The sequence below is a fragment of the Brassica napus genome, chromosome C5, assembly GCF_020379485.1.
Source record: "Brassica napus cultivar Da-Ae chromosome C5, Da-Ae, whole genome shotgun sequence".
In the NCBI taxonomy this organism is placed as follows: Eukaryota; Viridiplantae; Streptophyta; class Magnoliopsida; order Brassicales; family Brassicaceae; genus Brassica; species Brassica napus.
The window spans coordinates 6,833,832-6,972,655 of NC_063448.1; the positions used below are offsets into that span (position 1 = coordinate 6,833,832).

At 35.9% G+C, this 138,824-nt stretch overlaps 20 protein-coding genes, 1 long non-coding RNA gene and 2 pseudogenes across 33 annotated transcripts; 12 read left to right on the plus strand and 11 right to left on the minus strand.

Annotated features, from left to right (window-relative positions):
- Positions 1-6,487: 6,487 nt before the first annotated feature.
- On the minus strand, positions 6,488-9,027 carry LOC106346492 (KH domain-containing protein HEN4-like). Its single transcript, XM_048758056.1, has 6 exons — positions 8,866-9,027; positions 7,917-8,526; positions 7,457-7,798; positions 7,132-7,386; positions 6,861-7,058; positions 6,488-6,778 (listed from the first exon to the last, which is right to left on the minus strand). The coding sequence occupies exons 2-6, from the start codon at positions 8,505-8,507 to the stop codon at positions 6,743-6,745; spliced, it is 1,422 nt and encodes a 473-aa protein (XP_048614013.1). The 5' UTR covers positions 8,508-8,526; positions 8,866-9,027; the 3' UTR covers positions 6,488-6,742.
- Positions 9,028-25,537: 16,510 nt separating this feature from the next.
- On the plus strand, positions 25,538-28,312 carry LOC106430965 (annotated as a pseudogene).
- A 40-nt stretch (positions 28,313-28,352) lies between these two features.
- LOC106397503 (E3 ubiquitin-protein ligase MPSR1-like) lies at positions 28,353-29,251 on the minus strand. Its single transcript, XM_013838092.3, has one exon. It carries the CDS (start codon positions 29,037-29,039, stop codon positions 28,545-28,547), a length of 495 nt encoding a protein of 164 aa, XP_013693546.2. The 5' UTR covers positions 29,040-29,251; the 3' UTR covers positions 28,353-28,544.
- Positions 29,252-34,434: 5,183 nt separating this feature from the next.
- On the plus strand, positions 34,435-37,354 carry LOC106430984 (probable apyrase 4). Its single transcript, XM_013871785.3, has 8 exons — positions 34,435-35,334; positions 35,631-35,743; positions 35,843-35,950; positions 36,161-36,203; positions 36,349-36,537; positions 36,620-36,717; positions 36,797-36,993; positions 37,073-37,354. The coding sequence occupies exons 1-8, from the start codon at positions 34,740-34,742 to the stop codon at positions 37,200-37,202; spliced, it is 1,473 nt and encodes a 490-aa protein (XP_013727239.2). The 5' UTR covers positions 34,435-34,739; the 3' UTR covers positions 37,203-37,354.
- A 447-nt stretch (positions 37,355-37,801) lies between these two features.
- LOC106430981 (probable apyrase 5) lies at positions 37,802-40,666 on the plus strand. Of its 2 annotated transcripts, none has more exons than XM_013871778.3 (9): positions 37,802-38,000; positions 38,152-38,759; positions 38,880-38,992; positions 39,079-39,186; positions 39,474-39,516; positions 39,636-39,770; positions 39,874-39,971; positions 40,067-40,263; positions 40,347-40,666. In XM_013871778.3, exons 2-9 carry the CDS (start codon positions 38,168-38,170, stop codon positions 40,471-40,473), a joined length of 1,413 nt encoding a protein of 470 aa, XP_013727232.2. In that variant the 5' UTR covers positions 37,802-38,000; positions 38,152-38,167; the 3' UTR covers positions 40,474-40,666. The 2 variants fall into 2 exon arrangements, with proteins under 2 accessions (XP_013727232.2, XP_048614014.1); XM_048758057.1 differs by having other exon boundaries at positions 39,648-39,770.
- Positions 40,667-44,529: 3,863 nt separating this feature from the next.
- On the plus strand, positions 44,530-48,474 carry LOC106430983. Its single transcript, XM_013871782.3, has 7 exons — positions 44,530-46,886; positions 46,982-47,053; positions 47,301-47,368; positions 47,442-47,592; positions 47,684-47,758; positions 47,844-47,933; positions 48,160-48,474. The coding sequence occupies exons 1-7, from the start codon at positions 46,674-46,676 to the stop codon at positions 48,247-48,249; spliced, it is 759 nt and encodes a 252-aa protein (XP_013727236.1). The 5' UTR covers positions 44,530-46,673; the 3' UTR covers positions 48,250-48,474.
- LOC106430982 (membrane-embedded CAAX protease MroQ) lies at positions 48,474-50,584 on the minus strand. Of its 2 annotated transcripts, none has more exons than XM_013871780.3 (10): positions 50,300-50,584; positions 50,114-50,211; positions 49,912-50,019; positions 49,733-49,815; positions 49,501-49,634; positions 49,371-49,420; positions 49,194-49,286; positions 49,009-49,100; positions 48,813-48,919; positions 48,474-48,725 (listed from the first exon to the last, which is right to left on the minus strand). In XM_013871780.3, exons 1-10 carry the CDS (start codon positions 50,513-50,515, stop codon positions 48,681-48,683), a joined length of 1,026 nt encoding a protein of 341 aa, XP_013727234.2. In that variant the 5' UTR covers positions 50,516-50,584; the 3' UTR covers positions 48,474-48,680. The 2 variants fall into 2 exon arrangements, with proteins under 2 accessions (XP_013727234.2, XP_013727235.1); XM_013871781.3 differs by having other exon boundaries at positions 49,912-50,023; positions 50,300-50,444.
- Positions 50,585-51,089: 505 nt separating this feature from the next.
- On the plus strand, positions 51,090-52,473 carry LOC106430977 (annotated as a pseudogene).
- A 1,031-nt stretch (positions 52,474-53,504) lies between these two features.
- LOC106430975 (sphinganine C4-monooxygenase 2) lies at positions 53,505-55,207 on the minus strand. The gene is made up of 2 exons (XM_013871772.3): positions 54,705-55,207; positions 53,505-54,283 (listed from the first exon to the last, which is right to left on the minus strand). The coding sequence occupies exons 1-2, from the start codon at positions 54,924-54,926 to the stop codon at positions 53,726-53,728; spliced, it is 780 nt and encodes a 259-aa protein (XP_013727226.1). The 5' UTR covers positions 54,927-55,207; the 3' UTR covers positions 53,505-53,725.
- Positions 55,208-55,444: 237 nt separating this feature from the next.
- LOC106430947 (protein HGH1 homolog) lies at positions 55,445-57,922 on the minus strand. Its single transcript, XM_013871746.3, has 9 exons — positions 57,721-57,922; positions 57,483-57,605; positions 57,194-57,391; positions 56,973-57,051; positions 56,528-56,673; positions 56,335-56,448; positions 56,113-56,244; positions 55,910-56,023; positions 55,445-55,804 (listed from the first exon to the last, which is right to left on the minus strand). The coding sequence occupies exons 1-9, from the start codon at positions 57,772-57,774 to the stop codon at positions 55,742-55,744; spliced, it is 1,023 nt and encodes a 340-aa protein (XP_013727200.1). The 5' UTR covers positions 57,775-57,922; the 3' UTR covers positions 55,445-55,741.
- An 89-nt stretch (positions 57,923-58,011) lies between these two features.
- LOC106399332 (haloacid dehalogenase-like hydrolase domain-containing protein 3) lies at positions 58,012-59,791 on the plus strand. Of its 4 annotated transcripts, none has more exons than XM_013839805.3 (8): positions 58,012-58,220; positions 58,376-58,489; positions 58,563-58,729; positions 58,821-58,896; positions 58,989-59,061; positions 59,148-59,221; positions 59,307-59,400; positions 59,484-59,791. In XM_013839805.3, exons 1-8 carry the CDS (start codon positions 58,103-58,105, stop codon positions 59,551-59,553), a joined length of 786 nt encoding a protein of 261 aa, XP_013695259.1. In that variant the 5' UTR covers positions 58,012-58,102; the 3' UTR covers positions 59,554-59,791. The 4 variants fall into 4 exon arrangements, with proteins under 4 accessions (XP_013695259.1, XP_013695261.1, XP_048614015.1 ...); XM_013839807.3 differs by having other exon boundaries at positions 59,487-59,791; XM_048758058.1 differs by having other exon boundaries at positions 58,049-58,220; positions 58,379-58,489.
- Positions 59,792-60,319: 528 nt separating this feature from the next.
- Positions 60,320-61,484, plus strand: LOC106397034 (60S ribosomal protein L10-1-like). The gene is made up of 4 exons (XM_013837571.3): positions 60,320-60,408; positions 60,495-60,996; positions 61,085-61,166; positions 61,262-61,484. The coding sequence occupies exons 1-4, from the start codon at positions 60,399-60,401 to the stop codon at positions 61,328-61,330; spliced, it is 663 nt and encodes a 220-aa protein (XP_013693025.1). The 5' UTR covers positions 60,320-60,398; the 3' UTR covers positions 61,331-61,484.
- Positions 61,316-64,511, minus strand: LOC125587480. Its single transcript, XR_007323768.1, has 2 exons — positions 63,547-64,511; positions 61,316-62,891 (listed from the first exon to the last, which is right to left on the minus strand). It is a non-coding gene; the product is annotated as an uncharacterized LOC125587480 (long non-coding RNA).
- Positions 64,512-69,128: 4,617 nt separating this feature from the next.
- On the minus strand, positions 69,129-71,155 carry LOC111206414 (cytochrome P450 76C4-like). Its single transcript, XM_022703157.2, has 2 exons — positions 70,670-71,155; positions 69,129-69,853 (listed from the first exon to the last, which is right to left on the minus strand). Exons 1-2 carry the CDS (start codon positions 71,059-71,061, stop codon positions 69,664-69,666), a joined length of 582 nt encoding a protein of 193 aa, XP_022558878.1. The 5' UTR covers positions 71,062-71,155; the 3' UTR covers positions 69,129-69,663.
- Positions 71,156-72,930: 1,775 nt separating this feature from the next.
- LOC106430951 lies at positions 72,931-75,063 on the plus strand. The gene is made up of 6 exons (XM_048757151.1): positions 72,931-73,081; positions 73,269-73,792; positions 73,937-74,459; positions 74,543-74,747; positions 74,827-74,987; positions 75,050-75,063. Exons 1-6 carry the CDS (start codon positions 72,931-72,933, stop codon positions 75,061-75,063), a joined length of 1,578 nt encoding a protein of 525 aa, XP_048613108.1.
- Positions 75,064-84,719: 9,656 nt separating this feature from the next.
- LOC106398419 (glutathione S-transferase T3-like) lies at positions 84,720-85,553 on the minus strand. The gene has a single exon (XM_048757152.1). It carries the CDS (start codon positions 85,551-85,553, stop codon positions 84,720-84,722), a length of 834 nt encoding a protein of 277 aa, XP_048613109.1.
- Positions 85,554-88,168: 2,615 nt separating this feature from the next.
- LOC106430938 (F-box/kelch-repeat protein SKIP11) lies at positions 88,169-90,306 on the minus strand. Of its 4 annotated transcripts, none has more exons than XM_013871735.3 (2): positions 90,068-90,306; positions 88,169-89,749 (listed from the first exon to the last, which is right to left on the minus strand). In XM_013871735.3, the coding sequence occupies exon 2, from the start codon at positions 89,738-89,740 to the stop codon at positions 88,493-88,495; it is 1,248 nt and encodes a 415-aa protein (XP_013727189.1). In that variant the 5' UTR covers positions 89,741-89,749; positions 90,068-90,306; the 3' UTR covers positions 88,169-88,492. The 4 variants fall into 4 exon arrangements, with proteins under 4 accessions (XP_013727189.1, XP_013727190.1, XP_022558873.1 ...); XM_013871736.3 differs by having other exon boundaries at positions 88,169-89,740; positions 90,068-90,276; XM_022703152.2 differs by having other exon boundaries at positions 89,963-90,276.
- A 9,067-nt stretch (positions 90,307-99,373) lies between these two features.
- On the plus strand, positions 99,374-101,711 carry LOC106400990 (binding partner of ACD11 1-like). 3 transcript variants are annotated; one of them, XM_022703243.2, is made up of 5 exons: positions 99,374-99,484; positions 99,706-99,840; positions 99,911-99,986; positions 100,054-100,158; positions 100,260-101,711. In XM_022703243.2, the coding sequence occupies exons 2-5, from the start codon at positions 99,722-99,724 to the stop codon at positions 100,662-100,664; spliced, it is 705 nt and encodes a 234-aa protein (XP_022558964.2). In that variant the 5' UTR covers positions 99,374-99,484; positions 99,706-99,721; the 3' UTR covers positions 100,665-101,711. The 3 variants fall into 3 exon arrangements, with proteins under 3 accessions (XP_022558964.2, XP_048614017.1, XP_048614018.1); XM_048758060.1 differs by having other exon boundaries at positions 99,422-99,484; positions 99,690-99,840; XM_048758061.1 differs by having other exon boundaries at positions 99,422-99,484; positions 99,698-99,840.
- On the plus strand, positions 100,934-101,711 carry BNAC05G49740D. The gene has a single exon (XM_013841408.3). The coding sequence runs from the start codon at positions 100,934-100,936 to the stop codon at positions 101,516-101,518; it is 585 nt and encodes a 194-aa protein (XP_013696862.1). The 3' UTR covers positions 101,519-101,711.
- A 3,272-nt stretch (positions 101,712-104,983) lies between these two features.
- LOC111206315 (B3 domain-containing protein REM7-like) lies at positions 104,984-112,771 on the minus strand. The gene is made up of 5 exons (XM_048757153.1): positions 112,653-112,771; positions 105,906-106,005; positions 105,492-105,854; positions 105,104-105,398; positions 104,984-105,012 (listed from the first exon to the last, which is right to left on the minus strand). The coding sequence occupies exons 1-5, from the start codon at positions 112,769-112,771 to the stop codon at positions 104,984-104,986; spliced, it is 906 nt and encodes a 301-aa protein (XP_048613110.1).
- A 15,707-nt stretch (positions 112,772-128,478) lies between these two features.
- On the plus strand, positions 128,479-131,482 carry LOC106398418 (transcription factor MYB124-like). 3 transcript variants are annotated; one of them, XM_048758063.1, is made up of 11 exons: positions 128,479-128,586; positions 128,664-128,860; positions 128,937-128,983; positions 129,159-129,215; positions 129,359-129,431; positions 129,537-129,592; positions 129,681-129,839; positions 129,920-130,214; positions 130,293-130,435; positions 130,516-130,801; positions 130,878-131,482. In XM_048758063.1, the coding sequence occupies exons 2-11, from the start codon at positions 128,774-128,776 to the stop codon at positions 130,986-130,988; spliced, it is 1,314 nt and encodes a 437-aa protein (XP_048614020.1). In that variant the 5' UTR covers positions 128,479-128,586; positions 128,664-128,773; the 3' UTR covers positions 130,989-131,482. The 3 variants fall into 3 exon arrangements, with proteins under 3 accessions (XP_048614020.1, XP_048614019.1, XP_048614021.1); XM_048758064.1 differs by having other exon boundaries at positions 128,493-128,586; positions 128,698-128,860; XM_048758062.1 differs by having other exon boundaries at positions 128,487-128,860.
- A 52-nt stretch (positions 131,483-131,534) lies between these two features.
- LOC106400779 (UDP-galactose/UDP-glucose transporter 3) lies at positions 131,535-133,301 on the minus strand. Its single transcript, XM_013841174.3, has 7 exons — positions 133,125-133,301; positions 132,912-133,009; positions 132,678-132,808; positions 132,570-132,600; positions 132,368-132,471; positions 132,169-132,290; positions 131,535-132,105 (listed from the first exon to the last, which is right to left on the minus strand). The coding sequence occupies exons 1-7, from the start codon at positions 133,226-133,228 to the stop codon at positions 131,700-131,702; spliced, it is 996 nt and encodes a 331-aa protein (XP_013696628.1). The 5' UTR covers positions 133,229-133,301; the 3' UTR covers positions 131,535-131,699.
- Positions 133,302-134,956: 1,655 nt separating this feature from the next.
- LOC106398417 (probable serine/threonine-protein kinase PBL2) lies at positions 134,957-138,316 on the plus strand. The gene is made up of 4 exons (XM_048758065.1): positions 134,957-135,976; positions 136,069-136,204; positions 136,293-136,429; positions 136,518-138,316. Exons 1-4 carry the CDS (start codon positions 135,563-135,565, stop codon positions 136,689-136,691), a joined length of 861 nt encoding a protein of 286 aa, XP_048614022.1. The 5' UTR covers positions 134,957-135,562; the 3' UTR covers positions 136,692-138,316.
- The last annotated feature ends 508 nt before the right edge of the window (positions 138,317-138,824 follow it).

The window sequence follows — 138,824 nt, forward strand, 5'->3', positions numbered from 1 at the left end:
GATCTAGCTTAATCACCCTTAATCTCCCTAACCCATGAATCCAAAGATGACTACTCACTACTCTCCATGATGAGCCCAAGAATCAAAGATGATTTGGTGCTAAACATGATAAGAGATCAAGAAAATCAAGCAATCACAAGAGAGAAATGATCAAGATATAATCTTTCACCTCAAAGTACTTTTGTGATTTGATAGAAAACAAGATAAGATCCTACAATTAGGTCTGAAGGACCTTTATAGTAGCTTAAAGTCGAACCTGGTTTAACCCAACAAACTTGGGTTAACCAAAACACAAATTGGTAATTATCTGGTCAAACCCGGAAAATGTTGACTTTCTTGACTCGCAGCGGCCACGTGAAACCGCTCCGCCTAGCCGCTGGGACACTCGCAGCGGCTTACTTGCTTCGTCATCACACCGCTGCGACAAGTACGAACGCGGCAGGGAACGAGGTATTTTCTCAGCGGTCTCGCAACACCGCTGCCTCAGGCCGCTCCCGCACTTGGTCTCCATTTCTTGAGTCTTCATCTCTCGAGCGTCTACAGCGGCTTCGGTACACCGCTGCGACAAGTACGAACGCGGCAGGGAAGGAGGTATTTTGCCAGCGGTCTCGTCACACCACTGCGTCAGGCCGCTCCCTTACTTGGTCTTCATTTCTTGAGTCTTCATCTCTCGAGCGTCTACAGCGGCTTCGGTACACCGCTGCGTAAGGCCGCTCCCATACTTCTCCGTTTCACAGCGCTGGCAGCGGCTTCTTGAGGGGCCAAAAGGCCGCTGGGACTTCCTTATGCCGCTGGGACACTTGATCAATGCGTCTCTTTCTCGAGAATCACCCCTTTTTTGCCTCCAAACCATCTCTAAATGCTCCAAAGTCACCAATTGAAATCTCCATCACCTGATAAGGACATATGTAATGCAATGCAATCCTAAACATATCTAAATGCTATCCTAAATGGTCAGCATATGCTAGAATGAATGGTTAAAACAATGCAAATTGAGAAGATATCATTGTACCACATTCGACCTGATTGTTTCGAACCATATAAGGCTTTATTCAGCTTAATACAATGCTGTTCTCGAGAACCTTTCTTATCTTTGAGCTCAATACCCTCTGGAACTCTCATATGAATTTCATTATCCAATGGGCCATACAGATACGCAGTTACTACATCCATTAGGCGCAGATCAAGTTTCTCTTTCACGGCCAGACTGATCAAATATCGTAATGTAGTTGCGTCCACCACAGGGGAGTAAGTCTCCTCATAATCTATTCCTGGTCTCTGTGGCCGTGCTTTGTATCTCACTACTTCTCCTTTCTCATTTCTCTTTCTCACAAAGACCCATTTGTATCCCACTGGTTTGACATCTCTAGGTGTCACGGTTATAGGGCCAAAAACGCCTCTTTTCTTTAATGATTCTAACTCCACGTTTATAGCTTCTTACCATTTGATCCAATCTGATCTTTCCATGCATTCATATATGGACGTGGGTTCTAGATCCTCATCTTTTTCCATGATCTCAAGGGCTACTTTATAAGCAAAAATATCATCGACGTCGATATCTTTTCTGTTCCATTTCGTTCCAGACATTATATAGTTTATAGAGATCTCTTGATTGTCCAGCCCTTGTGTCCCATGAAGTTCGGCGTCCCGAACCCCTTCATTTGGAATGGTCGGATCATTTGGTGTGGCCGGCTCACTTGGCTCGACCGTTCTGGTCGGCTCGGCCGGTCCATCAATGTTCTGGACGGTTTCCTTGATGCTCTCGGATCCAACACCTCTCTTGGACTTCCGAGGCTGTTTATCTTTGGAACCAATAGGTCTACTACGTTTGAGACGTTGTTTCGACTCTGTAGCCACTTGACCTTGTCCCTTCTGGACGTCTATTCTTATTGGTGCATTACAAGCCGGTATGTATGACTTTGTCACTCTATTTGGGTCAGCAAATGAATCTGGCAGTTGATTAGCTAGCTTTTGAAGATTTATAATATTTTGGACTTCCATATCACATTCTTTAGTCCGAGGATCTTGCCAAGATATTGATGGTCGAGACAATTCAATTTCATTGCTCAACCCGTCTGTTATCTCCCCCTAAGGTCGGATATGTGGACTCATCAAACTGTGAGTCTGCGTATCTGGCCTTAAACAAATCACTGGTTGTTGGCTCAAGATACTTTATAATGGTTGGGGAGTCATATCCAACATATATTCTCATCCTTCTCTGTGGTCCCATTTTCGTTCTCTGTGGTGGAGCAATTGGAACGTAGACGGCACATCCAAATGTTTTGATGTGGGACACGTCTGGCTCATGACCCGTGATTAACTGGGATGGTGAATATCTATGCTCACTAGATGGCCTGATGCGAATCAGTTCTGCTGCATTTAATACTGCATGTCCCCACGCTGATACCGGGAGTTGAGACTGCATTAGTAATGGTCGGGCTATCAGCTGGATACGTTTAATGAAGGATTCGGCCAAGCTGTTCTGTGTATGTACATGTGCCACGGAGTGTTCTACACTTACCCCATGGACATACAATACTCATTAAACGCCTGGGACGTAAACTCACCAGCATTGTCTAGATGTATAGTCTTTAGAGGGAAGTCTGGAAAGTGTGCCCTCAGTCTTATTATCTGAGCAAGCAGGCGTGCAAATGCCAGGTTTCGTGTGGATAGTAGACAAAACTGTGACCATCTGGTTGATGCATCAATCAGAACCATAAAGTATCTGAACGTCCCACTAGGTGGGTGTATTGGTCCACATATGTCTCCCTGAATCCTTTCCAGAAAGTTTATGATCTCTTTATTAACTTTGGCTGGTGATGGTCGAGTTATGAGTTTCCCTTGTGCACATGCTGCACATGTGAGATTGTTTGGGACAACTCCTTTGAACGTGTGCCCTTGTGAATTCATCATCAACTTTCGCATCATATTATTACCGGGATGGCCAAGCCGGTTATGCCATAGAGTGAAAATTTTGCAGGCATTAGCCTCGATCATACTGATCTTTGCATAGTATAGACCAGTAGACATTGCAGGTATGGTTTCTAGGATCTTTCTGTTGCCTTTGGTGATCAAAATTATATTAAGGAATTCTTCATTTCCTTCTCCCCATGTTTCAAGATGGAAACCATTTAACCTTATGTCTTTGAAACTCAATAAGCTTCTTTTAGAGCTTGGAGAATACAAGGCATTTTTGATCTCTAGATGAGTGCCCTTAGGCATCAGTACATATGCCTGGCCGTGACCTTCAATCAGGCCGGCTACACCTGCAATGGTGTGTACGTTTGCACTTTGCATTGTGAGATTTACGAAATATCTTTTGTCTCTAAGTATTGTGTGACTTGTGCCACTATCCACCACGAGTATGCTCATATCATCTTTCATTTCTATAAGTAATAAGATTTCTAATCTTAGAGATTTTATAAAACTTTAAAACTTTCATTTATTAAAGTTTCAGAACACCAACAATAAAATTAAAAACACCAAAACAATCATAAAGCAATCATAAAGCAATCATAAAGCAATAAAACAAGTCGTATCGAAAATTTTAGTCTTTGAGATAATCAGAAGTCTCAAAATCCATTTGGTCATCTTTAGCAGTGTCGGAATCATCATCAGCCTCATATCCGGAATCGTGAACCATGTGAGCCTCCGGGTTCTTGTTCTTAAGACTTTCTTGGTAAAGCTCACATAAGTGCTTAGGAGTTCTACAATTCTTGGCCCAATGGTTGCTCATCCCACATCTGTGACAAACTGATTTGGTCGAGTAAGACGGTTTGGATATACCGCCTCGTCCTCGGCCATAACTGCCTCAGCCACGGCCGGGATTGGAACCACGACCACGGTTATTGTGGTTTCCTTTCCGGCCGGCCAAGTATTTGTCTCGGTTGTTCGAGTAATTGTCAGGATCATGGTTCATGTATCCACCTCGGCCTTTGCCATGTGATCTCTTATCATTCTGGATGTAATTGCACTCGTTGGGATCTTTCTTTTCAACCTCATTGGCCTCTGGTAATGCTGCTGTTCCAACAGGTCTAGCTTCACTGTTCTTCATCAGGAGTTCATTGTTTGCCTCGGCCAGTAGCAGGCACGAGATCAGATCAGTGTATGTGGCGAAGCCTTTCATTCGGTACTGCTGCTGCAGTATTATGTTTGATGAATGAAATGTAGAGAATGTTTTCTCAAGTAACTCTTCTTCGGTTACAACTTCACCACAAAGTCTCAGCATCGAGACCGTCTTAAATAAGACTGAATTGTACTCATCCACTGACTTATAATCCATGAATCTTAGATTCTTCCAGTCATTTCTAGCTTTTGGGAGTAACACCGTTTTCTGGTGATCATATCTATGTTATAAAGCATCCCAAAGCTCTAGTGGATTTTCCATCGTAATGTACTGATCTCTTAGACCTTCAATGAGATGATGGCGTATAATACTTATAGCCCTGTACCGATTCTTATCGGTCTCATTGTTGCCCTTGATGATTGTATCACCAAGTCCCTTTGACCTTAAGCTGATCTTTGTATCTAGCGTCCAATGCAAGTAGTTATCTCCGGAGAGATTAAGAGCTGCATAGTCTCTATTTGAGATTTTCGACATCTGAATCACATCATCATTCGAATTTAGGTTTCACAATGTGATCATGTGGCCGCAAGGTATATTAACAAGCTCGGCCACAAACTTGTCTTACGCATTTATGAAAAACAATCAATCTAATCGACCATGGTGCGAACAATCAAGCCACACGGCCATGTAGTCAAACAATAGGATCGGATATGTAAATCTACTTGACCATGGTGCGAACAATCCTAATTTATGATTCTACATGTTACAGAGAGATTAAGGCCACACGGCCATATGAATTTATCAATGTAATCAGATTCGAATTCGTATGTTCTATATGCTGGTCGATTTTTAAACAATACGAATGCAATTCAATTCGGATTTAGATGTAATGCAAACAATCTTAGCAATTCGATTTCTATTGGATTCAATTTATAAATTTAGGGTTTCAATTTAAACAATACAAGCTGTCGGTTTAATCAATATGATTTCAAGGTTTCAAGGCCTTTAGGATTTAAATTCGATTTAGATTATTCAATCAATCTATCAATCCTAAAACTTCGGATCATTAAACACTCAATCAAGAACAATTAAAATCGGATTCAAACTTTTAGGTTTAGGGTTTCGATTCCAGAATTAGGGTTTCTTAAATTCAGATCAGGAACAATCAATAACATCAATCAATATGTTCTAAGGAATCTATTTCTATTACTAGTTATGAGATCGTCGATTTTAGGTTATAGATTTTGGGTTTTTATCTTTCTAGGTTCTCAGATCACGGTATACCTTTGTTTCGTAGAGGTTTAGAACCGGACCACCTTAGAGAGAAGAGAGAGAACGAACGGACGCTTGCAGGTTCCAATCGGGTCGCGGAACCGGGACGGACACGAGCTGTCGGCTTGTCTCGGGTGCGAGGTCTCTCGGACGCGGGTCGTGTCGGATGCGAGGCGTCTCGGGTGCGATCGCAAACTGGACGGGTTTCGTCTGAGCTGGGACGTGAGCTGAAGATGTCAAGGATTTGAGATGGATCGTCTGGGTTCAAGGATGAACGAAGAACGTCTTTAGGGTTTATGAGAGTCGCCGGTTTTAGGCTTTTAGGTTTCGATTTTGTCTCAGGGTTCTGGAGGCTATCGTGCTGATAACGTGTTGTAAAAGAATGGGGAAACTGTGTGTTTTATTTCTGAATAATAAGTTCCCTTTATATAGGGGATACAAAGAACAAATAAATGGAAAGAGTACAAAACCTAATCCAAAAGGAAATAGAAAACTAAAGATAACAAGAAAAGGAAAACGTCCTAATCCTAAGTCGGTCTAAACCGACTGACTCTCTCTCCTCTTGGTCGCGGCCGCTTCTGGGCCTGATCGTGGCTGTTGGACCTTCTCTTCTGGTATTGGTTAATAGCAATCCACTCCATGATTTATAACATATTTAAGTTTTTCAAATGTTTTTTGTTATGAGAAATTAAGGAGAGAGAAAACTAGAGCGTAAAATAATAAGAGGGAGAGTTAGAATCAGGATAAGAAGAGAGAGGGAGAAAGGTAGTATGCTGACAAACATACTGACGCAAATAGAAAGCTATCAGTAGGGTTAAAAACGGAACAAAAACATTTTTTTCATTTCATGGATACTTAGCTAATTAAGGATGCTTTTATAGGCATAGAAGGCATATAAGCTAATTTTCTCTTATATATAGGGCTTACTTGCTAAATAACCAAAAAAATGGAAAATTAGATTTTGGAAGAAAGAGTAGAAAAAAGATAAGAAGAGAAAGTACGAGAGAATGGAGAGTTTTAGTTAGTGTATTTATGTTTTTGTTGTTGTATATAGGGTGCAATTTCCCTTATATATATGCATGTTCGTAGCCCTTTAATATAAGGTATAGACTACGTTTAAGTGTTAAATGTTTGTTTGCAAACAAGAGAAATGAAAAACACTCAAATAGTATAACAAAGTAAACAATAAAAAGGAAACAAAAAGATGAAAAGACACCTTCGTGTTTACATTTTTTATTTTAATTCAATAGACAACCATTTTTAACGTTTTATTATTACAAGTAATAAAAAATTGCACCAACGTATAAGTTCCCTGAAACTGTGTAACACTCTCAGTCTTCTTTCGTCTTCTGAATAATCTCCAAACCCACAAAGCATTACCTTTCTAAGATGGGTTTTCTTGATTTAAGAAACATGGTTTCTTCTCTTGGAATTCAAATTCTGCAACAACAAATCATATACAATTTTAAGTAGAATATCTTGATATATGGATCAATGCATAACATTTGTTACCAATACATACCAGTCTACCGTAGTCTTGATCTTTGGAACCATCACGTTTTGCGTATTTGGGTTTGTTTGAACTTCCGGATACTTGAGAGATGTATGGAAAAGATGTGGGTAGCAAGACAAGTCCATGATTCATATCGAAAGCGTTAGCTCTTAACCGTAAGATTACTTGCGTAAGAGCTTTCATAGCTGCATCAGGATTTCCTGTAATCTGACCACCAACAAATGGACTATTAATGGCTTAGTTTACACTTAATATGAATTGTGTGTGTGTATTTAGTTACCTGAACCATCTCCTCATCTTCACGAGCAATATTTGGTACATTTTCCTTTTGAAGAATACGGATATTAGCTCGTGTCACACTCCTCATCTCGGATATAACAGCACCACCTTTCCCAATTAGGCATCCGATATTGGAACTCGACACAAGTAGACGAGTGGAGATTGTTGAATCATTTGTATCTTTACCAACTTTCTCACTGCATCGCTCTTGTAAACGTATGGCTGCATTCACCGTTGGTGATTGGTCTTCATAGAACTATACAACACACAATAAAGAGTCAGTAATGAGATATTTGTATGAAATATATGCATGAGATTTTGGTTACCTCTTTTGATGATATGAAAATGATGCTATCATCTTCTTCACTTTCTGAGGTAGTGACTCTAATGGTTGCACCAGTTTCTTGCCTGATCTGATTGATGAAACCACCTCCTTTTCCTATCACACCTCCGACGTTTTCAGCTGGACAGATGAAACAAACACAAAACTCCGTTGCATCTGCTAAATCTCTACGTGCAGCGTGATTTCTGCGAGAGATCGTTGATGGCTGATGCATTAATGTACTTTGAGAAGACAGAAGAGAGTGTTGAAATCGTGACGGATTATCATGAAGAAGTGAAGCAACTTGATAAAGAGCCTCTCTTACAATCAAAGGCTCTCCAATTATCTGGAAAAAAAACAAATACACACATTCACATGAACCAATATTGGAATTTTATTTCTTTTTTGTCAGCCAATATTAGAATTAAAATAAAATAAAAAAAATACTTGTGAGAGTGTATCACCTGAAGAAGCTCATCATGGCTCAAAGTCAAAGCACACGCAGGTAGATTATCTTTAATGACACGAATCTGAGCATTGGTCTCGTTACGCAGATTCTGAATCACTTGCCCTCCGTTCCCGATAACACAACCTATCTGGTCCGAAGGCACAAGCATCCTCACAGTAACCGTTTGTTTATCGCCAAGATCATCATCATCATCTTCATCAACCTCGGCTACAATCATGTCATGAACCTTGAAAAGAGCATCCAAAGCAGGACAAACGATCTCCCCATCGTCTCCAAAATGGTTCAACTCATCACTAGTGGAATATATGGTAACAACGCGCTCCTCGCAACCTGGCAAAGCCTCGTTGATCCTCATGTTTGACTTTGTCTCGGACCTTATCTGCTTCGCGATCTCACCGCCCTTGCCGATAATGCTCCCTGTTTTCTTAACAGGGCACAAGTAACGGTACACGGTGTCTTCAGAACCAATGACATTGCGATCTGTCTCATCGTGAAGGTTTCTTCTCTTGCTTGCTCCGTTTCCAGTAAACTCAGATTGGAAACTAGATCTCTTACCATGCACGTTCCTTACAGTACTACTAGCCATTTCAACAAGTGACAGGAAACTGAAAAAAAAATATGAGAATTGATGCTATCAATGTTCTTATGATAATACAAGAAGAGAGACGTATAATGATCAGATCTTAGCCGCACAAGTATATTACGAAAACAGCTTGACTTCTGGCGGTCAACTATGCAAGAACTCACCAAAACATAACATTTGATCATATCTATACCAAGAAACCTAGTTTTCTACGAGAATTGAGCTCACGAGAACCACTACGAACCCAACAGATGAAGATCCATGACACATCACCAGACCAAAACTAACCAGTTTACATGATAAATTCGATTCTACCGACATTCATCCGAATGAGAATAAACTTGAACATGCAGATAATTACCGGAGAAGAATTTGTCAATTATCGGCGATCTATCCGTCCAACTTGCCGGAGAATGTAGCCGCTTCTCTCTTCTGCTTCTGTGGTGGTTCTTGGGGTTTGAAAGCTGAGAGGTACAAGAACTGGGGCTAACGTTTATTATAAACATCTGGAAGATTAAGCGTGACAGGTTGTCTTTTTTTACTTTTAATCTCTTTTAACCCTTCTTCGGGACGTGACGGCGCGTATTTATTCATAGTCTAACCATATAAAACATATATAAAAGATACATGTTCCTGAAATTCTAAAAAGGAGTATATTACTGTTAACCGTACCAAGTACAATTACATTGCTTAATACTAAACCAGCTCATACTCATCTATATACATTAATATATTATTATATTACTGTTCGATGATTATTAGTATGAGTTTTATAAAACAATATGATATTTTTAATCGTTTTTTTTGTTTTTTTTTTGGCAGCTGGTTATATTAAAAACTAAATGCCCAATGGGATAAAGCGATTACAGCCGGAGGGAAACTCGACGGTAAACTGAAAAATAAGAAAAACTGACAAATGATAGATGTGTCTAAGGAGAGAAGAGACCCGTAAAAAAGCTTCACTTGTAGTCCTAAAACCTGAATTCGAAAGAACGCGATGAAGTCGAAATCGACGTTGAGTTTTAAGAACAGCTGAAACCTATCTCTGAAGATGTCTGGATCTCCCGACGTTGCAGTAAGGTGCGGAGTGGCTGCCGGAGTAGGACTACACACAGAGTCGTCGACGGTACAGCCTCTGAAAGATAGCAGTTGACAGAGTCGGGAGATGCTGAGCTTAAGTTGCGTTGCAGTGAGATGCGCGTGGGCTGTCGGAGTAGGACTACACACAGAGTCATCGACGGTACGGCCTTTGAGGTTAAATTGCTCGGTGAGCGGGATGGTGAGACGGTTGATACTATCTTCATATCCGGTTCCATAAATGTATATGAGACTTGATTGTGCAGTATGGATGAAGACCTCAGAGGGATTTGTCGTAGGGGGCCGTAATGATGAAATGTTAGAATTCGTGAGGCCCCAAAAAACTTGGCCATAGATGGAGGAGGCTTAAAGCCCAAATCATCAAGGGAGGCCCATACGATTGAGATTTTTTCCAGATGAAGTACGATGACCACTAAAACGGCCCGATGACGGAGACGGAGCCCCCACCAGTAACATGTTGTGCTCACCGGAGGCCTGAGGAGACTCGACGGAGCATGGCGGATGTGCAGTGCAGAGAGACCCACATATCTGTTGGGTCCAAGCTCGTGCTGAGCAGATCCGGATTTCACCCTCGAGCTAAGAGGTGTAGGAGCGACGATGAGGCGAGGAGCGACGGTGAGGCGAGGAGCGACGGCGACGGTGAGGCGAGGAGCAGCGACGGCGACGGTGAGGCGAGGAGCAGCAGCGACGGTGAGGCGAGGAGCAGCGGCAACGGGAGAGAGCCGAACAGGTCCTCCGAACTCGCACATGGACTGAGAAGATTCGGTGGTGACGGTGGGGCGAGGAGTGGCGTCGACGGTGACACGAAAAAGAGAAAGCAATGTCGTTTAAGAATTTGACTTTCAGCGTTCTCAATAAGAGGCTCTCTTTCCGGTTGCACGAGGTCTTCAAGGGGTCAGAGTAGCGGCTGTGGCGAGGGTAGATGAATCTTGAGCAGGTTGATTCATAGACACGACTCAACTCCATCGGAGAAGAGAGGAGAACCGGAGGTGACGAAATTTGAACTAAGAAAACTAAGAAAAGAACGACTGAGAAAGGAGCGTTGAAGAGGATGACGTGAGAGGAGGAACAGTGGCGACGCCGGCGAGCTAGGCCGTTGGCATCGGAAAACAGAGAAGGGAGTCGTGCCTCGAGCCATGTGTCAGAGAGTTTTTAAAACTAGGGCGAACTTCGTTTCATTTGTTCTTCAAAGGTTAGTGATGGTACTGCTGATTAGATTGGTACATAAGTGTATTTCATAACGAAATTATTATCATCACCAACTATATCGGACTTTAATGTCCAACTTGCATTATAGTTTGCTTTTGCATTGCTACCGACGACATTAACGTAGTAATTTTTTATTTTAGCTTTTCTGGCCTTTTTTTTGGCAAACTAGCTTTTCTGGTCATTGTCGATTTATATGAACACTTGTTTGATCAAGTACCACTAAATATTAATCAACCATTAAAATAACTAAATTATAATGACATAGTTTGCTTATTCCACTTGCCATAGGATTATTGTGTACTGTGTATTATATATTTCTCGAATTATAATGACCAGCTAGTTTGAATTAGTCTTTGTTGAGCATGTGCTAGATTGAATATTTTCATATCGAATTATAAAGAATAACAATATAACATTATCTGTTTATATACAAATAGAGACAAACTAGTGTATCTAAATTATTCTGTAATCCAGTTGATAGGCTGTATAAACTAGTGGGACCAAATATGCGTAGAAATTTGATAGTCAACATCACATAATGGAATCGACGTTCACTCAATACAGCAACAGGCAACAGGCAACAGGCAACAGGCAACAGGCAACAGGCAACATGCAACAGGCCCCATCATACTTTCCGAAGCAGCCTATGCATGTATCGAGACGGACTTTGAGAGAGTTAGACCACTTACAATGGGAGATTTATCTTAATGTCGATAAATATTATCAACTGTTGATAAGCTTACAATCGTTTATTGTAAAATTAAAAGATATAATGTGACAAAATCAATGTTAAAACTTATCAAAAACGAGTGTTTTAAAAAAAATGGATTCTTCTTGTACGACGTGGCGAATATTGATTAAACCAAAATATTAAATTTTTCTCTCAAAATTTAATTGCAAAGTAAATAGATAGATAAGTACAAGTATAAGAAATTGATTGGATGCTCATAGTTTGTTTTTTTCATCTCAATTATTTAACATCAATTATTACATATAATTATAATTATATATATATATAAGTTTTATATCAAAATTCATCATTTTTCATACTATACAAATAGAGACTTGTTTCATTTCATTTGGATACAGAAAAAAAAACTCATCTTTTTTACTATATTTTTGTTATTAGCTCCTACTAAAATTTTTTTTTATCATTAACCATCCTTAATTAGTGAAATAGATCTCAATAATAATCTTTGTAGCATCCAAAATTCTTCTAATTATCCTTTTAACTATCCAAATCCCAACATTTCTCAATTTCAAAATCAAACTTCCAACCAACCGCAACATGTACCAAACTATGGTTATCCACCAAATTTATTCATGTTGTCAGTTGTTCCAAACTATCCTCCCTATTATCAACCGAAATAATAATTTATATTAATAATATGTAATCACAAGAGAAAAAAAATAAAATAAAAATATAATAAATAAAATTGGTGGGGTAGGGTGTTGTAATTTTTATAAAACAAAACTATTATAGAAAATAAAAATTGAGTAAGTGTTGATAAGTGACGTGGAAGAAAGAGAAGACGATGTGTAAGAGAAAGAAAATGATGTGGAGTAAAAATAGGGTTGTAAACATACAACGTACATAGTCTTATGATATCTCATGATTTTAATAGTTTTTAACATATATTTATTATTCATATTAGTGTTTTGAGTTGCATTTAGGTGTCTACATTGCATATATTTGTCCATTTATGTGCATTAAAGTCTAAAGTGCACACTTGAGAAGTTTGGGGCGAATGCGTGAATAATCAAGACTCTGAGGACCTGTTTTGCAAATAAGCAAGAACTCACCATTGGAGCTCACGAGCTTTCTCCTCCAAGCCGATCCGGAGCTTGACGACACGGCGAGATTCGACCCGACGACGGCTAAGGCTGGGCTGACGATGACGTGTGGTTTCAGACCGTCACGGAGGAGAGCTCGACGAGGAAGACAGAGACGAGACTGAAGACTCATGCCAATGGAGGTTTCGGGGAAGAAGGCCATGATCGGATTGGAAGCTACGACGGCGAAGCTTGAGGCCACGGTGAAGATCGAGCACGGCGGAGGACCAGAACACGGACGGAGACTTGGAAGGTGGTTCATGGTGGCTTGGAGATTGATTGTGGTGGATTGCGACAAAGAGGAAGACCGCGGGTGGCTATAGCGGAGTAAGAGAGGCCGCGTTTTCACGGCAGAGACTCGGAAAATGAACAGAGAATACTGCGGGTTCACGACGCGGCTTGGACAAGGCCACGGAAACGAGGCAGGGAGCTTGGAGATTCGCCGCGGCCAGACGTCGTGGAAGTGAGAAGTCCGTGGTTCAGTCGAGCTGGAGGAGACAAGCCAAGATTTTTGATTTAATTCCGATTTAGTCCAGTTTAATCCTGGTTTGTGGGATTAAACCGGTTCGAGTTTTGCCTTCCTATAAATATATTTAGACCTAGAAACTTTATTTTTATCTCATTTTCTCTCAAGACTTTGTCTAAACTTGTAAAAGCTTGAATCTTTTGATAATCTAAAGAAGTACTTCATCTTATATTTGTGTTTCTCTTGCTCATTAACATGATTAGCCTTGATCCTTACATGAGTTTAAGGTTTCTCATGGAGATTAGTGAGTAGTGACCTTGTGATTCATGGGTTAGATAGATTAGGGTGATTAAGTGGATATTCAAGATGTTTATTGCTTGATTAACATTGTTCTATACTTGCTAAGTGTTCTTAATGCTAGATTAGACTTGATCACTCTCATCTAGACCTTAAGCTATTTTACGTCCGGAAGGTGTTTGTTAAAATGCTTGAATAAACTTAACATTGTCTTTTACATATTTGGCCAACGGCAGTTGATGTCCGAGATGTTTAAGTGGTTAGTAGACTTGTGATTTATGCATGCTTGAATGTGTTAGCCAACGGGAGTTGATGTTTGATGCATGACTAGCATAGGGATTATTATCACGGGAGTGGATTAATCTATTTTGAATGAGATCAAGACCTATAGGAACTTGTTGATTGAATGGCAACGCAACTTGTGTAAAGATAAAAGAGTTTTGATAGGCCTTGAGAAGCTAGAGTGTACTAAGAGGGTTGCTCATGCTATTTGCTATGTTTTCCTTGGGATGTTAAGTTGAAGGCTAAAAAGTGTCTCTTTTGGTTATAAGCACTCAATTTCAAACTTTTTCTACTTGATTGATTTTGAAAGTTTACTTGAGGACAAGTAAAGAGATAGTTTGGGAGAGTTGATGTCTCGCATTTTTACATCTTTTAAGCATTAATTTTCATCACATTCTAGCTCATTTAGATTTGATTTAGTATTATATAGTGCATTTGAATGTTCATTTGTATGTTTTCAGGTTTTGAAGTGGTTATAATGATTTCGGAGGAGATTAAGCCACAAAAGGTTGAAATATCAACATGGATGAAGGTCGTAAATATATTCTTTGAAGCTCATCTTTTGCAAGGACATAGGAAATTGAGTTAGCTTTCTAATGGAGGGAGTTTCAAGTAATTTGGAGCTGTATTGAAGAATTTTTAACCGATTTACTGGAGTCATATCAATCATACCGCAAAGCTAGGATGGACCGCGGGTGGAGGCCACGGATTGAAGCCGTCCGCAGATTTGGGCCAGTGAGGTCGAGTAAAGAAGGCATGGGCCGCGGGTGGAGGCCGCGGGATGAAGCCGTCCGCGGATTCAAGGCAGTGAGGTTGAGTTTAAGCAGAGATGGTCGCGGGTACGTGTCGCGGACGAGACCTGGCCGCGGAATTGGAGCATATCCGACCGTGGACTACGGCCGCGGACCGAGCCAGTCCGTGGTCAAGACCCAGAAATCACTTTACCCATTTTCTATCTTGGTTTGATCCGTTTTGTCCCGGATCGACCCGGTTCGATTCTATTGTCTATAAAAGGTATTTTAAGGGATTGAAAACCCTAGACTACCTAAGCTATAGTTTTGTAATTTCTCTTGTTTCTAAACTTGAATCTTGTGAATCTTGTTTGGTTTAAGTATTTATTTTGTTAACCTTTGTTTATCTATCTCTTAATCTCTTGTTTATCCAACAATCTATTATGGTTTTGTGTGGTTTCATGGAGATTAGTGAGTAGAACCTTTAGAGTTCTTGGGTTTAGTAGACTAGAATGATTAGTGCTTGATCTATGATGCTATGTGCTTAATCTAAATGATCTTTACTTGATTGGTGTGTTTAATGCTAGATATAGGTTGGAAAATCATATCTTGATCATAAGTTATTTCATGCCCGGAAGGAGATCGATGAAATGCTTGAAATATCAATCAAAGTGCTTTACTTGCTTAGCCAACGAGAATTGATGCTAAGGTTGTTTAGTGGCTATCAGGGCTTGTGATTCATGCATGATTTATGGTAATTAACCAATGGGAATTGATGTTAAAAGCTTGATTAGCATAGGAGTTATTGTCACAGGAGTGGATTAGCTCAAATTAGTGATCTTAGGCCTAAAGATTAGCAATTGTTGATTGTTTGAGCATCTTGAGATAGTATTTTATCACTCTAGTCAATAACTCGACCCAAGAGCTTGTCTTTATTTGCTTGTATTTTCTTTTAGGTGTCTTTCTATTTCACTAGTTTAGATCATAAACCTCTTTTTATTTTCTTAGATTAAGAAAGCTTGTGTATTCTTGGTGTTATAACTCTCTAGTTCTCTGTGGATTCGATCTTAAAATGCTACAATGACATACCATTCGATTGTGGTATTGTTGTCACATTAGGTTAATTGACTTGTGCTTAAACGCTTAATCAATTTGGCACCGTTGCCGGGGATCGAACCCGGGTCACCCGCGTGACAGGCATTGAGATAAGGATGCTCAGGTTAAATCTTATGTCACATCGGGCAACACTAGAAGGAAGAGAGCTCACCGGCATTGAGATAAGAATGGATCAAAAGCTGAAAGAGGTATTTTATTAGGATCCACCAACCCAGCTGGAAGGTATATGCAATTCGACTTTAGAACTTCATTTTGAGGATATTTGCTTGCCATGAGTTGAAGAGATTGCCTCTGATTTGAATTCTCATGTGCTCATCAATGAATGTTTTGATCTGATATGTGAAACTAGAAAACAAGATGACTTGAGAGTAGAAAAGCTTGTTAGAGATCATATTGAAGTTTGTTTTGACAAGAACTATCATTGTGCTTCAATTGATCTTGAATCTGAGTTTTTGATGCTTGATGAACCTAGACCTCTTCTTGAACTAGTTGATTTAGGGGATGAACTTGATGTTTATAAGCTCTTGCTTGAGATAGAAAACCCCCTTGCCAAAAACTTTCATGAGAATGAGAACATTGTGTTTTATTTGATTAATGGAGATAGAGTTGACTACTTTGTTAAAACTTCGTTTGAGCCTGTAGTTGACTTTGTGTCTCCACCAAATGCTTTTGATTCTTATGATCATCTGAACCTCAAGGAGCATTTCATAATTCATGTTACATCTTTAGTGAAGCTCTTTGAGAAAAAATCTGTCTATTTTCTATGGACAGTAGTGTGTTCCTTTGCATACTTGGTTCCTTGTTCTTGTAGGAGAAGGACCAAAGGTGCATTGCCTCAACCTTTTGATACTTATGATTAGCAAGCACACAAAGTCAAGCTAGAGACTTAAAACAAGCTCACTTTGGAGGAAATCTCATGTTATCCATTGTATATATTTCTTTATCTTTCCTTTTTAGGTTATTTAATAAGTACGGTTGAGGCTTTTCAGGTTGAATCTAGACACCTTCTTTCACTTCTCCGCTTCAGCCCATGTCTACAAGTGAAATAAATCTGAGGCCAAGGGTCATCTACCACCCAATTCAGCCAATAACTCCAAGTAAGTGTCACCCCAACCTTGTACATATTTAGTTTTCATGTTTATTTATTTCCCTTAGATCTCTTCTTTGAGCTTACTCTCACACAAGGGACTATGTGAAGTAAGTTTGGAGGAGAGTCTACTATCTCACATCATTTTCTGTTTTGTTTACTTGCCATGAGTCTCATGCATTGCATTGTGAATACTTATTTGCATAGAAAATCCATAAAATCTTGATTTTTTTTTTTAAATCTTCATGTAGTTTCACTTGATCCATTTGCATCTTTATGATTGAGTCTAGAAGCATTTAGATTTCATTCATGCATTGGGAGAAACCTTGTAAGAACACATGTCTAGAACTCAATTTGACATCCTAGCTAAACATATCAAATAGTTTAAGCATCTCTTGAAAAAAGCTTGTAAGCTTCGAGCCTTGAAAACTCTTCTTGAAACATGTTGTTTGCTTGATGATTGGCATTGTTCTTGAAACCAACTCCAAATGAACTAGGGCTTAATGAACTTAATCTCTCTTGCATATGGACATTTGCATACTTAATCATGGATATTATACACATTTGGGTTATCTTTCTCTTTTTGTATCAATCTTTGTTAACCCAAATGGCACTTCCATACCAATTAACCCTCACCATTCTTTGAAGCCAACATTAATTTGCTTGAGTGAGTATTGATAGCATGTCATGTGCAAAATCTTGAGAGTATTAGGAGCGACAATGAGTTGTTCTCATCTTTGGCTAGCATTAGGACCTCATTTGAGCTAGCCTTTAGGATGTTTATTGGGTTCATATGCTTGATTTTGATCTTGGGATTGGGATTTGAGTAAAAAAAAAAAAAGAGGGCTCTTGTGTTTATAAGTAGAATCCCCTTTAGAATAAAAGAAAATAAAACATGAAAAGAGTGGGGAAAAGAAAAATAAAAGAGCTGAGTGAATAAAAAAAATCCCTAGTTGGCTAAAATAAGAAATGTGAATGTGTTCATTGGGTGAGAAATGAAAGTGAGTGTATCTTTGGGTTTTGGGTTGATGAAAAGAATAAGGGTTGAGCTTGAAATCATTTAGGAAATGGGTAGAATGATGAGAACAAGTCATTGTATGCATAAATTGCTCATTTTCTTAGATAAATTTTGCATAATATTCTTGTTCCTATTCTTGAGTGTGAGTCACCATAAAATATGCATTTGAAAACCCTTGCTTCACATTAGACCATTTTGCTCACCAAGCCAAATGATTGAGATCATGTGCCCATTTGTGAGAATTCACCTTGTGTGTGTGTGTGTGAATCAATGTGAGAGTTGGTTGAAAGAACTTGTTGGTTGATGAGCATTACAACTTGTGAAGAGATAAAAGAGTCTTGATAGGCCTTGAGAAGCTAGAGTGTAATAAAAGTATTTGCTCATGCTATTTGCTATGTTTTTCTTTGGGATGTTAAGTTGAAGGCTAGAAAGTGTTCTTTTGGTTATAAGCTCCCAATTTTAAATATCTCCCTCTTGATTGTTTTTAAAGTTTACTTGTGGACAAGTAAAGGACTAGTGTGAGGGAGTTGATATCTCATGATTTTAATAGTTTTTAACATATATTTATTATTCATATTAGTGTTTTGAGTTGCATTTAGGTGTCTACGTTGCATATATTTGTCCATTTATGTGCATTAGGGTCTAAAGTGCACACTTGAGAAGTTTGGGGCGAATGCGTGAATAATCAAGACTCCGAGGACCTGTTTTGCAAATAAGCAAGAACTCACCATTGGAGCTCACGAGCTTTCTCCTCCAAGCCGATTCGGAGCTTGACGACACGGCGAGCTTCGACCCGACGACGGCTAAGGCTAGGCTGACGATGACGTGTGGTTTCAGACCGTCACGGAGGAGAGCTCGACGAGGAAGACAGAGACGAGACTGAAGACTCACGCCAATGGAGGTTTCGGGGAAGAAGGCCATGACCGGATTGGAAGCTACAACGGTGAAGCTTGAGGCCACGGTGAAGACCGAGCACGGCGGAGGACCAGAACACGGACGGAGACTTGGAAGGTGGTTCACGGTGGCTTGGAGATTGATTGTGGTGGATTGCGACGAAGAGGAAGACCGCGGGTGGCCATAGCGGAGTAAGAGAGGCCGCGCTTTCACGGCAGAGACTCGGAAAATGAACAGAGAATACTGCGGGTTCACAACGCGGCTTGGACAAGGCCACGGAAACGAGGCAGGGAGCTTGGAGATTCGTCGCGGCCAGACGTCACGGAGGTCAGCAGTCCGCGGTTCAGTCGAGCTGGAGGAGACAAGCCAAGATTTTTGATTTAATTCCGGTTTAGTCCGGTTTAATCCCGGTTTGTGGGATTAAACCGGTTCGAGTTTTGCCTTCCTATAAATATATTTAGACCTAGAAACTTTATTTTTATCTCATTTTCTCTCAAGACTTTGTCTAAACTTGTAAAAGCTTGAATCTTTTGATAATCTAAGGAAGTACTTCACCTTATATTTGTGTTTCTCTTGCTCATTAACATGATTAGCTTTGATCCTTACATGAGTTTAAGGTTTCTCATGGAGATTAGTGAGTAGTGACCTTGTGATTCATGGGTTAGATAGATTAAGGTGATTAAGTGGATATTTAGGATGTTTATTGCTTGATTAACATTGTTCTATGCTTGCTAAGTGTTCTTAATGCTAGATTAGACTTGATCACTCTCATCTAGACCTTAAGATATTTTACGCCCGGAAGGTGTTTGTTAAAATGCTTGAATGAACTTAGCATTGTCTTTTACATATTTGGCCAATGGCAGTTGATGTCCGAGATGTTTAAGTGGTTAGTAGACTTGTGATTTATGCATGCTTGAATGTGTTAGCCAACGGGAGTTGATGTTTGATGCATGACTAGCATAGGGATTATTATCACGGGAGTGGATTAATCTATTTTGAATGAGATCTAGACCTATAAACTTGTTGATTGTTTTGTTTGAACATCCTAGATTGAACCTTGATCACCTTATATCAATTATCTTTGCCCATGGATACATCCTTAGCATTTGATTGAAAGTTCTTGCACGTATTTCTTGATTGGATTTGAGATCACCTTGTTTATATTCCTAGGACATTAGCTTGTTACAAAATCATTCATATTCTTGTTTGCTTAGATTAAGGAAGCTTGTGTATTCTTGGTGTTATAGATCATTAGTTCCTTGTGGAGTCAATCTTAAAATGCTACAATAACATATCATTCGATTGTGGTATTGTTTGCACATTAGGTTAATTGGTGTGTGCTTAAATGCTTAATCATCTTAGAGAGAGGTTACTTACTTAGTTCTTGTGTTTTTTTTGGGTGTAAAGGTAGTTAGAGAGATGTAGTACTCGCTGGTCTTTCACAATTTGCTTAATATTCGATATCTCAATTATTGGTCTGGAATAAAAAATGTTCATTCTGTTATGAACCAGATTGTGGATGGCTCATAACCAAGAGATTATGATTTGTAATCTTTCCATTTATCTATGACGGTGTAATCTCCTATATAAGGAACCTCTATGTTATGAATAAAGGTAGACTTTTCCATTACTTTTATAACACATTATCAGCACGATTGATCTCTAAAACCCTAAGCTAAACTCGCGGACTGTAAAGAAACAGTTTGGACCAGTCCGCGTAAGGTTCCAGTTTGTACCAGTCCACGTAAGCTCATTCTCTTGGTGGTCCATTCAACTCATCAAAGGTTTAAGGTATACCTAAACTCTAAGAACCCAGAATCGAATGAACTAATGTTCAAAGTGAAACCCTAAATCTGTAAACCCTAAATTACGTGTTCATGGATTGTTTTTTTTATTTATTGAATGTTTCTTTGAGGTTTAAATCCGTGTCAGTTAGGATTGATAGTTTTTATAACCTGATTGAATGATTTGAAGTTTAATATTACATGTTAGAATCTGCTATAATATAAACCCTAATTCGAATTGATAAACTCTAAAATAGAATCTATGTATTGCATAATCCAAATTGAATGTTTTGAGGTTTCATATTATACTAGGTTGATAGTTTCATGATATAATCAATTGTTCTGAGGTTTAAGATTATTTGCTAGAAGCTGATTGATTGATAAAACCCTAATTTCAAATTGAAACCCTAAACCCTAATTTGTGTATTCCTAAAATCAGATTGCTTGATTCTATCTTGCTAATATCAGCCTTGAAACTGATAAATACCAGCCTTGAAACTGATTAATAAAATTGATAGAATCAGCCTTGAAACTGATTGTTTTGGTTTTTCATTATTGAATCCCTATTTTTGGATCAAAACCCTAAATTGTGTAATGCTTGAATCCGTTTGATTATTCTTGATTATTGATCCAACTGCTAGTCTTGATAAAACCTAATTGAATCTGATTGTTAGTTTAGCTAAATCTTATACCTGAAACTGATTGATTAATTGCTAAACCTTGATTGAATGTTTTAATATTACTCTTGCACATATAGAATCCGATTGCTAAGAATGAGTGCATCATATCTACCTGGCCGTGTGGCCAGTTTGCATCATATATCATCCTGACCAACATGTTTATGTTATGTGCATGATCTGATTATTATCACCTTTGCATGATCTGATTGTTTTAAATTGAGGTTCCATAATTCTACTTCTGTACATATAGAATCAGTATGCTAGGTTTGCATTATAATCATATGGCCGCATGAAAACATTTAGAAATTACTTGTTTGGTCGATACCCTTGCTTGATAAATCTGTGTGACTTATTATGCATCATATATCACTTTGGCTGTGTGGCCTTATTGCATTATATCACCTTTTGCCGTGTGGCTTGTTTGCTTATTAGAAATGTATTGACTTGATAGCATGTTTTGTTTATGTCCGTATGTTAAATATTTTATGAGATCTAAAATTGATTGATATATGATTTGAGATGTCGAAAATCAACCTGGATTTTGATGCCCTAAATATCTCTGGAGATATTTATTTACGGTGGGCATTGGATACAAAGATTATCCTAAAGTCAAAAAGACTTGGTGAATGTATCATAGAAGTCAATAATGCCAATGAGAAAGATTGATACAAGGCAATATTAATTATTAGCCATCATCATATTAAGAGTCTCAAACATCAGTATCTGACTATAGAGAATCCTCTAGACCTTTGGACAGAGTTAAAAATCGAGATATGATCACCAAAGAACGGTGTTATTACCAAAGGCCCTATTTGATTGGAGGAATCCCAGAATCCAGGACTATAAGTCTGTAGATGAGTCTATTGCTAGCTGGACAAAATAATGGATTACTGATGAGAAACAGTGAATTGAGACCTCTTGGATTAACCCCATTACCTGATACCAATAAGGCCGCAGAAAAAAAAAAGGTAACTACGTCCAGAATGATAGACCACACGGCCATGGCCGTGGAGGGTGGAAAGGACGTGGCCATGGCCACTATAACACATTTGGCTGTGGGAATCACTATGGCAGAGGTCGTGGGTATCAACCCAATTTGAGCCATGGTCAAGGCAGTGGCCATGGTATATCCCTTAAACCACAAAGCTCGACCAAATCAGTGTGCCATAGATGTGGAATGGGGAACCATTGGGCTAAGATATGAAGGACTCCGAAAGAGATTCTAAAAGGGAAGAATCTTGAAACCCACTTGATCTATAAAGATGGTGAAAATAATTTCGAACATGATCAAGATGAGCTTATGGAATATGTGACTTATTATTGCCTAAAAGAATCAAGTTGATAATCTGATTTCGACATCAAACTTGTGTGATTGCTTTGCTTGTATGTTTTCTCTGATTTTTATCTCCTTGAATTTATTTATATTACATTGTCTGCTTAGATCAAATGAATGAATGATTTTTCTAAATGAGTACACTGAAAAATGCCAATTTAAGTACTAAAGCAGGTATCGCCAGTCTGAAAGAAGACTATGGCTAGGCTAATATATTATTGCCTATGGGTATGCATCTAGAAATCAGGGATGCCTTATATTCACCCAACTCTAAGAGCAAGAGCAGCCTATTGAGTTTTAAAGATATAAGAATGAATGGTTTCCAAATTGAAACAATGGGCGAAGGAAACAAAGAGTTCCTTCAGATATATGTATAAAATCGCCCAAGGCCATAATAAGTCCTAAAGACTATACCTGCATTCTCTACTGACCTAGACTATGCATAGATAAGTATGATAGAGGCTAAAAGCCTGCAAAAAATATACACTTTATGGCACGACCGGGGATTGGCCATCATGGTCCAAACATGATGCGAAAATTGATATTCAAAAGGCACACATTAAAAGATAAGAAGAGTTATCCCAAAGAATCTCACGTGTGTATCATGTACACAAGGGAAACTCATTAGGCCATCACCAGTAAAACGGCTATGAGCCCCTTTTTCATAAATAAAGACTATATGTCTAGATAATACTGGTGAATACATGTCCCAAGCGTTTAAATGATTATGGTATGTCCATGGGGGTAAGTGTGGACAATTCTGTGATACATGTTCATACCAAGAACGGCTTGGTCGAAATCTCTTAAAACGCAAATAGTTGATTGATAGACCATAACTTATGAGGTCAAAACTCCCATTCACAGCTTGGGCCAAACAAAATTTACATGCACCAAAGTTAATACGCCTCAGGCTATTTAGTGAGCATAGATATCCTCTATCACAATTATTAACGGCTCAAGAGCCAGATATACTCCATCATAAGACATTTGGATGTGTTGTCTATGTACTAATTGCTCCACCACAGAGAACTAAGATGGAACCTCAAAACGAGGATGGGATATATGTTGGATATGATTCTTCCACAATAATAAAGTACTTTGAGCCAACTATGAGTGATTATATTTGAGGCCAGGTACACGGATTATTTTAAGACCAGGAGGAGAAAAAAATAATAAAACCGGTAAAAGAATGGTAAAATAAATATAATGGAATCAACCATCAATGTCTTGGCAAGATCCTCAAACTAATGAATGTGAAATAGACGTCCAAAGATTATGTATTTACAAAGCTAGCTAATCAAATGCTAGACACATTTGCTGACCCGAAAAAGAATGACTAAGTCATATATAAACCAGCTTGTAAAGCACCAATGAATTTGATGTCCAAGAAGAGACACAATCAAGTTGCTACAGAGTCTACACAACGTATGAAACGTGGTAGACCAAATAGGTTCCAAAAGATAAGAATCCTCGGAAACAAAAGAAAAGTGCAGAGAATGATAATCAAAATCAAAATCCGAGGTTACTAAGGAAATCATCCCAGACATGGAGATAAGGCCGGCCGGCTCTAAGGTACAAGTACCAAACAATGTAGCTTGGGACGCCAAGCTGCAAAGTATTAAAGGTCCTGATAAATAATGAATCTCAATCGATTATATCATGTCTGGAACATAATGGAATCAATAAAGAATGTCGACATAAGATGATTTATTTGCATACAAGGTAGCACTTGAATTTATGAATATAAGCGAGGATCATGAACCCACGTTAATATAAGAGTGCGCACTCGTTGAACATATTGGATTGAATAGAAACGTGAGGTTAAATAGTTTAAAGAAGAAAGACGTATTTGGCCATATGATTAAGACGCCATATGATGTCAAAACCAATGGATATAAATGAATCTTGTGAGGAATAGAAATCGTGACATATAAAGCTGATGTTGCACAAGGATTCTCACAAAGACCAGTAATAGATTATGAGGAGACATACTCCTATGTGGTGGATGCAACTACTTTTAGATTTCTCATAAGTCTGGCTATATAAGAGAGAAAATTAGACTTGAGGCAAGTTGATGTAGTGACTGCATATTTATATGGTCTACTGGATAATGAAAGTAGAGGGTATTGAGCTGAAAGTACAGCAGATTGTGGATTGCTCATAACCAAGAGATTATGATTTGTAATCTTTACGGTGTAATTTCCTATATAAAGAACATCTATATTATGAATAATGATAGATTTTTCAATTACTTTTATAACACATTCCTTAGTATTCATCAAGTTGACGGCTTTTTTAGTCTCCTTAACACTTAAATATTTTCTTGAAACCATCTAAATAATTCCTTAAATTTTGAATCTTTTTTTTTTAAATATCAACTTATAAGTTTTTTTAAAACATCTTATAAACTTATAAAGTGTAAACCCTTTCTCAAAAAAAAAAAAAACTTATAAAGTGTATGTTGTTATACGAAAGCTTCTATAAAATTTTAAAAGATTATAGTAATGCAGTTACAGAACATAAACATTACACATATTACATATAGGTAGTCTCGTCCAAATGTCTTCAAAATATATAATCGGCTGAGAAATAATGTAAAAGTGGCTGTTCAAAATATCGAGAGACTAAAGTTAGGCCTAATTTACCGAAATTTTTTTTAGTCAAAGAGAATCAAACAAGCTGCAACTGTGAATCTCTCTAATCCTTATTTCATTAATTCCAGTCAGAAAATTGACTATGTTATGCATGTCCCTCGATAATTATATGAATATGTTATGTCAATACCATATGCGTATTTAAATGTAGAAGAAATATTAATTTTTCCTTGACTAAAACTCAAGGAATTCATTTTTTCCTCCAAAAATTATTAAATACATTCAGAATTTTCCTATGTCAACCAAAATGCATTCAACTTTTGAATCGCATTAATTACTGATTTGCTATATATAGTTGAGAAACTTTTATTTCATTTAACATTTGCTTCATAATTGAATTTAAATATTTTTCTCGTTTTTAAAAATAAGATTTTTTTGATTTTTTTTTGTTTCGCAAAGATAGGTTTTTTATATTGTTAAAATATTTTTTTTATAATTTTGAAGAACATTAATTGAAAATATTTGAATTGATTAAATTTCTAAAAAATATTAAAAAAATATATAATAAAATAAAAAATAAATTAAATTATAAATATTTATTAAATTCTTAGTAACCTAAACACATTACAGTAAAGAAGCAGTATCAAAAATCTCAGCCTTTCCAAGAATCAGGGTTTTTTCGATGGAACTCGCGGCAAGTAGGCTCATTTACTTCCGACAACAGTGGTCTTCTTTCCAGATATGTCTCTCCGAGTTACGAAGCAGTAGTAAGCCCTTTTATTTACTTCACTCAAATCTTCTTACGGATTGTAATGTCACTCGAATACTAAAGACCAGATCTTTACTAGTCCTAGGATGATTGAGAGAGTACTTCGTTGGGTAGATTTATTCACTACTGTTAGTGTTTGTTTTGATGATTGAAAGTTTGAAACTTTTGGTGCTATTTGATTTCAGAGCTGTGCTAAGCTAAAGGACAAGAAACCAAAATCTGAGTCAGCATAAAACAGTCTCTTAGTTTATGGAGTTAGAGGCGTTTGGTTAAGATGGGTTCGCTCTGTTGTGTGGCTGCGAAATCAGATAGGTCAGATTCTTCTGCAAGTCGTGACTTTTCGTTTGGCACTCATGAGCCTTATTGGACGACTAATACAAGTTTCTCTCCACCTTCTTCGAGATGGGATGTCCCCGATGGTATTAGCTTATATGGTTCTTCTTCCACATCATCAAACGCTAATCTTCTTCCTAGTCCCAACCTTTCTCAGACTCTTCATTGGAATGATTTTGAGTCTGCTACAAGAAGAGGTTCGTTTTTGTTTCACTAAAACTCACACTCTGTGTATCTTTTTGTGTTTTAACATTTGTGCTTCTAATTCATCTCTGCAGATCAAGCTCTTAAGCAACTACCGTCTTGTTCTGACATTGGTGACTCTGAACCTAACCGCAACTTCTCAAACCGGCGATTTTTCATGTCTAAACCGGTTCATCCTATACATTCTGGTAATGCTAGAGATGTGACATCTGACTCTGCGGATGCTTGCAGTTGGAGCAGCGGGAGAACAAGCAGCATTGATTCTATGGATGTTGTTCTTGATTGGGATAATCATAACTCTACCAAATCACAACGAGCAGCTTCGAGTACATTTAGATGCGGTTTGTGTAACAGATACATCTCACAGAAACCGAGACATGCCCGTCGCAGGAGTGCTTCCGTGTCAACACGTCTTTCACGCTGAATGTCTTGACCAAAGGCTCACCGCAATGACCCACCTTGTCCAGCATGTATCAATCAGGAGGAGAGCAGTCCAGATCACACAACGTTGTCTTTAAGCTTAAACCGTTTTGTGAAGATGGGCCATCATCTACAAGACAGTGGGGCTGTGCTCAGGTTGGGGACTGTGTTGAAAGTGCTGTTAATTTGCCGCCGAGAAACACCATGATAATGATAAACAGGAACAGGATGAGGAAAAACCTCTCGTTGAGAGGAAGCTCAAGCAAATATTCTCCGAGAAAAATGAAGAGAAAGTAGCTCATTTGTGGAACATTTTACTAATCAAGTCTCCTTTCTGCATTCTAGAGGGAAAGAGAAGGTTTAATGGTAGCTGGAAATAGAAGCAGAGAAATCAAAAGGTTGATTCTTTGACCTACTTAAGCTTTTAACCTTTTGACAAGTGTCACCAAAAGGACTGTATGTAAAGTATTCATTTTGGATAACTGTAAGCAAATTTGTTTAGAGCTTTGATGGTCATTTTTTTGCGTCTTGTAATCATTTACTTGCTGGCGAGTGGCGACCATCTTAATTAACCGGTTTATTATCCAATCGTTAAGTTTCTTTAGTACGGTTTATGTGCACAGCTGTGTAGGCTTTTGCCAAACCAATATATTTAGACAGCTGGGGTAAACTCGAGTGTGGTGGTTACAGTTTCCTAGCAATCATATCGACATGTGCATATGTGTTCTTCTGCTTCTTTCTTTTTGCGTGGCCTTTACGCACATATTGGGTTCGCCATTGCCACATTTTCCGAGGAATTGACCGGTAAAATCGCACACTCCTCTTCTTTCCGGACCAGCTTCCAACTCTATTGTTGTGTATACCGACCGCAAGAGATTGTTAAAAATTGTAGCGATTTTTTTTTTATTTTTTTTTGTCAACAATTGTAGCTAAATAAATTTAGATAAATAACTGATGAAGATTAAAATTACCATAAACAAAGTAACTGATTTCATGAATGAAAATGTTATTTTATGACTTGCATAAACTTGATAGTTTTTTCTCTAATATCGTAAAAATATCTCTCTTTTGTAAACACTATACTACAATCAAGATATGATAAAAATAGCTGTTCAAAATCAATTATTGGAAAAACGAAAATAAATGTGAAAATGGAGCTAGATAGACAAAATAGTGATTTAGATTACTGTTATATTGAGGAAACTAAAAGTACTGTTATGTTATTCCAACTAACAGTACCACAACAAGGATCTCAGTGTTCCCTAAATCCAAAGGGAGAGACCTTGACACATGCTTATAGAGATGGTTCAACACGTTGCGATGTCAAGCTTTTTCCTAGGGTTAGAGATTCGGGAAAAGCTTATGGCTGCTGATAGAAAAGCTTCTGTAAATTCAACGTAAGAACTTATAATCATTGTTATGGGGGCTGCGTTGTGGGATCTGTCTTGGATGAGGATTATAAAGTGAATGGCGTGAAGCAGTTAAGAGCTGTGGATAGCTCAACGTTTGAAGAAGAATCACAAGGAACAAAGCCTACAGCTACGGTTTTAAGATTCTCATCTTCTTACAATTTTGATAAAAAAAAAAAAATCTTCTTACAACTTACAGAAAGCAACCAACACCTTAGCCTATACATTGAATGCAATCTCTGTTTTGTTTTGTTTGTTTGTCGCAATGAAACGAATCATATGGTATTCAAGTTCATCAACCAATCTTTTATTGAAATTGGAAACGACATAGGAAAAAAAAAACCAAAAGAATATACACAAGTTCCTTTCTAAAACTGAAACCTAAGCCTCTGTTTCATCTCGAGTGTTCGAGCCACCCTCGCTTCTTCCTCCTCCGTCTTCTTCTCCGTTTCTCCTTTCGCCGGCACCAACAGAGAACCCAATTCAAACCCCTACTTTCTTCTCTTCCTCCACTTCTTCAACAGGCATCTCGTACCTACATAGCGGACACGTGGCGTGTCTCCCCAGCCACTCCTCCACGCACTTCGAGTGGAACCTGTGCTTACACGGCATCTCCGCCGCCACGTCACCTTCCGACCACTCGTCGAGGCAGATCGGACACGAGCCTCTTTTCTCCTCATCTTTCCCGATCACGACACGTGGCAAGCTCTCCACCGACGATTTCGACGCCGGCGACCTCCCTTGTTTCTCTGAAAAGTCGCCGTTCAAGAACTCCCCCAAAGCCGATCTGTACATCACCACTCTTCTGTTCACCTGATCGATGACGATCTCTCTGTGTCCGGTCGTCTGATCGGTATCCTCGTCGGCTTCGCCGGCTAGAGCTAAGATCAGAGGTAAGAATCGAGAGTGACCTTCGCCTCGTGGGATCATCCTCTCGAACAAAGCCGAAAACTCTGCAAAGCCCGCCTCAGAAGACATCACGTAAACACCTAAACAAAGATCGTGAGAGTGAAACGAAGGATCTTTCTCGAGAGAGGAAACTGAGAAGAAGGCGAGAAGGAGAAGGAAGCTGAAAGAATTAGATACAAATCGGTGAATAACGGCTTAGAGATTTATATATGTTAGCGAAAGGTTTTACCGTGTTCACGAGGAAGCTGGTAAAAAGGAAATACACGAAGGTTACAGAAGAATCTAGAAACCGCTTTTGTTCAATCAATCAGTGTTTAAATATTTAATATTTTTTTCGTTATCCCAAATCTTATCCTCTTTCATTACAGGGACACAAAACAAAGGCTGCAACTAGATTTACTATTTTTGTAATGGAATGATCAATTCCATAATTGTTTTTATCATTTAACATGTCCATCAATTCCGAAAAAAAATTTAACCAAAAAAACATTCCAAAACAATTTTGATAAAGAATAAATGAAATGAATACATTCCATTTTTGTACTGCATTTCATTCATCTTATTTCATTTCTCTTTATTCCTTGTATTCTTTTTTTTATCTGCCAGTTACAGCCAAAGACTAGATATTTTTACTACCGCTCTCATCTACGTTGTAAGTCTGGTCAATATAAATTCGCTGGGAATATAATTAAACTTACAGAAATAATTTTCCATATCACTAAATCATATCTTATGACAAAGGTAATGTATAATTAAAAAATAATAACATTTACTAAAAAAATTTATATTTGGATTTAGAGTTTTAATTATTTGTGTTTGTGGCTTTGTTAATTTAAAAGTGAAAATGTAATAAAATTAAAGTGACTTAGCTTTTTCTTAAATCAAATTAGTTTTTATTTTGAAAAAAATAATATAGTACCCCCTCCTCCGTTCTACTAAGATAGAAGTTTTAGGAAAAAAAAAATTGTTTCACAAAGATAGATTTTTTTATGTTTTCTATACAAAAAATTTTAAATTTTAATAAAATTAATTGAATTTATTAGACTATTGGTTAAAAACATTATAATTTAATAATTTCAAAAATGATGCATGATTAATGTGTTTTTTTAATATGTGTGAAAATACCAGAACATCCGTATTTAAGAAACATCCGTATTTAAGAAACGGATGTAGTATTAGGTATTTTTGGATTATTTTAAAAAGTGCTGTTTTAAAATTTTGCCCTTAAATTTCCCAATATTCCATTTTCTATATGCAAATCTGGAGGTTTTCAAGTAAAATATGCAAATCCGGAGGTTTCCAAGTAAAATATGCAAATCCGGAGGTTTTCCCTCGGATTTGAGTCTTTGTATTTTTAACTAAGAAATCCAAACAAATCCATTCAAATCCATTATAAAATCAAATATATTAGTAAATCCGTATGATTGAATAACACTTGATTTGATACAGAATTTATTAATCATTAAACCAATAACACATGATTTTAATACAGATTTGAAAATCATAGAACCAATAACACTAGATTTAGTTCGGATTTTCAAATCCATTAAAATACAACAACCAATAACCCCTACTTAATATACACTGAAGTTTCATTAAAAAAAGTTTCATATCTCTGCAGAGCTGTTTGACTTTCGATACTTCTCGAATGGGTATCTCACTATCTTGCATGGTTGCATTGACTTTTATCTCTTCACTTCAGTTCAGTGTCTTGGAACTCGTCTAAAACCTTGTGCCCTCTTTCCAATTCGAATAGTGAGTAAGTGGTATCGTTCTTCTTACTCTATTCTTCTTCCATGTGATCGTCCTTTGTGTTCCTTCACAATTTTGGACCCTTTTCTCAGATACGTCCTTTAAACCGTTTGGCACTGAAGCAAGAGGCAATTCCCAAGTGGAGAGTCCGAATGCCTGAAATTGGAGGAGCAGGAAGAAGGTAACTGCCAAAAGGATTATAATACCAAAACATCCGGATCATCTCATTAACTTTCAACACTTACAAGTTTATAAAACTACCGAGACCGGTTCAGGAGGTAGCTCCTTTTTGTGGCGCCACTAAAACTTGTTCTGTAATCTGAACTAGGGCTGAAGTTTCATGAAACATATATTGCTTTAGAATATAATTCCGTAATTTATAGGAATACCATTATTATATCATAGCTCATCCTATCAAATTTTAAGCATGTAAAACATTAGTCCATTGTACTCTCCACATGAAATTTGGAGTCTGGAAAGAGAAGATAAATTAGAAAAGAATACAACAAATCACTCAAATATAGTCATAACTGAAACTTAGCAAAGTGGAGTCGAGCATGACATCTTTCTCTAGGTAAAACTGGACATTCAATAAACTCAGTTCCTGATGTATGATGCAAAGGCAGATCTGGTGAACTTGATTGTTAAGCTCCGGATCTTTGTTACATTCGATGCCTGGAGTAAACCCAATGGCATCTTTAATCTCTCGAAGATCATATAATCCGTCGTCTGGTATGATTCCTATAGTTACACCACATTCAGAAAAGAAGGAAAAATATATGTAGAGTTTAATTAAGCATACGTAAATTAATACATTGATTAGATATAGTGACTTTTAGATTAAATATTAGTGTGTATATGTATACCAGAGTTTGCGAGGATGTGAACAAGATTGGCCTTATCTCTAAGTTAAAGAGTATTCTCAAAGTAGTCATGTAGATCCATTGTGGACTCGGAACACGTGCCGTGTTTTTCCACTCGTGTTTCCAAAACTTGAAACCATCGTTGCTCGGACACGATAGTGTTAGCCACTTCGTTTGCAAACTAACAATATCCGATATCTATACATTCAAATATGAATTTGATATATACAAAAACAAAATAAACTGAAAGAAAAAAAGGAATATTTACACAATCACATAGTATTATTACTATTACATGTACCTTAGATCGATCAAATTCACTGTCGGGATTGCAGTTTGATGGATGCGAACCATCATTGTAATTAGGCCAAAGATCTTGAATACCAAAATCTGCCGCAGGTTTGCAACTAGGCTTTGTACGCAAATGTTTTCAAAACAAATTAATTTTGGCTGTTTATTTCTGACTTATATTAACATCAAAATTAGAATTTCATGGGGTACATATTTGTAAAAAACAATGATGAACTTGAGATAAAGCAGAGTATACGTATCTGATGAAGAAGAGCTAAGTAGAAGAAATCAAAGTCTGCAGCTTGAGGAGGTAACATGAAAACATTAGAAACCTGAGGGTAAACCAACTTTATACTCCCATTTTATGTACTCTTCATTTTTGTAATGCACACATGAAACATTTTGGCATCAAATTTATAAAGACAAATAGCTTCTCCTTAATACATTTTCATTAATTAGGTGTTAAAATTCTCGCACGACGTTCTCTCTTTAATCATCTTATTATTTTTGAAAAAGAATGCAAAAATATTTAGGTTTGTAACATACTATATCTAGCTCTTGGTATAAATTAGGAACGAGCTATTTAAAACTAACATGTATCCCTTTCATTATGCATGCAATTGCTGCTATTTATATATTTAACAATGTGTACAATATTATAACAAAATTCATTTCTAATATGCTACTTAATGAAATCTTTTGAGAAGGAACAATAATCAAGTACATGCGAACCAAGTTCAAACAATTCACAGGTATATATATCTAGCTACTAATGTACTCCCTCCGTTTCATTTTACTTGTTGTTCTAGACTTTGACACACAGATTAATAAAATATTTAAATTTATCTATTTACTATATAAAAACATCATTATCAATATACCTAACCAGATTTCAACCAATAGAAAAATAGATTAGAATAAAAAATCAATAAATTTTGCATTGAAATCATAAAACGACACTAATTTTAAAACGAAAATTTTGCTCTAAAACGAAATCTAATTCGAAATGTAGGAGTACATACTAACATTTAATAATTCGCTAATGAATGCTTTGTAAGAAAGGGTCAAAGACTCAAAAGTATTGATCATAATTAATTAGTAACTGAGGATCTGGCCACGATCAGCGTTAAACATGTCATACAACTACTTTTGTCTTATGCCTTCGAGTTAGGAATAGTATATATTAAAACCCTTAAAGAAAAGAAAGCAACATGCCGAACATATAAAGTTCATCAAAATGCACGAGGAATTATAATGAGATCAAACCACTACCAACCCACTTCCAGTTGATAAGTGTTTACCGATGATTCCGGTCATTGTTTTTTAGTGTAGTAAATGATAGTGGTACTTGTCCATGTTGGAAGTCGATCCAATTGAAGAGTAAACAATAGTATTAAACTTAAAATATTTCTTAGGGATATTTCTAATATGCTTAAATAATCATAAAATTTGGAAAGATATATATTGAATGTAAATCTTTAGTATATTGAATTTAGATCTTTAGTCAAAAAATAATATATATATATATATATTGAGCGTCACAAACTTACATGAACGATGTAAGTTTATCGACGGTCATATTGATTCGAAGGTCGTGAACGATATACTTGGTAGTCTAGAAAATTTTGAGTAAACTAGCGGAACAGGTGGTTGATGCGAAACTAGTTTGTAAACATGTGGTCTAAATTATTTTGGTTGAATCTGGTTTGTATGTCGACATTGGATGTCCGTTTCGGGTTTGATTTATATATATAAATATTTCTCGAAAAAAAAGAAACTTACACCATGTGAAACAACTTCGAAATCACATATCTAGTTGGTTAAAAAATGAAACTGTTATTTTAGTAAAACTTCACATTGTCTACTTAAAAGTGAACCATACATTTATCTTGCATGACTCATGAGGGAGGGAAAATATATTGGATACTGGAAGGTTTTGGTGAAAAACATTTTATAAATATACTGAACGTGCTCATCCTATATGGCTTTACTCCAATTTGAAGATCTTCAACTAATCTATTCTATGATTCTTTGTCTCTTACGTCTCCTACTTATTGATTGTGATTAAAGTGTTGGGATGATTTTGTTCCTCAAACATGTAGTTTTCAACGCTTCTGTCTGTTTCTATATTTTAATGAAAGAGAGAGTGTGTGATGTTTTCTCTAATTTCCAATGTGTGAGGAAATTGAATCCTTCTTGATTAAGTTATGTTTCAGAACTTGATATTAACAAGTATGTTATCCTTTCATTAAGCTTTCTCCTTGTTAGGGAGACAGACTCAAATACATTTAAGACAACAATTTAAAACATGACGACACATAATCATCTTTCATAAAAAAATCTACTTCTTGGAATAAAACTTTTATATCTATAATTTATGTTCTTTGAATAATTTTCATATTTGGGGTGAAAATATTTATTTGTATATAATTTTGTTTAGTGGTTTTTAATTAATTGTAAATCTTAAATTAAGAAAGTCAAATCTTATTCTAGTTCTAAGTAAGAAAAAAGCTGATTGGGTGATAAAAAAGGTGTAATGATTTTCTAAAGGCTCACCGCTCACCTAATCCCAAAGTGTAAATTTTCATTAAAAAAAGGCGCCCCACTGACCAATTTTTCTTCTCTCCAGTTCGAAAACGGAGACGAAGGGCATCGGCGGCGATCTTCGACGGCCCTATCGATCTCCGATTGCCAAACTCGAATCCACAATAATAATTAAAAAAAAATCTTCGAAAATCCACAGGAAACTAACTAAAAATCGCTATCGTGTGTGTTTCTTCCAAACTTCTTGGATCTTTCGTCAATCATCACGTCCAGATCTCATGATTCATCGTCCGATCTCGTGGCGGTTCCGTAAACCTTGATGCAACGATCTCATGCTCGTTCCAGGTTGAAACACAAATCCGATATGGATCCTCTCCACCTTCATACTCAACCTGGCCAACGATCATCGCTCGCCAAACCCAAGTGTAAACCGAAGAAATCGATTATCCTCATAATCGTCGGTTCCGCCGCCATCGCTTTAATTATATCCTTCGTTTGCTATACATTTCTACTCTCCGGGAGGAATCGGAGAGTTTCGCTTCGTTACAGCGTCGTGATCGACGGCGGGAGCTCGGGGACCCGAGTTCACGTGTTCGGGTACCGGATTGAATCCGGAAACCCGGTTTTCGATTTCAGCGGAGATGACGGCTACGCTAGTATGAAGCTGAGTCCTGGTTTGTCTTCTTACGCTGGTGATCCGGAGGGAGCGAGCGTTTCGGTGGCGGAGCTTGTGGAGTTCGCGAAAGGGAGAGTTCCGAAGAGAGTGTTGAAGGAGAGTGAGATTAGGTTGATGGCCACCGCTGGGATGAGATTGCTTGAAGCTAGTGTTCAGGAACGGATTCTTCAAGTTACTAGAAGAGTTCTTAGATCTTCTGGGTTTAAGTTCCGAGACGAATCCGCCTCGGTTATCTCCGGTTAGTGTTTTGATGCTTAAGATTTAAAAAAAAAAAAAAAAAAAAAAAGTGTTGAAGCAAACCTAGATATTGTAAATAGTCCCTCCCAAGCACTAATCCCGGCTGTGAAAGTTACAGCTGCAGCCCCTTTAGCATCAGAGCTGACTCGTTCTGGTTTTGATGCTTAAGATTAGAGCTAGATTGATCAGTGTCAAGACAATGCTGCACTGTTCGAGTGTTTGGTTGAGATGTTGTTGTTATTAGTATTGGACTTGTTTGAATAAGTGCTAATACTGGGAATATTTTTTTTTTTGTAGGATCTGATGAAGGTGTATATGCTTGGGTTGTTGCGAACTATGCACTTGGTTCTCTAGGAGGTGATCCGTTGCAAACAACGGGGATTGCTGAACTTGGTGGGGCTTCTGCTCAGGTTTTAGTCTCCTTCCCTTCAGATTTGTTAGACTTAAAATATAGAACAACGGAGATAGTTGATTGTAAGGGATGATGACTGTTTTGTGCAATCGTTTAGGTGACATTTGTGTCAAGTGAGCATGTGCCTTCTGAGTTCTTGCGTACGATAACTTATGGTAACGTTTCATACAGAATCTACAGCCACAGCTTCCTCAACCTTGGGCAGGTAACTTCTAAGAGCAGAGCGTTTGTCTTTTGAGCACTTTACATCCTTTTTCGAGTTTTGTGTTTGGGAACAGTATGTAACTTTGTCCCTGTTTGCTGCTTGTTGATTTAAGAGTATACATTTCCTCAAATTGTAGAACATGCAACATTAACAAATGATTTTATCCCGTTTTCATGTTTGACGGTGCTAATAACTTGTTTTGTCTTGTAGGATGCAGCACATGAGAAACTATGGGAATCACTCAACAACTTAGGTTGGTTATTGATAATTCTGTAAAGTAATCACTGGTTGACTGCAGTTGGAAATTTTGTAGATTTAATAGTTTCAGCTTTGAGTTTAGGCAAATTGAAATAAGCTTCTTTCCCGTCAATATTTATACAGTGTTTGAATCCTTGCAGCTGCAAACTCTACAGAAAAAGGAATAGTTACTGATCCTTGTACTCCTAAAGGATATATACTCGACAAAAACTCCACAGGGGAGGGAGTAGTCTTACCTGGAGAAAGCAAATTTACAGACTCACTTCAAGCTGCTGGTAATTTCTCAAAGTGCCGATCAGCTGCATTCAACATCTTACAGGAAGGAAAAGGTAAAGAGTGTTATTGGCACAGCTGAATATCATTCCTCGCGTCAGTTTTCTTTATATCTAACGAGTTTACTTTTGAGTACAGAGAAATGTCATTATAAGCATTGTTCTATTGGATCAACGTTCACACCTAATCTTCGAGGAAGTTTTTTGGCTACGGAGAATTTCTTCCACACCTCAAAGGTATACAATTTGAACGTCAATATTATCTGTGTTTTGGAGATTTGTTTAACGTTGGTAGTATGTTTCTTGACTGGATCAGTTTTTTGCGTTGAGAGAAAAAGATTGGCTATCTGCAATGATTTCAGCCGGAGAGAGTTTTTGTGGAGATGATTGGTCGAAGTTGAAAGTGAAACATCCAACATTCAAAGACGAGAGTTTGCTTCGGTATTGTTTCTCATCAGCATATATTGTCTCAATGCTTCACGACAGTCTTGGTGTTGCTCTTGATGATCAAAGGTAAAAAAACTTACTGCACAATCTTTTTGGCTTTGGGGTTCGTTAAATAAACTATGTTATGTTTTTTTTTTGTCTGCAGAGTCGAGTTTGCAAGTGAAGCAGGAGAGAAAGGCATACCACTAGATTGGGCATTAGGAGCGTTTATACTAAACACTGCAACAGCCATTTCTGATAACAGTGGTAAATCTAGAAAAATTCTTCTTGAGTAACGTAGGTAAATACAAAATATATGATATTAGTTACAATGGAAATTTTTGTTTCAAAAGTAAATGATAATCATATGTTTGTATTCACGTTTACTCGTGTTTAACATTACAAGTCTTCATTGTTGTCTTTTTAATGTTAAAATATTGGAAACCAAGTTGATTCAGAGTTGGGGGGGGGGGGGGGGGGGGGGGTATGAATTTTCAACATTTTTTACATAAATGACAACTCATTTCCTTTCTAGGTAGATCCCACTAAAAACACATCTGTGGACAGATTCACAATTAAACACATCAAGAAAAATGGTGAATCAGTACTCTGCAGATAAGTGTCTACAAATAATCTTGATGTGTTATTGTAATCAATGAAACGTGATAACTAATATCGTCCATTCATGTCCTATCTTGTAAGTTGTAATAGATATTTCCTCTGTAACAGAGTTTGTTTGTCCATTGGTATCTCATTCCGTAAATAAAGCCAAACTGGAAATAAGTCATTTGTTCATTAGAAATAGATCTGGCCCACGTGTGAATAAGACGTATGTGGTTCGGTGTTTAATCACGTGTTTTCTAAAATGACCCGACAAGCTAACCCGACCCGAGTAAGTAATGTTAGTTGTGTACCTTTTGAGAGTTTTTAAATAGTAGCTCCAATGACCAACTTCTCCTCCACTACGACAAAAAAAAAAAAAACTGTAGACTGAGAGTAGCTACGAGACGAGCTTCATCGGCGGCTGTCTTCAAACAGCCGTTTTCGAACTCCGGTTTGGAACTCCGGTTTCTCATCAATTATAATTAACTCAGGTTATAAACCTAACTCGAAGAAAAGTCATATTCACAAAAGAACTTATTGCGTTACGTTTTTTTCATACGCTAAGATCTCATTATCATCTCATCAGTTTTCGTTACGACTACTTTAAACGTTTTCACAAAACAATCTCATTACCGTTTTCAGGTTCGAAAACAAAAAAATGAAACCGGAGATTGAGGAGGATACTCTCAAGGTTCAGATGATACCTGTCCACCGCAAATCTTCGACGACCTACGTTTTCACCACTAAGTCCGAGTCAAAGCCCACGAAACCGATTCTCCTGCTAGTCCTCGGCCTATTCCTTTCCATCGCCATCACGCTGGCGTTTCTCTTTGTTCTCTACATGATTCTCTTCTCCGGATGGAATCCGAGAAGCTCGTTCCGTTACAGCGTAGTCATCGACGCCGGAAGCTCCGGGTCACGAGCTCATGTGTTCCGCTACTGGCTCGAATCCGGTAAACCGGTTTTCGACTTCGGTGAGGAGAACTACGCTAGCTTGAAGCTGAGTCCTGGTTTGTCTTCGTACGCTGATAACCCGCAAGGAGCGAGCGTCTCCGTGGCGGAGCTTGTGGAGTTCGCTAAAGGGAGAGTTCCTAAAGAGATGTTGAAGAAGAGTGAGATTAGGTTGATGGCTACGGCTGGGATGAGATTGCTTGATGTTAGTGTTCAGGAAGAGATTCTTGAAGTTACGAGAGGAGTTCTTAGATCTTCTGGGTTTAAGTTTCAAGACGAATGGGCTTCGGTTATCTCCGGTTAGTATTTGGAATATAGGAGAGTGTAACTGTTTTGTTGTTAGATTGTTTGGATCTATGTTTTGAGTTTTTTTTATATATTAGCTTAGTTAATCGATAAATATTGGAAAAGTTATGCAGGATTTGATGAAGGGATGTATGCTTGGGTGGTTGCGAACTATGCACTTGGTTCTCTTGGAGGAGACCCGTTACATACAACGGGGATTGTTGAACTCGGTGGGGCTTCTGCTCAGGTTTGGTCTCCTTTCTCTCAAATTTGGTACTAATGAGTCTTCAGCCATATGTGTGGTCGTTGATAATTGTTTGTGCATTTGTTTAGGTGACATTTGTGTCAAGTGAGACTGCACCTCCTGGGTTCTCTCGTACGATATCCTATGGAGGTGTTTCTTACAAAATCTACAGTCACAGCTTCCTCCACTATGGACAGGTAGCTTCTGAATTCTGAGAGCCGAGAATATCAGAACTTGTTGATAAGGCCTACCTTTAAGCAAAGCTGGTTCTGGATAAAACCGAATAAAAAATTAACTTTAGGGTTTAGGCTCCAAAAAATTTTGAAAAAAATTACATAGACATATATCCAAAAAAAAAAATTAGATTCCTAAATGTATTTTTTAAATGTAGTTGAAATATTTAATAAGTCGCCTACAAGAAAAAATATTTGTATCCTTTGCTTATTAATTTTCAAGAAGTTACTACGTTTTGTTGCCTTTTCAGGATGAAGCACAGGAAGAGATATTGAAATCACTCCAGAACTCTGGTTAGTTGTTGATAAAACCATTAAAAGTGATCAGTTGTGTACATAACTTGAAGATTTTGTTAAGTAAGCTTCTTTCCCCTCAAAACTCATACATTGTTTCAATATATAATCCTTTGCAGCTGCAAACAAAGATGGAATAGTTACTGATCCTTGTACTCCTAAAGGATACGTTTACGACAACAACTCAGTTCTAGCTGCTGGTAATTACTCAGCATGCCGATCGGTTACATTGGCAAAGTTGCAAGACGGAAAGGGTAAGAGCATTATATATATAGCTACATATTGCCGCTCGGTGTCAACTGTCTCCTTCATCTCTTATGGATTCACCTTTGGTGTGTTTTTTTTTGTTGTGTACAGAGAATTGTGCTTTTGAGCAATGTTCTATTGGTTCAACATTCACACCTGATCTTCAAGGAAAGTTTTTAGCTACAGAAAATTTCTACCACACCTCCAAGGTAATGATATTATCCCCTAAATTCATATTGGTCCACCTAAAAATTTGTGGAGAATATATTTGAACATAAAGACATTATGCTTCTGTCTGAAACAGTTCTTTGGGTTGGACGAGAAGGATTGGCTGTCTGAAATGATTAAAGCTGGAAAGAGTTTCTGTGGAGAAGAATGGTCGAAGTTGAAAGAGAAATACCCAACAACTAAAGAAAAATATTTGGATGGATATTGCTTCTCATCTGCATATATCATCTCAATGCTTCACGACAGCCTTGGTTTTGCTCTTGATGATGAAAGGTACTATATGTTACTGCACAAACCAAGAACAGTTAGATCATTCTGGTTTTGATCATCAAAAACTATGTTTGTTTTGTGTGCAGAATTGAGTTTGCAAATAAAGCAGGAGAAAAAGGAATTGCACTAGATTGGGCACTGGGAGCGTTTATACTAAACACTGACACAACCATTTCTGCTTACAATGGTAGATCTAGAAAAATGCTTGGCTGAAGTTACGTATATCCAAATACATAATACTATGTATGATATTTTCATTTGTTCCAATAAAACATGTAAGTTATGTCATGTATTTTACGTTAAGCTGTTTGTTGTTGTTTCTTTTTGTGAAATAAGTTTAGCTACTCCTTATAATTGTGTTTGGGATTTTCAAAGCTTTTACGTTAAGAGCGTCTGTTTTCATTCAGCATCCTTGTGGACCGTGTCAGATTACAATATGTAGAAATAGGAGACGTGACCATGTCTTTCCCTTATTGAATCTTTTGTTGAAAATTAAACTTGATTTGGATCAGATTTTTGGCTAATAATTTACTAATCATTTTAGTCCAAACTTAGTCCAATATCTAGAATCATCCTCCACCTCTTTAGAATAAAAATCTAGATATTCTCATAGAATTATCTAGATAATTATAATAAAAAAATCTTAGATATTATGGTAGAATTCTCTAGATTTATGATTAAAATATGTAAGATATTTTGTATTTTGGAGGCTATAAATACCTCCACTCCCCTTTCATTTTGCATCACCAAGAAATAAACAAAGCTTGTAACAAGTAATAAAATCCTCTTCTAAGTTATATAATCTTTCTTCTTCACAAAACTTCTTTCTCTTCAAACACTTAAACACTTTCTTCATCTTTATAAAGTTTTTCATTCCAACAAAGTGGTATCAGAGCTACAAGTTCCTTTTGAAGATGGCAAACAATGGTGTTCCCTTCCAAGTTCCATTGCTCACTAAGAGCAACTATGACAATTGGAGTCTTAGGATGATGGCTATCTTAGGAGCACATGATGTGTGGGAGATAGTCGAGAAAGGCTTCGTTGAACCGGAGAATGATGGTGGTTTATCTCAAACACAAAAGGATGGTTTGAGAGATTCAAGGAAGAGAGACAAGAAGGCTCTCTGTCTAATCCATCAAGGATTAGATGAAGATACATTTGAGAAGGTTGCTGGAGCAAAGACATCCAAAGAAGCATGGGAGAAGCTTCGGACATCTTACAAGGGAGCGGAACAAGTTAAGAAGGTACGTCTTCAAACTCTAAGAGGAGAATTTGAAGCATTACAAATGAAGGAAGGAGAACTCATCTCAGATTACTTCTCAAGAGTCTTGACGGTTACTAATAACCTAAAAAGAAATGGTGAGAAGTTAGATGAGGTGAGAATCATGGAGAAAGTTCTTAGATCATTGGATTCAAAATTCGAGCATATCGTCACCGTTATTGAAGAGACAAAAGACTTGGAGACTATGACGATGGAGCAACTTCTTGGATCACTACAAGCTTATGAAGAAAAGAAGAAGAAAAAAGAAGATATTGTAGAGCAAGTTCTCAAGATGAGAATTGATCACAAGGAAGAAAGTGGCCGAAATCATCCGAGACGTGGTGGTGGTCATTTTCGAGGACGAGGTCGTGGTGTAAATGGACGAGGTTGGAGACCATACGAAGACAACTTCAACCAAAGAGGAGAGAATTCATCAAGAGGTCGTGGAAGAGGAAACCCAAAATCAAGGTACGATAAATCAAGCATCAAATGCTATAGTTGCGGAAAGTTTGGACATTATGCTTCTGAATGTAAAACTCCAAACAACAATAGAGTTGAAGAGAAGTCCAACTATGTTGAAGAACAGCGTAAGGAAGAAGATATGCTGTTGATGGCTTACAAGAAGGATGAACCAAATGAGGTTCACAAGTGGTACCTTGATAGTGGTCCAAGCAACCACATGTGTGGAAATAAAAGCATGTTCGTGGAGCTTGATGAATCGGTGAAAACTGATGTGGCTTTAGGAGATGAATCAAGGATGGAAGTGAAAGGTAAAGGAAATATTTTCATCCGCTTGAAGAATGGAGATCATCAATTCATTTCCAACGTTTACTACATTCCAAGCATGAAGACCAACATCTTGAGCCTAGGACAACTCTTAGAGAAAGGTTATGACATTCGACTAAAAGATAATAGCCTTTCTTTAAGAGATAATGCAAATAATCTCATCACAAAGGTGCCAATGTCAAGCAATAGAATGTTTGTCCTAAACATTCAAAATGACATTGCACGATGTCTCAAGATGTGCTACAAGGAGGAATCTTGGCTTTGGCATCTTCGATTTGGTCATCTCAACTTCGGAGGCTTAGAGCTACTTTCCAAGAAAGAAATGGTGAAAGGATTACCTTGTATCAATCATCCAAATCAAGTGTGTGAAGGTTGCTTACTTGGAAAGCAATTCAAGATGAGTTTTCCAAAGGAGTCGGAGACAAGAGCAAGAAAGCCACTAGAACTCATACATACAGATGTATGTGGGCCAATCAAACCAAGTTCACTTGGTAAGAGTAACTACTTTCTTCTCTTTATTGATGACTTTTCAAGAAAAACATGGGTTTACTTTTTGAATCAAAAATCAGAAGTGTTTGAAAATTTCAAAAAGTTCAAAGCCCATGTTGAGAAGGAAAGTGGTCTTAAGATCAAGTCCATGAGATCAGATCGAGGAGGAGAATTCATGTCCAAGGAGTTTCTGAAGTATTGTGAAGATAATGGCATTCGAAGACAGTTGACGGTGCCAAGAACCCCTCAACAAAATGGAGTAGCGGAAAGAAAGAATAGGACAATACTTGAGATGGCAAGAAGCATGCTCAAGAGTAAGAAGCTACCAAAGGAGTTGTGGGCAGAAGCAGTTGCTTGTGCGGTTTATATATCAAACCGTTCTCCAACAAAGAGTGTTTTAGAAAAAACACCACAAGAAGCTTGGAGCGGAAGGAAGCCTGGAGTCTCACACCTAAGAGTCTTTGGAAGCATTGCTCACGCTCATGTTCCAGACGAGAAGCGGAGCAAACTAGATGATAAAAGTGAGAAGTACATCTTCATTGGGTATGACGCTAACTCCAAAGGCTACAAGCTCTACAATCCTGAAACAAAGAAGACAATCATTAGTCGGAATGTCATCTTTGATGAAGAAGGAGAATGGGATTGGAGATCAAATAATGAAGACTACAACTTCTTTCCATCCTTTGAAGAAGAGAATGTGGAGCAACCGAGAGAAGAGCCAGCTACACCACCAACTTCACCAACAACAAGTTCTCAAGGAGATGAAAGCTCAAGTGAAAGGACTCCACGTTTTAGAAGTCTACAAGACATCTACGAGGTAACCGAAAATCAAGACAATCTTACTCTATTTTGTCTATTTGCGGATTGCGAGCCTATGAACTTTGAAGAAGCCCAAGAAAAGAAGTCATGGAGAAGTGCAATGGATGAGGAAATCAAGTCGATTCAAAAGAATGATACATGGGAGTTAGCTTCACTTCCAAATGGACACAAGGCAATTGGTGTGAAGTGGGTGTACAAGGCAAAGAAGAACTCTAAAGGAGAAGTTGAAAGGTACAAGGCAAGATTGGTGGCAAAAGGCTATAGTCAAAGAGCCGGGATCGACTATGATGAGGTATTTGCTCCAGTTGCTCGCTTAGAAACGGTTAGACTAATCATTTCATTGGCAGCCCAAAAGAGTTGGAGGATACATCAAATGGATGTCAAATCAGCCTTCTTAAATGGAGACCTTGAGGAAGAAGTCTACATTGAGCAACCACAAGGCTACATGGTTGAAGGAGAAGAAGACAAAGTCTTAAGGCTGAAGAAGGCGCTTTATGGATTAAAGCAAGCACCAAGAGCATGGAACACTCGGATTGATAAGTACTTCAAGGAGAAAGGCTTCATCAAGTGTCCATATGAGCATGCACTTTATATCAAAACTCAAAACAATGATATATTGATTGCATGCTTATATGTTGATGACTTGATATTCACTGGCAACAATCCGATTATGTTTGAAGATTTCAAGATGGAGATGACAAAGGAGTTCGAGATGACCGACATTGGATTGATGTCATACTACCTTGGCATTGAAGTAAAGCAAGAAGAAAATGGAATCTTCATTACTCAAGAAGGCTATGCTAAAGAGGTGCTTAAGAAGTTCAAGATGGATGACTCAAATCCAGTTTGCACGCCAATGGAATGTGGAGTCAAGTTATCAAAGGAAGAAGAAGGAGAGAGTGTGGATCCAACACTTTTTAAGAGTTTGGTTGGAAGCTTACGATATCTAACGTGCACAAGGCCCGACATCCTACACGCAGTTGGAGTTGTGAGTCGATACATGGAGCATCCAACAACAACTCATTTCAAGGCAGCCAAGAGGATCCTACGCTATATCAAAGGTACAATCAACTTTGGCTTGTATTACTCTATTTCTGACGATTACAAGCTTGTTGGATATAGCGATAGCGATTGGGGTGGAGATGTAGATGACCGGAAAAGCACAAGTGGCTTCGTGTTTTTCATTGGAGAAACCGCTTTCACATGGATGTCAAAGAAGCAACCAATTGTCACTCTTTCTACTTGTGAAGCGGAGTATGTGGCAGCTACTTCATGTGTTTGCCATGCCATTTGGTTACGAAACTTGCTAAAGGAGTTGAACCTACCACAAGAGGAGCCAACAAAGATCTTTGTGGATAACAGGTAGGCAATAGCATTGGCGAAGAATCCAGTCTTCCATGATCGGAGTAAGCACATCGATACTCATTATCACTACATTAGAGAATGTGTTACCAAGATGGATGTGCAGTTAGAGTATGTGAAGACAAATGATCAAGTAGCTGATATCTTCACCAAGCCACTCAAACGAGAAGACTTTATCAAGATGAGGAGTTTGCTAGGAGTAACCAAATCAAGTTTAAGAGGGGGTGTTGAAAGTTAAACTTGATTTGGATCACATTTTGGGCTAATAATTTACTAATCATTTTAGTCCAAACTTAGTCCAATATCTAGAATCATCTTCCACCTCCTTAGAATAAAAATCTAGATATTCTCATAGAATTATCTAGATAATTATAATAAAAAAATCTTAGATATTATGGTAGAATTCTCTAGATTTATGATTAAAATATGTAAGATATTTTGTATTTTGGAGGCTATAAATACCTCAACTCCCCTTTCATTTTGCATCACCAAGAAATAAACAAAGCTTGTAACAAGTAATAAAATCTTCTTCTAAGTTATATAATCTTTCTTCTTCACAAAACTTCTTTCTCTTCAAACACTTAAACACTTTCTCCATCTTTATAAAGTTTTTCATTCCAACATCTTTCCTGATTGAAGACTTGACTATTTCTATAACAAAACATTCAATAATTTTCAAAACATGCAAGTAGGACTATACAATAAATATACTCGACAAGTTTGTAGCTGAACATTTACAGCCACGGACGTTAATATGTTTAAAAAAAGAAAGATGCGAGTTCTATAATATTCTTCAAACCAAGTGTTACTTAGTAAAACAAAAAATGTTTTACTTATTTAAATGAATCATATATACTTATTCTTGGTACTTGAGTTGAACTTGTATCTTGCCTTTAACCTTATCCATTCTAATAAGCTATCATTTAAAAATGTTTACTAGACTACCGAAACAACATATTATTATTCTACTCAAATAATACTCAACATGTATACTTTTAAATAAAAAGAAAAAAAAAGATTCTTTCAAAAAAAAAGAAAGATGAACACAATGTAAGAAATAGCTAATCAAACAAAAGTTCTAAATTATATTTTAAAATGGCATTTTGTTCAAGCATAATAAAATCGAAAAGCCATAAAATGATGACAGTGAAAGGTTTTGTTATGAACTCAGCTTCGGATTAACATAAGAAAATTATTATATGATGTATACTTCGAGTTATCTGACTGAGTTTTTTTTTTTTTTAACTTTGAATAAAACAACTTGTATGTGTATGTATGTTTGTTGTCCAAAAAAAAGTATGTGTATGTATGTTCTTGTATATTCTCTATACCCTACCTAAATTGTAATCCACGCTGTTAATGATTCATTAAACAAAAACTAAGGTCTATGAGCCGTTAAAACTATAGTCAACGGCTGTATAGCTAACGGAGCCGTTCAGACATCGTGATCTCTCTTTCTCTCCTTCTCCTTGTCTTGCTATAAAAAAAAAGGTGTTCTCCATTTGCTTATTTCACGGGAAAAATCTTTTTAAAAAACATTCTATCTTCCCCACAAGTTCTTGGCGTCTCTGCTAACTTTCCTCCCGATTGTTCTGCTCTTAAATCAAGGACGAGATAGCTAACCCTTCACGCTATAAACACACCTCTTCCCCCGATTTTTGTCCAGTTGTTTTTTGGAAAAAAAAAAAACTGAGATATGAGTGAACACATGGTGGTATATGTCGATCGACTGAGGCGGCCAGTTCTCGCGGGGCCGTCTAGCCTCACGGCGAAGGAGGATAATGCAGTTTATGTCTACGATGGAGATACTTTTGCTACGGAGATGTGGTCGGCAGAGTGTCGTATTTGTCAGGAGGAATCCGCTATTATGAATCTCGAGAGCCCGTGTGCTTGCAATGGCAGCCTCAAGGTACTTTTTCCTCTTTCTCATTGTTTATGCTCTTACTATACGAAACTATGATTATCTATGAAAGAGCTAAAAAGAAATGTCTGTTTTTTGGACAGTATGCTCACAGAAAATGTGTTCAACGTTGGTGCAATGAAAAGGGAAACACTATATGCGAGATTTGTCATCAGGTATGTATGTTTACGCTTTTCTCCTCCTCTGTTTTTATATTTGAGGAGTAGTGTGAGACCTGATGAATCTATACCAGAAAATGAACCTTAGGTACATTAGATAGGACATCGCAGATATATTCAGATTACAACTATTTTTCTTGAGTTTTTTTTTTTAACCTGAATTCAACTCAAAATTAAGGCATTAACTGGAAAGATACTATGTAAAGTTTAAAATCTAACGCCCTTTTAACTTTGTATTATCCAGTCATACCAAGCTGGATATACCTCTCCTCCACCTCCACTCCGGTCTGAAGAAACTACTATTGACATTGGGTAATGATCAGTTTCATAACACTATTGTATATGTCTTATAATTGGTCTGACTTCATAATGTGTTTGTTTGTAGTGGAGGATGGACAATCTCAGGTTTGGATTTAGATGATCCACACCTCCTGGCAATAGCAGAAGCTGAACGTCAGATTTTAGAGTCTGAGTATGATGATCATACAGCTCCTGATACCAGTCTTGCTGCATTTTTCCGCATATCTGCCCTAACTGTAAGCCTTCTCCACAAGTTTTAATTATATACTGACTTGTAAACCTGATAGCATATCCCTTTATTCTTTTTTTTTCTTTTTGTTTTTGCAGTTGATGACTCTTCTATTACGGTGCGCACTGACTATACCAGATTATGCAGATGGTGACACTTCTTCAATACTTTCTGTAAGTTGAATCTCAAGTTTCTATAGTAGACTATGCAAGTTTCAACTCCAAAACCACAAAACTAATCTATTAAATCTCTTTGTAGCTTTTCTTACTCCGAGCTGCCACTTTTCTTCTTCCTTGCTACATCATGGCATCAGCCATTAGTATCTTACATCGGCGAAGGCAAAGACAGGTTAGCTTTTTAGACACACTTGCAACAAAACTTTTCTTATCATTACGACACAGGATTTTTTTTTTTTTTTTTAAGCAAAAAGGTAAATTTGCGTTTTCATGTTTTTTTTTTCCATTCCCCAATTTTTTTGTTGATTAGCAAATACTTGCGGAACCGCGTTGCCATTCCGCAGAGTTACCAATATCAGAGCCAATGATTTACTTTAAACAAAAAAATGATTGAACAGGAAGCAGCGGCTTTGGCAACCAGGTTTGCGTTGGTGCTCAGCTCACGTCAACCTAGAGCCATGATTAATTACTTGTCCATGGAGCCTTGATTAACTTTTTGATGGAAACTATTGAATTCAAACTTTGTTAGCTACAAGACAACCACAAGGGTTCTCTACATGAAGGTCCTTCTGAATCGGCTTTATCACAAGTTAAAAGCTTAAAGAAGAAGTGTCCTAGCTTAATGCAGAGCTTTTTTTCTTAAGTAAACGAATCTAATAAAGATTCTGTGTACGTAGAGTTCAGAGTTTCGGATTTTGTGCAATGTACAAACTGTAAATGTCTTTCTTTTTTTTTTTTTTTGCTTCTTTCCTTTTGTAATTTGAGCATTGAGCTTTTAAGTGACATTCTGTTGCTCAATACTCAAACTCTTGCGTCAAGTTTTGAATTCTTTGGTCGAATACAAACAAAACTTACTAAGATCGAGCATCGTACAAGAAGCATGTTCATGTTTAACTGCGGACAGAAAGGAAGAGCAAAGCTAGTTGCCCTGCAATAACAGTTCCTTGATGTCATACCCTTGGACCTAACAGAAACAAAAGACAAAACATGTTTAAAGAGTTGATCTGTTCTTCTAACATTGTAGTGATCATCCTAGCAATGAGTTCTCTACCTGAAGAAAAGTGAGCAGCAAAATAACTCCCGAGTTCCAGAAACCGTGTATGACCATCGGGGTGATGAGATTGCGGGTTTGCGCATAGGATAACCCCAAAACCGATCCTAAACCAGAGATAAATTTGCAGTCAGAGACGTGTTTATGTATACGAGAAAGATGCTAGTGCTATTGGTTTTTAGTTGTGTGTTTTCACCTAGTATAAACAGCTGCGGGAATTCACCGGGTGTGAGGTGCGCAAGTGCAAACGCAGCTGCGCTGATTATGATCGCTATTGGGGTCGGCACCCTTAAAAATGCACAACAAAACAAATATATGTAGTTAGCTTTTTGTTTTTTTTTTATCAGAAGCAAAATGAGAAGAAGGAAAAGATCTTTTTACCATTTGGTAAGAGAGACCATGAAGAATCCGCGAAACACGGTCTCCTCAAGAAGTGGAGCAAGGACTCCAGTTATCCCCACTAAGCTTAACGTGCTGCACAAAATCATTACATGCAACTGTGATCAAACTCTAGTATTGATACAACATCGCAAATGCTATTTCTTTTGCGGAATATACCTTATGTTTGAGGATCCAATTAATGGGAGAAGCTTCATCAAAGAGTCCACCTGAAAACATCATTACCATTAATTATCCATCAGACATTTCATAAAGAAGAAATAAACTATGATAGTGAAATTCTCCTAACCTCTCTTTCTGGTGTCTCTGTCCTAAACAAGGATAAAGCAACACCTGTTAACGCAATAGCCCCAACAGCTCCAACCAGACCTATCCCACTCCACACCAGCCATCCTTTTTGCAAGTTAAAGGGCTGTTTCAAATCTGAACATGAAACAACAACCAAAAAAAAAGATCAAAGGCCAAATAAAAAGTGAAAACAGTGAAAGACAGTCCCCAGAAAAGAAAAAAAAAAAGAGTACCATAGCGCAAAATGTCTTCAGGAAGCGGCTCGAATGTTTTAGCAACGGTGAATATAACAGCAAGTACTGCTAGAGTTGTTAAACTGCAAAAAGTATTTAAAAATAAAGTTCTTCAGCATAAAAGCATTTCATGTTGACATTATCTTAAAAAAAAGAGTAGCTTGTTGGTAAAAAAATACCCTTGATCCAGGAATAAGATCTCCGCCTTGTCGTCCAAGCTCAGCTTCTGAACGTCGATCCCTAGATATGGTAAGGCTACCATCTCAGTTAACCCTGTCAAAACAAAACTGCCTGGGATAATAGTTAATAAACTGAGATGATTATCTGTTCATACTCAACCATACTTGTGGAGTTGTATGTTTTTTTTTGATGGGAGAGTACCTTAAACCACAAGCAAGCGAAGTTAACGAAACTGTCTGCCATTCCCATGGCACTTCCCATCTCTCTAGTATCCGCCACTCTGACCCACCTCCTTGTAACTGACAAAGCAACCAACTTTTTATAATTTTTTTTTCCGGGAAACCAAACATGAAGCTAATCAAAGTTGCTGCCGGAGAAAGTAGCTACCTTTCCCTCTCCTCCAGTTTCTTTCCAAGAGTTGGAAATGCACGCTGACCTCTGTTTCCTCCGGTAAACCGTAGATAACCGGCGGGTTGCGAATCCCGTAGAAAACCGGCACAAACCGCCGCGGTTATGAGTCTTCGGCGGAATTAAACTTCGGGAACCGGAGTTGCAGAAAAGAGACGAAGATTTAGATAAACACGAGATCATCTGCGAAACCATCTGAATTGTTTGATCGAATTTTTTTTTTTCCGACCAAAGCAACTAGATTGGTAAGAGTGATCAGGAAGAGGATAAGGTCCGATTAAATAAGTCGGGTAGAAAAAACCCGTAAACCATTTACATATGGGCCTAAACCCATTAGAGGCCCAAACGCTTACACGACCAACTCCAAAGCTTCTTTGTCAGTATGTTTCTTTTTTCTTTGTCAGTATGTAACAAAATAAATACATCCCTCGTGATTCTAATTTGTAATTTTGTTCCTTAGGAGAATGATGATATCCACTCATTTTTCTATTCATTTTAATAAAAAATTCAGTTTAATTTATAACCAAGACAAAAAAAATAGTTAATATTATTTCAAACTTTAGTACTAAATCACTTGCAAGTTTGCCCCCTGTTGTCATGGTTAATGTTGTTGACCCACATCCATTGAACAAATGACACTTAGCTTTAGAGACAGCCAGTAAATTCATCATGTTTCCTCTATTTATACTCAAATCTAAATCATCCCCAAGAAATAGTAATACAAAATAACAATAGAAAAAAAAAAAAAAAAAAAAAAAAAAAAAGAGAAATGGTTACTTTAAGCTCATTTCTTCTTCCACACCAAACACATCTTTTGATTTCATGATGAGCAATAATAGTAACACTCTCCACGGTCCTTTCTCTTCCTCTTCTACTTCTTTCTCTTACTTGACAAGCAAGGAAGACGCTCTCACGCAGAAGAAACTAAAGATTGGTATGAACATGGACACCAATCCAGAAGAGGATCAAGATGTTCTTGGAGTTAGCAAGAAAGCTTCTGAAGATATTGAGATTGGTGTGTTTGGAGCTGAGAAGTACTTCAACGGAGATATGGATTCCGACCACGGTTCTTCACTCGTGTCTCCTTCAATCGAGAGAATCTTCGCTGGTCCGAAGCAAAGCTCCAAAAATTCCTCCGAAACTCCGAGTCTTCGGTCTGAATCCAGCTGGAATAGCCAGAGCTTGTTGCTTCAGAACAAGAAAAAGAAGAACCACAACAACAGCCCTAGCTGCAACAGTTACTTGCAGGAGAAGGATGTTAGTACTAGCAACCAAAAGGCGAGTAGCAAGAAGAGCTTTCTCCTGAATCTTGGCTGCAAAGGCGTTTGTTTTAACTGGAATGCAGTGGATGTCGTCGACGTCGACGAGAAGAGAAGAACCTCTGGTCTGAAGAAGATCAAGACGCAGTTGAGTTTCTCTGGAGATCTAAGCTCGGAGATGAAGCTTCATCAGCAACAACAGAAGGCAATGTTAGAGCAGAGGAAGTCTCTCGAAATATTTGGATCTCCTCTTATTGAGAAGAGAATCATTTCAAAGAACTTACCATGGGAATACTCAACCTCTGCTAAGCACGAAGAAGAAGGAGAAGATGGGAGTGTGAGTGATTTAAGTTCAGATCTCTTTGAGATTGAGAGTGTAACAGGGAAGAACAAACCCTATCTTGCAAGGCAAGAAAGCAGCGATGCAGAGTCACCGGATTGTTATGCGCCAAGCGAGGTAAGCATAGCTTGGAGTGTAGTAACGGCTAGTGTTGCGGATTACTCTGTTATGTCTGAATGTGCTACGAGTCCTGTCAAGCACCGGTCATTCCAGATTCCTCGAATCCCTATAACCGCCAAATCAAACCGAGAAAACGAGCCTCATAGACATAAACCGAGAAGTGGTGGTGGTTTGTTGTTGGGCTGCAAGAGTCATAAAGCTGTCAGAGTTTCAGGTGATTCGTACACAAACATGAACAGAACACCGAGTTATGTTCCAAGGTTCCCTGCAGAAGCTAATCCAACAAGTATCGAGACAAGGAGGAGAGTAAGCAGCAGTTCCGTTTCTCGCACGCAATCTCCTTTTCTGTATATTTAGTGACGCCCTAAAAAACCTGAGGGTCATTTCTCTTTACATGTAATGTTTATTGAGTGAAAAAGATTTGTTTTGTTAAATACCATATTTAAATTTACTGTCTTGTGATCCAAGAACTCATTTATCTTCAATCAATGGAGGACAGCAAATCAAATATTTAGCATCAATCAATCCTCAAAACACACAAGTTTTACCGACCACAAAATGAGTCTAAGATGAAATGTGATCCAAGAACTCATCAATTATCGCTTGCACCATGTGAACACTAGACACTTGCAAAAAAAGACATACCAAAGAATGCAAACCCATGTGACCTATGAATGTGTAGCTATAGCCTTTTGTTGACTCAGGAGACATATCTTAATGCAGCACAGAGACTGGTCACAAACACACAATGGTCCACCTCATTTTCATGTGCTTGTCTCAAGAATAGAAATATACCTGATTAGGGGTTTAGATTTAACGGTTTAATGAAACTCCGTACGAGTTTGCCTAAAAGAGCCAATAATGAGGAGTCTCAATTAATCAATGACAGTGTCCATTTCACCTAACATGTCTTAGACGCCAATCCAGAATCTTCTGGTCCAGAACTCATGTCAAGACCATGTGGTTGATAGTGAGATAAAGTAGAAGAAGACAAGAAACCTTAACTGTATCATTGATGATGATATGTCTCGGTAACCTACTCATGGGGAATGGTAGGTTTTGGGAAGATGATTGATTGTAACACAGCTTAAAGTTCAAATCCAAGATTCCGATCTCACCATGATACAAAGTACAAAACCTTTAACACAGTGAACAAAACAAGGTACTTGATTGGCATATCATATTTCAGATACATAGATGAACTCAGATTTGTCAAGAAAACAAACCCTGTCCTAAAGTATTATTGGATCCTGAAGATAAGTATTGTATCGTTTTCAAAGGTCCACTTTATCAATTATTGAGCAATCAATCACTTCATTGGTCTATGAAACTAAACCAGATAGAGAACCATGATCAAGTTTTCATGTGTAAGGGATAAGAAGAAGAACAGCAAGAAGCAATGACTGTGTGCGTATGAAGTTAACTAATAAAGGAGATAAATGAGACCCTCACAAGTCTCATAATCTGAAATTGTAAGCAGATTCAATAGAGAATATCTGAAGTTTTTGATATTACAAAATGAGTTTTAGTGCTAGCTTACACAGAGACATACATCCGCAGATGGAAAATGAGAGATTGGAATCGTATGTACACAGTTACAAGTACACAGAGAGGTTACAGTAGTTCTCTAGCGAGTAAATGATGAAGTAACGTAGCAGTGATAACGAAGTTGCAAAAAAGGAAAAGTTACTCATCTTTGGATGCTTTGATTGGCCGTGTCTCAAATCCACCAGTGGCTCTCTTCTCAAGCGAATAAGGCAAGTAAGTACCGAGAATCCTATCCCACAAGACAAAGAACGGCTGCGAGAAATTGTATTTACTCCCATAGAGCTGATGATGAACATCATGGTAAGCAGAGTTGTTACTGAAGAAGATGTGAAACGGGTTCCCGGGGAGCCATAGTCCACAGTGATCATCAACCGTCTTGATGGTAGCGAAGGAGAAGAAAAAGATAGCCGTTCTTGGGGACATACCGGAGAAGAGGAAAGACAAAGCACCACCGATGGTGTCCAAGAGAAGGCCTTCTAAAGGATGGTTGTATAAAGCTCCATACGAATACGGCACGATGAGGCGGTGGTGTTGGGAATGGATGTGCTTGTATAAGAACTTGTTGATGTGCATGTAGCGGTGAATGAAGTACTGCCAAGTGTCGATTACGAGCATGGCGATGATTAACTGTCTAGCGAGGAGTAGAAGGGAGAATTGCTGCGTCGTGGAAGCATCTGGATCATCACTTCCTGTTATCTAAAGAACATAAAAAAACAAAGGTTCAAACAGGAAAAAAGGATGGTTATTGATGATGCTAATAAAATGAACTTCCACCAATAAACATATCTAGAGTGTACGATATAACATTCACAACCTCAAACCAGTTTCTTCCAATACAGAGAATCATCACAATTTCATGAGTCATGACTCTGAACAAGAGAAAAAAAATGATAACAAAACGATCTTAATCTAAAACAGCAAGAAACAAGAGAGATCTGAGTTTTGATTCATCAGATAATCCCTAGGCTTTAAAAAACTCTTTTAATTTGCATCGTAAATCATCTACAACGACGAATCATCAGCTTCTGGACAATTCAATAAATAGATCCCTAACCCATCCATAAAGTTTCGACCTTTCAATCAAAGAGTGTAAAGAGAGATAAGGAGAGAGAGAGACCTTGAAGAGGATAACGGAGATGATGGCCTGAAGAGTCTGCTGAAGAAGAACGCCCTTGACGACGGCAGATTTGGTAACGAGATTCTTCTCGTCCTCGTCCACCTTGGAATGCAATCGATACCTCTCCAAGGATCCTAAGCAAACGTACATCCCTGAATACACCCAATACACCAGAATCGGCACGAACGTCCCCAGAAACTCATCCGAAATCTCGAAACCCATCGTCTAGAAGAATCCTATGTATATATGTTCTCCTAGACGAATCAAACACCGCCTGAAGAAGAAAACCGAATCAGTCTTCGCTAATTCCTCCCACCTAAACTAACACGAAGAGATTCAGGAATCTTCTTCGTCCGCCGCACGGTGTTTTTTCTTTTATCTCTCTTTCTTCTTTCTGCGTCGAGAGGAAGACGAAGAAAGAAGAAGACGCGGAAGATCTAATATTATTATGACTTTTCAATTTGTGGGACCCGGTTATTCTGGATTGTCCACGTGGCCCGAGAGGAATGGTCAAGATGCCAACTGGTTTTGAGTTTAATGCGCGCTGATCTTAATATTAATAAATAATCTGATTAAAATTATAATATACGATATTGATTTATGTATAAAACTCTAAAAGAAGACATAATCATTTGACTTGCCTCTCTGTCTAATTCGGTGGCTCCCTCGTGCCCTCGTGGGGTGGTAATAATTTGTTTTTTTTTTTTTAATTTTTATTTCTTTATTTAGTTACAAGTTTCTAAACTGGAAACCTTCATAAGATATATATAGCAAAATGTTGGATAATACTGCTCTTACGAAAGTAAGATCTAATGTCGAATACCAAATAAAATCACACCAAAAACAAGAGAAACTGGAACACTAAATAAAACAAGTAAATAACGAATCTATTGGTACAACAAGCCTAGTGCACAAGATGACTCATGTGCCATAGCAAAGAAGGCAACTTTGTTAGCAAAACATGACAAAGTCGCTTCCTTTGTGAGGGCCAAAAACAGTGGGGACAAGAACAAAGAGACAGCACATGTAATGTAACTTTAAGACTCTGCTTTTGTTGGCTTCGATGATGATTCCTCCGGACCTCCAGATTCTTCCACAAGCTGGTTTAAGATTAGACAGCCAAGAGCAAGCAATGTTATCTTTCTTAAGTCGAGTAGAGTCAGCCAGTGATTGAGTGAAATAGAGAGGTAGAGAGTGGAACGTACCAAAGAACCGACTTGCTCATAGGCTCTCATTACTTTTGAATCTTCCTCGTATTCATATCCCACTTGTAGAATCCTTGGCCCGTTCACTGACCAAAATGCCCTTCGTCCTGCCTCCTGCAACATCAACCCAAAGAAGTTTTGACAATATCAGCGGACATTTCTCTAGAAAAAAAAAAAGAAGGCGAGATAGAGAATTGTTATACCTGTAAGATGATCAAATATATAGCTTCTAGTGTCTGAACACGAATGTCAGCATCAGTAACTGGCTCTCGCTCAATGGCAAGCGCACTTCCAAGCTCAGGTGGCATTTTTGAGATATCTTCCTCACTGTATATCTAAGCAAGGTAAAAACCGAAAAGTCAGAAGCTGTTGCCCTGTAAATTTGCTTTCAAAGAAGTAGCAGCTATAAAACGAAATCAACAAACCTTACTGCCTGCAACTGGTAGAAGCAGAGCGGGCCAGAGAAACTCTGATATCAAGAGAATATTCTCCAGCTGGTTCTTGGCTTCAAAGGAGCAGTTACGGATAGTCCCAGCAACCTGAAAATCATTAAGCATAATTCTAAAGGATAGGTTAAGCAAAGAGTTCATTAAAGAGGACAAACTCTTTTAAACGTACCCCTTTCTTACGCAATTGGTTTGTTGAATCAAACTGCCTAATGATCTGTTTTAATAGTCCCTTCTTTGGCTCCAGTAACATTTTCCTCCCATCTTCTGTTTTCGATACGTTCACTAGGATTGAGCCAACATGCTCAAACTGATCATCTGTTGCATAGAAAAAGAAAATAAAACATCAAATTATTCCTATGTTCACAGATAAGCAAAGGAAAACAATGGGGCACTAAACATTAACACTAAGCAACTAAACATAACCTTTCCTTATGAGCTCTGGAAACTACTCAATGATTTAAATGCATATATAACGGAGTCAGAATCACAAATATAAGTGGACAACTTATAACTAGTAAACTATGGGACTTGTAGACCTTTGGGTCTTACTAGGGATTAGATATATATATCGAAAATTACGTAACAAACTGAAGACTAAAGAGCTCAGAGCATACCAGCAGTTTCTCCAGAAGACCTGCAAAACGACCTAACAAGCTTCATGATATGTAGTCCACGCATCTTCTCGTCCTCAATCTAACAAATGTCATAACGTTTAACATAACTAGCTACCTCACCGTTAAACTACCAAAAGACAAAACCCCACACACTCTTACACAAAGTTCGCTTAATAATGCAAATAAAATCTGAGGATAAACTACAAAGATAAATGAATAACCTGAAGCAAGGAAGAAACGCCATCATCCAACTGAGTGAGATTCACTAGAAGCATAACAAGCAATCTGGTGATACAAGACTCTGGATTATACAACATGTCCATGGCCACTTTGATCAAACCCATCTGAATCATCTTCCCGGCTAATTCGGAGTTCTGGGAAAGGTTTACAAGAGCCTGAGCTGATGGCTCTGAGACCTCCTGATTCAAAAAAGTTTCAACCTTTATCAATACTACTAATCCAAATCTAGAAAAAATTGGAGCATTTTTTAGGTTTAACTAATCAAAGGACCTTGCTTTCGCTAAGGAGACGAGACAGTGATGGAAGTAGAATCTCGGAATACTTGGATAGAGATTGTAAACCTTCCTCCGAGCCAGTTAATCCACTAACAATCTCCACCGCAGCTTTCTTCACCTGCACGTTTGTTTCTTCATATAATCAGAATTCAAACCCTAGAATCTAAAGTTGTCGGTGCATCTCAGAAACAGATGAAACCAAAGTTATATATATATATAAAAAAAAAGCTTACAGGAGGAGAAGGAGACGATAGAAACTCGACAAGCTCTTCTAGCTCCGTCGCCATATCTCTAGTCTACGAGGAAGAGTTTCGCCTTAAAGAGAGAGAGGGTAATCACGTTGTGCTCTCCACAAACTTCTCTGCGCGCAATGTCTCCGCCGGCGAACGCGAAAAATCCTCAGGGTTTTTGTTTCTGTGACGAATACAAACACCCCAAGCTGATCCAGAAGGTTCCTAGAACCGAAAAGGAAAAAAACATAAATGAAAACCGGTCCAAACATTAAACCGGGATCGCGAACCAAACACATACAAAAGACAGAGCCGTGCCTCCATGTCGGATTTTCATCTCCCTCTGTAAGAAATAAATCTTTCACGTTTGGGGGTTGAAGAAAAGATGGAAGCTTGTTTGAGATGTTCACGAGGAGGAAGCAATCTAATTGAAGCGTTGAGACCAATCGGCAAATTCTACGGTTCTCTCCGCTCTTCTTCTTCCTCTGTCTCTTTCAGCACCGGTTAGTTTCTGAGTCTCCTCTGTTCCAGTGAGATGCATTTTGATTCTAGTGAATCCTAATCTGTCAATAAGGGTTCTTATAAACGATAATCAAAATGTAAACTTGATGCACAAAAACTGATTTTTTTTTTTTTTTTAAATTGGGTCTCTGTGAAGAAGACAAGCCGGTGAAGAGAGCTTATGATGGTTTGTTACTTGATGCTGGAGGAACCCTTTTGCAATTGTCGGAACCTGTCCATGAAACTTACGCTTCCTTGGGCCAAAAATACGGTCACTTTCTTTATACTTGTTCGTTTCTTCTTTGCTTTCTCGGATGATCTCTGAGTTGTTGTATCTACTTCAGGTCTCAAGACAACTCCAGCTGAGATCAAGCAAGGTTTCAAGAGAGTTTTTGCATCTTCCTGGCCTGAGAAGTTGCGTTACCAGGGAGATGGGAGACCGTTTTGGAAGCTCGTTGTTTCGGAAGCTACTGGTTGTTCTGATAATGACTACTTTGAAGAAGTCTACCAAGTGAGTATTATTGAAGCTGAGTTCTGCTCTTTTAAATAGTCTTCAATCTTCAAATAACAATTGCTTTCTTTGGCTTATGTTGTTCTCTTAGTATTACGCGAATGGTGAGGCGTGGCATCTCCCAGAAGGAGCTTATGAGACAATGTCACTACTGAAAAATGCTGGAGGTTATTGTTTACATTGGAGAAGTAGAACTCTCTCCTATTGTTTTGTACTCGTTCTTGCTGATTTCTGAAATTTGGGTCTAAGGTGATTGCAGTTAAGATGGCTGTTGTCTCCAATTTCGATACCCGCCTTAGGAAGCTCTTGAAGGATCTTAATGTCATAGATTTGTAAGCTTTGCCATCTTTTGTTTATTAAACCTGAAAAGTGAGAATTCTATAATAAGCTTTGCAATCTTTGATTTGCACTGTTAAAGGTTTGACGCTGTGATTGTGTCCTCAGAAGTCGGATACGAGAAGCCTGATGGCCAAATCTTCAAATGCGCTTTAGGTTCTTCATCCTCAACAGAAGTGTTGTTTCCTTTGAATCTAATTTTATACACTACTTATATTGTATATTGTGTGTCATGTCGCAGAGCAAATCAGCGTAGAAGCAAACAGAGCAGTGCATGTTGGAGATGATGAGGGAGCAGATAAAGGCGGTGCAAACGCCTTGGGCATTAATTGTTGGTGCGGCACAAATACCTTTTTTAAGTTCTTCGTCATCTCGGTGATTTTTAAATCCTTCATGATCTATTCTTTCGTTTTATAAGCAGGTTATGGGGAAAAGATGTGCAGACATTTTCAGACATACAAGATCGGATTTTGGTTTCAGAACACTAAGCTTCAAAGAGCCTATGCCCAATGTTGTTTAGCTCTGGTCCAATGGAGGGAGTGGTGGAGCACCATTGGAGTGTCTGGCATTACTAATGCGATTGGTCCTGCCATGAAAGTATTTTTAGTTACCCACCTTAGGTAGCTTATGCATTTTAGGCATTGATAATGTAATGGGATAATTAAAAAAAAACATCGTTTGTCTTGAATAGTATTCAAACCAAAACCAAATCATATTTCCACCGTCTTTACAATCGCATGTTGCAATACAATTATCCCAGGGGGGAACAAATTGTATTGAGACTAAAGAAGCGTCATATTGATGTTTTGAGTTGTTATAAAAATTTGCTGTACCAGAGTTATTTGCATGCATACTTTTATAACAACTCAAAACATCTATTTGACGCTTCTAGTCTCAATACAATTTCATAACAACTCAAAACATCAATTTGATACTCTGGAAAGTGTCACAGACAAAGTTTTTTGTAAAATAAAAACTACTTATTTATTTTTTCGGTATTTTACAATTATCCCCGGGGGAACAAATTGTATTGAGACTAAGGAAGCGTCAAAACTAGTTTTTATTTCATAAAAAATGTCATAATTTTCTTTCAGATTTTCAATCAAGTAAAATGCTCAGTCCAGTAAAACCACGTTTGATTCTTTCTGAGAGATCCATATATCCCTACGAAGTTATATGGGCCGTAACAAGTCTCTTTTATATTTTATATGGGCTTTCCCTCAAGCCCAAAATAAAAACCTTTCAGTTGACCTAGAAAAGACCAGATTGTATAAATTAAAAGCCATTTTTCTGAGAGCAGCAGCCACTGTTGTTCAGGTTGAGGAGAGTCGCCATGGGAAGAAGTAAGTTTCTCGATCTCTTTGATTGCTTATGTCCTGTCGTAATTCCGACAAACATTGTAGCTGATTAAAATGTGAATCCGTTGTAGGACCGGCTAGGTGTTACCGTCAGATCAAGGGCAAGCCCTACCCTAAATCACGCTACTGCCGTGGTGTCCCGGATCCCAAAATAAGGATCTACGATGTCGGGATGAAGAAGAAAGGTGTCGACGAGTTCCCATTCTGCGTGCACTTGGTCTCGTGGGAGAAGGAGAACGTCTCCAGCGAAGCGCTCGAAGCTGCGCGTATCGCTTGCAACAAGTACATGGTGAAGTCCGCGGGGAAAGATGCTTTTCATTTGAGGATTAGGGTTCACCCGTTCCATGTTCTGAGGATCAACAAGATGCTTTCGTGTGCCGGAGCTGATAGGCTCCAGACTGGTATGAGAGGCGCTTTCGGAAAGGCTTTGGGGACTTGTGCTAGGGTTGCGATTGGTCAGGTGCTTTTGTCTGTGAGGTGTAAGGATGCTCATGGTCACCATGCTCAGGAGGCTCTGAGGAGGGCTAAGTTTAAGTTCCCTGGTCGTCAAAAGATTATCGTCAGCAGGAAATGGTATATAGATTGATCCTTTCACATTGGTTTTTTTTTTTAATTTTTTTTGACTAAGCTCATCGAGTTTGTGACTTTTTTTTTGTTTCAGGGGTTTCACGAAGTTTAACAGAGCAGACTTCACGAAGTTGAGGCAAGATAAGCGTGTTGTTCCTGATGGTGTCAATGCTAAGGTATCTTGCTGATGCATGAAATTATTACCACACTTTGATTCTTTGACTATCTCTTTTGTTTTTGAGTTTGACATTGTCTTTGTTCTTTTTTGCAGTTCCTCTCATGCCATGGACCTTTGGCTCTCCGTCAGCCAGGAAGTGCATTTTTGCCAGCCACCTACTGAAGTTTCAGAACTGTTGTCTGCTCATCCTTTAAACTTCTTTTTTATTTCCTTTAAACTATTGTCTTAAAAGTTTTTAATTGGACACATTCACTATTCTGAACCTTTGTGGAATGATATTTGCTCTCTATGTTGGCCAGTTTACTTCTTTTGCAAAGGTTTTTCTCATTGCCAAAACCTTTGATTCTTGTTTACTGCAGAACTACTAAAATTAAAGGATTTGAGAACTATTATTTTGTCAAATAATGTGGAATGTATATTTCTCAACAGTAATACTGTAGCTTCACTTGCTTCGCCGAAAACTATGAACATCCACGCGTATTGTAAAACTCATTAGTTGAATCTCATTTAGTTAACATCTTCCTTGTTTCGGACGGCATAAAAGATTAAGTGGATACGCTTAGGTAAGACTCTAAGTTGACTACGCCGTTCGGAGCTTCAAATTATAGTTTGTATAATATAAATCCACAACATGATTTATTTCAATTTTATATTTGACTTCGGATAGTTTTCAGTTATATTTCTTTGACTTCAAATTATTTTTCAATTAAAAGGCTTATGATATATAACAACATAATACGACAACGATCTAGGGACGTCCCTAAATGTTAAGAGTCAAACAATTTAATGAGGGTTTTCTAAAAACACTTTTTTTTTACAAATTTGGAAACCTTTTTCTATGTAAAATTAATAAAAAAATTTGGGGACCCTAAACCGATGTTTCAATTCGCTGTGCTCAAAACCGCCCCTGACTAACATACACAAAAACTGTAGAGTGTAAACAGCTGCTTTCCCGAAAGCCAAGTTTGTACTCAAACAATTAACAAATGAAAGCATTATGCTGAGTTTTTTTAAAGGAAGCAGCAACACTCATATATTATATGAATATACATTAGAATTAAAACCATTTTATTTTTAAAGAAAATGTAAAGGGAGACTATAAATAGTCTTACAAATGTTTTAACTAGTGGCGAATTCTTCTAACCGGAACCGCATGTAACGGGTTGGCCTTGTGCAAGGTAATACCAAAGGTTTCATCCATGTCGACAGCATTTTGAAGCTTCCAGTCAAAGGAATAAAGAAGAGAAAGAAGCATAAGAGATACCATCTTCACGGCCAAAGGCAGTCCCGGACAAATTCTTCGTCCAGCTCCAAACGGTGTTAACTCATAATTTTTACCTTTCACATCAATTTCTTTCCCCAAAAACCTCTCTGGCTCGAACCGGGTCGGGTTCTCCCACACCCCTGGATCTCGTCCTATGGCCCACACATTCACCAAAACCTGAGCATCTTTAGGAACAAAGTATCCAAAAATCTCAACATCCGTTTCCGCTTCCCGTGGGAGAAGAAAAGGAACAGGTGGATGCAAACGGAAAGTTTCTTTAACAATTGCTTGTATATATGGCAATTCTGAGATATCAGGCTCTTGAACAAACCCGTTTAGGCCTAGCATTTGTTTGATCTCGGTCTGAGCTTTCGCCATCGTTGTAGGGTTAGTAAGTAACTCTGCCATTGCCCATTCTAGGGTACTAGAGTTTGTGTCCGTGCCTCCTACAAACATATCCTGACATATAATCACGTATCAGTATATCGACATTTCGGACATATAAAAACAAATTATGCGATTCCAACTCAAGAGATACCTCTAAAATATTTTTATTCAACCAAAGCATCAGAAGTTGACATATTCATCAAATGCATGATCATCTATGTATATATAGTAAAAGTTTTTCTAATAGTAGATTATATATCACACCAAATATAAAGAAATGAACAGTAATACTTAAATAAAAGTTTTCTTTACAAAATAATATTTCACTTTTATTTCATTTCCATCTAAATAAAACTACATGTCTAGTATATAATTTGTTTTTAATCCATATGCTGTAATAAAAAGTAGATTTATAATACCATTTAGTTATAAGAATATTAGTGTACTTTTGTTGTTTTATTGTTACAATTTAAAATAAATGGTTTTAACATTTAGAAGTTATGGATTGTACAAAAATAAATAAATAAATAGAGAACATATATATACTTCAAATATTATTTTTTTTAAAGAGATAATCATCGGAACAATTTTTTTCTATAATTCCTTAATTAAGTTTATAGTAAAAACAGAAACAACTATTCTAGATGGTCTAAAGATTTTTTATCTCATAACTAATTGACTTTGATTTCATATCCTATATGTCTTGATAATGCGGAAGATGGCTTACCAAGAGAAGGTGTTCAATATCATTTTAGTCGAGTTCTGCTTCTTCCCCTACGGTGAGATCGAGAAGTGCATCCAAAAAATCGCGGTTGGAAGCAAATTTTGGATCATTCCTCAGTGATTTGTCCGCAGTTTTAATATCGATGAACTCTCTGAAAACCTTAAACAATTTATCTGTACAAAACTTCATCCTCTTGGTATAACCTTGTAGATTAAGAAACTCAAGAAACGAAAGAAGTTAGCAAGTTCTGGACTCCCAGCAGCTTCCATGCATTTGTCTTGGGGCCTCACTTGTAGTGATGTGCTCCCATAGACCTCTTCCTCCAAGAGCTGTCCTGGTCAATCTCGACCAGGTAATGTAGTTAGGACCTTTCAGGATGACTGGAATCCTCACTAGCTTGTGCTGTTCCATCTTTGCTTGCTATTGTCCAGCGGGTAAAAAAAGTAAAAAATTCGCCAAGAAGAAATTTGAATTTCTGAGGCTAGACAAGAGAGAAAACAAGGGAAGCCAAGATATGTTCTCTAGAAATGAAGAAAGTAAACCAAACAAGTGAAAGAGTAAGGTGAATACAGTAAATTTGCGGAAGCAGTTTGGTGTTCAAGAGCTTGGAGGCTCTGATACCATGTTAGAAATTGAAGAACATAGTGAAGAACAAGAGAGAGAGAGATGTTTAATCTAGAAAGTAAAGAGAGAGATAGAGTAAAGAAAGAGAATCTTATTTGCTTGATTGATTTGCTTATGGGAACATCCTATATATATAAGGGTTACAAGTATGGCAAATGGTAGATGAGATATGATAAACTAATAATCCATTGTCTTGAAACCTTAACCCACCATGCATGCTTATCCCTTGTAGTGGCATCTCCATTGTCTTGAGACCTTAACCCACCATGCATGCTTGTCTCTTGTAGTGGCATCTCCATTGTCTTGAGACCTTAACCAACCATGCATGCTTGTCCCTTGTAGTGGTATCTCCATTTTCTTGAGACCTTAACCAACCATCTTGTTTCTTATTGCTTCATCTTCACACTCCCCCTCAAGCTTGACCATAGAGACTGGTCAAGCTTGGAAACCATGAAGCATTCCCTCATTAAAACCTTTAGCTTGGAAAACCCTCATGGGATAAAAACCAAGCCAAGGAAAAAGAGTAGAACACTTCATGGCTAAGAGGATTAGTGTGATGAAAAATTTACGAGTCCTAACTTGGAATGTATGAACTCGCAAACCTTGGTGCTTGCAGCCTTGGTAAAGATGTCAGCTAGTTGATCTTCACTTCTTGTGTAGCACGGTAAGATGATCCTTTGTTCCACTGCTTGCCTAACTTTATGACAATCCACCTCAATGTGTTTAGTCCTCTCATGGAACACGCTGTTGGAAGCTATGTGTATTGCTGCTTGATTATCACAATGCATGGTGATTGGAGTTGATGTCTCTATACCCAAGTCTCGAAGTAGGTTTCTGATCCAAATCAACTCACTAGTGAGCTTCCTCATTGCCCTATATTCAGCTTCAGCACTTGAGCATGACACTATCTTCTGTTTCTTGCTCTTCCAAGTGACAAGATTGCCTCCAATAAATGTACAATAGCCGGTAGTGGATCTCCTATCCACTCTGTCTCCTGTCCAATCAGCATCACAATACCCAACTATCTCTGTATTTTTGTTGCATCCCATCCACACTCCTTGTCCTGGCTCCTCTCTTAGGTATCTTAGGATCCTTTCAACCATGTTCCAATGGTGTATCTTGGGAGCTTGCATATTCTGGCTTACTTGGTTAACTGCAAAGCATACATCAGGCCTGGTGATGGTGAGGTATATCAGCTTTCCTACAATTCTTCTATAATGTTTAACGTCAGTATAGGGCTTGTCTTCAATCTCCCCCTCACGCAGCACCTTATACCCATCTTCTAGTAGAGTCTTGGCTACTCTCGCTCCAAGCTTTCCTGCCTCATTCAAAAGATCAAGTGTGTACTTCCTTTGAGATAAGAAAAGCCCTCTTTAGAGCGGCATATTTCTATCCCTAGAAAGTACTTTAGCTCACCCAAATCTTTAATATCAAAAGTAGACTTAAGAAAGACTTTGGTTGAGATAATACCTTCCTTGTCACTTCCTGTGATGATAATATCATCTACATAAATAAGAATCACCACAATTCTTTGCTTGCTTGTGAGTGTGAAGAGTGTATGATCAGCTTCTGACTTTACAAACCCTCTTCCATTGAGAGTTGTGCTCAGTTTGTGGTACCAAGCCCTTGGTGACTGTTTTAACCCATAGATTGCTTTCTTCAACCTTAGGACATTCCCTGGCTTGACCATGTCTTCCATACCCGGAGGTGGCCTCATGTAAACCTCATCCTCCAGCTCTCCTTGAAGAAAAGCATTCTTGACATCCATCTGCCATAAATCCCATTCCAAGTTCACTGCCAATGAGAGTAGAATCCTTATGGTGTGGAGTTTAGCTACTGGTGCAAATGTATCCAGATAGTCTTCTCCATAGACTTGGGTGTATCCTCTTGCAACTAGCCTTGTTTTCTTTCTTTCTGGTTTCCCATTGGCAAGGTACTTGATGGTGAAGAGTAGACGGCTTGTAACAGCTTTCTTTCCTTTGGGGAGCTCAGTTTCATACCAAGTATCATTCTTGATCATGACACCAACTTCATCCCCAACTGACGCTCTCCACTCTTCATGCTTCATGGCTTCTTCATAAGTCTTTGGTACATACTCTTGATCTAAGTTGCTGATGAAGACTACATGCTCTTCAGATAGTCTCGCAAAAGAACATGTTGCTTGGATAGGATGAGCTACTGCATTGTTGTTGAAGTATACTTTGGTGTCCATCCACTGAGATGGTTTCTTCACCCTTGTACTCCTCCTTAATGGTTGAACTTCTTGTTGCATTCCATCTTGATCATTAACAACTTCTTCTTGGATAGCTTCTTCTTGGATAGCTTCCTCGTGGATAGCTTCGTCATGGATATCTTCTTCAGGGATAGCTTCCTCATGGATAACTTGCAAATTAGGTTGATTTCCCCCCTCATGATCAGGATGGACTGCTTCTTCAATTGATGTAGCTTCATCCACAACTGGAGGTATATGTGAAGTGCTCGGTACGCCACTTGTTTGAGGCAGGCTGATGCCTAGGTTTTCCAGAATGATTCTCAAGTTGTTTGCCCTATCTGAAGATCCTTGTGAGAGATCCTGAAGGCTTTCCCAACTCTTTTCATCATAGTATCCCTTTGATTCCACAAACTTAACATCCCTTGAGACCATAACTCTTCTTGATTCAGGTATGTAGCACTTGTACCCCTTCTGCGCATGAGTATATCCTATGAACATGCCTTTGACACTCTTGGCTTCAAGCTTGTTTCTTTGTTCCCCTGGTATCAAGACATAGCACACACACCCAAAAACACGCAAGTGATCAATTGGAGGTTTTATTTTGTTTAATACCTGAAAGGGAGAGATATCTTGGAGGATTTTGGTGGGGATCCTGTTGATCAAATAACATGCTGAGACCACAGCATCTCCCCAGAACCTCTTTGGAACATTGGTATGGAACATCATGCTCCTTGCAACCTCCATAAGATGGCGATTCTTCCTTTCAGCAACTCCATTTTGTTGTGGTGTGTATGGGCAACTTGTTTGATGGATTATGCCATGTTTTGCTAAGTGATGTTTGAAAGCAGTGCTTGTGTATTCTCCGCCATTATCAGACCTAAAAATTTTGATCTTGGAATTGAAATGGTTAGATACATAGTTTTGGAAGTTAATAAAAGCTTCTAAAACTCTATCTTTAGTTTGAATCAAGGTGAGCCATGTATATTTTGATTTTTCATCTATGAATGTAACAAAATATTTATGGTTCTCCCTAGACATACAAGGTGCTGTCCAAACATCAGAATGCACAAGATCAAAGCAATTTTCATAAATAGTCTTAGAATTAGGGAAAACAGATCTCTGATGTTTACCAAGAATACAAGCCTCACAACTTCCACTCTTTAAAGATAGATTAGGTAACATCAGTCCTAAGGCACGATAATGAGGATGACCTAATCTAGCATGCCATAAAACATCACTAGCTAACACAGAAGCAGAATTGAAAGCACAAGATAAATCTGAAAGCTTGGTGTTTTCAAGCAAGTAAAGCTCTCCCTTGCTCACACCCTTTCCCAGCATCTTCCTGGTCTTAATATCCTGAAAGCACACATCATTAGGACTGAAAATAACATTACAATTTAGATCATTGGTTGCTCTCTTAACAGATAATAAGTTGGATGTGAAAGTAGGCATATAAAAGGCTTGAGACTCCTTATCAAACAGTTTCAAGTTTCCTACTCCTTCAATTGGAATTCTATCACCATTAGCAATCACTACACTCCCTAGAGCAGGTTTAACATCACTAATCAGTCTAGCATCCCTAATCATATGATGAGAAGCTCCCGAATCAATGATCAAAGGTCTAGTAGTATGTGAAGCACTGTGAATAGAATTTAAAGCATTGACACTGATGTTACCAGAGTTTGCATTGATAGCCTTGATAAGGGCTTCAATGTCTGACTTGCGGATGAAGGCATCATCAGGGGATCGCTGAGACATGGCATGGGATGTGGATCCACCAGTGTGGGTGGTTGAGATCATAGCTCTTCCATCTTCTCCTATGCGCATGGAGCCTGGTATTGTGGTTTCATGAGCTCTTGCTTCATGTGCTTTGGCCTGGTTGTATCTGTTGGTTGAAGCAGGTCTGAGGTGAGGATGGAGGATCCAACAATTGGTTTTGGAGTGGCCTATATTCTTGCAGTGCTCACAAGTCATAGACTTGTCTCCTCCTCTTCTTGGTTTGAAGTGTGCTTTGTTGACTGAAGCACTCTCCATCTTCTCAGCTTTGTTTGCCATAGACAGTTCCCCTTTTCCACCAAAGAGACCATCTGAGCCTAGCTCCTTCCGAAGTTGAGCACACACATCATCATAGCTTGGAAGCTCTTTAGCTCTCAATATGTGTTTAAGTACATCATTGAAGCTTGGGTTGAGTGTGAGAAGCAATCCAAAGACCTTGTCTTGCTCACGCCTCTCTTCTAGTGTACTAGGATCAGTGGTACTTGGTCTCAGCATCTCAAGTTCAGACCACAGCTGGCTGTACTTCCCAAGGTGTTTGGTGAAGTCCATCTCCTCTTGCTGCAAGTTGTTGATTGCCCTCTTAACCTCAAAAATTCTGGTGAGGTTTGAAGTGTTTCCATATACCTTGTGTAAGGTATCCCATAGCTTCTTTGCAGTCTCACAGTGTGAGTAAGACTCCATGATAGGAGTATCAAGTGAGCCTTGCAAGATAGACAACACCATGAGATCCTCCTAACCCCATTTGCCTTCATCTACCACTACAACCTCCTTGCCATCTTCTCTTTGGGTGATTTGTCTTGGGGCCTCACTTGTGGTGATGTGCTCCCATAGACCTTTTCCTCCAAGAGCTGTCCTGGTCAATCTCGACCAGGTAATGTAGTTAGGACCTTTCAGGATGACTGGAATCCTCACTAGCTTGTGCTGCTCCATCTTTGCTTGCTATTGTCCAGCGGGTAAAAAAAGTAAAAAATTCGCCAAGAAGAAATTTGAATTTCTGAGGCTAGACAAGAGAGAAAACAAGGGAAGCCAAGATATGTTCTCTAGAAATGAAGAAAGTAAACCAAACAAGTGAAAGAGTAAGGTGAATAGAGTAAATTTGCGGAAGCAGTTTGGTATTCAAGAGCTTGGAGGCTCTGATACCATGTTAGAAATTGAAGAACATAGTGAAGAACAAGAGAGAGAGATGTTTAATCTAGAAAGTAAAGAGAGAGATAGAGTAAAGAAAGAGAATCTTATTTGCTTGATTGATTTGCTTATGGGAACATCCCATATATATAAGGGTTACAAGTATGGCAAATGGTAGATGAGATATGATAAACTAATAATCCATTGTCTTGAAACCTTAACCAACCATGCATGCTTGTCCCTTGTAGTGGCATCTCCATTGTCTTGAGACCTTAACCCACCATGCATGCTTGTCCCTTGTAGTGGCATCTCCATTGTCTTGAGACCTTAACCAACCATTGCATGCTTGTCCCTTGTAGTGGTATCTCCATTGTCTTGAGACCTTAACCAACCATCTTGTTTCTTATTGCTTCATCTTCACAAGATACACGAGAAATATCAACAGTTACTTCTCTCTTGCTGCTTTCATCCATGAAGCTCACAAGCTCTTGCACCTTTTTCATCCTCAGAGCTTTAGTGGCTTCAATACGCTGGGGCGAGAACAGGTGTGTCACAGACAATTTTCTCAACAGTCTGAAAAAAAAAACACAACAACAATTTGATTAGTGTCTTAGGTGTCGTTTGTTGCGTTTAATTTGAATGATTGCATATTAATAAATTATCAGCTTGATTATTATGCTGACAAGATTTCAGTAGAAACACATTTGAAGATTGTAAAAGTAATCACGAAAAGCATAACAATCATTTAATTTTCCTATGCCTTTCCTAACTTAAAGTTCGGTTCTATTATCATTTTTTTTGTATCGTCTACAACTTGCTAAATTTGAATTTGAGCTATGATAAATATTGTGTATATATTTTTTTTAGCAAATATTGTGTATATATAAAATACTTTATCTGTTTCATAATATACTTAGTTTTAGAAGTATTTTTTTCAAAATATAAATAGTTTTCATATTTCAATGCAACTTTTGTATTTGTTGGATATTATTTGATCAATTAAATTATGTAGGTTTTTTCAATATTAGTGTTTTTAGATAAAACTACTTTTACATGGAGTATAAATAAAATATTTTATTTAGCAAAGACAAATGCAAATATATACCAGCTACAACTAAAAATTATACGGTCTTTAGTTTGCGTTTGTAAGTTAAAACTTATAAATTATAACTACTGTATAGTCTTTTTTATGGAAACACCATAAATATATTATATTTTCTTCTTTTTTGTAGCACATATTATATTTTCTTAAAATGTAAATAAAATGACCTAACTATTAAAAGCAAACGACAAATACAACTATATGCATTTGATCGAAAAAATCCAAAATAGTTAGCAGCCAAACTTGAGAAGAAAAAACCATAGAAAATATTCGATAGCACAAAATACCTCCAACGAGCCGAAAATGGATGAATCCATGCAGCAGAAACTTTGTGGTGACTGATCGACCGTACCGCGTTAGGAGCCTTATGGTCAGACAAGGTTTGATCGTGTGTTCTTAAAACCTCTCTTGCAGCTTCCGGTAAAGTTATGATCACTGTGTTTAGACGTCCAAATTTTAGATGCATGATTGGTCCATATGTTCTCGAGAGGTCCGCGAATGAGCGGTGCGGGAGTTTACCGACTTGGTGAATGTTACCTATGATCGGTAACCGTGGAGGTCCAGGAGGCAGCGTGGCAGATCGGGGAGAGCTCTGTCGGAATCTTGCTGTAGTAAAAATAAAGAAACATGATAGGATAAAGCAAATGGGCAATAACAGCTTTTCTGAGAAAATTTCCATCTCTGCTTTCTTAGTTGATAGAAACTACACGAACCTATATAGATACATCATTTTAGAGTGTTTATGGAGTGGTAATATATTATATAAACTTTGTTTGAATCAACTACTGAGGTATAGTAAAGAAAATAACTTAATGAATATTTTATAAAACTATGTGTATTTCATTACTAAACTATAGCATTTGACATTTGGCTGGTTATCTGTTGCATGTTAGTATTGCAATTCTTATTAATTAATAGAGTAGCAGTTAATGATTTGTGTCACCATGCGTATCACGGGCTAATCAGATAATGTCCCATCAAATCCCGAAGAATCCAATGAATTATTGAGGCGTTAAAAACTAGTACTAAATGCAAATAACATTTCCAATAGTTGGTTTTATTTTTATTTTCAAAAGTTCATTTTCTTCAAAATAAAATAAAAAAGCAACATTCATTTCAATAGTTTGTTTCATTTATTTTTTGAAAAAAAAACATTTCAAATATATTTCATCTCTATTTTATCATTAATTACTAATTTATCTTTATATTTTTTTATATTTACTAATTTTACCTAACTACTTTATTTTAACAATAAACCAACACAATAATTATTTAATATAAATTAAACAGTATCATATAATAAATAAATAACATAACATGAATAAACAAACATAAAATATCATAGTTTGTAAAAAAATACTATATATATAATTTTTTCTATGAGTGATTAATAAAAGTGTTTAGAAGTAAAAGATAAAATTATTTATCTTTCTTTTTTTGATTAACCTAGAGTATCTCAGGCCCAAAGAAATGCACAGACTAATCTTCATTCGCGGATAGACTCTTTCTCCAGGCATTCAAATGGGTCATGTATTAAGTGAACAGGATAACTGTGACTTAGTTTTGCACAACAGGTGGATCGAACTTGAAATGTATTAGCATCTCACTCCCGCCTCCTTACCACCCGGCCACAATCACCCGGTCATCTTTGATTCTTTTTAATTGAGTTAAAAGTTCGTAAACAGACCATTCTTCCAAGAAAAAATTTATATCAGTAATTTTTCGATCAACAATTTTATTTGCCGCATGTATGTCAGTTTTAATTCTTTTTTTTTGGAGTAAGATGTCGGTTTAACTTGCTTCAGCGAAAACTATGAACATCCATGCGTAATAGTTTTATTTTTGAGCAAATTGGGTTAAAACCAATGAAAGATAGGGAAATTAAGTATCTACCAAAAACCAATGTTTTTAAACCCGGACCGGACCGCCGGTCCGACCGGGTTCAACCGCGAACCGGACATCAGTCTGGGTTGGGTTGATGCCAAAACCCAACTACAATTGAACCGGTAAAAAAATCATATTGAACCGTTAAAAACCCAGGAACCGTTGACCCAACGAACCGGTAAAACCCTGGTTCGTTTAAAAACCAAAATTTTGTTTAAAAAATAATTAGTTTTTCCTTTTTAAATAGGGTTTGTTAACAAACTGCAATTCACAAGGTATTGCCGTGTTTGACGTCTTATACTTTTGAGTCGTTGGCGTCTCTGCAAGTTACATCTCACGACTCACAAAGTCACAAGGTATTTTCTACATCTCAAGGTATTGTTTTTGTGGGTGAGACTAATAATTAAAAACTTATGTTTGTGTCTTTGATGTCTCTGCAAAACTTTTGCAGTGTACTTAGGATGGAAGATAATGATCAAGAAATTCCACTTTCATCAAATTCAAACACAGAACATCAACAACCATCACAACGTTCCACTCGTCAAAAGATTTAGCATGGACATATGTCACTCATACTTTAGATTCAAAGGGGAAAACCATTCTTACATGTAACTTTTGTGGTAAGGTTAATCATGGAGGTGGAATCAATAGAATGAAACAACATATGGCGGGAGTGAAAGGAAGCACAAACGGATGCACAAAGGTTCCTCCAGAAGTTCAACACACAATGAGAAAATCACTGAAAGAAAATGAGAAAAAAGCAAAACAGAAGCGAGGAGTGAATATGCAACTTCACGATGTTGATGATGGTGAAGGTTCTACTCAAGTTTGTGTGCCTACAAGTCAGAAAAGAAAGGTCGGTACGGATGTAAACTCTTACTTTAAAAGGGGTCTAGAAGATCAGACACAGCCAACTATAAAATCATGCTTGCAAAGTAAGGAAAAGGTTCATGATGCTGATAGCATTATTTTTCTATGATGTATGTATGCCTATGAATGCAGTTAATTCTAGGTTCTATCAGCCTATGATCAGCAAAATTGCAAGCATGGGTCATGGTTATGTAGGGCCTTCTTATCATGCTTTAAAGGTTGGTTTACTACGTGATGCAAAGCTGCAAGTTTCTTTGATTATCGACTCTTTAAGGAGTACATGGGCTGATAGTGGTTGTACTTTGATGGGAGATGGATGGAAAGATACTAGGCAAAGGCCATTGATTAATTTTTTGGTCTACTGTCCTAAGGGGATAACTTTCATCAAGTCTGTTGATGCTTCAGGAATATGTACAAATGCAGAGAATTTGTGCAACCTATTTGCGGAGATTGTGGAGATGATTGGACCACAAAATGTGGTCCATATGGTGACAGATAGCGCACCTAACTACAAAGCTGCTGGTGGTAGGCTTGTAGAAAGATATCCTACCATATACTGGTCACCGTGTGCTGCTCACTGCATTAACTTGATATTAGAAGATGTGGGAAAGCTGCCTCATGTGCATAATTTAACCAGCAATGCATCAAAGATCATTGTATTTGTGTATAACCATAAGCATATTTTGAACTAGTTGAGAAACAGGCCGGATTGGAGAGAGATAATTCGCCCTGGGGAAACTCGGTTTGCTACAAGTTTCATAGCTTTACAAAGTTTACATGCCCATAAAGATATTTTGCAGAGTATGGTTGTTGATGAGGAGTTCAGAAAAATCTCAAGATCTGAGAAAGCAAAACTTGTGAAACAGCTTATCTTTAATGAAGACTTTTGGAAGGAGTGCTTTATGATTGTGCAGATTATGACTCCGTTGATCCGTTTGTTGCGTATTTGTGATGCTGATGAGAAACCATCGTTGCCTTATGTATATGAAGGGATGTATAGGGCACGGCTAGGCATCAAAAATATATTCAAGAAAGAAAAGCCTCTTTATAGGTCTTATACGAGGATCATTGACAATAGGTGGGATAGGATGTTGCGTAGTGATATCTATGCTGCAGCTTATTTTTTGAATCCTGCCTTCTTGTATGACCAAAAGAACTTCTGCGATAAAGCCGAGATTACAAGAGGAGTGCTAAATCTGATTGAGAAGCAGAAGGGCAGTCTAAGTGAAACAAAGTTGGTATCAACCCTTCGTTGCTATAGAGATCGAGAACTTAATTTATCTCGAGAAATGGCACTTACTTGTAGCAAAACGACTCGACCCGGTAAGTAATGTCGTTATATTTATGCCAATATAACATGTTTTCTTCTGGTCAGTTACTAATATATATTTTTATTATATTTACAGATGAATGGTGGAAACTATTTGGTTGTGATATTCCTGATTTGCAAAAGCTTGCAATCCGAATCCTTAGTCAAACAGCTTCTTCATCGGGATGTGAGCGAAACTGGAGTGTCTTTGAACGTATTCATACCAAAAAAAGAAACAAGCTAGAGCATCAAAGACTCAATGATCTTGTATATGTTCACTACAACTTGCGTTTACAAAACAGGTTAGTTAGTTGTGAAGTTTATAACAAATATTTGTGTGTCATTATTCATTTGGTAATACGCTATTGTTTCTTTACGTAGGTATGGGACAAGAAGATCATATGATCCCGTTGATTATGAGTCAATTGATAAAACTGAGTTTTGGATTGTGGAAGAAGAAGGAGAAGGAGAACTTGATTTTTCTGAATTAGAAGATAAACTTCTTGAAGAATATCCTAAAGATGGCGAAGAACTCAATCATGGTATGATTTTGAATTTTATTTCAAAATATAGTCTTTTTAACTAATGTGTATATTTTTTAAAGGTGATGCAGATTAGAGTGATAAAGACTTGGAGAGCAAAATTTAAATGTTTTTTTTCTTATAAATTTTAGATTTGGATTATTAAATTGTTTTATTACTTTTATTACATTTAAGTTTGTTATTTTTGAAGATTTTCTTAACATTAAGGTTATTGAAACATTTTATTTGAGATGATTTATCTTTGTAACAATATACATAGAAAACATCATTAGATTCAGCTTAATCTAAACGAACCGGATCGAACCCGGTCGAACCATAATGACCCCTGGCCCAAAATATTTCTGGTTCGCTCGCCGGTCCGGTTTTAAAAACATTGCCAAAAACAGTAAAACATAAAGTTGTCACTGGAAGTTAATGACGATAGTGTCCTTAGTAATCGTCCAATCGATTTTTCTGTGGTAGGATACCTACAATAACTAGTTGGCAGGCACAATTTCTTTAGATTTGTAAAAAATTTGGGAATAAATTATAAAAAAATAATTAAAAAAATTGTAAAGATACGTACGTGTTAACTTATATTTGGGGTTTTCTCTCATTATTTTGTCTCCATCGAGTGAAAAGGAATTAAACATGTTTTCTTTCTCTCAACTCTCTATGCATTTTTCAGAAAGTAAAACCATTATTTTTTAATTTTTTGATCTCCGATCAGTTTGTAAAATATATTTTGTTCTTCATCTGAATCATTTTGTTTCATATGGGTGATAAAATTTCATTTGTTCGGAGTAGATCTCATTCCATAGATTGTTGTGTATCTCTTTTTTTTTACTCTTTTCTTTCTACAGATTTAATTAAAGAAAATGTGGTTCTGAATTCTGTAAGTCTCACCGACAGCTCAACGCAACATGCATGGAGAAGGAAGATCTCCGCCGTTGCTACTCAGATTTGAGCGGGCTTTGTTGTTAAGTCATGGTGAAGATTCTCTATGGGTGATGGAAAAAGCACTTATACCAATCACCAATAAATTCTCAAAACAAAATGAAGCATTCTATCTTTTGAACTTCATTGTCTTTCATTTCTCTACATCCTGGAGATTCTTCGGGTTACTCGACGATCAAGACAACGCGTCTAGTCAACACGTCTCATTCCACCTACAGGACCCGAGGGTTTCGATTAAAGTTAGAGATTAGGTCTCATAACCCTCACAAATAGGGATATGAGAATATGATAATTAGCAAGCTAACAAATTTATTAATGATTAAATAACAAATTATACAAGCAATTTTTAGTTTAGCCAGGTAACTGTTTTTGGGAATCAGAAGTGGTGAAGAAACTGTATTTTGATGTCTTCGAACATATATGTGAGTACAAAATATGGCATTATAAGTAAAAATATAGTTTAGCCGGCTAACAAATATATGTTGCACATCTATTAGATTGATTAACCAGATACTAAAACTTTGTTGATGTAAACATTATAAAAATAATTAGTTACGAAATTATGTTTCCGGCTAACTCAACTATAGGCTAACTCAACTATATTTCCTATCTAATATGTTGTCAAACTAGATGAACACTAGTAGAAAACTTCGAAATACACACGTTTTGGACACAGTAGTATCGTGACTTATTTTGTGTTAGTCACGACAAAGTCACATTTAGTCACGAAATAGGACAACGTGACAATCGGTGTCTTTTTCATGGCAAAATAGACACGAATCGGTCACATATGTTTTCGTGACTAAACGTAGTCACGATTTGTCACAAACTATTTGTGACTAAAATGTCACGTTTTTGAAACCGTGTATAAACCGTGGCTTTAAGAGTCACGAAATGACACTAGATAAACCGTGACTAAGACAATATCTAATCAAATAATGGTAAACTTTAGTCTCATTCTATTTCGTGATTAAAGTGTGACTTTTCCAACAAAAAAATGACATAGACTTTACATCAAAGTCAGAAAACGGGACTGTTTTGGCTGGGAATATATTCGAATTTGGTTGGTCACAGTAGCCATCGTGACAAAAACATGTCATATCTAGTCACGGTTTCATTATTGTGACAATTTCCGTGACTAAAACAACACAAAACAAACACTTTCGTGGAAATGAAGAACACAATATCAAACAAAGAAAACCTCTCCTCTCAATATTTTTTTGTGTTCTTGACACATTAGTGAACGTCTTTTCTCAACTCTTTCTTGTGCATTCCATAATTTCAATGTCTCATTTCTTTCAATCAAGAGAGTGGATGGATCGACATTTGGATCCAATCCAAAATTGTGTTTCTGAAGAATTTATGGAGGGAATTGAAGTGTTTCTTGCTTTTGCTTGTAATCAAGAGTCTTATCAAGGAACAAGCACTATGTTGTGTCCGTGTGCACGATGCAAGAACCGGAAACAACGTGATGCAAAGACGGTTTCTAAACATCTTTTCCGAGTAGGATTTACGGGGAATTACTATGTTTGGTCAAGTCATGGAGAAAGCTGTTACAATGTTGGACAATCTTCGGGGACAAGTCATTTTTATGGAGAAGAAGCACCAGAAGAAGCAGAAGGTACAAACTATCAAATTCCAAACGAAATGTACGTTAATAACCCATTTTCCAATATAAATATAAATTTGGAAGAAGAGGTTGAAGTAACCTCTACATTGGAGTATGTGGTGGAAGCGGGTAATGAAGAAACATATCACGATAACGTTTTTAGAGCCTATGAAGATGCAAGCCAACCACTTTATGACGGATGTTCTGAAGGAATTTCTCAACTATACTTGGCTTCACGCAAAAACTGATTACAATTTGCCAGAAGCTTGTATCGACGAGATATCACAAACTTTTAAAGATGTTCTACCGAAGCCGAATAAAGCGCCATCATCTTATTATGAAACGAAGAAGCTGGCCCGATCACTTGGCCTCCCTGTTGTAAAGATTGATATTTGTGAGGATAGCTGCATGTTGTTTTGGAAAGAAGATAAATAGCTTTTGGCATGTCGGTTTTGTGGTAAATACATATACCATCCAAACAGAGGAAGAGGAAAAAACCGTCCTAAACAGAGGATGTTTTATATGCCGATTACGAAACGGCTGAAACGTCTATGCCAAGTAGAGAAAACTGCATCACATATGCGATGGCACGCAGAGCATAATTCTCCTGAAGGAGAAATGCATCACCCATCAGATGGAGCGGCATGGAAGCATTTTAATGGGGTATATCCTCAATTCGCTGCTGAAAGTCGTAACATTTATTTAGGCTTATCGACAGATGGATTTAATCCTATCGGTATGAATGGTGAAGCACATTCGATTTGGCCCGTTATCGTAACTCCATATAACTTACCACCTGGTATGTGTATGAAAAGGGAATATTTATATCTGTCGATACTAGTTCCCGGGCCAAAACATCCGAAAAAAGTCTAGATATTTATCTTCAGCCGCTGATTGAAGAATTACAAAGTTTATGGAGTGAGGGGGTGGAAGCTTATGATATCTCAAAGAAAAAAAGATTCACAATGCGAGCTGCACTGATGTGGACAATAAGCGACTTTCCAGCATATGCAATGCTTTCTGGTTGGATGACGCATGGTAGATTAGCGTGTCCATATTGTTTAGATGATACAAAGGATTTTTGGTTACAAAATGGAAGGAAACATAGTTGGTTTGATTGTCACAAAATGTTTTTGCCTCAGAATCATCCTTACCGGTGAAATGTTAAACGCGTTTCGGCGGGGACAAACAGTAACAGATGATCCACCCCCGTGGCTGATTGGAGAAGAAATTCTTCATGAAAGAATAAACAACATTAAGGGGTTGTCCAAAACAGTTGATTGTGGAGGAAAAGGACACGAGAAGGCTGCACAGACGATATCTGGCTATGGAAAGGATCATAACTGGGTGAAGAAGAGTATTTTTTGGGATTTGCCATATTGGGAGAACCTTCTTCTTCGACACAACATTGACTTCATGCATGTGGAGAAAAACTTTTTTGATAATCTCACCAACACTGTGTTGAATGTTCCTGGAAAGAGATAACATTAAATCGAGGATGGATCTCCCTAATATATGTAGAAGACAATCTCTACATTTAAACGAAGATGGAACTATGCCTGTGCCGATATTTAGGTTGTCAAATGAAGAAAAAAGGCAATTTCTCTCATGGCTGAAGAATGATATAAAATTTCCAGATGGATACGCTTCAAAATTTAGTCGGTGCATTGATGAAACAAATATGAAGCTATCAGGGTTGAAAAGTCATGATTGTCACGTTATTATGCAACGTCTTTATCCATTTGCATTTCGTGAACTCCTTCCGAAACATGTTCATACCGCAAATTCAGGTTATTACTTAATTATAAGATTTGTTGAACTATATTTTTATTATTTAATGTTTCTTACTTACTAATAATTGTATTTAAATTTGCAGAGATTGCACTTTTCTTTCGTGATATCTCAGCAAAGATATTGCGCACCGAAGATGTTGTCCTTTTGAAAGAAAATATAGGGGTGAGAAGCTTTGTAATTTGAAGAAGATATTTCCTCCATCGTTCTTTAATGTCATGGAACATCTTCCTGTGCATCTACCAGATGAAGCTGCTTTAGGTGGTCCTGTCCAATATAGATGGATGTATGTCTTTGAAAGGTACATGTATCATCTGAAAAAAATGGTAAAAAACAAGGCAAATATTGCAGGGTCCATTGTTGCACAATGTTTGAATGAGGAGATATCAACTGCATCTGCAACTTACTTTGGGAAAGTTCGATTTACTTATACTTATGAAGATGTACCAAATTTGTTTTATCATGAAGGTCGGGTCAGTGGAAAAGCCACCACGAGATGGTTAACAGATGTTGACTTCACCGTCTTGCAAACATTTATGTTGCTCAATTGCGATGTGTTTGAACCTTATGAAAGGTAATATTTTGAATTTAGATTTATATCATCCTATTATATAATGAGGGTCTGAGTCACGTTTTTTGCACATGATGTTTGATGAGTTCGTGATGGAAGCAAACCCAAATATTACTAGTAATGATCTACAGAGAGCGAAAGATCAACATTTTGCAAAATGGGTGAAAGACTTCGTAAGTTTTGCTTAATTAACTTGAGACTTTTGTAATTATTAAATTTTGTAAAATAAAAAAATAACAAAATTTTATAATTCATTATGCCAACATTACAGATTACAAATGCCAGTGAAACATATAAGTTCCCTTTATGGATGTTGGATTTCATTCAAGGACCGTATCATAATTACACATCGTGGCCGATATATTTCTCGCGAGGATATTGCTTCCACACACATAGCCATGGCCAAGATAAAAATACCCAATATTATGGTGTGTATGTCCGTGGAACCACCGAGACCGAGTATTATGGGCTGATAGAAGAAATCATGATGATCGAGTACGGTGGTGCTGTTGGCTTGAAAGCCATGATTTTCAAATGTAAGTGGTTTGATACAGTAGTGGGTCGTGGAATGCGTAAGTATAAGTCGGGGATCGTTGATGTGTCCCCCCGTGGCCAATATGAGAAATATGATCATTTTATAGTTTAGTCGGCTAACAAATATATGTTGCACATCTATTAGATTGATTAACCAGATACTAAAACTTTGTTGATGTAAACATTATAAAAATAATTAGTTACGAAATTATGTTTCCGACTAACTCAACTATATTTCCTATCTAATATGTTGTCAAACTAGGTGAATTAATTTTTTTATTCAAATTGAAAAAATAATCAAATGATGTATCATTTCGTCCTAACCACCATTTTATCCATAATTCGTTTCTATAATTTTATTAACCAACCAACAATGTTGTGTATCATGGCTAATATATTACGTAAATGTCTACTATATTAGTTTATTGCGATGCACTAACATATTTAATATATTATGTGAACGTCTACTATGCACCATAATGAAGGTGATAGTGATCAATCTAAATGTTTGTTATGTACTAAGATATCCGGCTAATGGAATTGAGTTACCTATACTAAATATTATACATATCTAATGTACAAGATTAATTGATATAATATTATTTACACGGCTAAATATATGTTCTCAAAGTCCAGGACAAGAGATCAAACTCTAACACCTTCTCAGCCAAATCATCATCATCATTACCAAAAGTTTCTTTCATCTTCTTCTTTCTGAGATATAAAAGATTCAAAGTCGTGTTCCATGGATCCAAGTTGCATGGTAAAAAGACTGAGATCCACTAACTTCTCAGAGACAAAAGCAAAATTCAATTCAACTTTTATCAGAACTTGGTCTCACTTGATAGTTGACTGTTCTATGATGTTTTGTTTCTATTTCTATCTGTCAAATCCAAAAGAGAATTGCAACAGAGAAAAAAAATTCATCAATCTTTTGAGTTCCACATGTTTTACGCTATGGTGAAATCATAACTGGGTCTTTTACAATAGCGAAAAATCTCTTCAGGATTGGACATGTTGGTGATTGCCCATCGTTGTTCTCCATTTACAAGTTTCCCAAACAACAAATTCTAGAAATTTTCAAGAACAAATTGTTTCTAGGCGAGAAAGAAGAATATTCTTGCAGAAGAAATATGAAAGAGAAAGAAAGCTATTGATTTTTAATTTTGAAAAAGTTTGTAATAATTCAGAGAGATACGAGAAAGAACTCATGATGATTTGACATGGGAAAGAGATATTAGTATAGAAGATAAGATCTTAGCAAATCTTAGTATTAGATTTTGCCTATATACAATTGTAGAGTACGTTATAATATATATGTAGGGGTAGCAATGTCACAGATAAATATACACAGTGGTCTGAATAGTGATAATTTGTAAAGAGTTAAACAGCCAAAAGTTATTTGGTAGGAATGCCTAGTTTCTCTTTATTTTTTGCTTGTTTGATTACAGTGCGGTCCCGGTAAATGCATAATGACTAAGATTTTTTTTTTTGATCAAAATGACTAAGAGAAACATTATTGGTAGGACCAAATTGTGTGTCCTTAGGTTATTTTTTTATTTTTTTATGTTAAGAGACAAAGGTAAGGACAGTTGCCAAAAATGTAGATTATGGTAGGACTTTTTGTTGTCTCTTAATAAATTAATTGTTTATTTTAATAGGAAATGAGATATATAAAAGATAAGTTTAAAATAAAACATATAACATTAAAATTGAAAACATAAGAAAATTACAAAGTTGCCAAAAAAAATTACAAAGATCATAAATAAAAGCAAACAAACATTTTTGTCAATTCATAAAAACTTAAAAATTATATGTTATTTGGAAGATGTCCAAATTTAGCCCATATATTTTCAATCAAATCATTTTTTAATTGTTGATGGGCTTTTGCATTCCGAAGTCTCGTTCGACGATCATTTGTGGTGTCGAGATTGTCGTGATTTGTAGGCATCCCGATGGAAAATGTATGCTCCACATCTTCTTCTTGTTGAAATTCAAAAACGTTATACTGAGTGAATGACTCTCGTTCATCTTTGACAATCATATTATGGAGTATGATACATGCTCTCATAATATTTGTTATTTTGTCTTTATCTCATAACTTAGATGGATTTTTGACAACGGCAAATCTAGCTTGCAGGACTCCAAAGATACGTTCAACATCTTTTTCGCACAGGTTCTTGGGTTTTAGCAAATAATGAATTTTTCTCACCTTGGGGTAGTCGGATAGATTGAATAAAAGTCACCCATTTCGGATAAATACCATATGTGAGATAATAAGCCAAATGATACTCAATTCCGTTGACACAGAAGTTTACTTGTGGCGCTATTCCGTTAATAATGTCATCGAAAACAGGTGATCTATCAAGAATATTAAGACCGTTCATAGTACCTGGAGCTCCAAAAAAAGTGTGTCATATCCAGAGGTCATATGAAGCTACCGCCTCCAACACAATTGTTGGTTTTTCGGTTCCTCGTGAATACATTCTTTTCCAAGCGGTGGGGCAATTCTTCCACTCCCAGTGCATACAATCGATGCTTCCAACCATCCTCGGAAATCCACGTTGTTACCCAATATGGAGTAGTCTTTCCAGATCCTCCAGTGAGGGACGTCTTAGATATTCATCGCCAAACAAGCTGATTATTCCGGCGGTAAAATTGTGCAAACGTTTTCGAGCAGTTGTTTCAGCAAGTCGGACATATTCGTCAACTGTATCAGCCCCACCACCATATGCCAATTGACGAATTGCTGCAATACATATTTGGAAGGGTGATAAACTAGACCGTCCGGCTGCATCTTGTGTTGGTTGAAAATACGGTACTTCTGTGGAGAGACGATGCACAATACGCATGAACAATGATTTGTTCATTCGAAACCGTCGCCGGAATAAATTGTGAGTATATGTTGGAGTGTCGCTAAAATAATCATTCCAAAGCGTCTCGTGGCCTTCTTCCCGGTTTATGTCGATAAAAATACATTTTTCGCTCTTTTGGTTCTGGAAAAAGATCAGGGTTTTCAAAAAAATCATCAAACATGTTATTAAAATCATCATCATCATCTTTGTGGTAATGATAATGGGAAGAAGAAGCCATTTAAAATTTTAAAAAGAGAGAAAATGTTTTTAAAGTGAGCATACGAGAGATGATTTGAATATATGTTATGAGAGAAGATGATGATGTATTTATAGAAACTAAAAAATGTATCTTGTGATATTTGAAATATACATCTTGTGATGACATCTTGTTTTCTTGTGGAAGAAACAAACAACCCATGTGACTCTAGAGTACATCTTGTGATACTATAGTACAAAGATGAGAGAATGAGTTCAAAGAGTACAAATTACACATTAAACAAAGACATAGAGAGTACAAATTACACATTAAACAAAGCCGAGAAAGAGTTCAAATTCATTACAAATTACACATAAAACTAAGACCATAACTCATTACACATGAAACTAATACCAAAACCATAACACGAACAAAGTATTCAAAGCCATTGGTAAACCTGGATTTCTTCTTAGCTAACTCACACACTATCTTCTCTAGCCTAACCAGTTTCTGCTCAGTCTCATAGTCACTCAACAAGGTTAGAGTTTCAACCTTTTCAGCCAATTGAAGTGTGTGTCTATCCCTGGCTCTCATCTCCTCCATAACCGCCACATCCCACCATTTCCATACATGGCACTCTCCATCATCAACATTATCACAAATGTAGTATCTTCTTACCAGATCATTTCTAGTGTAAGATGTGGCTAGAACAGGTTGACTACCACAGTAGCATGTCTGCGGAAATCCAAACTCAACCTCGGGTTGAGGAGGGTACTGAGCCGACGCACCATAATTGTAGCTTATCTCAGCTCGGTCTCGACGTATAAGATCTTCTGTCTCGTTGTAGCTACTGTCAGCTGTCTCCCCACCATACTCCTCTGATTCAGAAGGCTGGCTGTAGCTACAGTCATGCCCCATGTTTAGCTAAACCTGAAAAAAAAAAAAGACAACGTAAAGATAATACAAAGAAAGGCTCTAATGCTCAGAAAAAATAGACAAAACCACAGAAAGAGTTCAAAGCCATTATAAGAGTTCAAAGCCATTTATAAAGTAGATAGCAGCATTAACACAAGTGATTCTTTAATAAAGATAGACATTTAAAAGCAAACATAAAGTACATTCATCACGTTAAAGATAATACAAAGAAAGGTTCTAATGCTCAAAGCCGGCAGCGAGTACGTAAAACAACATTTAAAAGACATAGTTATAAAGTAGAAACATAGAAAGACGACTCTAATGCTCAGAAATACTCAGTGAGTAGCTTATTCTTGACAATTTCTTCAGCCTCACTCAGTGGTTCTTTTTTGGCTAGGAGAGTGTCTAGTATGGCCAGCTTTGACAGTTTATCCTTCATCATGAGATCCTCCTTCTTCATTTCCCAAATGTTCGTATACTCAGCAACAGACTTCCCTTGACCATTATTCATTTTAGCTTTAGCAGCTTTTACACCTTCAGGCCGGATGTCTTGATCACCAACAGTGGTGCTTGAAGTTTGGGAACCTGTCTCACCAGTTTTTCTCTTTGAACTGCCAGTGGGTTTAGGAGTGTTAAGGTTAAGCCATTTCTGTTCATACCTCAACACACACCACACATGCTCAAGATTAAACTTCGTGTTGTGATCAGAGTAGAAGATGGCATGAGCCACCTTGAGAACATCATTTTCATTCTGACCAGAACTAATTTGTCTTTTTGCTGCCGCATATGCACCACAGAACTTGTTCACTAGATCATTGATTTTGTGCCACCTCTGCTTACAATGGAGATGCTCTCTTGTTTCACCGCTCTCTATAGCATGAGGACTTGCTGCGACATATTCGCCTACTCGTTTCCAAAAAGTCCCTGACTTTTGTTCATTCCTAACGACCGCATCCTTAGATGTGTTCAGCCACCCACTGATTAGAACCTCATCATCGGCTGGGGTCCATTTCCTTCTCTCCTTACGGTCCACTGGTGTGTCTTCATGTAGAGTTCCAGCGTCGGTTTGTTGTGAACTGAATGGAGGAAAACTTTCATAAAGAAAGTTTTGACTGTTAAGAAGGCCCATATAACTAGATGACTGGCTATATGGATCCATAGCTATTAGAACAGGGAGGGAATTATAGAAGAGAAACCGGAGAGGAGGGGATTTCGCAAACAAGAAAGAAAGAAGATGGTGGAGATATATGATACAATGAAGGATGGTTGGGGTTTAATAGGTGAAACTCTAAGAAGTAATAAGTTACAACCATAAACTTCTAAGAAGTAATGACCGAACCATAAACTACCAAAGTAATGACCGAACCATAAACTCTGAGAAGTAATGACCGAACCATAAACTACCAAAGTAATTACCAAACCATAAACTCTGAGAAGTAATGACCGAACCATAAACTAGAAGTTATTACACATTACACAACCACAAAGCTAACAAGTAATTAAATATCAGTTTACTTTTCGCAAGTAACAAGCTCTGTGTACTAATTCTATCAGAAGAAATCATGAATCCCTAAAGCTACCGTAAGCATACACGCATGAACAATTCTGTTTTTGTAATCAAGCTCTTTTTACTAATGAATCTACGCATTGGCTTTATCACTGTAATCCCTAAAGCTACCCTAAGTATAGCATTACTAATGAATCTACAGATTTACTCAAAAGAATTCACAAGTCAGAAATTTAGCATTAAATCCAAGCATATAATCAGAAACAAATTAGGAACCATCACAAACACGAAGTATCACAAACACGAAGCATCGTCACAAAAAAAAACAAATCAAACCCAGAGACGAATATAGATCAACTCATTAAATCCTCTATATCGCAAAACGGAAGACAGAGAAGAAACACATACCTGGTTTCGATTGGATTGGCGGACAAGCTTTGGATTAAAGGAGAGATCGTCGTTGATTGAGCTATAGAGCGGTGTGGCTGAAATCGCCGTCGAGAGAGAGAGAATAGGGAGACACCGAGAATGATTTCCAGACCGAAACTCGTCTTTCCCCTACAAACACGAAGCATGCAATGAAATCGTCACAACAAAAACCAATCAAACCCACATATAGATCGACTTTTAAATCGCAAAACAGAGGACAAACAAGGAGCACATACCTCGTCTAGATTCGATACGGCGGAGAAGCTTTGGATTACACGAGTGATCGGTGTCGATTGAGAGATCGATTGAGCGAACACGAAGCGGTGTCGTCGAAATCGCCGTCGAAAGAAAGAGAATAGGGAGACGAGACCAACATTATTTCGAGACCGAACCTCGTGTTTCCACTACCCCTTCGGTTTTCCTATCACACGATGACACGTGCTCCTTAAGGACGTCGTCGAAAACTTCTTATTTAACCCACGTCTCTCTTCTCTTTCCTTATTTTTCATTTATTTTTCGGCTCCTTTTCAATAAGGACGACGTTAGCATAAGCCGATAATGTTGGTCTAAGAATTTTATATTAGTCATCGGGCTTCTTAACCCAACAACACAAAAGTCAAACTACATCTGAAATTATTATTTAGTTACGGTGATAAATGTTTAGTGTAGTAACCAGGCCTGTTCCTAAGAAAAATCAGGCTGGAGACAATTAAGCCTATAAATTCACAATTAAACACCCAAACAAATGTTGTCAAAAAAGAAAAAAAAAACACCCAAAAAATAATTATAGTACAGTGGAGTTTGAAACTTCCAACTTCCTTGGGTGTATTTCAACCTTTAACCAACTATGCTATTAGATATAGATTAGAAAGTGTGGTTGAAATATGTAATATTAGATATTTAAAAATGGGCCAGAAGCACACGTTTCTATAGCTTCTGCCCAAGACCAGTACTAGTAGTACCATAATGTCCTGATATATCGAATTCGCATTTTGTAGGTTGCCAGAGGCTAGCATGTAAAGAACAATACGATTCCAGGAATGAATCTTTTGATGACAAATAAAAGAATATCCTGATAATAAAACCGTGTTTGATTCTTGAAGTTTTCTTATTCAGTTTAATCAAATGATGTAAAAAGAAAAATGGTTATGGCTATTCGGGCTTTGTTTCCTGTTTATTCGACCTTGTACATATGTATTAATTTGGTTAATATAAGAGCGCTCTCTCATTCATAGTACGATGGGGTTGTCAGAAAATAATAAGATGTTAATTTATGTTAAAGTGATGGTTGAAGTTCTTTTTTTCACGAAGATTAACTTTTACCAATGATCATAATAATCAGAAGTCACGGCATCATGTATTACATTTGGGATATAACCATGAAAAAAAAGGAATCCGCATTTGAAATTGCTTGTTTTGCAAGTATATCAACACAGGCATTTGATTCTCTGTTCGTCCAGATATGTTGGATATCTTGGTTGAAGTTCTTAAAAGTTTAGATATCCATCCAATAAACCTCATATTTTTGGATGGAGTTGTTCTAATAAGTAAGATCTTGCAGTACACAAATTGTTCTTTCATTTATAACATTTTTCTTTTGACATCTCTTTAGCTAGCATGTATAAAAGTGCATTGATTTGAAATTAAGAAAGCCTAGCTACACCTAATGTTAGCTGGATGTCATTTTTAACATTTATGATTTAATATCTCACTAATTATATTAGGCTGAGTGATCCAATAGAGATTGACAGAAGTCCCTCTACATGTCAAAATCATATTCATAACATTTTTTTCCAAGAAAGAACCAGGTCCAGAACTTACAAAACAGAGAATCAAAATAAATAAAAAAGAGTATTTTACTTGCAAGAAATAATACAGGATACAATTTCTTTCGCCGAAAAATGAATGTTGTGTAATAAATATTTCGAGAAAAAAAATACACTGTATTTAGAAACACAAATTAAACAACATGAACAAAACTGAAAGACTCTAAGATTCTGAACCTTCTCCACCAAGTTATTGTAAAACCACCAAGACACTTGTATTGAACTTGAATTAAATCTTTTATATGAATAAGAAAAGACTGCAACTTCCAACCTCCCTAAGCAGCCAAGAATCTTGATTCCACTTTGCAAAACCAAAAAAAAAAAATCTCAACTTTGTCAGCAACCCATCACTGCACAATTGTAAACAAAATTCGATGAATGTTTCCTATCAAGCAATGTCCACACAGGAGGGCTTCTATCGTTACTTGGAACCCAAGAGTTCAGCTCAATGAACCCTCCACCTGAACTCCTAGGTCCACCAATCACTATCAACCTCTCGCCGCAAGCTCTAAACGCTAAACCCCAACCGTTAACCGAACCAGCTCTCTCAGGCAACCTCCCTAACGTAAACCATCTCTTACTCTCTTTATCATACTTCCTCACTTCCATACCAGCATGATCCGCCGCGTACAGCTGGTTGTTCACAACAGCAACAAGCGGCGGCGCTTCTGCTGACGCTGGAGTCTCCCTGCTCCTCGGAGGCGACATCTCCGGAATCTCAGTCCATTTCTTGGTCGCTAAATCGTACTCCTCACCGCCGCCGACCCCTCCAATCACATAGAACTTCCCATCCATGAAGACACCGGAACACATCTTCCTCGGCTTGTTCATGTTGGGAAGCGTAGTCCACGACTGAAGCTCGGAGTTATACATCTCCGCAACGTCACTGATCTTTCCTAAAGAGTCACACCCACCAGCGAAGATAGCGATCTCTCCTAAACTCGCCGAGCCAAACAAACACCTCGGAGAGTTCATCCTCTCACCGGGAGACCAAGAGTTAGTCAAGAGACTGTATCTATACACAACGTGGGAAGAGTCGTCATCTTTGCCTAAGACGAGCAAATCTGTTCCGACAGCGAGAGACTCTTTGTCCGCACACATGAAAGTGACACCCGAAGGCATCGTCGGCAGGTTCATCCAACGTCTTTCGACGGGGTCGAAAGCGACCCACTCCAAGAGCTGGCAGGAGAAGTAAACCCAGTGCTCGACTATCATGTTCTGTCTCCTGAGTCGGTATATGTCTCCGGAGTTAACCAGAGACCGGAAACTCCGGTTTAGGGAGGCGATTGAGGGGTAATCGGACCGGGAGCAACGGAGCAGACAGCTTATCGAGTTGTCTCTGCCGATGTCGTTGATTAGTGAATCGCCATCGCCATGTTGTTGTTGGTGAATTGAGAATCTCGTGAGTTTGAGAGATTTGCTTTGTCTGAGCTCATCATCATCATCGAAAGCTCTTTTGGCGTTTCTGAGGTTAGAGGCAGAGGAATCTTCTTCCTCAGATGGATGCATGTAAAGCCACTTGGATTCTGAGAGACGAGAAGATGAGAAAACCCTCGCTAACAGATACGTCCGATCTTCCACCATCTTCAATCACTAAATCACACCAATGCAGAGAGAAACAGAGTACTCAGATTCGATTTAAAGTGTTCTCATTTTCGTTAAATCACGATTATATCGATTCAGAAACACCGATCCAGCCACCAAATAACAAAACCCAGAAATAAAAATGTCAGCTTTCAATAGTCGGATTTTTCCAATTTCGAAACCCAATTCACCCAGAAATGAAAAAAAAATAAAAAATCAAACCGTGGGGATGGCTGATCTCGATCTGGGTAAGATTCCTAGAAGAAGAGAGAAAAAAAAGGAAGAGAAAGAGAAGAGATTATATATTAACAAGGGAGAGGTACTTACGGATTGAATTTGATTGGATTAACGAAAGAAGAAAGAAATAAAAGTTTATAAGTTTTCTGTTTCCGTTTCTGTCGTCTCTCTCTCTCGTCGAATCGGAGTGAAGAAGCGGTATGAGTCTTTTTGGAGCTCAAATTCAACTTTCTCTCTTTATCCCTCTCTTTAACGTTTCTCTCTCTCTCTCTCTCCTCTTTGTTTAAATTATTCTTTGGGTTAAAATGATGAAAATGTATTTGTTAATCTCACTAATTTAAATAAATCTTTTTTCTTTCTACATATAGAGAGTCCAAATAATTTTAGATAAGTTTTCTCTCTTTTTTTTTCCACACTTGCTAACGTATTAAAATCAAGAAATTGAAACTGATTCTAGTTTTGTTTTCTAGTGTTCAGTATAAATGTTCTAAAAGTTTCAGTACTTTACCTGTTTTTTTTTCATCTGGTCAAAGGATGTTAAATTGCTTTGTAATATGCACGTCATAAATTTTTTAAAAATTATCATATATCTGCATACACTTCTCCATATTCTGTTTCTCTACAAATAAAGAGTTGCTCAGTTTTATATTATTTCAAATAAATACTCTATTGTCATCTCACAATTTTTATATATGATTTATTTATATATAAGGTACATTTTCAATTTTTCATCTTAACAGAGTACCAATGTACTCTAAACTAAATTCTCTTTCAAACAATTCCATTTGTACTATCACAGAAAAATGTCATTTGAACTATCTCACCCGCACTATTCTAGGCCAGATATATTAGTGGTATATGAATTGAAGGAAAAATTCCATTAGTTTCGTTTGATTTTATTTTCAGTGGAATATAGTAGTGGTATATGAATTGAAGGAAAACCTTTTTTTATCAACTTGAACTGGAGGACAAATAAAGGACTTTATTATATGCATTCCGAACAGTTTTTTTGTTAGGAATATAATGCTTCTTTTTCACCGAATATAATAATTTTTTTATGTTTTTCGAATATATATATATATAGCTTCAATATGGTAAAATAAAAGAATAAAAGTTATTCTTGGGTTCATCCACTAGGGTGAACCTCTAGGTTCACCAGCCAATAGGATTTCATTATTTCAATTTCGATATCTTTTAAAAAAGGAAACAAAATATTATCAAGTTATATTATGTTTTGAAAATTAAAAAAGTTAAAAAAAAATAGCAGCTACAGAAAAAAAAATTAAAAAAATCTTTTTAACGTCGTCAGCAAAACACTAAACCCTAAATCCTAATCCTTAAACTCTAAATCTTAAACTCTAAACGCTTGGGTAAACCCTAAACCCTTGGGTAAACTCTAAACCTTTAGGTAAACCCTAAACCCTTGGATAAATCCTAAACTCTAAATAAAAACACTAAACCCTAAAACTCTAAACCCTAAAACTCTAAACCCGAAATCCTAAACCCTAAACCCTTGAGTGTTTTAGTGTTTAGTGATTTTGATTTAGAGTTTAAGATTTATCCTAGAGTTTAAGATTTATCCTAGAGTTTAGGGTTTACCCAAGGGTTTAGGGTTTAGGATTTAAGGTCTAGGGATTAGGATTTAGGGTTTAATGTTTTGCTGACGACGTTAAAAAATTTTTTTTTTGTAATTACTACTATTTTTATTTATTTCTTTTTATCTTTTAATTTTAAAAAGATAATATAATTTGACAATATTTTATTTTTTTTTTTAAAAGATATCGAATATAAAATAACACAATCATATCGAATAAGAATAAGTCAAAGAATAATACTAGTACTTATATACTACAATAAAAACTGTACGAGAAAGTATGTAGGGAGTAGTAGTATAACAGAAGAGCTGAACAGAAAAATTAGGAATACGAGAAAGCTGTCGACAAAGTAAATCTAGGTTCTCGGAGCACGTGGGAGTATGTTTTTGCGCTTAGACCATGAAATTAGTGTATTTATGCGCAAAAACATGAATATTACCGAGATTTTTTTTGGGAAAATTGTTTTCTCAGAAGAAAAAAATGATAACTATGCCTTGATTGGTAGAGCATTAGCATTAACATTATGTTCTACATTATCCTATCAATAATTGTTAAAAAGCATTTAAGAAGCATTTACTAAATGCTAATACTCTCTCGCAAATGCTTTCGTATGAAACTTTTAGAAGAGCATTTGCATTTATAATTTATAAAATTAAGAAAAATATATAATTAATTCATTTATTTTATTTAATAATATCATACAATTATTTTTATATCCAAAAATAAAATTTTGATTTCGAAAATTAATTTACAATAAAATATTTTTTTAATAGTATTTCACATTTAAAATATAATTAAATTTATTTTAAATGTGAAAAATATTTTCAAAAATAGATATTTTAATTATAAATTTTTTTGAAAATAATATTTTTTGACATAAATATAATTTTTTATTATTAAATAAAATAATTAATTATATATCTTTTTAATTTTATATGTTTACATATATATATTATAAATATATTCACTAAAAATAAATATATTATATATTATATACTAATTTTTATAATAATTTTATATAGCATATTCATGCTGCTATACCAATCATCCTATTAAATAATTTAGCAAAAGCATACTGGTTCTGCAGCATACTGCTTCTGCAGCATACTGCTACTGCTAATGTTAATGCTTTACCAATCAATGCCATTATCTCTTTAGACTAATCTCATATATTTTATGTCTCATTAGGCTAATTATTTTTTAAATGGCAATAATGCTTTTAAAATTGTAATTTGTAAATATAATAAATAATGGGTTCGATCAAGCGGGATCGATCGATCCGAAATTACAAGGTCGGACGGATCGATCGATCCTGATCATTATGCAGAACAAAAAAACGCTGGACATATACTGATCGAACTCGTCCATTTCACTCGATTGGCAAAGGTCGATTTCATACAGATCGACCGATCTCGAATTATAGACCGATCAATCTGTGGAAGCATAGATATGAATCATGGTAGAAATAATGTCAAAATTTTGTGAACAATCAATGGAATATAGAAGACGGCGTGAGAAAAAGGTTACCACTTTTTTTTTGTTTTTTTGTTTTTTTTTTAAATTGTTTTTTTCAAAATATGAAAGTGAATATTCCCAAATATTTTGTTTCCATATTTTTAGGAACTGATTTCTTATCCGTAGAATACATCTAATATGTAGAAATCGGTTTATACAGGTTTTTAGAATTATAGTAATGTGTAGATTTTGATTTCTACATGTGTTAGATTTACAGTAAATCTCTAGAAGTCGGTTTCTACGTGTTTTGGATTTATAATAATGTGTAGATTTTAATTTCTAAAGATTTTAAATTTGTAGGTTAAGCACGGAATGTGAATACTCTTATTTACGTAGATCACATATTCTAAATATTGTAGTTTCAATGAAAAAATAGATTTCGTTTCGTAGAATGTCATTTCTACTTTATTTAGAAGAGAATCTGAAAATTATGATTTAAACATTTTTTAGAACGTAAAAAAATACCACTAAGTTCATATATGTATTTTATCAATAGTTACTATTTTCCATTTTTTTTTTGTAAAACTATTTATTAAATTTATTTTCAAAAATATTAAAGGGTATTATAGGCAAAAATGACACGAAATAGATATTAGTCTAAAATGACATAGTTATCATTTTTTTGCTTTTAAAAAAAACAATTTTCCTTTTTTTTTTACAACCCTAATCGCATAAAAAATCATGAAAGTGTTATCTACCGACACTTTAAACTCTCAAATTTTTTGGCTAACACTTTTTATCTTCAAATTGACATTTGTATCATAAAAAACCTTCAACCTAAAAAATTACATGTTAAACAGGTAAAGCCGAAGAGGTATCGGGGTGTCGGGTTTTTTCCAAAACAATAACTATTTAATTAATAAAATAAATAAAAATTCAGAAAATTAAAGAAAAAATTAGAAAACTAAATAAAAATTCAGTAAATCAAATAAAAATAAATAAAAATTCATAAAATTAAATTAAAGTGCATAAAAGATTTTTTTAAAATTAATTTAAAATTCACAAAAATTAGAAAATTCAATAATTCAAAATATAATTTTTTTTAAAAAAAATCTAAAATAATTACAAGAGTTTTTTTAAATGACATATCATCGTTGACACTAAAAGTTTCAAACATATCACTATTGACGATGATGCTGTTTCACATAACCATTAACAATGATGGTTTTTGACATATCTTCAATGATAGTTTTGACATCTTTGTTGAAAATAATAACGACATATCTAAAAAAATATTTTGAATTTTTGTGAATATTGTTTTTTAAAAGATAATCTTGTATTTTTTAAAAAATAATCTTGTAATTTTTTAAAGGAAAAAAGATATTTAGAAATGTTAATTTTTTGTGAATTTTATGAATTTTTCATATATTTTTAAATTTTATGTATTTTAATATAATTTTTTAATTTTTATTTAATTTCTGAATTGTATTTAATTTACTGAATTTTTGTTTATTTTTCTTATTTTTTATTTAATTTGTGAATTTTCATTTATTTTTTATTTATTTTACTAATTAAATAATTATTTTTTGGAAGAAAAAATTGCCAGTTTATCGTTTTTATCTATACAACTGGTCAATTTTTTACTTGATTAACAAGTAAGTTAAGTTGAAGGTTTTTTATGAATGACAATTTGAAAGATAAAAATGCTATCTTGAAAGTTTAAAGTTCAAGATTTTTTATGCGATTTTTCCTTAATTTAATACTTCTGTTATCTATTTATTACAAATATTACCGAGATTTTTTTTTTGTCAAATATTACCGAGATTTACTGACGTTACTTTTGCTTATGTGGTGAGCCGATCCATTGACCCCTATGAAAAACTTACATGGTGGGCTCTTTTATCTTATATTATGCGTCGTCCGTTTTCTTTGACATGTGTTTTATCTTGCTTACTTCAGCTGCACGTCTTATTTCATCGTTGAAAACAAGGTATTTTCCAAAGCATATATAGATATAGATTAGCCTCAGGTTAAGAAATGATATACTAGTATTTATCATATATCGTTCCGACAAAAAGGCGACAAGCGGCCTTTTCTCTTTCATCAAAACCAGAAGAAGAAGAAAAACTCCATAGCCACCGATTTCCCTCCGTAGTTGGTCGTGCTTCTCACCGTCGCTACGTGAGGGAGGATCTGCTCCTCCTCTTTAGTTTGAGCTAAATTTTGTTTAATTTCGTCTTGTGTTTTTTAAGTTCTTTTGTGAATCGGATCAGTGATTCGATTGTTTAAGTCTCCGGTGACGCGCCTTCTTCCTCGGTGGTCGTCCGGCTCTGTCTTTGGGAAGCGATGGCTCTTTCAGCATCGGTTTTGCCGGCTTTTGTCTCCGGGAGGGGATGGCTTCTCTAGCATCTCGATCGCCGGCTTTGTGTCTCCGGGAAGGAATGGTTTCTCTAGCATCTCGATCGCCGGCTTTGTGTCTTCGGGAAGGGATGGCTTCTCTAGCATCTCGATCGCCGGCTTTTTCTCAAGTAGATCTACCACCCAGAGCACTTCAGTTGTTCTTCTTGCCTCTCTTTTTAAGTCTCAGAGGACTTTCTCCTCCACTCGGTTGTATGTGGCGTTTGAAAGTATCTTGAATGATTATGAACGATTGTAGGCGGTTGTTAGCTTTGTGGGTCTCGTAGATCCTTCAGTGTGTTTGGTTCATTGGCTCGAGCTTTGAGTATAATGTTCAGGTGGAACAGAGAGTATCCGGTTAGTCTATGCCGTCGACGTTGATCCGTAGAATCGTCGTGATAGCTCCGGAGGTTTCGATTACGACACGGGTTACTGTCCCGTGTTGGTAATGAGTTTTTTTTGTGGGCTTTAGGCTCAAGTTTGATTTTGCAAGTGATCGGTTTGTCTTTGTGCTTTTTATTTATGGTTGTTGTAGTCTCGGACTTGGTTTTTATTTGGTCTTTCGATCCATTAATAAAATTCTAGACGAAAACAAAAAATTAATTACGTCAACAAAGACGATGATTTCCCCGGATTAACAGTGGACTATTCTGCATGACCTTTAGTGGCGTTTTAAAAATTGGACCAACAGTTTCCTAGAACTGGGCTGAGGATTTTATAAATGAAGAGTCGATCATTTTTATCACCTTCGTTAAACACGGAGTACGGACCAGCAAATTGTACCAAATATTCCATTTGTTATTATTACTAGAAGCTCATATGGTACGACGCATATATTTCATATTTTTACCCACTTATTATATATATTTCTTATAAATCAAACTTTGAGTCGCGCCGAAAGATTATAGCGTGCAACTAAAGGATTATTGAGTATAATTTATTCTGAGCTGTGACTTTGTGGATCTTGCCAGCTTTAATCCACTCATTAACTACCACGTGTGAGAGCAGCCATCTTAAAACATTATTTGGACGGTAGCAAAAGTGCTTTATCACTTGGTAAAGACTATAGACTAAAGAGTACTCATGTCTTATGACTAATCTAATCGAACCTCTTTTCCTCTTAATTTCTTCTTCTACTGATTATGTGTTTATTTGTCCATGCTTATTTGTTTGTTTCATAAGGCCAAGGGTTCAAATGCATGAACTTTACTGACCAAAAATGAAATAAGAATGTGTTTGGGTTGTGATAAAAAATAATTTTTTGGGTGTATCAATAAGGTGTTTACACAAATCTCATGAAACCCACTTAGAATTATGTGATTTAATAAACACGATAAAAACTAGTCTAGAGACATTTAAGATGAAGAATAGGCACTAATTCCATAAATTTTGTGGACGTGTTTTCTATTGAAATTTCAAAAGTTGACCAAGTGTGAGAATCACAGGTCAATAACTATGAGTTTTAATATTTCGATCTGGTCAACCAATATCGCAGAAATGCATTTAACCTTAAAAGTGAATTTGTATGATACCGAATGAATCATATCTATCTTCACATAGCTTTTCTGTTCTCTTTCCGTTTTTAATGAACATTGGTTGGAAAAGAAAAAAAGATATGTGTTGCTTTTTAATTGTCTTGCAAAAATGATCAAATAGGTGACTGTATTTTTGGGTGTATCTTTGGTGACTTGCGTCTGAAAGTGAAGTTCGAAGAGCTGTCCACGTGACCTGTTTGTATCGTGTGTTCACATTCCTTTCACTTGCACATTAGTATTAAGATTCTTAATGTTAGAGAGGAAAAAATTTAAGAGTCTTAATCGATGGATTACATTTACATAACATTCCTAAATTATGTATGTGAAAGTGTTATCCAAATTCTGAGTATTGTGTTTCGTTAGGGTATAAATATAACATCGCTAAAGAGAATCACTAAAAATTGAATGATTTGCTTACTTTCTCATTTGATTACTTGATGAGTGCCATCCCCAGGACGGCCCACGCTACATCTGTAATCACTATTAGAGGGGAAAAAAGACAAATTTGCCAACGATATTTTAGGCTAACAAATATATATTTTCTTCTCATTTGCCAAAGGAAGAAAAAAAATCTAAAAGTAGTATTAGCAATTTGTTTTGAGAATGATTCGTTTCGTATAAGATGACGTGGCGGCTTCTAATACCTTTACTTTCTCCTCATTTGGCAATGCCTTATCATCCAAATCAAAGTCTGATTCCAACACGTGCTAGCTGTTCGTAAAATCAAAGTTTATGTAAGAACGAATGCAACAGTGTAATTTAATAGTCTTCTATTTTTCTATTTATGCAATTTATTTGGATAATGTAAAATAATAGTATGTCTTATATAGTAAACGCGCTTTGATCAACGTAGTTAATTTTTTGGATCGCCATAAGAAAACACTTACGTGTTTTGTTATTGTCGTTATTGTAAGTTGCAGTACTCTTGGTTAACTCTAAATCTGTCATTTGGTTAAGACGTGTAAAAACAATACATGATTAACATACAATAATATTCTGTTCTGTTGACAAAAAAAAAAAAATTATGTTCTTGTTTCGGTCAGAAAACATGTACAGACAAACTAATATTCAGAAAATTAACCCCAATAAACGTGGTTTGTTGGGTAATATACATTTATGTTTAGTGAAACATGGCAAGTGTTATCAACGACTATGCTTAAAAGAACTGAGAATCAATTCAAGATAACAGTATAACTAAATTATAATATTAATCATGGTTGAGGAAAGAGGGGAGATATCAACTCGAATTGGGATTCTTTGAATAGACCAATTTAAACGGGAGTCAATTAAGGACAAAACTAAAATTACGACTTAAGAAAATTAGGTAAGATTGATAAAACACGTTGTAGAACTCCGAATTGACGTCAACTCAATATCAAAATCTTTATTTGACGATCCTCACTATGAAATTAAAATTCCACCTAAAAACTAAGCAATAAAATTAACCAAATATGGTAAGGATGGATAATGGTTACTGCTGGACTCAAATATACTCACCTATTTCTTGTAATCTATACCATTTATAGAGTATTTCTTTTGAAAAATACTATTATGGCCTTCTTCATGTTTATTTCCAATTTATCAAACTATAATTTGGTATTTCTAACCATGAACTTTTGTTTTGCATGAAACTACATAACAGCTTGGTCAAAAGATACAACCGTGAATCATCTACGATCCGGTCCATACGTAAAGAATGTTTCTTAAATGTTTACTAGCTAAGTATATGACACACGTGGCCATGGAGAGAACAACGAGAGATGGAGAAAGAGAGACGTAAGTATCGATTTAGCCAACGGCTCATACGCAAGAATAATAATATGTTCTTTGCGTTTTTTTACCAATACAGCAGAGACGAATGTTAGGCGGACGTCCTTTCCTTTTTTATTTCTTTCTCCTTTCGTGAACTTTCTTTTCCTCTGTAATTCTGATATGCACGAATAATTTTATAATTATCTGTAGGCTACATAAGTCAATATACAAAAAAGAACATTATCACGAGAAAACTTTTACATGTTTGGACGGTTGGAAAGATAACATCCAAGGTTTATCCATCATGTATATGAAAAGCAAAGTTTCAAGAAGAATAAGTAGAAAGTAACAATGTCTTATCTCTTTTCATGAACTTATTTTCACTATTTATGTGCTAGAATATGGACTATAGTATGATTAATATCACCAAAGAGTATTTTAAAATATAAAAATTTCTAATAACAATTTGTGATTATGGGTGTTAAGAAAAACAATTCGTGAAAAAAAAAAAAAAAACAATTCGTGATTATGGGGCTGTTTGTTTAATGCTGGACTGGACTGGGAAATAATCTCAAACCTTACTGGGCCTACCGTACATGTAACTGTATTCATTAAAACTAGTTTATAATCTAAGCCCATTAGATAATAGGGCCCATTAAGATCTCTCGAACTTTTCAAACCGCGTTCACACTTTTAGTCCCTCCCATCATCAACACTATCGTCTCTCTCTCTCTCTCTCAAGCTTCTCTGCGTGCGAGTTGGTCAAACAACAGGTAAGTTGGTGGTTCTTCTCTAGATCTATAGTAATACTATGTTCGAATCGACGATTTCATGTTCTCGATGCGAATTTGCAATCCAGAATAGAAAATTTCAAATCATGTAAAAGCTTAATCGTTATGTGTGGTTATCACTCGTTTCGATTTGGTCTAGCTCCCTAGGTTTGATCACGTTGATGAATCTGTAGATTAGGGCTTTTAGTTGCTAAGTTTTGCAGGATAGTGAAGAAGAAGATGGATCATCAAAATGGATACGGTGTGGAAGTTACTGGTTTATCACCAGCTGTCACTGAGAAAGATCTCGTAGACTTCTTCTCCTTCTCTGGTGCAGTTGAAGATATTGATATTGTCAAGTGAGTCAAATTTGATATTCCATTTTGTTTCTTGATTCGGAACAATGAATCTCTGTTGTGTTGTTATAAGGTCTGGTGAGCAAGCGTGCACTGCTTATGTGATGTTCAAGGATTCTTATTCTCAGGAAACTGCTGTTCTACTCACTGTGAGTGTGGTTTAGAATTTGATTCACTTTTTTTTTTGTTTTGGACTCATTTCTTTGGAATCCTCAGGGTGCAACGATATTGGATCAGCGCGTTTGCATCACTCGTTGGGGACAGCATCACCAGGAGTTTGACTTCTGGAACGCGAGTTTTGAAGATGAAGCTAACTCTCATGTATGAGCAAATCTCTTCTCACATTTTCCCTCTAGACTTACAAATCAAATCTTGTTGGAGTTTGTAGCTTGTTCACATTTTTTTGCTTCAACTCGATGTAGCCTCATCCGCAGCGAGGCGAGTTCAACGCGGGAGAAGTGGTGAAATCAATGCTGGCTACAGGGTTTGTGCTAGGCAAAGACGCTTTAACCAAAGCTAAAGCCTTTGACGAATCCCACGGTGTATCAGCTGCGGCAGCTGCTAGAGTATCTCAACTAGACCAGAGGTTCGGTCTCGCTGACAAAATCTTCGCTGGGGTTGAAGCTGTCAGATTGACCGACCAGAAGTACCATGTTTCAGACAAAGCCAAATCAGCCGTCTCTGCCACGGGAAGAACCGCTGCGGCAGCTGCAACTAGCGTTGTCAATAGCAGTTACTTCTCCAGCGGAGCTCTTTGGCTGTCCGGTGCGTTAGAGCGGGCGGCTAAGGCTGCCTCTGATCTCGGCAGCCGTGGACCAAGGCAGTGAATAGACCGACGAACTGATCAGAACCGTATTCGTATTCGTATTCGTATTCGTCTGTGATTGTGAATATATATGTGATGCAAAGGTGATCATGAATATAAACTTACTTGCGTATGTATCAAAAGTATGTGCCACGTGAATACATGTGGATAGATTTGTCTTAAGATGGAGCTTTGGCCACGTGGCGCAATATGTACCAATGATAGGATGCAAAAACACACAGAACTCAATCCTCTCTCGCTCACTCCACAACGAACAAGAAGGCTTTTACCATGGCTGCATCCTCAATTCCGCCGTCAACCATCATCATTCGCAAATCGCTCCTCCTCTCCACCACCACTTTCTCCTTCCCCGCTTCTTCCTTGCCTTCCTCCATCAACTTACCGCAAAAACACATTCACAGAAGACTCCTCCTAGCTTCCTCCTCCTCCTCAGCCGCCGTTCCTTCCGATTCCAAACCCGCAGTGAAGAAAGAAACTGTCTATTTCGACGGCGGAGCTCATTACGGGGATCTACTGGCGAACCTCGTCTTAGGCCTAACCATCCTCTGGCTCCCACTAACGCTAGCAGCCGTGTCTCGAGCGTTTAACCTCCGTTACAGGTTCACCAACCTCCGCGTGACGGTGATATCGGGGATCACCGGAGAAGACCGGAGCGATTTCTCGTACAAGGTGATCAAGGACGTCCAGGTTGTGCCGAGGTTCATCGGAGAATGGGGGGACATCATCATCACGCTGAGAGACGGGACGAAAGTGGATCTGAGAAGCGTTCCTAAGTTCAGAGAGATTGCTAAGTACTGCTTGTCCATGGCTGATCAACCTGCCGTTGTCAAAGAATCTGGTGCTAAAGGCTTCTGAAAATTGTTTCTCAGTTTTTCCAGTTCTTGGCAAAATGATTGTTAAATCTTTTGTGATTATTGATTGTTCAGTAGAATTCGAGTCGTTTTCATCTTCTCTGTTTGTATCTTTCTATCTTATCTATGTGGGAGAAGAACTACGTAATTGGCGCGCTTTTAGCTGTGCGATAAGAAACGTCTTCATGTTTGGTTTATATTGAAACAGCGAGTAGTCTTCGTTTTGGTAAGAGAAACGGCATGGATATTTCTTTTTTCAACTGCCGTGCATTTTAAGAATCTATAGGAGTTAATACCATAATGATTGATGTTAAGCTGGTCAAACTATTTTTTTTTTTTAGCAAAAGCTAGTCAAACTATTAATATCGTGTAACTAATTCATATTTATACTATATTATTCGTGTATCCATTGGCTGATCTGATTCTACGTTCTCATCCTTGTTCTTTTTTGAGAAAACATCCAATAAAATCTTGAACTCTCAAATTGAAGTAAAAAAAAAAATTTAACCGGTGTTTGAACCAAAAAATATCTCAACTTTTAAATGTTGGCTATTTTAACTCTCATTTTTTGTTGACTCGGCCATTTTAGAAATTCGGAAAATCAGCTATTAAACCACAAACGTCTGTTAACTTACTAAATAACGTCGTTTTAAATACTATTTAAAAATTCTTCTTCAACACCAATATCGTTATTCTCAACCTCATTATCATTCTCATTAGTACCGACTTGATTATGTTGTTCAATCGTAGTTTCCCGAACACTTTCTACTTAAGATTTCTCACTACGACATACCCGAAGTAATTCCATCGTCCTAGTCATCCTTTATATTATCAATGGCTCTGGGTTTTGGAGATTAGAAGATTGAGAGATTATAAAATTAAAAAATTTAGGTTTTGCAAAAGATGATATGATTTAAATGTTTACATATGTAAAACGACACATTTCATTAATGTATACTCAGTTTTTAAAACAATGTTGTTTAGCGAGTTAAGAAACATTTACATATTTAACAGTTGACTTTTCAGGTTTCTAAAATGGTCTATTCAACAAAAATAAGAGTTAAAATGACTAATATTTAAAAATTGAAGTATTTTTTTGGTTCAAACACGAGTTCAAAGTTTTTTTTTAACTGTAATTTGAAAGTTCAAAGTTTTTATGACTTCTTTTTTTTTTTGTTCAAACATTCTCATCCTTATTTCTCACCAGTAACCAATCAATTTATCTTGATGAACTTACCGAGATGAGTCGGATCAGTTGCTCGTTGTATGGCAATATCACGCGAATTGTTTTTACATAACATGAGAATCCAGATGCAGTCTCTTTGACCATATATTATCTCCATTAGATTCCAATTAATTTTGTTAGTAACTAAAGTATACTCCTACATTGGAGAAAGAAACGGATTATAGGTTTGTGAGTGGATGAGCTGGTCGATAGAGATGAGTTAGAACTTTACCATCACTTTGATGTCTGACACATTCTCATCAAATCTTAGGCAGTCTTACACAATTTCCAACTTTGACCGTATCATTCTTATTTTTAATTATTTTTTTTGGGCGATTTTTTTTTCTTTGGCGACCATTCTTATTTTTAATTACTTCCTTGTTTTTTAATAAGTGTCATTTGATTTTTCTCCTATAGATTAAAAAGTAATTGAAATGTATTTAAGTTGTTATTAATTACGTTTATTTGACTAATGGTATTTGAGATAAATAAAATATTTATGGTATTTGAGATAAATAAAATATTTATAAAATCAATGCAATTTACAATTAATTTCAAGATGAAAGTAAAATATAATTTGTATTGTAATTCTAAAGTAACTTTTTTTGTGTAACAAAAAATGTTAGAATGACATTTATTATGAAACAAACGGAATACTTGTTTATACTTTATTTTATTGGTTAATTTAGATATACATTGTTTTCAGTAACTCCTTGATTATGACGATTAACATTGAGTTATTTAGTTATGCGTATCATTGATATGGTGAAGCTCAGTAATAAGATATAGTATTATTTTACGTATATTCCATGAAATATTAGATATAAGAAACAAGTTATTCATGTCTAATAATGGGATGCAATTCAAATATTTCAAGTAATCAGTTGAAATAAGAATCATATTATTTTCTTCAAGAAGTGCTTCAGTGTTTGCTAATATCATGATTAACTTCAATAGATTAAATTCAACCACTCTCTATTCAAACAATGGGCAGAAATGCTTGAATCTGACTAGCTAGATCCAAGTTCAAATACGGGACAGCGCACCAATAAAATTCTTCGAAGCTGGTTGTAATGTGAGTTTATAGAAAGCTGGAAATTGTGTATTGCATTATGAATACACTATAAAATAGATGGATGTATCAACTTTCAACTTTCAATAAAGACGCAAGATTCCTCTCTTTCTAGTTTCTCCCCAAGCTTTAAGTCACATTTTTTCACATGCATGGGAATAGCCTGCACATACATATACGTGCACATCTGTATCTTTTTCATTTACGTTGAACGCACATACCATGTAACTGGTTAAACTTTAACCAAATCAAAGAAAACTTTATCCAGAAAAGGAAAGTGATTAACTCTGAACTGGTCAGTCTTTTGAAAAAGTAAACAGAAAATGGCCGGCGCATAGTAGATTTTGGTCAAATCTCATCCTAACAGGCATCCTTAAAGTGTGCAAGAATGTCTTGTTTTCTATAGTTTATTTTCCCAGTATAAAATTAAAAAAATTGATATCTATAGCGGTTTACATAGATCTCTAAGAGCATGAGCATAGGTGAACCCCACTTTTGGGTTCACCAAATTTTTTTAATATTTTTTTGTGGGTCCATGAACAGTTATTAACCCGAATTTGTTGTTTTCTGAATTAGTGGACCTGAAGAAGGAGTTCATAGGAATAAAATAATAATATTTTTTTTATTTTTTTTAAATTAAAAATTATTCAGAATACATGAATAAAATATTAAAATATATTATAAAATTGATGAAAACATTTTATTCAATACATTAAGAACAGATTACATAAAACGAGAAACCAAACTTTTGCCAAATATTTTAGACTAAATCAGCTTTCAAACGATCATGATTCTCTAAATCTCGAACATATCATCGGGATAAAGAGTGCCATTTCAGATGTAGAAAAGTTATGTTTTAGTTTTGGAGTTTAAGTTTTGGTTTCGAGATATGTTTTAATATTTTGGTTTGTGTTTTCAGATGTAGAAAAGCTATGTTTTAAAACTTTATGTTGTTTCTTAACTTAAATTCAATTCATAGAAACATTTTGTTCGATGATCAGTCTACGCATTCAACAAAGGAATTAAGTTCGGAAATGTTTAACTTAGCATAAAAGTTCACATAGAAAAACCATTCAAGTTTTACAAACCGAAATACATAAGTTGATAAGCTGCTAATGAAACAAAAAGAAACAAGTTAAGATGATAGAGAGGAAAGACCGCAAAAGAGCCATCTAATTTCGTGAGGTAGAAGCAACGCTACCTGTAGAAGAAGAGAACACAAGTTAAAGCAGAAGCAAAGTAGTAACATTGAAGATATAGACAACACAAACAAGTCAAATGAGAAGACTTACCATCGATTCTGCTGAAGTGGTTGATCAGTAGTTCAGTACACTCCTTCCTTTCCGGACATACACACAGTAATGGAGTTGTCGTCCCATCTCCAACCACGTTCAACACAAACAAAGCTCCGTTGGTGCATATGTTATCACGACAGAACTTTCTCCACCCTCTGCTGATGTAATATGCGCCGTCTGATTCGCTAAATCCGAAGCTTTCAGTCCATGACTTTCCCTCCTTGTTTTGAAGTTTGACCTCTTTGCATTGTTGGCTCAAAGCACCACACCACATAGCTTCCACAGGAAGAAACTACAAACACAGAAATAACATCAGCCAAGAAGCAGTAGTACAAACAAAGAAATAACTAAATATGGTGTGTAACATAGTCAAAATTTTACTCACCATTTTGTCGTCCTTTTGATTTGTAGCAGTAACCTCAGCCAAGAAGCAGTAGTCGTATGAGAAAGTAGGAGCATCATCCGCGTCGGCTTCTTCCTTAACGATTTGAGGATGTGTATACTGAATCTCACAACAGCTAGGACCAAAAGGAGTCACATGAAAGACCATGTCTCCTTCGTGTTTGAAGATGATAATGTCACCGATGCGAAGATCATGTGCTTCGGTGAACTCTTTCCAACCTCTGGTGAGTGTCCTGCCTTCTCGGATCACCTCCCAAATTTGATCCGAAGCGTCCGATCTTAGCTTCCATGGTTTATTGATCTCAGCCCCTTGTATGTGTTTTGAGTATAAGTCAAGTGGTATTGCCTGCAAGTAAGAGAAGGAATAGTTAAACATAAATCCTAAATACCAACATACAAAATAAGGAAAAATAGGCTTCAAGAACTGAGAATACCACGCCACTTTGACAACCAGGAAGAAGAGGCTTGAAGAAATGAGGTTCTCGGGGAGTTTCCATCTGCAACAATCGAGTTCCAATTACATGTATTAATCGAGTTCCAATTTAAAAAAATGGCATCCAACTACTATAGACCACACAAGACCACAGAACTATAGAAATCAAAAATGTGGTTTGTTTTTCCATTCAAGAAAGCATACTGAAGCTGTTAATCGACTAGTAACCATTGATGCTATATATTTTGCTATGTCAAAAATTTGGTTCAAAGGTCTAATCCTATCATGCATGAAAACAATTCTAAATGAGCCAAGTCCGGTTATATTCATGTCCTATGTATAGTTCTATGATTATGTTCCTGTCCTATGCATGCAACAAGAACACACAACAATCATGTCAAATAAATCGACAATATTTAACACAACAATATGAAAAAATGCAAACCGATTAGAAATCGATGAGAACAGAACCATTAAACATACTACTACTCGATTTAGATCCCTCACCAAAAACCCCCAATATTTTTTTTTCACAATTCGATTTAGATCCTAAAGAAATGAACCTTAAAACAAACCATAAATTAAACGCGCATGTCGATTTACATCAATTAATCGAAACCCAGTTATCGATTTACATCCGAAACTCGAAAACCCCAAATTGATATCAAATGTCACTAAACGATTTGGACCAAAATCGACGAAATTAAACCGTCGATCTACTCGATACTCACCAGAGGTCGTGGAGAAGACTCTCCGTCGTCGATTTGAACGAGAAAATCGGCAAGACTCGGCGTCGCTCGTATAATCGCCTCTCACACAACAAACCCTAGCTTTTCTTTCGAGAAGAGAAAATGAGAAGAGACACGGGGAAACCCGTCTTTCCTCCCCCTCTACGCGGTTTGTTTCGTCCAAGCAGGACATGACGCGTGGCTAAAACCGCTTCATAGCGGATCAACCGTAAGGCCCGTTTCGTCGAAACAAACCCATTTTTATTGCTTTTTAATCATTCCGACCTTAGAACTCGGGCCCGTGAACCCGTCTAAAGCCCCTGATGCGCATGGTCTAACGAATTTCGGAAGGAGTCTATCGGTCTACGTATATGCTAGCTCTTAGCTAAATAAGAAGAAAATAGATAAATGGCAGTAAAAACAAGGATAATTTAGGAGAGGCAATGGAGCTAGAGTAACATATGAAAATACGAAACATTAGTATATTATTAAGGCCTAAGTATAATTAAATTAAATTACGGAGACCTAAGTAGAATTTAAAATGAACATCGGATTCCTTGAAGCTTTTCGTTGTAGCCTTGTAGACACATGAATAAAATATTTTAAAAGAACAAGAGGAGTAGTTTTAGGGTTCTAGAAAAGCTGGTTCAAATTTCTGAAGTGAGGCCCCATGGGATTGTAGGAATCCCATGCAACTTACCTCTACTAAACGTAAATATTTTGAACTATATATGTTAACAGTAATTCCCAATAAAACCTCCCAAAAAATCTGAATCGCTTTTTGTTTGCACACGTGTGCGAATTTATATGATTATTTATCTATCGTGTTTACATATGGGGATAAATGTAAGTTCAAATTAATGAAAATAGACAAACGCATTAATATTTTTGTGTTTCCACCAAAAAAGTCCCATAGATTTTTTTTTTTTTTTTGAAACAAGCCCCATAGATTTATTACTAAGTTTATGATAGTAATCTAGATAAGTCCCATTAATGGTGTACGCAATAAAGATTCACGTAAAGCATTTGTCTTAAAAAAAAAATTCTTTTGATATTAGTCTTTAAAAGTTTACGTCTTCGTCTTCTTTCATACCGAGATTCTTTAAAAGTTTTTTGGTATGATTTTTTTTTTTAAGTTTTATTTTGTTAAGTAAAATACGAGTTCCATACGATACGATGTGGCGAGAAAAAGATTAAAGGCAGCGTAATGATGACAATGGAGCGGCATGATACCCAATAGGCCAATACCACGAGCACGACCTAATCGTAGTATATAGAAGCTGGTGTTTAGAGATTAAATTTAAAAATATCAATTGTTAGGCTTGGAATTGGTCAAAAGTTAGAACATTGTTATTAGAGAGAATATGACCTATTTTCTGCTCACTAATATGTGCAGTAGATAAGAACCTTGTAATTATTATATCGATATTACTTGTATCAAATTTAAGAGCCTTGTAATAATTATAACAAATATTACTTGTATCAAATTTCTACGCCCTTTATAATATTTACCAGGTGTTTCGTTCGGACATAAAATCATACTTATTTACAGATATTTATTAGTATAAACATTATTAATTAAAAGATTAACATGATAAATTATTTTTATATTCTCAAAACGTTTAAACTGAATATCTATAGATATTTTAATTTTCTTATTATTAATAATAAGTAAATATACTTTTATTGATAATAAATAAATATTTAAAACCGCTCAAAATTCTCTTTTGTTTATATAAAATGCATTTTATTTAAATATATTTATTTATACATATTTATATTACTTAATTTTGTTTTTTTAGATAGCAACAAAGTATATACACAAGTTATATTTTATTATTTGAAATATGTTTTTTAAGTTTTTGGAAAACTTTTCTTATATTAGTTTTATATCAATTATTTAATCTAATAAAATTTAAAATATTTTTGGCTAATTTTATTATATTAATTTACAATCATTTATAGCAAATAATTTAAATAAAAAATGAATATAATTGTTCATTAGGATACCAACGATTTTAACCATTCTAATTTTTAATGTGAAAATTCAGAACTTAAAATCACTCTGCAGATAATAGTATAGATATATTAAAATTGATATATTAGTATAAGTGTATAAAAAGTAATATTTATATTCTTTTATTAAATTTATAGCTAGTATCAAATTTCATACTTTTATCTACTATACAATTACGACACAATTTTACATCGATATGCAGTCTTCAGCTAGAGATCAATATATTTGAACCCGTCACAATCGAACCACCCCTAGCTATAGAGTACGAATTATCATTTCCCGACTTTGAAATCTCACATCCAGATATCAATTTTATATATTCTTAGTTACCAATCAACACACATATATATGCTGAAATAATTTTATATGCTTAGAGCAAAGCTCTTTTTCCTTATTAAATAGGGGAGATGAGGACTAACTTATAATTATATCAATAGGAATAGAACGAGTGGCTGTATAAAGCAGAAAAAAAACAAGACAAAAATAACTAAGTCTAGTTTATGACATTTGTTTTACACTCAAATAACAGTTGATTGGTTTGCTTACTTAGAATTAGAAGTTGCTTAGCTTAAACCAATTCACACTAAACAAGTAAAAACTTGATCAAGTGGATAGGAAGAGTATAAAAGTTGGTAGGTTTCCCTGAGTTTTTATAATTTTATTTTTGTCCTCGTAAATCTGTTTTACATGTATGTATATATGTTGGTAGACACGTGGAGGTTATTGCCTTAGTGGTATATTGGTATGTGATTTGGAGGTCGCTCCCACTTGGCATGATGAGATCATAAAAAGAAAAGCCCCACGAACGTTCATCTCATTAGAAGTATAATTAATCTCTTTGGGAACTTGAGCCATTCCCTCCAACAACTAACACCATCAATGCCCACTTTATTCTTAGTTTAGTTTAGTTTCTAAATTAGTAATATATGGTGGATTAATCTTTTGATTTTGTGTTTTCAATCAAGATATATGCTAGTATTGTTTTCCACACAATCGAGTTAGTTACATATTTGAAGTCACCATATTCACTTACTATATTGCACTTATGCTTGTACATAATCGAAAATTTTGTAGAAGTACGAACAAAATAGAAATCAAGAAAAAAATACCAAAAATATAAATCTGAAAAACATATGAGAGTGAAATTTAATTTATCTTTAGAAAAATTTCAACTCATCTCTATATTAATTTTATAATAGTATATAGAAGTAAATTTATTTCATTCAATCTTTATTTCTTTTTCTAAAATAAATATTTATATTATATACAATTTCTCTATTTTTATTCTAAAATTTGTAAAATGTTATTTAAAATAAATTGGAATATATTCTAGCTTTATTAACTATTAAGGAATTATTTATTTTAGAGAAGTTGCTGCAATATATTTATTTTTTGTTTATATATATATACATATATATTGAAGATAGTTTATACTCCCTCTGTTTCATTAAGATATAAATTTTTTAAAAAATGGTTTCACAAAGATATACTCCATCCGTACCATTTTAAGTGGTGTTTAAGCATTTTTATTTTGTTTCATAATAAGTGATGTTCTCACATTTCTAGATAAAATTTAATGTTAATTGAAATTTGCAACCAATTACAAAATACTACATGTTTTTCTTATTGGTTAGACTGATTTTATTTAATGCAATTTTATGTAACCAAGATAAATTGCATAGAAATTTGTATTTTCTTAATTTTTGTGTAAAAACCTTAAACACCACTTAAAATGGTACAGAGGGAGTATTTTTTATGAAAATTGTAAATTTCAATAAAATTAATTAGGTTTATTGGAAGACTATTGGTTAAAAAACATTGGAATTTGATAATTTTTAAAAAAACAATGCATGATTAATACTCTTTCCGTTTCACTTTATTTGTCGTTTTAGACTTATGCACACGGATTAAGAAAACGTTTAATTTTGTACATTTTCAAAATAAAAACATTATTACTCATACACCTAACCATATTTCAACCAATGAAAAAATAAACAGAAGAATCTTATTGATAAATGTTGCATTGAAATCATAAAACGACACTTATTTTGAAACGAAAATTTTCCTCCAGAACGACATTTAAATTGAAACGGAGGGAGTATGTTTTTTTAATGAGTGAAAATACCAAAACGTCTATCTTTAAAAAAGGGAAAGAGTATCATGTTTTCCATTAAATTGCGAATTTGTAACTAATACTCCCTCCGTTTCTGAATAAATGACGCTTTGACATTTTTTCACACAATTTAAGAAAGTAGGTGAAATATATGTAAATTGTTATTAATTACACTTCTCTGATCAATAGTATTTGAGATAAATAAAACTATTTATAAAGTCAATGTAGTTTCCAATTAATTTTCAACTGAAAATAAATCTAATTTGAGTTTAAATTGTAAAGTGACATTTTTTGTGTAACGATAGAAAAAAAAAAAACAGAATAAGCAAGAGGCGCGTGTACACAACCTTCGAGGTAAGAAACTTATGAAACGGCAGTTGAACCAGGTAATTTAAACCATACCCTAAGCTAAGATCACTAATTCTGTGTCAACACAGAGAATATCGAATTAAGGTCTTCTTCGAGGTTGAGTAGCTTTGCATAGAGAGATGTAAACACTCATTCAATATACTTTACAAAATTAGATATATAAAGCCAATGTTGTGGCTTTGACCCAAAAAAAAGAAGGCAATTTTGTGGCCTATCTGCAATTTTGTGGCCTATCTGCTAGCGAAAATTTCACGTTTTATATATAATATACAATGTTTGAGGAAAAACAAACTAACGTTTAAATAATTACGTAATACATTAGCCAGTAAAACGGCCTTAACAAGTCGATGGTACCAAGACACAATGGCCTAATTCATGTAAAGAAGCAAAAATAAATAAATTTATATTTAAGCTAGTAAGAACTTGGAAAATGAGATACCACTGCTCAATTCTTTTTCTTTTGATGCATGCTAAGTAGACCATACATTGTAATGTTGCTTTCATGATGGGGATAAGGATGGAACTACTCTTTGGAAACAAAGCTAAATAATATATGTGAACCTACAGTGTATACTTATATGATATATATCTTGTATCTGTAAATATATTTTTTCTACGGGCCGTATTGTCAGGGACTCTTTTTTTTTTTTAACTCATCATCAACTTTTCATTAACCAATGAAGAGTACACATGATTTTACAACCACACTTACAACAAAGAGATTAGTATCATCTAGAATCACTACTTAGATCCTACACTACCAATCTGAACCTTTGTTGCAATTTTGATCCATTGAACGCGACACTCTTCCCACTACACGGGAAAAGCCGGTTCTTACACTACTACTTGGACCAAAAGAAGCGAAGACATTGTAGACGTATAATGTTCATCACTGGCTAAGATACCATATTGACGCATTGACATCGGTCTCCCAAGGATTTGATTGCTGCACCGGACCAAAGCCTCATCACCTCTCGGTGCATCTCTTGGTTGGACTCAACACTACTGGTCCGAAAGCTTCGCTCCTATGCCAACAAAATACTTAAACCCCTACATTCGACCTAATGGTATGACCAATAACTACTAACGCAAGTGAATAAACAAACTACTCCCGAGTACATTCTTAAGCTAGCCTACTGATTCCATATGATTGACAGATTGAGTACATGAACCAGTAGCTTCTTCACCAAAGGCACATCCTCGAGTTAGTGTCATCCTCTTGGTATTCAGAGTTGCGACCCTCAGCCAATAATCGGACACAAAAATCCGTAATGAAAGTCGGGCCTTGACAAACACGCATGAGCCGAAATAAGACAGATCCAAGCTTTCCGAGAAGCAAAATCCTTACCCACGGTTTAACTAGTTTCTCTTTTTGTCGCATGGGTCTAAAACTGTCGCCACAAACCGCCGTATGTTAACTTTCAGTTTCCACCTAATCGGCGAAGCCCATGGTTTGTGTGGGCCCGAGAATCGGGAGACCATACTCTTTCAACTTGCCTTCAACTATCTCCTCCTCACATCTCACTGCCTCGTAAGGACCTAGATCCATGTGAAAGGAGGCGTCTTTCGGGCTCACGCGCCGTCGCCAAACCGGAGACGCCATGGATCTAAAAAAGAAAAATCAGATCCGGTTTCTCTGCTACCCTAAAAGCCGACTCTCTACACCACCGTCGTCATGTCAGCCTCGCCGTCACTCCAGATCTCGTCGGGATTCGCCACCGTCCTCCTTGAATCAAGGCTTCAGATGAGTCTCTCTGACCCAGAATAAACGAGCATATCGGCAAACTGACAGGACAGAGATGTAGAGAGCAAAGAAAAAAAAGATTAGAGGGAAGGAAGGGTTCCTCCGGCGCCGGATTAACCGGGCCGGAGTTAGGGTTTGTCGGGTTTCTTTAGAGAGAGGTGAGAGCTTTTAGTTTTTAGAGAGAGACCAAATTGTATTTAGAAAACGATATTGTCAGGGACTTAGTCAAAAATATTTGCTGCAAAGTCCGCATAGGGTTGGCCATAGCCTTGAAAATTTTCTTTCATTCAATCTCGTTTTTTCTAACTGGACCCATTTCCATACTCTTTTTTTTTTTATAAAAAATTTAAATAAAATTTTGATAAAATCTTTCCAATAGAGTAAAATAGAGTATAATACCTTCAATATATACCATAATTTGGAAGCGATAATGTGTTTATATTATTTTATTAATTTCTATGTCTCTAGCTCATTTAATTGTATTATTGTACTATAATGGACCCATAAGTGATCAATCACTTATTTGAACGTACTTTAAAGGTTTGTATGTATTAGAAAGTTATCTCTCTTTTTCTTATATAACTGTTTAGAATATGAAATTCAAATTTAACTTCTTAGTGATGCTTATGCTGGTGATACAAAGGCATATCTGTTAATCAGATCCATAAATTTTGGGAGGTTACAATAAAACGAAATGATTCAGCGATTTATTGTCTAAAGTAAATTACAAAGTTGAGAGAAGTGTTGGCAAGTCCGATTCGGTTCTAGACCGGTCATATGCCACACTAAAAACTTTGTGACTTTTTTGTCTTGTCTTTCCAAACGAACTAATAAATATATGATGTAAGAAATATAACTGACTTTTATTTTAAGTACATTAATTAAACATTGAAGAAGGAAAATAAAAAGTAAATATGCCAAGCTATATTTATATATGTGGCTACATGAAAGATTTGGTAAAGTTGCATTATCTTGGGTATAACACTGAGCTATATATATTAGAGATAATAGGTGGTACACAAAATCATTAGGTGTTGATCCAATAAGACTGTAGATGCTGATGGAAGATCTATGTTCACTCGAATCACAGTAGATCCAAAAAGCCACACAAAATGGCATAAAGAACTGAGAGCGACCCGTGTTGTGGAGGGAATACTTTTCTTTATCCCCTTTTAAAACCCATATATTTGAATTAATTCAAGACAAATCAAACCTTAATAGGTATATAATGTATCTATTATATTAAAATAGAAATCGTGATTTCTTTCATGTGTAATATTTTAAAATGGACCATCCATTAATTTTTTTTAATTAAATGAATTTGTATTCTTTAAGCCACATATTAATTGCATTAGAAATCTCTTTATATTCACCAAAAGAATCAAGGTCGAGGCATCTAAGAGAGATATGAGCTATGGGAAGCAAGTGGACTATGAGCTATCTAAGAGAGATATGATATAAACATAAACCGGATTTTTTATTTTTATCTAAAACAAAACAAGACTCAAAATTTGTTCAAGATTTCCAAGCACATATTGGATTTGATAATTTGTTCACGGTTGATCCAATGGGAAGGAGTGGTGGTTTAGCGCTTTTTTACAACAATGATTCTCAGGTCCAAGTCTTATATTCTAGTAATAGAATGATCGATGTCGAAGCGGTGACCCACGGAAAGACAGTTTATCTTACGTTTGTGTATGGTGATCCTGTTCCAAAATTAAGAGAACAAGTGTGGGAACGTTTGACGAGATATGGGCTTGCGCGTTCAGAACCCTGGTTCATCATTGGGGATTTAAATGAGATTACTGGAAATCATGAAAAGGATGGAGGATCACTGCGGAGTGCGGATTCTTTTATTCCTTTTAATAATATGATAAGGAATATTGGGTTATTGGAATTCCCGGCACGGAGAAATAAAATGTCATGGCAAGGGAGAAGGGGAAAAGGAAAAGGGGCAGTTACGGTAAGATGTCATCTAGATCGAGCTTTAGCAAATGAGGAGTGGCATACTTTGTTTCCATGTTCTTATACAGAATACTTAGGGATGGTGGCTTCTGATCATCGCCCAGTTGTGGCTTATCTGGATGATAAAGTCACTAGGAGAAAAGGGCAATTTCGGTTTGATAAAAGATGGATTGGACAAGAAGGTCTTTTGGAATCAATTACAATGGGCTGGTCAGATTATAGTGCAACAAGGGAAACTGGGATAGTGGAAAAAATTAGTAATTGTCGACATGAAATTGCTAAATGACGGAAAAATAATCCTCCTTATGGAAAGGACAAAATTAATGAGTTACAAAAAGCTCTTGAAGAGGTACAAACAGATAATTCTAGATCTCAAGAGGATATTATCGAGGTTTCAAAGAAGTTGCAAGATGCATATAAAGATGAAGAGGAGTATTGGCACCAAAAGAGTAAGAATACGTGGTATACATCGGGGGATCTCAATACAAAATTTTATCATGCTTTGACTAAGCAACGACGGGTATGTAATCGGATTGTGGGTTTATATGATGCTTTGGGAAATTGGATTACGGAAGATATGGGTGTGGAAAAAGTGGCAGTGGATTATTTCGAAGAGCTTTTCACTACCACTTCTCCAACGGAGTTTGATGACTTTCTCACAGAGGTATCACCGGTTATTACTCCTCAGATGAACCAACGTCTGTTAAGAGTAGCATCAGAGGATGAGGTCAGAGAAGCCCTTTTTATGATGCATCCAGAGAAGGCACCAGGACCGGATAATATGACAACTCTTTTCTTTCAACACTCATGGCATATTATTAAGAAGGACTTGGTGGACATGGTGGATATTTTTTTTGTTACTGGAACATTGGATCCAAGGTTAAATATTACTAATATTTGTATGATTCAAAAAACGGAGAGGCCTACAAGGATGACAGAACTGAGGCCGATTAGTCTGTGTAATGTTGGGTATAAAATTATTTCGAAGGTTCTGTGTCAGATATTGAAGATATGTCTACCTTCTCTTATTTCAGAAACTCAGTCAGCTTTTGTGCCAGGAAGGTTAATCTCTGATAATATTCTTATTGCTCAGGAAATGTTTCATGGATTACGGACGAATAAGGCGTGCAAAGGAAAATATATGGCAATTAAAACGGACATGAGTAAAGCTTATGATAGAGTGGAATGAGATTTTATAAAGGCTCTCCTACAGAAGATGGGTTTTGATTTTCATTGGATTACATTAATGATGGAGTGTATATCATCGGTTCAATATCGGGTCCTACTTAATGGACAGCCACGGAGCCTTGTCGTTCCACATAGAGGTTTACGACAAGGAGATCCTTTATCACCTTATTTATTTATCATGTGTACTGAGGCTCTAATTGCAAATATTAAAAAGGCGGAAAGAGGGAAACTTTTGACGGAAATGAAGGTAGCTAGAGCATGTCCATCGATATCTCATCTGCTTTTTGCGGATGGTAGTCTTTTTTCTGTAAAGCTCTGAAAGAGGAATACCATACTATCCTTAGGATCTTAAAGGAATATGAGGTTGTATCAGGTCAGCTTATAAACTTTGATAAGTCCTCTATCTAATTTGGGCACAATATTGAGGAATCAACTAGACAAGACTTAAGAGATATATTGGGAATTCAGAATCTTGGAGGTATGGGATCTTATCTAGGTCTTCCAGAAAATTTGGGAGGATCCAAGATACAAGTTTTTAGCTTTGTGCAGGACCGGCTAAACAATAGGGTTAATGGTTGGACTTTTAAGTTCTTCACAAAAGGAGGAAAGGAAGTGATTATTAAATCTGTGGTAACGGCATTACCAAACCATGTGATGTCTGTTTACCGTCTACCTAAGGCAACAACTAAAAAACTGACGACCGCGGTCGCACAATTCTGGTGGAGCTCAGGGGGAAGGACAAGAGGTATGCACTGGAAATCATGGGATAAAGTGTGTCTTGATAAGGAAGCTGGGGGTTTAGGTTTTAAGGATATTACAGATTTTAATACAGCAATGCTTGGTAAACAACTGTGGCGCTTGATCGAGAAGCCAAATACATTATTTTCCCGGGTTTTTAAAGGACATTATTACAGGAATGCATCACCCCTGGAACCGATTCGCTCTTATTCTCCGTCATATGGTTGGCAGAGTATAGTTTCTACTAGATCTCTAGTAAGCAAATGACTAATCAAAAGGGTGGGATCAGGATCATCTATATCTATATGGAACGATCCATGGCTCCCAACCACTCGCCCGAGACCAGCAAATAAAAATCAACATATTTTCGATCCAAACCTCACAGTGGATTGTCTTATTGACTCTACTTCACGGACATGGAATTCGCATGCACTCAGGGCTATGATGGATCCCCAGGATGTAAAAATTATAGAAAGTATACCACTGAGTAAAACCCAGATGGTGGACAGGGATGGATGACATTTCATAAATAATGGGAAGTATACGGTTAAATCAGGATAGCAGATCGAACGGGTTTATCCATACAGGGAAAGACCATATTTAATGTTTGGACCCACAGTTGATGTTTTGAAGACTTTCTGCTGGAAAATACGGTGCCCCCAAAAGTTAAAACATTTCCTATGGCAATTGGTTACAGGTTGTATAGCAGTCAAGAAGAATCTGAAAGCAAGAGGAATACAAGGTGACACCTGCTGTGCACGTTGCGGAGCGGAAGAGGAATCGATCAATCATGTGTTTTTTGAATATCCTCCTGCACTTCAGGTTTGGGCTCTCTCCAAGATACCGTCAAATCCAACTATGTTCCCAACGAGCTCCTTTTTTACAAATATGGATCATCTCTTCTGGAGAGTCTCTCCACCGATGGAGGACCATCAATTTGCATGGATACTTTGGTATATTTGGAAAGGAAGGAACAATAAAGTGTTCAGTAATATGGACATGGATCCAAGAGACACGCTCAAATTGGCAGAAACAGAGTCAACACTTTGGGCTGATGCACATGTATTGACCGAGACCAGGATAGGGTCCCATGCTGAGGTTACGACTCTCCCATCAATTCCGGGGAGATGGTGTTTTACAGATGGTTCTTGGAAGGAGAATGAAGTTTTCTCTGGGCAAGGTTGGCTAAGTACTTTAGAAGGCTTTGATGGGTTGTTAGGAGCAAGGAATGTCCGAGCTTGTCTATCCCCTCTACATGCGGAGATAGAAGCACTACTTTGGGCAATGGAATGTATGAAAAATTTACGCCAGTTTCAGGTTACATTTGCAACGGATTGTTCTCAGTTGGTGAAGATGGTTTCGGAACCAGAAGAATGACCCGCATTTGCAAGTTATTTGAAAGATATTAGGTCCCTGAAAGAGGTTTTCACACGTTCGGAGATTATCTATGTACCAAAGACGCAAAATTTAAGAGCGGATAGCTTAGCACGCAGTGCCAGGAAACAACCGTCGTTTGTCGTTCACATGGATCAAAATCTACCGGAGTGGTTCACAGAGTCACTATAAATCTGTATTTGATGACAAAAAAAAAAAATCAACGTCGTTACGTATGCAATTAACTTTTAAAATTTAACCATCAATATAATTGATTATAAATCGATATCTATTCTTTATTTTACTAAAGACTAATATTACACAAAAACAATATAAACTCTTAATATGTAGCGGACATATTGATTATACACTACAATAAGTATTTTCAAGATTATGTCTTTCACTCGTACCTACGTGACAACTAAATATAATCACTAAAATATTGATTAACATCATTCGGTTAAATACCAAAATAATTAGGTTGATGTTTTGAATTTATTAGACCTATACAAACTGTGCGTTCGTGGTAAAGTAACCTTTATTTCATTACTTTGATCTGTGATGATATTAATTTGATCTATGATGATATTACTTGGATCTAGGTTAATAACATTTCATATAGTTTCAAATCTAACAAAATTTTAAAATACTTCAGTTTCTGTTTATTTAGTTAATAATTATCTGAAACATTATAAACAATATATATATATATATATATATATATTGAAATATAATAACCTAGATATAAGTTAATTAATTATATTATATTATCAAACATAAAAAGTAAAAATAATACCCGCACGGTTGTGCGGATCGAGATCTAATACATTAATTACAACATTTAAGCTGATCTTGCCTTTCTTATTAGGAAAAATGATTGCTGACTACATGAAGTATTGACCATCACATGGCTAACCATGCGAACTAAACTAATGTATGCCTAACCACACGAAATATATGTTACGCATGACAACATCCTTCAACTTTATGATATTATGTAGTTAACATCACGAGTCTAATTTTATTCATCCAAAAACTGATGTGGATGTTAGAGATTGTTTAAATATCTTGTTTCAACAATTAAAATATGGTCGATCCGACTATAATTTAACTAAAATTAGATTTTGACCCACATTTTAACAGTGTAAGAATATTTTTAAGAAAATCAAATTTACAAAATCAATATGTTTTAACATTTTTTGATAAGTAGTGTTTTAACTTTTTTATTTTAGTGTATTCTTAAAACTATATAATTGTATTGTTTTTATTTATATTAATATGTTTTGTTATGAACTTTTAATAAGTAGTGTTTTAATATTTTTATTTTAGTGTTTTAACATTTAAATTTTAGTGTATTGTAAAACTATATAATTGTATTATTTTTATTTTTATTAATGTTTTTTGTTTTTTAATTATTTTAATATGTTTTATTATGAACTTTTATTAAAAAAAATCAGTCCGTTGATTAATTGTATGATATATACTTTTTTGATAATTTTTTAATTATAAAACTTATTTGCTGTCAATTTACTGACTCTAATATTTTATTTGTTTAAAATTTATATGATGTCAACTTAAACCAAATATAATCTTGCGTATATAATTATAAATTACATACTTTTAAGAATAAAAATAATCAAAGAATAAGAATATAATACGAAAGTTTTACTAAGTTTAAATGAATGAAATTTTTGTTTATGAAAAAAAAATATAAAAAATAATTCATTAACTTAATAATTTCATATTAAACAAATAAAATGTTAGAGTCAATAAATTGACATCAATGAAGTTTTATAATTTTTTTTATCAAATAAGTATATATCACACAATTAATCAAACAAATTACATAATTTTTATTAAAAGTTCATACGAAAACAGATTAAAAGAATTAAAAACTAAATTAAATAATATCTTATATAAATTTTATATTTAATATAAATAAAAATAATATAATTATATTGTTTTCAAATACACTAAAATAAAAATGTTAAAACACTACTTATCAAAATTTATAAAACATATTGATTGCAAATTAGATTTTGTAAATTAGATTCTTACGCTTTAAAACATGGGCCAAAATCTTATTTAGGTAAATTACCCTTAAATTACCTTTAGATACGTCGCATTTTAATCGATGAAACGAAAGATTTAAACGGTCTCTAACATACACATTATTTTTTGGATGAATAGAATTAAACTTGTGATATTAATTACATAACATCATAAAGTTGAAGGATATTGCCGTGCATAATATATACTTCGTGTAACTATGTACACATTTATTTAGTTTGCATGGATAACTATGTGATGTTCCATGCTTCGTGTATAGTGAGTAATCATTTTTCCTTCATGTTACTAACATCATAATGTATACATTTATCATGTGAGTATACCTCACAAACTTACAACACGACTATCTTGATTTTATTTATGTACAAGCACTTTTTATTTTAATCGATGCAGTTTGTTTCGTTAGGTTTACATTATTGAAACTCCATACTGTGTTTAACGTTAAGTTCTTGGTTTAACTTATTTTTTTTCTTTCCCAAATTGATATTCATTCATATGCCAAAAGACCAAAATTCATACAAACGTTGACGGCAAAACGAAATAGCCCCAACACTGAAAACCCATAGAAAGCGGTAACTAAATCCCACACATGAACGACTTAAACCCACATCCGGGTGACTTAAACCCACATAGGGGTGACTTAAAAAAATATAAAACATAATAACCAAACCAACACTAGCACCATAAACGGATAATCATCACAAGAGCTACAACAACACACCAAGCAGTATTTAGAAAAGAGTAAACGCCAATGATAGGGAGTTACCGCTGCTGCCACTGGCTCGCCACCCGGTAACCTCCACTTCTCATACAACCACACTTATCGTTGCTGCCTCGCCCGCCAAACGATAAGACTAACCCGGAGACTTCATAACTCGACAAGGGGAACTCGCAACTCGGTCCACACACCTTGGATACATACACGACAAACAACTAAAGAAAGAAGCTCACCCAAACACCATAAAACTGAAGCCTTGCCTACAGAACTTCTCCATGAACACTCACGGGAGAAGTCACGAACAGCAAGCAACCACTGAACATATTACCCTTACCAAAAAGACTGCTAAGTCACAACCATGAAAACGCTCTCCCTTGCATTATCAAGCTCACACCAACTTGTCGGTACACCAAACACTCAAACAACCGGCAAAACTAGTCATATCTGTAGAAGAACCAGACACTCACCAACGATGAAAATTCAGAGTACCAAAACATATCGAAGATGGATCTCTTTAGAATCAGGAAGCAAAGAGAAAACTAGATCGGGAAGAGAAGGTAGCTTCCGACGTCGGAGAAACCAACGCCGGAGCAAAACACAAAGACCACCTAGTGTAACTTTTGAGAAAAAAGGACGGAGGAGAGAGAGGAGTCCCACCGTATTGTTGGTTTAACTTATTACTCTGATTGTTACCAAAAAACTTATTATTTTTTATTTCCATCATGTCAAACGTTGTCTCATAAACTTTGATTTGATGTAGAATATTTATTACAAAAGAAAAAAAATACTGTAAACACGAAAGAACAAATGACGCGTTACACCTTAGAATCGAGACACATTCAAACAAATACAAAATTAGCATCGGATTAATTAGTGTGTTTCGTCTTTTTAAATATAAACTAGATTCCGATCCGTGCATTTGCATGGGTTTTTTCCAATTTTATTAAGAAATTTAAATTAATATAACAATTATAGTTAATTTTATTATTAAAAATTATTATATAGTATGATATTTAAATTGTAGGGAAAATATATTTTGTTATAATTTCTTTTAACCTTATTCATTTTATAGTTTGAATATTGTATTTTTTAATTACATATGTTTAATAAATTTTATTACTTCATAAAGTTCTTTATAAATGTGTAACAAAATTTAGTTTTTAAAAATTTATTAATATACTAAAATTAAGATAAATATTTTTTTCTATCTGAATGCCAAAATAAATGATAATGAAATTTTGTTGGATAATGTTTAAAATTTAGAGACAGAATCTTAAGAAAAATAAGCTCAAATACAAAACAACAAACAAATGATTATTAGTATTAACAATGGGTGTGTAAATTAAAATAGTTAATAGTCCATAACATAAAAAAATTGGAGTTGAAGTTAGTAAATTTTTTTTTTTTTTTGTAACTAATCAAATGTTTTTGGTAGAAAATTATTATATGACGTAAGTGTGTAGTGATGATTATCTATATATATCGTTATAGTTGATTTTGAATAGATATATTACACCTATTTAATACACATAAATCGTAGTAAAGATCTTTCTTCATTTTATTGTTACAAAATCTTTCTGCAAGAATATAGGGACTATCCATAAATATGGCTTGCATTCATGTAAATGTATAAATATATCTATTTAATAATTTAATTTGTTAGATACTAATGAACTGGTCCAAATAGACATTTGTATAGTAGATTTTTTTAATGACTCTACTTTAATAGAGTAGATAATTTGTTTAACCTTATTCATTTTATAGTTTGAATATTGTATTTTTTAATTACATATGTTTAATAAATTTTATTACTTCATAAAGTTCTTTATAAATGTGTAACAAAATTTAGTTTTTAAAAATTTATTAATATACTAAAATTAAGATAAATATTTTTTTCTATCTGAATGCCAAAATAAATGATAATGAAATTTTTTTGGATAATGTTTAAATGTAGAGACAGAATTTTAAGAAAAATAAGCTCAAATACAAAACAACAAACAAATGATTATTAGTATTAACAATGGGTGTGTAAATTAAAATAGTTAATAGTCCATAACATAAAAAATTGGAGTTGAAGTTAGCAATTTTTATTTTATTTTTGTAACTAATCAAGTGTTTTTGGTAGAAAATTATTATATGACGTAAGTGTGTAGTGATGATTATCTATATATATCGTTATAGTTGATTTTGAATAGATATATTACACCTATTTAATACACATAAATCGTAGTAAAGATCTTTCTTCATTTTATTGTTACAAAATCTTTCTGCAAGAATATAGGGACTATCCATAAATATGGCTTGCATTCATGTACATATATAAATATATCTATTTAATAATTTAATTGGTTAGATACTAATGAACTGGTCCAAATAGACATTTGTATAGTAGATTTTTTTAATGACTCTACTTTAATAGAGTAGATAATTTCTTTTAACCTTATTCATTTTATAGTTTGAATATTGTATTTTTTAATTACATATGTTTAATAAATTTTATTACTTCATAAATTTCTTTATAAATGTGTAACAAAATTTAGTTTTTAAAAATTTATTAATATACTAAAATTAAGATAAATATTTTTTTCTATCTGAATGCCAAAATAAATGATAATGAAATTTTTTTGGATAATGTTTAAATGTAGAGACAGAATTTTAAGAAAAATAAGCTCAAATACAAAACAACAAACAAATGATTATTAGTATTAACAATGGGTGTGTAAATTAAAATAGTTAATAGTCCATAACAAAAAAAATTGGAGTTGAAGTTAGCAAATTTTTTTTTATTTTTATAACTAATCAAGTGTTTTTGGTAGAAAATTATTATATGACGTAAGTGTGTAGTGATGATTATCTATATATATCGTTATAGTTGATTTTGAATAGATATATTACACCTATTTAATACACATAAATCGTAGTAAAGATCTTTCTTCATTTTATTGTTACAAAATCTTTCTGCAAGAATATAGGGACTATCCATAAATATGGCTTGCATTCATGTACATGTATAAATATATCTATTTAATAATTTAATTTGTTAGATACTAATGAACCGGTCCAAATAGACATTTGTATAGTAGATTTTTTTAATGACTCTATTTTAATAGAGTAGATATTACAAAAAGATCAACAGTAAAAGAAAATTAAAAAGTCATCGAATATTATAAAGACTTAAACTTTGTAGGATTAATATAAAGGGAAAAAAGTGAATGGGGTTTGTAGTGTAAAATGTGAAATAGAAAGGGAAGCTTTTGCATAGGGTTCCATTATTTATCATAGAATTTAGTCCTTTGCTGGCTTCTTGTAACTCTTATCGTTTGTGTACTTGTGTGCATTCTCATACCACCGACCCATTTTCCATAACATTATGTATACAGCAATATTTATTTGAGACTAGTTTTTTTTGCTGATTTTTACAGGATGTTCAAACTACATTCTACAAACATTGGTAACCTAATTAGTTGCATTACGCACGTAACGTAAATGATGATCTCTATGAATATAATAACAAATTATACATCGTCGTATGGATTCAACAATATATAATGTTTTATCTCGATATCACGAGCAAACTTATACGTAAGGTACGTTGTGTATTCGTTGACATGCATCAATGTTTATCCCTCATTTTCAAAATATTTGACGATTTTATGCAACTAACTAGTCATCCACCTTTACGCGTAAACATAATTTTATTTGATTGGTATGATGGTGATGATGATTATGATTATGCATTGAGAAATGTGGTGGATGATGCATGTACATCAAGTCATTATCATAGTAGTGGAGTGAACAGGATGAACCAGTCTGTCACTAGAGTGAAGTGATTTTCAAGATGAATGACTGTCAGTCATATAGCTTAGAAATGTGTTTGCTTGCATTTGGCTTGAAGTAATTTAAGATTAATATAATATGTTTTGAAAACATTTACATGTGAATAAAAATAAAATAAGGAAATTTTTTCAAAGTGATTTTCATGATCCATTGACAAATCTTTTAATTTATTAGAGCAAGCAGGCAGATGAAAGTATAACCCACGTACTGGAAACAGACGTCGAGCTCAGAAATGATGACCTCCGGACGTTAAATAATTAGTCATTTCTCCAAATATATGCTACAAATTTGGAATATAATAGTATCATAAGCTAAAACAGCACTTCTTTTAACTTGATAAGCTAATTGTAGACAGATTTTTATTATGTTCTAAAATTTAAACCTAAGAATTTTCCTTGATATGCACTTGTCAACTACGGAGAAAAATGCTCATGTGATTAAATCTTGGAGAATGGACATATAATTGACATGTGTATTTATTTGTTACAACCGTCTCTATAATACACATACGATACACTATCATCATTCACTGTCATATTCTATAACAAATACTATATATGTCCTATGTAGTGATTTAAAACAACGAATTAATATAATTAGGTCCCGTTGATATAGTTACGTTAATTTTAAATGTAATTCATTTTAATGAAATATTTATATTCTAAAAAAGAAATATTTATATTCTACAGACGTACGTTGATCTGTTTACATGGGCGAATGATACAACGCGCACGTACGTTCGTACATATACATGCACAGACAAACATCTAAATATACAGCATGGATTACACAGAGCCACCTTGGAAGGAAGAAGAGCAGCCCTTTAAAAAAATGTCAATATTTTCAGCTTCTTTTAGCCCAAAAAAATACGCTAAGTGGAGTGGAAAAAGAACATAACCCTTACCAAAATTAAACGTCTGCACTATATATTATGACAAGAAAAACCCACATCAATCTTATAAAAAGTGATTTCCATTAACAGCAAAAGAGAATGTTTAACTTTGGATAAACCCTTTTTAAGAAGTCCCCTATTTTTATCTCGTATGTCGATACTATACGTCGTTTAATTGCACTGGTTGTTAAAGTAAAATACAAAACAGACACTGAGAAGATACCATAAACTATAGAGTTAAGAGAATCGACTAAATGCGAATATAAATACACAAAGGGTGTGGACAAAAGAGAATTTAAGCAACAGTAAGAAAAATATATACATTTTTTCTTACAGCCACTGTTCATAAAATGTGATATGTCAGAAATGCTTCGCTGTCTGACTCAAATCCAAGGCACCACGCGCCGACGGTGTTGCTTGGCCCTCATTTTCCAATTAAATATCGACAGTTCATAAATCATTAAATATACTGTTTTCTGTCAACAAATGATTTTTCGAAAAAATACTGGAAGAGATCATCTTCGTTAAAGTACTACTGGAACAGTTAGGGAAACTGTGATAATCGATTTCCTTTATACTATTGTATACTAATAAAATTATGAAATCCCCTCAGCTATATTTAGGAAGTGATTTTAGCACGTGTCTTTTTTACAATCAATTTCACAAAATAAATATGACATGACTATTGAAATTGATGACATGTCTTAAAACTTAATATGACATGGACAATTGCATTTAATGTTAATTTATATTTTTGGTAAACTTTTTAAAATATGATAATAACTCATATATTACATTTAATGTCAATTTATATTTTTGAAAACTTTTTTATAATATGAGAATAACTCATAAATCATCATTAAAATAAATATATTCAAATATAGCATTATAAATTTCGAAATATAATATAATTATATATTTTTAAATTATACAATTTTATTACTAAAATTTTCAAAAATGTATGCATTTTTTTTAGAAAATTATAAAAATTTAATTGTAAAATCATTATTTTTTTATATATCTACAAATTTTATAAATATTGTTGAATTTTAATTTTTGGTAATTATGCAACTTTTACAAATTTATTTAATATATTTAATTAAAATAAATAGATAGAAAAATCTATCTAAGATTATAATTTCAAATATATACATACATATTCTTAAATATAATTTTTATGTTTATTAAATCAAATTTATATTAAAATATTGATACGAAAAAGAAAATTTACAATATTAATAAAATTTTATTTTAAAATATAATTTATATTTATCTGTTAAAAAATATTTTAAATTTTTTTACGTGGTACAAGAAGACACCATGCTCATTATATTATAACTAATCTATTTCTATTAAAATAAATTAATCTATTTTCTCGAAAGAGTAGATTTTTTTTTTTGAGCAATTAACGAAAGAGTAGATAGATATATAATGATAAATCCAGGAGAAAGTGGTGACTTGAAAGAATAATCGTTTGAATTATATTTATTTATTTCAATTATACACAGACACACACACACACACTAAATGACCAAAGACTAGAGAGTAGCAAGTAGTTACCAAAATTAATTGCATTCGTCGTGACTGGTGGGCGCTTCTGTTTGGGGTCTAAATTAAATTGAAACAGCTCATTGTACATGACTTTTTATGCATTGAGATTAGACAGAAATTAATTCTGAAATTTTAAAATTTTGAAATTATAAGAATCGATCCAAATGAATAATGGCCGTTGAGTCACGTAAGTTGTCATGTACCCTTTTTTAACAAAACACCAACGACGTGTTGCCAATCTCGATCATGATTTATATTTCTTTTCCAAATCCAAAATATTTTCTTTTTTTTTACATGTTATTGTCTCTTTTCCCCAAACCCATACTCATAGTTTTCACAGCTTAAACTAAAAATGTATACTCTGTATATATAGCATTTCGTGTTACTATCAACTTGACTAATTTCTATTGTCAAAAGCTTTTTCTTCTACTAACTGGAATCTAATTTTTATAAATAAAAAATGTAAAATAAACATAGTTTTTTGATGAAATTACGAGAAAGCATTAGAGTAAAGGCCTTCAAACAACTTAAAGATTACTTTCCATAGAATCGTACTTGAAACTAAAACGTTATCATACATCCCATTTTTCCTTTTACAGAACGTTAACATACTTTTATTAAAACAAATAATGTCCTTCCTGGTATGCATAATCTTGTTTACACATATGATTTAAAAACAATCATATTGAACCACATAACATCATAATTCAATGTAGGAAAAACCCATAAAAGCAATCATGTTCTCCACAAAACTCTAGACACTACTACCGTAACATAGTGGCTAGTGTTTCTTTATTTTATACTTAGTACTTCAGAAAATGCATAGCTGCCTACAAATTTAAATATTTTTAAGAAAATTAAACAAATAGTGTAATCAAAAGTGGGACAAGGAATCACAAATGGTGAAGAGGGGGTGGCAGTAATGGAGAACAAGGTCATGGGTTTCAGCGTTCGTTTTTTTTCAAACTTCCCTTCATACCCGCGCACTTACTCACCCATCCGTTGGTTTTCATTTTTATTTTAAGTCTTTTCTTTAAATATCTTAAAACCAAGACTTCTTTTAATTTATTATATTTTGTTTTTACTAGCATTTTGAATTTGATAAAACGTAAAACCCATGTGTTCATGGACCGTGAATGACTTCAAAAGAAGAAAAAAAAATCTTTTTTAAACAAACCCATGTCTTGGGATTTTTGTTTTCTTATATATATATAGGAAGAACCCATTTTCCTTTTTAACGTAGCTCCATCTCTGTAAAACATTTCGCATCAGAGGAGTTTAGTCACAGATTCACCAGTGGAGAATAATAAATAAAGCAGATATATAGTAGAGAGTCTTTGAGTGAGTTCCTTTTCAGAGTTTGTCTTTCATTAGGTTTTGTTTTTTCCTTTTTTTTAATTTTTTTTTATTTTTCTAAGGAAAAAGTCTTTGTGGGTGTGTGATTGGAAGAAGGACTTGGATTTTTATAAAAAGGCAACGGAGCGTCGAAGAAAACACTAAACTTACAGAGAGAAAGAGAAGAAGAAAAATGGAAGATACGAAGAAGAAAAAGAAGAATATTAATAACGAAGATTCAAAGAAGAAGGAACGTCATATTGTTACTTGGGCACCAGAGGTGTGTGATGAATACATATATATACATGTCTGTCCTGAATCTCTCTGTTTTCTGAAATGGGTTTCTGGAGTTGCAGGAGGATGTTATACTAAGAGACCAGATTACTCTTCATGGAACTGAAAAGTGAGAGTTTCTCTTTTATTCACTTGACTCCTCTGTTTTTTTCCCTGAGAAAGTTTTGGTTTTTAAAAAGAGAGATTCTAAAAAAGAATGTTGGGTTGTTGTTATTGTTTTTTTTTGTTTTTTTTTTGTAACTGATGTTGGGTTGTTGCTTCCATTGTGTTTGTAATGATATTAGTTGGGCGATCATCGCATCAAAGTTTAAGGATAAAAGCACAAGACAATGCAGAAGAAGGTTGGTGACAAAGATTATAATCTGCTTAACTTCTTTTTTATTTATCAAAAAAAAAAAAGATAATAATCTGCTTAACTTCTTTAGAAACACAAAAGTTTTTTTTTTTACTTATTTAAATACGGCTATGGATCTTTTGTTTGCAGATGGTATACATACTTAAACTCCGATTTCAAGAGAGGAGGCTGGTCTCCTGAAGAAGATATACTTTTGTGTGAGGTAGGGTTCACTTACAAACTTCATTTTTTACATGGATAATATTCCAGATTTGGTGTTTGTTTTTTTTAATATATGATCTTGATGCTCTTGTGTTTGTTTTTTTAGGCACAAAGAGTGTTTGGGAATAGATGGACTGAGATAGCAAAGGTGGTTTCAGGCAGGTAGAATAACCGCTCTAATGGTGCTTGAAGTCATCATAATAAGACCAGAGTGATTCATTTAATGTTATGTACTTCTGTGTGTTTGTAGAACGGATAATGCTGTCAAGAACAGGTTTACAACACTTTGTAAGAAGAGAGCCAAACATGAAGCTATGGCCAACTCAAACAACAAGAGAATGTTGTTCTTAGACGGTATTAGTACACCTCAAAAAGCCGATAATGAAGCCCCTATTTCCAAGAGAACAAGGTAAGTTTGTTTCCTTTTGATCTAATAAACATAAGTTTTCAATCACACATTCATGGTTCTTGTTGGCTACTCTTATACAGAAGAAGTCACATTCTAGAGCTTACAGAGATGAATAATTACGGAAACGTTGAACCTTGTCTGAATCAGCAGGCAAGATCTCCATTCTCGGTATTGGCGCACAATGCCACTGGTATTGATAGCTTGGAAGAACAGTATCAAACAAGCAATGTGAAGGAGAGTGATGGTGAAGGGATGTTTCTTAAGAAAGATGATCCTAAAGTCACAGCTTTGATGCAACAAGCTGAACTCTTAAGCTCCTTGGCGCAGAAAGTTAATGCAGACAACACAGAACAAAGCATGGAGAATGCTTGGAAGGTAAAACCAAGAAACCACAACTTCTTAAAGAAATATGAAAATAGCTAAATGGTCTGAGCTCTTGTTATATATGTTTAGGTCCTTCAGGATTTCCTGAACAAAGGCAAGGAAAATGATTTGTTGAGATATGGATTCCCTGACATTGATTTTCAACTGGAGGAGTTTAGGGACCTTATAGGGGATTTGAGGAGTAGTTATGAAGACAATGACCCATCTTGGAGGTGAATATAGCTTTTCATGTTTATGTTCATCATAAAGGTTTTGATTGTATATAACCTTTTTAATTTTGATGTTTGTTTAGGCAACCTGATCTCCACGACTCTCCAGCTAGCTCTGAGAATAGTTCAGGATCAACCATCTTGCTGGACCAGTCTGGTGACAAAACACAACCATCATTGCCTGATCCTCCTCAGACAGAACATAAGGAAAGTGGAGAGGATTTTCTCTCAACGTGTGATGTCCTGAAAAATCCTGATGAGAATAAGCCCATCTCGGGCGACGAAGAAAACTTCAGCTCGCCTATTCAGGTCACGCCCTTATTCAGGTCTCTAGCAGATGGCATACCAAGTCCACAGTTCTCTGAAAGTGTAAGAAGCTTCACACCACAGAGTACTTAGGCTTTGATCACACATTTGAGTCTTAAAAGACTGATTGCTTTTGCAGGAGAGGAGCTTCCTGCTAAAAACACTTGGGATTGAGTCCTCATCTCCATGTCCAAGTGCTAATCCTTCACAACCACCCCCTTGCAAAAGAGTCCTTCTACATAGCTTGTAGAACCAACCAACCAACCATCTCTCTGATCCATCATCATCCCTAAAACCGCGGTTTTGTCTCTATGAAGACGTAGTTTTTTCTTTCTCACTTTTGCTTTAGGTATCTGCAGCCATATCGGCCTGGAAGTTTTTTGTGAAGCGGGCATGCCATGATCTGCATTCCTTCCTCCAACGGTTTTATATAATTCTTTGTTGGTTCCTAGAATGTTAACGGTTAACATTTCTAACCCCCAACAAAGAAAGCTCTCAAGAATCTGCCATATACTCAGATTCTTCAGATTTCTTCTCTTACTCAACATAAGGAAGCCATATCCACAAAGGAAAGGCACCAGTTTGTTCTAAGAAAAACAAAATTCTTTGGTTTGTCTCTTAAGGGCATATACTCAGATACATCATCTGAGCAATTTGCCGTGATTTCTTGATTTGTTTTCTTCTTCATCTCTGTACATAATCTCTTATCAACATATGATATAAAAGAAGTCTTTCAGAGTGTTACCTGTTTGTCTCTGTTGTTGTTCTCTCACAGCTGTGTAAGAGGAGAACAGAATGTTAAAAACTTATTGTAAAGACATATATAAAAAACATATATATAAGTTTCTTCTAATGCACTGGTTTACATATTGCTAGTGTGACTACCTCTTTTGTGTTATATATTTAAGTAAAAAGTTCTCAAACCAAAAATAAAATTCTGAAGAAAATTCTAGATTTTGCATCAAGTCTTTTTCTTCTTCTGCACTCTCTGCAGCTTCCTCCATTTCAGGTAAATTTGGTAAGACAAACCACCAAACACCATTGACACACATCCCCATTGTTTTGAGGATAATGGATTCCCGCTAAGAACAGAGGATACCACGATGCTTACAAACTTCCTGGTTGTGGTAATGGTCGTGTTAGCTAGAGACCCGAATCTGCTAATCGTCAAGAAGATGAAGTTCTGTCCCACTGCACCGCATAGACAGTACATGAGAATGTCCCATGCTGCCTCAGGGTGTTGCTTGCAGAACTGCACAGCTTCGAATCCGCTCCCGTGTGGCAATCCAAACATGGAGACCATGTTGTATATTGTTCCCCACAAATTCATTCCCAGCATTATGTCCCATGCGTTGGTTTTGGGGTACCTGTATCCATGTACGTGTGATGTTTACATTGATGGGTACCTATATCCATGTCAGGAATCATACCTTGCGGTAACGGAATCCTGGGTGGCGTTTGTGAATCCGTCAAAGGCGAGGTTCAAGAGGCAAAGTCCGTAACCAAGGGGAGCATTTGGATGTGCTAGCTTGCTGATGGTCTTGGAGCTTGTCTAAAGCCATTCAAAGCCAGCTTAGTATGCTCCTAAGACAACTCCTAACTAATGTTCCTGATTATAGAGCTGCTTACCTTAAGAAGGGCGAACATGGAGACTCCTCCCGCAACGAGAAAGGTGCAAAGATACTCAGGCAAAGTGTATCTTATGCCATAAACTAAGGAACCCATAAGCATAACTACATGAAAGAAAAAAAAAACCACATATAAGATATACAGAGAAATCTTGATTCTAACAGCTATGGTCTTCTCTTGACGCTCTACATAGACACCTCACCTGGAATCATTTTAGAAGATTTTGCCAGAACCTGCAGCAAAGCAAGATCCCCATCAAATACCATATAAAACCAAATCCGTTTGAGCTGGATTATCAACCTAAAGTAACCTGAGCAGGGTAGCTGATATACTTCAAAGCTTCAATGCCCATGGCAGGACCAATAGTATTAGTAATGCCAGCACTCCAGTACGTCCACCATGGAGCTCCACCACTACCTCCATTGGACCAGAGCTTAATCACTGCTCATATTAAACAAAAATACTTCAGCTCCATCATCCAATTCTTTCAGCTATACAAATCTAATGTACACAACAAAAGTAAAAGCATTTCGTTAAAACTCACTTATATAAGACCAAACCAAGCAAACTACATTCTGAGCCAAGTTCAGAAACGCAAGGTGCTCGAATCTCTTCCCATCTTCACCAAACTTCTTCGTCGACCTAAATCACACAAACCATAAAAGTTGGGTCCTTCGGATCAAAGAACAAGTTCCAAATCCAATCACAGAAACGCATCACCACCGTGATCGATTCGAATTTGAGAAAATTTACTTACAAGGTTTCCTGAAGAACGCCTTGGTAAATGTACGCAGTCCAGATCCCGGCGACGCAGAATGACAACAACAGAACTCGCCGGAGACCGGAACCGTGAGCTTCCATTGTTTTTTTTATTCTCCGGCGACGATTCGAGTTTCGGTTTAATTTGAGATCAATCCTGAAGTGAAAACCGGAAGTTATTTACTTATTAGTATCGGTGGCGGGAGAAACACGTAGATCTTCCACGTGTGATTATGTCATTGGATGGATAAACTGACGTGCCTGGTGACTCAGGTCACACACTTGTATTCCATATCTGCGATATAAGCTTGAACTACGTGACGTGTTTCTCTACCCAAAAAACATCACGCAGTTAGCTAGTACCCATGCCTAATGAAAACTCCATGCAGTAAAAACATGTTTTTCTTTTTGTAAAACCATACTGGTGTAACTATTAATTGATATATATATATATGTAAACAATATTTAACCATGTTACTCAAATTAAGTTCTTGAGTATTTTGATTTCTGTATACTATGAATGCTAATAAAATCAATGAACATCGAAGTCATGAACTCATAGAGGAGGAGGAGAATACGAATTAAGTTATATATGATAAACATTACTAACAATCCTTTGAGAGAACCATTTCTGATTTGAAGAGTGAAACGAGTGATTGTTACTCATTTTACACATGTATAGTACGTATAAGCTTCCTTCTCTTGAGTAATTTACTCGATACAAGTCACTTGTTCTCATTCCCTAACATTCGCAATGGAGTAATATAATAATTTAAAAGGTTATTTACATAATTGTATATCAAAGTATTCAGACCAATAAGCTATATATTTACATAATTGTATAACGTGAGCAATCGAAACCATCTGTCCCTCACGTCACAATTGTGAATATAAACTTTCTAATTAAAACGAAAACAAATGGTAAAAAAGCTATGAATGCTTTTTCTTAGGATATTGGGAGATGAATTTGCGTAGAGTTTGTGAAGATTTGAAAAAGTTATGTGGATTGTGAAAATTTATATACATTGACTTATGAAATTTGATCATAACTTGTTTAGATTGATATAGATTTTCATGAATTTGTATTACCTCTTTTTTATCATTTTTTTGTAAAATATTTTCTAAATCATATAGCATGATTATTTACTTTTTGCTTTCAAATTAAAAAAAAAAATACTGATACATACAAAATTGAACAATTTTCTTAAATATCAATTTTAAAAGATTTTGTCACAAAAAGAGCATTAAAAAAAAGAAAATGGCCAAAATAAGTTTCATTAAAAATGTAAAAAACTATTTTACCCCTTACGGTATAGATGTATAAGTAATAAAAAATAAAAAATAAAAAGTTGTTTTTATATATTTTTTTTTCTAATTCGAATATTTTTATAATTTTTCTATTTAAAAAAGTATTTTTTCAAATTTTCTTTTTGAAATTCGAAAATGTTTTTTGAAACTTTTTTTTTTAAATATTTTAATATTATTAAGATTTGTAAATGTAATTATTATTATTTATATTAAAAATATAATATTTTAAAAAATGTAAAAGTATATAAATGTAATGAATTATAGTTTTGAACATATAATTTGAATTTAAGGTGCAATAGATATTTGGTAAGAATAATTATTTTGTTTTTAGTATTTTTATCACAAGAATTTTGAAAATCACATGGATACATATGATATTTTGAAAGTTGAGTCTTATGAGTAAAAATGAATAGAATTCATCTCCCAATAACACTAGATTTAATTAGAATTAGAGAATCAATAATAACTAAACTTTTTGAATAACAAAATATTTGAATGGATTTTGAAAATTCTTAAACCAATAATAATGGATTCTATTAAGATTTTTGAAATCCAAGAAGCAATAACAATGGATTCTTAAAATTCACAAACTCTACACAAATTCATCTTCCAATAACCCTTTGTATTTTTATCACAAATTTTTTGAAAATCACATGGATACATATGATATTTTATAAGTTAAGTCTTATGAGTAAAAATGAATAGAATTCATCTCCCAATAACACTAGATTTAGTTAGAATTAGAAAATCAATAATAACTAAACTTTTTGAATAACAAGATATTTGAATGGATTTTAAAAATTCTTAAACCAATAATAATGTATTCTATTAAGACTTTTGAAATCCAAAAAGCAATAACAATGAATTCTTAAAAGTCACAAACTCTACACAAATTCATTTCAGGAATATTTACTCGAGAACTCATTCGCATGCAAAATTTTGAACGTGTGATTGTTCTAATTAAATCTGACTGCTACAAAAGGAAAAATGAGATGGGAACACGACTTTTTGTCCACCACCGTCCCTTCCTGTGGATGTACTGGCGTGAGCATGACGCAACCGGATATAACTCGAATTTCCACAAGTCTCCTGTCCTAGGATGTACTGGCGTGAGCATGACGCAACCGGATGTACTGGCGTGAGCATGACGCAACCGGATATAACTCGAATTTCCACAAGTCTCCTGTCCTAGGATGTACTGGCGTGAGCATGACGCAACCGGATATAACTCGAATTTCGAGCAACAGAGCCCATTCTACAGTTCCTTCAGGGATCAGTAGTTTAGGATCATTACCAACGCACCATAGGACAGAAGGAGAGATACTTTCATCTCCAAATCTAAAGGCTTTCTCTTTCAACGAACTAAAGAACGCAACTAAGAACTTTCGTCCTGATAGTGTACTAGGAGAAGGAGATTTTGGTTGTGTATTCAAAGGATGGATTGATGAAACAACTCTCACTGCTTCACGACCTGGTTCAGGTATCGCTGTTGCTATTAAGAATCTTAAGCCTGACGGTTTTCAAGGTCGTAAAGATTGGTTGGTAAGTAAGCCCCGGTTCATATTCTCCCTTGCCCTGATTGATTAATGTGTCTTTTTTGCTTGCTGACGTTGAGATTTTTTATTTATTTTCAGACTGAAGTAAACAATCTTGGTCAACTTAGTCATCCAAATCTTGTATTACTAATTGGATACTGCACCGAAGGCGAAAACCTGCTTCTTGTACATGAGTTCATGCCTAGAGGAAGCTTGGAGAGCCATCTTTTTAGACGTATATTTTTGTGTAATATAACAAATATTTAGTTTGTTCTGAAGCATATGGACTGTTCAATATGATTCGGGTCAATGGTTTTTTGCAGGTGGTCCGCAGGCACTTACATGGGAAATAAGGATGAAAGTGGCAGTAGGTGCAGCTAAAGGGCTTACTTTTCTTCATGAAGCAAAGTCACAAGTCATATATAGAGACTTCAGATCTGCTAAGATTCTACTCGACGCTGTAATTAGACCAGACTCTCTATTCAACCACTTTTTTTGGGATTGGTTCTCTTTCACTCTTAACAGTTTGAGATTGTGTCTGAATGCAGGACTACAATGCCAAGCTTTCGTATATCGGTCTGGCTAATGCAGGTCCTACTCGAGATTATGATACACATGTAGCTACAGTTTTCATGGGTGTTCATGGATATGCAGCTCCTGAATATATCGCCACAGGTTTGTTCTGTAAACTCAGTTTACATGGTACTAAACTAGTAAACTAGACTAAACCACGAACCCAAATCTCTAGTTTTCTATCACTTTCTGAAATCTCATTTTCATCATCTACAGGTGAACTGACGGCAAAGAGTGATGTGTACAGTTTCGGCGTGGTCCTACTTGAACTAATATCAGGACGACATGCCATGGACTATTCAAATAATGGAGTCAGATGTAGTCTTGTGGACTGGGCTAAACCGAACCTTGGCAATAAGCGGAAGCTTTTTAGCATAATGGACACGAAACTAGGCGGGCAATATCCACAAAAGGGAGCTTACACAGTTGCTACTCTCGCTTTGCTGTGCTTAAACCCCGAGGCAAAGGTCAGGCCTAAAATGTCAGCGGTTTTAGTCACATTAGAAAAGCTAGAATCCGCTGCTAAACCAGGAACAAAATACACTCAAACGGAATCTCTTCTAGTCCTTCGCAAAGTCTTCCAAAACACCGCCGAACGAAACGTGGGAAAACTCGGAGCAAACTGGGAAGGACCCTATAAACTCAAAAAAATTGTCCGACCAGGCTCCTACGAAATTGCAAACATGCAAGGCATAAAAATTCCGAGGACCTGGAACGCGATGCATCTCAAAAAATACTATCACTGACCAACTCGCAATCACCGAACTACGAGACGGCTTGATCTCCATAAGAAGTACGTAGGCAGTTTGTCAAAAGACAAATTCATCTGTCCCCCCCTCATCAAAAAAAGGGGGGGGGGGGAGGGGAGTGGATACGTATACTCGTATACTCTTAAACTCGAAAACATCCGACCAAGCCTTCGATGTTTCCGACATATTTCGACCAAGCAAAATCACCTTCTATCCGCAAAACATTTTCGAATTTCGAAAATAAATCAGTCGTTGGGAAGAAGCTGTCGTTGGCATCGCGAGACGTCGCGAGAGATGCATCAAGGATTACTTCTTCCGAACGACGAAAACAGACACTCCGTCAAAAAATGATGAATATTTTAACACATATCTCACGCAAAAACTCTAAACAACGGCATTCGCCGCCAAGTTCGATGCTGATCACATCGAACTCTCGAACGTCCTAAACAGACATAGCCATCTTACAAAGATGACTCTCGTACATCTGACACAAGGATAATAGCGCTATAAAAGAAACCCAAAATTTTGGTCCAGCACTTCCGGTTGGCTTAAAAATTGTCTCCGGAGAGATGCTCGATTCGTATCTAACAAGTCATATAAGCCGAGAACCTATCGCGGACTTTAAATCAGTACGAATCAGGTCAAAATCGCGACAGATAAAACGATAGTCGGCTAGTCACCGCAAAAAATCTTAAACCGGAAGTAAACCTAGGTCTTGCCCTAAACCCAGCGCACTGGTCTCTAACATCTCAAGGCATGATATCCAAAAGATACGAGATCCCAAAACCATGCCTCTATGTTTATGTTCGACATCTTCAGATATCCCGCGAAGTTGATGCCTCTCGGAAAAACTCCCGAAACAGATCTCGAACAAAACATTTCACATCGAAAAAGGATATGAGACGACAACTCATCACCCTTCTTCCACACCATACGTAAGCTTATGAAAAACGCAACTCGACCATCTTGTCATAAAAGCCGCAGAGCGGCGGGGATTCAAAGCCACACACGGCCAGTCCCGAAACTAGAAATAAGGCCATTTAAGGCCGAAACATCAAAACATAAAAAAAAAAAAAATCTCCCGCAAGAGATCTAACCAAAGTCATCCTCAGAGCTCACGCTCCCTCTTCACCCGTCACTTCATCTAAACCTGGAGCCGCGTCACCCCCGAGTACCGGATCCTTCCCCTCAGGGCCTTCTGAACATATCGGAAGGAGGCACGCCGATTTAAGATCAGCTAGGATGAGATCGAAATCTCCATCCACGACTGCCAAATCTCCCTTGCAGCCGGACAGTCGGGCCTCTTCGGCCTCTAAGGTCGGAGGGGTCTTACTTCGGAACAACTGAACCACGGCCATCCCGCCCTCGATCGTCGCCAAAGCTAAATCCCTGTTCCGAATGCACTCGAGAGAGCCCAGAAAGGCGGAGATCTTCGCCAAGTGAGCTTGGAACTCAGAACTAAGAGCGTCCTTGGCCTCCTGGATCCTGCGGCTCACTAATCCTGCATCATTCTCAATCTGACGCTGAAAACGA

Coding starts and splice junctions, on each gene's coding strand:
- LOC106346492 (XM_048758056.1), bottom strand. CDS start 8,507: ATGGCTAGTAGTACTGTAAGGAACGTGCATGGTAAGAGATCTAGTTTC. Junction 7,799..7,916: donor GCCATGATGAGCTTCTTCAG/GTGATACACTCT, acceptor TTTTTTTTCCAG/ATAATTGGAGAGCCTTTGAT. Junction 7,059..7,131: donor AAGATGAGGAGATGGTTCAG/GTAACTAAATAC, acceptor GTTGGTGGTCAG/ATTACAGGAAATCCTGATGC.
- LOC106397503 (XM_013838092.3), bottom strand. CDS start 29,039: ATGTCTTCTGAGGCGGGCTTTGCAGAGTTTTCGGCTTTGTTCGAGAGG.
- LOC106430984 (XM_013871785.3), top strand. CDS start 34,740: ATGCAACGATCTCATGCTCGTTCCAGGTTGAAACACAAATCCGATATG. Junction 35,335..35,630: donor ATCCGCCTCGGTTATCTCCG/GTTAGTGTTTTG, acceptor TTTTTTTTGTAG/GATCTGATGAAGGTGTATAT. Junction 35,744..35,842: donor TTGGTGGGGCTTCTGCTCAG/GTTTTAGTCTCC, acceptor GCAATCGTTTAG/GTGACATTTGTGTCAAGTGA.
- LOC106430981 (XM_013871778.3), top strand. CDS start 38,168: ATGAAACCGGAGATTGAGGAGGATACTCTCAAGGTTCAGATGATACCT. Junction 38,760..38,879: donor ATGGGCTTCGGTTATCTCCG/GTTAGTATTTGG, acceptor AAAGTTATGCAG/GATTTGATGAAGGGATGTAT. Junction 39,517..39,635: donor GAAATCACTCCAGAACTCTG/GTTAGTTGTTGA, acceptor AATCCTTTGCAG/CTGCAAACAAAGATGGAATA.
- LOC106430983 (XM_013871782.3), top strand. CDS start 46,674: ATGAGTGAACACATGGTGGTATATGTCGATCGACTGAGGCGGCCAGTT. Junction 46,887..46,981: donor CTTGCAATGGCAGCCTCAAG/GTACTTTTTCCT, acceptor TTTTTTGGACAG/TATGCTCACAGAAAATGTGT. Junction 47,759..47,843: donor ACACTTCTTCAATACTTTCT/GTAAGTTGAATC, acceptor ATCTCTTTGTAG/CTTTTCTTACTCCGAGCTGC.
- LOC106430982 (XM_013871780.3), bottom strand. CDS start 50,515: ATGGTTTCGCAGATGATCTCGTGTTTATCTAAATCTTCGTCTCTTTTC. Junction 50,020..50,113: donor TCGCTTGCTTGTGGTTTAAG/GTACTCTCCCAT, acceptor TATCCCAGGCAG/TTTTGTTTTGACAGGGTTAA. Junction 49,101..49,193: donor ATGGTCTCTCTTACCAAATG/GTAAAAAGATCT, acceptor TGCATTTTTAAG/GGTGCCGACCCCAATAGCGA.
- LOC106430975 (XM_013871772.3), bottom strand. CDS start 54,926: ATGGGTTTCGAGATTTCGGATGAGTTTCTGGGGACGTTCGTGCCGATT. Junction 54,284..54,704: donor TCTCCGTTATCCTCTTCAAG/GTCTCTCTCTCT, acceptor TATGTTCTTTAG/ATAACAGGAAGTGATGATCC.
- LOC106430947 (XM_013871746.3), bottom strand. CDS start 57,774: ATGGCGACGGAGCTAGAAGAGCTTGTCGAGTTTCTATCGTCTCCTTCT. Junction 56,674..56,972: donor GTCTTCTGGAGAAACTGCTG/GTATGCTCTGAG, acceptor TCTATGCAACAG/ATGATCAGTTTGAGCATGTT. Junction 56,449..56,527: donor ACCAATTGCGTAAGAAAGGG/GTACGTTTAAAA, acceptor AATGATTTTCAG/GTTGCTGGGACTATCCGTAA.
- LOC106399332 (XM_013839805.3), top strand. CDS start 58,103: ATGGAAGCTTGTTTGAGATGTTCACGAGGAGGAAGCAATCTAATTGAA. Junction 59,062..59,147: donor GATCTTAATGTCATAGATTT/GTAAGCTTTGCC, acceptor GCACTGTTAAAG/GTTTGACGCTGTGATTGTGT. Junction 59,401..59,483: donor GCCTTGGGCATTAATTGTTG/GTGCGGCACAAA, acceptor TCGTTTTATAAG/CAGGTTATGGGGAAAAGATG.
- LOC106397034 (XM_013837571.3), top strand. Junction 60,997..61,084: donor ATTATCGTCAGCAGGAAATG/GTATATAGATTG, acceptor TTTTTGTTTCAG/GGGTTTCACGAAGTTTAACA. Junction 61,167..61,261: donor CTGATGGTGTCAATGCTAAG/GTATCTTGCTGA, acceptor TCTTTTTTGCAG/TTCCTCTCATGCCATGGACC.
- LOC111206414 (XM_022703157.2), bottom strand. CDS start 71,061: ATGGAAATTTTCTCAGAAAAGCTGTTATTGCCCATTTGCTTTATCCTA. Junction 69,854..70,669: donor CCATTTTCGGCTCGTTGGAG/GTATTTTGTGCT, acceptor TTTTTTTTTCAG/ACTGTTGAGAAAATTGTCTG.
- LOC106430951 (XM_048757151.1), top strand. CDS start 72,931: ATGGCGGGAGTGAAAGGAAGCACAAACGGATGCACAAAGGTTCCTCCA. Junction 73,082..73,268: donor CGATGTTGATGATGGTGAAG/GTTCTACTCAAG, acceptor CTATGAATGCAG/TTAATTCTAGGTTCTATCAG. Junction 73,793..73,936: donor GCAATGCATCAAAGATCATT/GTATTTGTGTAT, acceptor GATATTTTGCAG/AGTATGGTTGTTGATGAGGA.
- LOC106398419 (XM_048757152.1), bottom strand. CDS start 85,553: ATGGATCCATATAGCCAGTCATCTAGTTATATGGGCCTTCTTAACAGT.
- LOC106430938 (XM_013871735.3), bottom strand. CDS start 89,740: ATGGTGGAAGATCGGACGTATCTGTTAGCGAGGGTTTTCTCATCTTCT.
- LOC106400990 (XM_022703243.2), top strand. CDS start 99,722: ATGGATCATCAAAATGGATACGGTGTGGAAGTTACTGGTTTATCACCA. Junction 99,841..99,910: donor GAAGATATTGATATTGTCAA/GTGAGTCAAATT, acceptor TGTTGTTATAAG/GTCTGGTGAGCAAGCGTGCA. Junction 100,159..100,259: donor AAGATGAAGCTAACTCTCAT/GTATGAGCAAAT, acceptor AACTCGATGTAG/CCTCATCCGCAGCGAGGCGA.
- BNAC05G49740D (XM_013841408.3), top strand. CDS start 100,934: ATGGCTGCATCCTCAATTCCGCCGTCAACCATCATCATTCGCAAATCG.
- LOC111206315 (XM_048757153.1), bottom strand. CDS start 112,771: ATGGCGTCTCCGGTTTGGCGACGGCGCGTGAGCCCGAAAGACGCCTCC. Junction 105,855..105,905: donor AGCCTATTTTTCCTTATTTT/GTATGTTGGTAT, acceptor TCTTACTTGCAG/GCAATACCACTTGACTTATA. Junction 105,399..105,491: donor ATCAAAAGGACGACAAAATG/GTGAGTAAAATT, acceptor CTGTGTTTGTAG/TTTCTTCCTGTGGAAGCTAT.
- LOC106398418 (XM_048758063.1), top strand. CDS start 128,774: ATGGAAGATACGAAGAAGAAAAAGAAGAATATTAATAACGAAGATTCA. Junction 128,984..129,158: donor ACTCTTCATGGAACTGAAAA/GTGAGAGTTTCT, acceptor TAATGATATTAG/TTGGGCGATCATCGCATCAA. Junction 130,436..130,515: donor GACAATGACCCATCTTGGAG/GTGAATATAGCT, acceptor ATGTTTGTTTAG/GCAACCTGATCTCCACGACT.
- LOC106400779 (XM_013841174.3), bottom strand. CDS start 133,228: ATGGAAGCTCACGGTTCCGGTCTCCGGCGAGTTCTGTTGTTGTCATTC. Junction 132,291..132,367: donor CCATGTTCGCCCTTCTTAAG/GTAAGCAGCTCT, acceptor GAATGGCTTTAG/ACAAGCTCCAAGACCATCAG. Junction 132,106..132,168: donor CAGGATTCCGTTACCGCAAG/GTATGATTCCTG, acceptor ACATGGATACAG/GTACCCCAAAACCAACGCAT.
- LOC106398417 (XM_048758065.1), top strand. CDS start 135,563: ATGTACTGGCGTGAGCATGACGCAACCGGATATAACTCGAATTTCCAC. Junction 136,205..136,292: donor GGAGAGCCATCTTTTTAGAC/GTATATTTTTGT, acceptor GGTTTTTTGCAG/GTGGTCCGCAGGCACTTACA. Junction 136,430..136,517: donor CTAAGATTCTACTCGACGCT/GTAATTAGACCA, acceptor GTCTGAATGCAG/GACTACAATGCCAAGCTTTC.